The sequence below is a fragment of the Phoenix dactylifera genome, chromosome 1, assembly GCF_009389715.1.
Source record: "Phoenix dactylifera cultivar Barhee BC4 chromosome 1, palm_55x_up_171113_PBpolish2nd_filt_p, whole genome shotgun sequence".
NCBI lineage: Eukaryota > Viridiplantae > Streptophyta > Magnoliopsida > Arecales > Arecaceae > Phoenix > Phoenix dactylifera.
Window position 1 is genome coordinate 39,394,353 of NC_052392.1, and position 123,130 is coordinate 39,517,482.

At 37.3% G+C, this 123,130-nt stretch overlaps 8 protein-coding genes and 1 non-coding gene across 22 annotated transcripts; 5 read left to right on the forward strand and 4 right to left on the reverse strand.

Annotated features, from left to right (window-relative positions):
• The first annotated feature begins 4,257 nt into the window (after positions 1-4,257).
• LOC103721827 (tryptophan--tRNA ligase, cytoplasmic-like) lies at positions 4,258-19,545 on the forward strand. 4 transcript variants are annotated; one of them, XR_005515257.1, is made up of 12 exons: positions 4,259-4,621; positions 4,717-4,836; positions 8,484-8,669; positions 9,996-10,047; positions 10,170-10,235; positions 10,416-10,502; positions 13,432-13,524; positions 14,984-15,064; positions 17,418-17,481; positions 17,877-17,945; positions 18,081-18,191; positions 19,082-19,541. XR_005515257.1 is itself a non-coding variant. In XM_039134456.1 (12 exons), exons 1-12 carry the CDS (start codon positions 4,401-4,403, stop codon positions 19,130-19,132), a joined length of 1,209 nt encoding a protein of 402 aa, XP_038990384.1. In that variant the 5' UTR covers positions 4,262-4,400; the 3' UTR covers positions 19,133-19,541. The 4 variants fall into 4 exon arrangements, 2 of the variants coding, with proteins under 2 accessions (XP_038990386.1, XP_038990384.1); XM_039134456.1 differs by having other exon boundaries at positions 4,262-4,621; positions 17,410-17,481; XR_005515256.1 differs by having other exon boundaries at positions 4,258-4,621; positions 17,418-17,945; positions 19,082-19,545.
• Positions 19,546-20,914: 1,369 nt separating this feature from the next.
• LOC103706071 (inositol-tetrakisphosphate 1-kinase 6) lies at positions 20,915-41,111 on the forward strand. Of its 10 annotated transcripts, none has more exons than XR_005515258.1 (15): positions 20,915-21,039; positions 21,559-21,686; positions 23,578-23,800; positions 24,628-24,663; positions 27,853-28,051; positions 28,217-28,323; positions 28,425-28,496; positions 28,580-28,782; positions 30,118-30,271; positions 35,269-35,382; positions 35,906-35,968; positions 39,867-40,012; positions 40,178-40,328; positions 40,554-40,750; positions 40,911-41,111. XR_005515258.1 is itself a non-coding variant. In XM_039134479.1 (15 exons), exons 3-14 carry the CDS (start codon positions 23,672-23,674, stop codon positions 40,689-40,691), a joined length of 1,512 nt encoding a protein of 503 aa, XP_038990407.1. In that variant the 5' UTR covers positions 20,915-21,039; positions 21,559-21,686; positions 23,578-23,671; the 3' UTR covers positions 40,692-40,694; positions 40,794-41,111. The 10 variants fall into 10 exon arrangements, 9 of the variants coding, with proteins under 9 accessions (XP_038990407.1, XP_026660075.1, XP_008788268.1 ...); XM_039134479.1 differs by having other exon boundaries at positions 40,554-40,694; positions 40,794-41,111; XM_026804274.2 differs by having other exon boundaries at positions 21,559-21,733; positions 40,554-41,109.
• An 8,059-nt stretch (positions 41,112-49,170) lies between these two features.
• On the forward strand, positions 49,171-53,009 carry LOC103706070 (LOB domain-containing protein 6-like). The gene is made up of 3 exons (XM_017842516.3): positions 49,171-49,556; positions 50,100-50,889; positions 52,635-53,009. The coding sequence occupies exon 2, from the start codon at positions 50,136-50,138 to the stop codon at positions 50,847-50,849; it is 714 nt and encodes a 237-aa protein (XP_017698005.2). The 5' UTR covers positions 49,171-49,556; positions 50,100-50,135; the 3' UTR covers positions 50,850-50,889; positions 52,635-53,009.
• Positions 53,010-61,539: 8,530 nt separating this feature from the next.
• LOC103706069 (la-related protein 6B-like) lies at positions 61,540-73,715 on the reverse strand. The gene is made up of 10 exons (XM_008790043.4): positions 73,044-73,715; positions 70,028-70,109; positions 67,041-67,135; positions 66,714-66,785; positions 66,551-66,630; positions 66,354-66,462; positions 64,112-64,159; positions 63,947-64,015; positions 62,478-62,624; positions 61,540-62,246 (listed from the first exon to the last, which is right to left on the reverse strand). The coding sequence occupies exons 1-10, from the start codon at positions 73,569-73,571 to the stop codon at positions 61,977-61,979; spliced, it is 1,500 nt and encodes a 499-aa protein (XP_008788265.4). The 5' UTR covers positions 73,572-73,715; the 3' UTR covers positions 61,540-61,976.
• A 4,071-nt stretch (positions 73,716-77,786) lies between these two features.
• TRNAI-AAU lies at positions 77,787-77,859 on the forward strand. Its single transcript has one exon. It is a non-coding gene; the product is annotated as a tRNA-Ile (tRNA).
• A 1,168-nt stretch (positions 77,860-79,027) lies between these two features.
• LOC103706068 (rhodanese-like domain-containing protein 4A, chloroplastic) lies at positions 79,028-83,461 on the reverse strand. Its single transcript, XM_008790040.3, has 4 exons — positions 82,698-83,461; positions 80,012-80,114; positions 79,685-79,933; positions 79,028-79,421 (listed from the first exon to the last, which is right to left on the reverse strand). The coding sequence occupies exons 1-4, from the start codon at positions 83,402-83,404 to the stop codon at positions 79,374-79,376; spliced, it is 1,107 nt and encodes a 368-aa protein (XP_008788262.2). The 5' UTR covers positions 83,405-83,461; the 3' UTR covers positions 79,028-79,373.
• A 2,702-nt stretch (positions 83,462-86,163) lies between these two features.
• LOC103706067 (probable thiol methyltransferase 2) lies at positions 86,164-95,394 on the reverse strand. The gene is made up of 8 exons (XM_008790039.3): positions 95,066-95,394; positions 92,185-92,315; positions 91,331-91,417; positions 88,318-88,418; positions 88,137-88,236; positions 87,836-87,882; positions 87,612-87,690; positions 86,164-86,489 (listed from the first exon to the last, which is right to left on the reverse strand). The coding sequence occupies exons 1-8, from the start codon at positions 95,298-95,300 to the stop codon at positions 86,436-86,438; spliced, it is 834 nt and encodes a 277-aa protein (XP_008788261.1). The 5' UTR covers positions 95,301-95,394; the 3' UTR covers positions 86,164-86,435.
• Positions 95,395-96,718: 1,324 nt separating this feature from the next.
• Positions 96,719-100,936, forward strand: LOC103706066 (TPR repeat-containing protein ZIP4). Its single transcript, XM_039134500.1, has 5 exons — positions 96,719-98,244; positions 98,325-98,514; positions 98,611-98,643; positions 99,084-99,701; positions 99,782-100,936. Exons 1-5 carry the CDS (start codon positions 96,929-96,931, stop codon positions 100,493-100,495), a joined length of 2,871 nt encoding a protein of 956 aa, XP_038990428.1. The 5' UTR covers positions 96,719-96,928; the 3' UTR covers positions 100,496-100,936.
• Positions 100,937-101,417: 481 nt separating this feature from the next.
• LOC103706065 (beta-hexosaminidase 3) lies at positions 101,418-119,100 on the reverse strand. 2 transcript variants are annotated; one of them, XM_008790037.4, is made up of 14 exons: positions 118,057-119,094; positions 117,164-117,238; positions 116,191-116,226; positions 115,969-116,080; positions 112,982-113,052; positions 112,607-112,737; positions 111,681-111,746; positions 109,479-109,579; positions 108,532-108,591; positions 108,117-108,150; positions 104,523-104,621; positions 104,385-104,444; positions 102,873-103,123; positions 101,418-101,856 (listed from the first exon to the last, which is right to left on the reverse strand). In XM_008790037.4, the coding sequence occupies exons 1-14, from the start codon at positions 118,387-118,389 to the stop codon at positions 101,690-101,692; spliced, it is 1,596 nt and encodes a 531-aa protein (XP_008788259.1). In that variant the 5' UTR covers positions 118,390-119,094; the 3' UTR covers positions 101,418-101,689. The 2 variants fall into 2 exon arrangements, with proteins under 2 accessions (XP_008788259.1, XP_038990433.1); XM_039134505.1 differs by lacking the exon at positions 101,418-101,856 and adding an exon at positions 102,659-102,797 and having other exon boundaries at positions 118,057-119,100.
• Positions 119,101-123,130: the final 4,030 nt, after the last annotated feature.

The window sequence follows — 123,130 nt, forward strand, 5'->3', positions numbered from 1 at the left end:
AGGGCACTTCCGTAGTTTCCCAAAGCAAGCTTGCAGTCGAAGGTCGGATGAAGGTGGCATTAAAAAATTTTATCAAGCTAAATCTGAATTATGTGTTAAACAGGCCAAGAATTCAAAACCAGCTTTTTCATTAAATAGATAATTGGGTCTATAACTTATTTATTCAATAGGTTGAATCTTATTAAACAAGTTAGAAAGATTTTTAATAGGTCAAATAGATCTAAAATAAGTTATATAGATTGCGTTAAACTGGTTGAGTAGATTTTAAATGAAGTTAAATATATTGTTAATGGGTTAAATCTATTGGTTTATAAATTGATCTAATTATTAAATAATTAAAAATGAGTTAAGTAGATCAAAGACCTAAACTTGAACTTGACATGTTCGATGAACCGGCGTAAATGGGTTGACTTGTTTGTAACTTGAACCAGTATATGCTAATAAGCTGTAAACCTCCTTAAATTGCCACCTCTGATTCTTTCCTCCTTATTCTTTTTCTTAAAATAATTTGAATGTTGATATTTTAAAAATAAGAAACTTGTATGTTTTATTGCTACCATAATAACACTGTCTTCACCACCTTATGCTTTTGTATCGTTACCTCCACCCCAACCTATATTGAACCATCATTGACCTTGCCATTGCATTGCTACCACTATCATCGTTGTCTCCACTTTGTCACTGACACCACCTATCGTCACTGCCTCCATCGTCACTGCAACCATTCTGCCACTATTCCTGCCGGCAGCACCATTATCTATATCTACCACTACTATTATCATCTCCACCATTGTCACCATATTTATAATTTAAAAATAATTGATTATACCAAATATATTTTTATTTTAAAAATTAAAAATAAATATTTTATTTTTAAAAATAGAAAAAGAAAATGAAAGTGATGTCAAACATCATCTAAGTATACATTAGATTCCTATAATCTAAACCATTTGGCCTATGGTCTGCCCATCAAGTGAAAAGGCCGCGCGACATATTTAACTCCAGCTGAAGTCCATTGCTACTTCTTTCACAAGCCAAGCCTGTTAAGACGGTTAGTTGGCCCAATTGGCCCATGGCAATTTCTCGCGTGATCTTGCCACCTTGTTGGAATTTGCTCAACAAATAGAGGAAGCAATTGGGTTGGATTTGGTTTTCCAACGGGCTGAGTTTTTTTTAAGATAAAATAGAGGAAGTAAGATCACTTTTCCCCCAGTATTTCACTTATAAATCAGGAAGATTTAATCGTTGTGGGTTTCCGAAGGAGCATTTATAGGTTCACTTTTCATGCGAATTTGACTTAGAGATGCAACTATCCTGATCACCACCACTCTTGAATACCCGTAATACAACCAAAAGGTTGAGTTTTTTTATGGACACTAGATCTAATAGCAGGGACAATCATGGCCTGGTCAATGCCGCGATTAAGCAATTTGGAAGGCGATGTTAGATTACTAGTGATTCTTATCTTGAGATAATTTGATCTTCGATGATCTAAGATTACCATGTTTGGCAGACTATATTCTAGTAATTAAAACTCCTCAAGTATATATAAGTAACCTGTGCAATATTCACTAAAAATTCAAAAATACTGACCATGTAATACCAAAACTATATTCGATATATTCCATAAAAATATAATTATTAATCATATAAGAATATATTATAATAAATTATTAATAGATTCTATAAAATATATTTTTAATTATATTATTATTAATTATATAAAAATATTAATTATTGTTAAATAATTAATAATTTTTACTTATACTTATAATAACTTTTTCTATTGATAATATTTATTTTGATTAAGAAAAATAAGGCGAATAGAAGTAATACATTAAATAATTTTATATATAAATATAAAGAACAATAATATATTTTTATTTTACTTTAAAATATAATTAAACAACAACATGATTAATAATATTATTAAAATATAATATACGTTCGTAAATATTATATATAATATAATATATAATATTGACATAATATATTATTGGTTTATAAATATACCAATTTTTTTTTGCTGGACCAAAGGGTATTTTTGTTCCCAAATGTTAGTCTAAGATCACTGCCCTAGGATGATCTTAGATACCTATCCTCAAATATAGGTTTGCCATCACCGGATTGGACGGTGAGTTGAGATGTAGGGATGCTTTGAGATCATTACCACATAGGATTACTATGATGTAAGTAATGAAATAAGGAAGAAAAAGTTGAGAGAAAGGCGAAGGAGAGTGGTTTGTTCAGAACTTACCATGTTTTCTTGTATACTTTAGCGACACACTTCGTTGTGTCTCCTTCCTTTCCCTCAGTTTCTCTGGACAACTATACTTTTAATTCCCTTTTCTTGGTCCTACTTCATCTTTATTTGTCTGAGATGTAAATGTTAATTGATTGAGTACAAATCTCCATATAAAATAAACGAGTTGGGTGTGTTATTATCCTTTACAACTAAATTATAAATAGCTTGGTTTGAATTAATGGTTTGATTTAACCTGAATTTCACCTGATCGAACTTAGTCCATTGCCATTGAATCTAAACCCAACACAACTTTTTTTATAAAATAAATAAGAAATACAACCAATCTCTTTGACAGCAGATGGAGATTGCGACGAAAAAATTATGAATCAATCAATTAGATACACATAAAAAATTATGCACCGAACAACCATTGTCTAATTTCAAAAACAAGAAAAGATAGTGCTAAAGAAATCATCTTTCATTTTAGTTTATTTACATTTGCTTGATGTTTATCTGATGCATAACTTTTGCTAGGGATCCTAACAAACCAATAAAACGTGGAGTTGGTTTTTGGGTAGAGTAGATCCTATCTTGAAATTCTTAACAATGCTCCAAATATTTCAGATATATTTTTAAAAATTAACATGAAATAAATGCTAACTTAAAATTTATTTGGTAGGTCATATGTTCAATCTCAATAAGTTTAGGTTTTGCTATAACTAACAAATCACCATATATATAAACTTTGGAGAACTTGAGACTCCTATTATCCATAAAATCACAGAAATGCTAATCTAAGAAGTGTTTTCTCTTGCATTCCTTTTTCTCATGTAGTTTCTTGTGAGTCTAGCAATACTACACTTGTTTTTTCATTGAAGTTAAGCACGCTGATGGCTTCAATCAGTAAAAATGCTATTATTTTTAAAAAAAATTAAAAATCAAGAAATAATAATCACTTTTTCTTTCGGGGCCGTTTGGTTTGGGAGAATCTGGCATGCAAAAATAAATTCTATCTCAGATTACTATTTTTGGTATGAAAAGTAGATAAAAAATAAATGATAGATCACATGTCTATTTTTCTTGAGAGAAAAAATAAAGCAAATACCATCAAGAGGGTGGTATTTATTTTTTCATGCTGAACTACCAAGTGGAGGTAATCGGAAATTGTCATTTCACGATGAAAATATCCCTATTCATATTATACTAATATTATATTAATTATATTAATATTATATTTATATCTTTTAAATATATTAATATATTAATTAAATAGGGATACAAAAAATTATTAATTTTCAATAAATATAACATACATTTGTTAATAATTAATATTTATTTATATACAAAAATATACTAAAATTCATTTATAATAAAAAATATGTTTTCTAATATATATATAATTAAATTAAAAATATTTATTAACTCATATTGTAATATTTGAAATAGTCAATTTTGATAGTGTTTATATAAATGGGACATAAATAGCCAACAAATGAATTGAATAAATATATTAGTACATGAAAATTTAGTAATATTTTTATATAAGATTATCTCCAGCCAAATATAATAATATTTTTTTGATGCTACTTTTCAAAGTAATTTTTCCACTAAATAAATACAATAAAATTTATTTTCCTCGATAATTATTTTTTTAGATAAATAATTTTTAGAAATTATTAGATTATTTCATAGCCTGATTAGTGCCTTGAATATATATCAAAGCATCCCAAACTCTCTCTTTCATCTGTTTGCATAGATCTTGTAGCACGATCGAATGGTATACATGGCAAAAAAAAAAAAAAAAAGATGAGCCCTCCTTTCACACAAAAGATACAACCCGGACCCTAATCTATCAAACACCAACCAACCCAGCCCTTAGTGGACCGTTTCTTTTTTTTTTTTCGGTCCCTTGTTTTGAGCACGAGCCCAAGGATTTGTTGGGAAAATGAAATTTCGTTCGTTAGATATCCGCTTCGCGTAAGATATTCCGTCTCCAAATTCGTCTAGATATCCCAATGTCGTTGCTCGGGCTGCAGACTCTGGGCGACGTTCCCAACCCTGCCCTCCAAAACCCTCATCCCTGATCTCTTCGCTTCGATCCCTCCCTCGACGTCTCCCTGAAGCCCTAGCCCAATCCTCTCGAGAGCCATCTCCAATGGCGAACGAGCAGCAGAAGAGAGAAGTCGGAGAAGAAGAGGAGCAGGTGGTGAATCCGTGGGAGGTCACCGCCAAGGACGGCGGCAAGATCGACTACGACAAGCTGATCGAGAAGTTCGGGTGCCAGCGGCTCGACCGCTCCCTCGTCGACCGCGTCGAGCGTCTCACTGACCGCCCCGCCCACGTCTTCCTCCGGCGCGGCGTCTTCTTCGCCCACAGGTCCCTCTCCCGTCGAAAAGATCTCATCTTTTCCGTTTCTTTCTACGTTTTGATCGTGGCATTGAATGATTTCCGCATGGATTGCTGTCTGATAGGGATTTCAATGAGATACTTGATGTGTACGAGAGGGGCGAGAAGTTTTATCTGTATACGGGGAGGGGGCCGTCGTCGGAGGCTCTGCATCTCGGTCATCTGGTTCCCTTCATGTTCACGAAGTAAGTTTTCTTCTCACTTGGCTCTCTGGTTGTTCTTGAATTCGTCAATGGTTTGTATATGAGTTGAATTCTGTTCTACTCTCATCACGCGGTGTAAGGAGAATTTCACTTCTTGCTTCATGTTCTGATTTTGATCTTGTGCGGTTGGTTGATGTCAAATTACAATCTTTAGATGTATTAGTACAAAATTTCTTGACTGCAAGTTGATGGAGTTGAACTTGCTCGCAATTCACAGTCTTGAAGATCATGTATTGCGCACCATGCCTTTGTTCCATATTGGTTTAATAACTATATTATTAGATGATAAAATAATGTCAAGAAGTAAAATTTATTAGGAGAATCATGCCAGAAATTTTGCTGGTACTATCTTTCTCTTCACTCAATTGAATTCTATTTTTAGTACTGTATGGGTGTAATCCAATTAAGTCCCGAGCTGCTTTATTTGGTTGATCCTGGTTTTTTTTTTCCTTTTCTTGTTCTGTGAACTCTATACCCAATCAAGTGAATCTTGTGTACACCTGACTTGTATGATGTTTGTGACTTTTTTGGTGGTAGTCATTTTCTTGTAGCTTGGACATAAATTTACTCTTCCCTCTTTGTTTCTTTGATATGTATATAATTTGGGATACCTGGACATTATGGAATAATTGGGTACTTGAGTACTTAACAATATGATTTCTGTTGACACATTATATTGAATACCGAGGCAAATGCATCTTTCTAATGTCTCCAATTTCAGTAAGAGTATTAGGCATTAAATTATTTTAGGTTTTCCTACTAGTTATGCTATCTCGCACAGCTAATTTAAGTGTTGTGTACCATTCAGGCTTTTGCATATATAGAATTTGGATGTTTTTGATTTGTTCCGTCAGGCCCTTTGGTGTGTTAAGTTTTTTAGACATGTTGGCAGGTGTATCACATGTCTAGGTAACATTGGCCTCAACTGCACTATAACTTGAAGAATTGAGCTGGACTTCCATTGGTATGCAAGAAAAAAAAGAATTAGAATAAATGCTTTGTTTTTCTTTTTACAACTCGTGGTTAGGAAATTTCAACTTTCTTGTTATATGCCTTCTTGATGCTTTCAAGTAAAACCTAGTTTTTTCCATCCTTTGACCTTGATCAACATGTAAGCTTGATAGAATCATCAATTGTTCTCCTGAATAATCTGATTTCATGGAGTAATAAGCCAACGACTTTTTCCGCTCTACAAGCATGATTGGTTGGGTTAATCCACTTTTCTACAGGCTATTTGTTCACTTATGCAGGATTTGATGACCTCTACCTTTGAAAAATTTGTTAAGTTTTAATTACCAGTGATGAATGCATTTTTGCTGGGATGCAGTACAACCAGTCGTACTATGTTTGCTTAAAGTTTTCTTTTAAAAAACTTTGTAAATCATTTATTTTCTTTTGTAGTATGTCAGCTTTGCAGTCCCTACAATGAGGGCTCTGTGTGTGTGTGTATATATGTATATGTATATATGTATATATATATATATCTGTATATCTGTATATCTGTATATGTATATGTACATATACATATCTTCATCTATATATATATCTGTGTGTATATATATATATATATATATATGTATATATGTGTATATATATGTGTGTGTGTGTGTGTATATATATATATATCTGTGCGTGTGTATACATACATATGTACATATATATCTGCATACATATATGTATATATATGGAAATATACATATGTATACATACATATATCTATACATATATAGATATATACATATATAGATATATACATATCTATATATATATATATACATATATATATACATACATACATATATAGATATGTGCATGTGTATATATGTATATATCTATATATATATATACATATACATATACATACATACATACATACATACATATATAGATATGTGCATGTGTATATATGTATATATCTATATATATATATATATGTGCATGTGTGTGTATATATATATATGCTTGGATTCATTAAGAGTTATTGTGTTAGAGGTCAAGTGTTAGGTCGTTTCAATCCTTACATGATTTTAAAATTGAATTCTTGAAATCCATCATTGACAACCAAGGGTTGCCGAGCTGGTATCGGGTGCCGTATCGGTCGGCTCCTGGTATAGTTCGGTACCAGTTCTGACCGAACCGATTGGGCGCGCCAGTTCACGCACCGGCACGCCTATTTGTTTAGAAGTTCTCTCTTTTTGAACTTTTTCTATAAATTTAAGTCTAATTTGATTTTTTTTGATGTTTTTTGATGTTTCTATGATTCCAGTTTAAGCTAGATGATGCATCTTATTGTTTCAGTGGTGTTCGATTTTTAAAGCCGACGCGACGCTACAACGCTCGCGCTATGGCAAGTATTGTCACAGCGGGCCACTGGCCTCCGATTCGATGCGAACCGACCGGTTCCCACCAAGTCCGAGTCGAACCGGATGGAACTGTTCGGTTCTGTCTGGTATCGGCTAAAAAATTTTCTATTCCGGCCGATATTATTGAGGTTTTGGCCCCTACAGGACCAGAACTGTTTTTCTATAGCAACCGACCAGACCGGGTCGGCTTGGTTCGGCACAGACCGGGTCGGCTTCGTTCGGCCTGAATCGGGCGGTACGGCCCTGTTCGGCGATCCTTGTTGACAAAAAAAGTGGACCATGTGAACAGACTTAATGATGGCTTATTTTTCTTCTTAGAGAAAGGTGTAGTAAAACAAAAGCACCTCATTGTCCGCATCCTTAGGTGAATTATGTGACATGAGGTATTGTGGATTGTCAATTAATGCTCTTAGAAACAAAAATGAGTAATTACCTTTTCCGGTTTCTTTGTATCTGCGAGTAACATTCTCTCAACGAATATATGATCCATGTAATCCTTCTCGATTGAAACAAGAAAAAAGATTGAATTTAAATTGGCTTAACTAGCACCTTATAGCTTTCTGATCCATTACATGTTTTTTTATTGGTTTTACTTGGATTTGTTTCTTTTATGTTCTTTCTCTATCAATATGGTTCTAATTTCAATGTAGGATAAACTTGGACTTACATTTATTCACAGGACCAAGACTGATTTTGGATTTTCTCATTGTATCTCTTGAATTGGACCTAAACTTGGTTAGAAGCCCATTCCTATGAGATTTATACATTGGCTGCATTCAATTTTTAGGCATAACGATAACCAAAATTTTCAAGCCTTGCACTTATCATCCTAGTCAATTTAATAAATCTTTTTACACCAATCATTCCTTTAATGGGCTTCATCCATTGTCACTTCTATTTCCTTTAAATACTCATTGACAGAGCTTAATTTGTGTACAGGGAATTTGCTGAAAAACATTTGACATTAAATTACACTTATTGAAAAAGAAAGTGTGCATACTTCTATAATACATCATCTGTAGTCCCAGCTTGGATCATGCCCTAGTACAGCCAATCTACTTAATCATGTTTGGGCTTGTGCTGAACTTGTCATAAAAAAGTTTTGTCAGTGAACCCCCCCCTCCCCTTTTTGACTCTGCATAGTGTGCATGATGCGCATTTCATCATCTTGACATTATCTTCTGGAAGTTCTCTAGCTTTATATATTTTCTAGTAAAAGCTAAGTCAGTAATTTAGTAATGGGCTGTTCCTTACCATTGTTTGCAGATATTTGCAGGATGCTTTTAAGGTTCCTCTTGTAATACAGCTAACCGACGATGAGAAGTGCATGTGGAAGAATCTCTCAGTAGAAGAGAGTAAAAGGCTTGCTCGTGAGAATGCAAAAGACATAATTGCATGTGGCTTTGACATAACAAGAACTTTCATTTTCTCAGATTTTAATTATGTTGGTGGGTAAGTTATAGTTGAGTATTGTCCTTTCATTGGCATGAATAGATATGCCAATATTTACTGGCTGCATCATCATTATGGCAAGGCATTGACGACAATGTTGTTATTGAGGTTATGTCTGACAGATTTTGCATTGCATCTGTTTGACTTCTGTTTCATATTTTTTCTTAGTTCCTTAGATTTCACTCTGGAGCGTTAATATGCATAGATAATTTGCTTGTATACATAAAAGCTCAACAATCATTGTGCTGACCATTCTAATTGGTTGACCTCAAGATCACTTAAATTCCATTTGCATGGTGGATGTTGTTTAGTTATTCCTATCATGGAGATTGGCATTTTTGTTATATTAATTTATATACAAAAAGACAGGTTGTAAATTATCAAAAATATGATTGGTGTATGCTGGTGATGGCATTGAACTTGATAGGTTGTCATACTCGTTATATGCGCGTTTTGCAGAAGTTAGAACCGACAACCGACGAATTGGCATCTCTTCTTGGTAGAATAGGTAGAGCATGACTTCTTTCAACGGCAATTTATGATGAAACTGATTCCCACCTTGGACTCACTGAACTCCCTTCGACTCTTCTGACACCGGAAGAAATGGCATCGCTGACTCAAAAAATTCTGTAAACCTTTTTGTTTATACTGTTTTTGTTTTGTTTGTGGGATGTCTGGAATTCATTACGTGTATCCCATTCCTAGAGACAGAGCCAGATGCATACGACTGAGTGGAGACAGCTGTGGAAGCTGCAATCCTGGAGGAGAGAATGAAGTAGGTGGGGCCCGCGGGACTAGAAAACTCGTTTCCCTATCTATCTCTCTCATTTCTTCTGGTCGACGGCCTTCCTCTACTCTTGCTACCAGGCCCGGTAGTGACAGGGATGCTACTGCATATGCTACTGCATGTGCTACTGCTACTACTACCTACTGGTTATCATCATCATCGTCCTTGTTAATATTATTTTTTTGGTTTTCAACTTTACGGGTGTGGTAATACACATATGAAGTTTTGAGATGATGCTGAACTAATCAGGTAGACATAATGAACCGCTGATTTTTAAGACAGCAGAATAAAATGAATAAGGGATTGCTGGCTGCAGAAGAATATTTGCATGTTTATGGGCCAAAAACACACAAATCCTCACAGCTTTGTCTGTGCATACGTTCGTTTGTCTCATTAATTTCTTGGTTGTAGAAACTAAGCAAACCAGAGTCACATCACAATTATGCCACTCCTCTTGTATGATAAAACTTTTATGTGACACTGAATTTAATTCTTATTCAATGAGTTAATCTCCTAATGCTTTGGTTTTTTTCTTGCAGTGTCTTTTATGAAAACATGGTCAAGGTTGCAAAATGTGTCACATTTAATAAGGTAAATGTTATAGTTATTTGAGATCAATACCAATTTTATGTGGGATAGGTTTTTCCTGTATTACTGTACATGAATCATCACTGGAAGGGTTTTTTCTTATATCTTGCATTTGTGCAACTTAGGTTGTGGGAATATTTGGCTTCACACAAGAAGATCATATTGGAAAAATTAGCTTCCCACCTGTGCAGGTTCAGTTAAAAATACTGTTAAAATGCTTATAAATTTTCAGTTATTTTTTGCTTTCTGGTCTATGTGTTCAAGGCTTCATGTGTGCGTACCTGACTTGCTCTTTTCTCTAACATATCTGCATCGGAAGTTTTGAAGGAACTGCTTGAGCTTAATATCATAAGTAAATTCTTTATCTGCAGGCAGTCCCATCATTCCCTAGTTCATTTCCACATCTTTTCCCTGGAAAGGACCAGCTTCGTTGCTTGATACCATGTGCCATTGACCAGGTGCTAATTTCTAAATCTTTAATACTCTGTTTTTTGATTTAAAAATGTGTATGCTCAATAGTAAAGATTGGCATTTCCCCACTAATTAGGTTATTGTTTGAACTGATCTCTATTTTGGCACAAGTTAATGACTGGCTTTTACCTGGACACATGGCACATGGCCAAGATGTCTTGAAGATTCTGAGTTAAATATTTAAGAACTGAGCTTGGTGTGTCCTTTTTCTCTTTTTGTGTTATGTATGTATGAATTATCAATTGATAAGTAGTTCAGTTTGGTTTCTGTCCTATACCTTGCATGTGAAAGCACGCGCAGTTGATCAACTCATCCGTCCTCTTGTTATTCAAATATAACAGAGTTCTGTAACTTCTATATATGGCTTCATTGTGTTTATTCAAATGATGTACAATTTGGTAGATTGGCTTCCTCACGTTTCAATAATATAAACAAGACCCTTCATATAATGTTACGTTTGGCAACATTCACTATAAGTTCCAAGTATTCATGTGGGGAAATAATGTTATAAGATCAGTAAATATTCGAAGTTCCAAAAATTGACATGAAAAGTGATGCTGTAATTGTTTTTGTAACACATCATGTCAAGCAGTGCAGTGTCATTTCATCCAGTATCAAAACATTGAATTGTCATGATAGTTCAAATATCCTGTTTTTTAAAGTGTCCAATTGTCGCTTTATAGATCAAATTTCCTAGTTGCATTTTCTTAAGTTGCTCTGTTGGTTTAGAATGGACTAGTAACGTACTGATCTGCTATTGTATTAACTGGTGCATGAAAATTTTGGCGCAAGTATCAATGTTATCTGTTGAAAAGAGGTGGTGCTTCTGGTAATAAGCCCTTCACAGGGGCATGATCAAAATCTGGAACTTCTTTGCTTGTCCATGAGTATGATAATTAACCAATAGTTGTGAACGAACTTAGAATGTGAAGACACCAGATTTGAAATTTTGAATGACATTTTGATGGTCTGGTTTGTACAAAATGAAGTCACAGATATGGGTGTCTCTCCTGTATCTGATAGTTGATCATTATAGCTTGACTTCTCGGCCCACTCTCTGATAGTTTAGTAACCAATTGTGTAGACTTTTTGAAGATACCTTGCTAATGCATCTTAATTTTGATTACAATTTTGCTATCATACTTTACATCTTGTGGTCATCATTAAACCTCAACAAGGTGTTTCAGTGGCTTTTAGAAATCAGCTGTTTTGGTTTAGATTGATATTTTAATGCTTTAGTTGGTGGGCTTTAATTTAGTAGACAGAGAAGTGATGCACCTCTGTTCAACTCACCATTTAAGGTCTTCATTAGGTCCTGAAGAGCTTCAGGTAGCCTTTGTGGGAACTATCAAATGCTCCATCCATCATATATGCATAATCTGCCTTGCATGTCAGCCAATTAGTGCTCCATGGTCCCACCAATATGTGCTTTTTGAAAGCATTCTTTGATACTATTGTGCCAATGGTGGAATCATGAGCTTCATGAGAAGGATTGACTTATGCTACACAGAGGTTGAGAGTTTCTCACATTTATTTAGGAGACTCTTTGATAGTTGTTAGTTGGCTTTCAGATCCACCGCATGTTGATGCCACAATTCTTTCAGATCCACCTCCTACTGATGCCACACTTCATCCACTTCTACATGATTGCTGATGGATAATGCGTGCCATGCTCTCTATTGAGGTATCACATATTTATGGGGAACCTAATAGCACTGTTGATCGGATGAGGAGCTATGTGTCCAATCACGCTGGGACTACATTATGGGATTCTTCAACAAGTCTTCCTTCTTAATTGTTGAATATTTTGTTTTCCGATTCTCACGGATGAATCTATACTCGTATTAATTAATTTATCCAACTTACCAAAAAATAAGAAATCTTTGATGCCTTTATTGAAATTATCAGTCACTTCCACCATTCTTCAGTGAAATTCATCATCTCTGTAAATTGATTCTTGCATTGATACTGTTTATTAATATCTCCACTGATTGGTACTAGCTTCTAAATCTTTTTGAAGAGCAGAAAACCATGTTTTATTAGCGAACTCTAACCCTAAAATTGGAATTGTGTAACAACACATTTTAGAGATCAGATACACAATGCAATTTAATTTTCTAGTAATTTTATTATTCACAGTGGGTGCAATTGTAGTTTCAATATTGTTCCTGCTTTGTTCATCATCACTTCATAATAGGTTCTCATGTTGCTACTATCACCTAACAGCTGCAGATGCCTGACATTCATGGCCTGTTCAGTTCTGCTTGAACAATTTCTACTTTATTCACTCCATGTCTGAGTTAGGGTGATGAATATTTTGTTGGTGTTGGTATGGAATTTGCCTATGTGCATTTTTCGTATCTGAGGATAGTCAAGTGTGCTATTATAGCTGTTTTTTACCAGTCTTGTTTGTATATCATGTCTTTTTGTTGCTGCTAAGACATTCTCGTTTACCTTATAATGTCATTTATGATACAGAGCATTCTGTCAGTCACTGTGTGAAATTAATGTCAAAGTCTGGAAGCTGTAACTGTATACAAAGTAAATTTAGACCTTTGGAAATAGAGATTGGAAGTCTTTAGTTAAATTTTTAATAGCAAATAAATAGATGAATTGTTTATTCGTCTTAGATGTGTTATATAGGTTGTCGACATGATGCACTATGCTCTTTCATTGTTGTTTTGTGACGCGTCTTGGTTTGACTAGTTGGAGATCAATATTTTCCTTTCTCTGCTTTTTGATTATTTGATTTGCTTGAAGTTTTACCTGATCTTTAATTATTTTCTTGCTCCATAATTATGTTTTTTTTAAAATGTTACAACTTACAACCCTTTCCCTTGTATACTATGATATGGCATCATATAACTGTTTCTGACCAGTTTCCCCTACCTTACCATGTTTCACCGTTCATTTCAGGATCCTTATTTCAGAATGACACGGGATGTGGCTCCCAGGATAGGATACCAAAAACCGGCTTTAATTGAATCGTCATTCTTCCCTGCTCTTCAGGTACTCAAGTGAAATGCGTTTACAATAGAAATTGAACAATACTGTGATAGTTCAATAGAAAAGGTAAATTCATGATTTGATTTTATCTCTATTTGAAGTTGTGTTTTTGGTTCAATTTTGAACATGATTAGTGCTTGCTATCTGTCAAATGTTATGGATGTATTGTGGTTGCAAAATATGCTAGTATTGTACAACTACTCTACTGTAAACCAAGATTATAGATGTTGCTAGCTGATGAGGGGAAAATAACAGTAGAAGAAAGAGTTTAGAATCTATCAACGAAAAGAAACATCTGGATTGCACCAAATAATCTTTTGTGAAATCCATCAGCTATAAAAAACACTGGGGGCCTGACCAAGCATTTAACTGTATAACAAATTTTCTTCTTTATTTTGAAGATCAAGTAGATTTATGTTCATGACTTAACAAGTTTAATCAATACATACAATTTCTAATTTCTCCAGTCATAACCCTAGTAGACTTGGGTGGACTGCTAAAACAAAGAAGATCGTAGGCTTGAAACAAGTAAGTCCTATCATTTCATCATTCTGTATTTCCACTTTTTTGCATTAATGTAATTGAGCCTTCTTGTGTCAGCATTATAAAGTAGCATTGTGTTACTTAACCATATCTCTCTCTTTGCTAGAACTCCAGTTGGTCTAATTCTAAGCTCTCTCTCTCTCTCTTTCTCTCTCGCTCTCTCTGGGGCAAGCTTTTTCATATGGCATATGCATGGGACAGGCGATCTTCAAAGTCTTCCAAACACTTTTTTTTAAAAAGCAAGAAATGCCTGTTCATGTCATGTGCAACTTTTTTTTTTTTTTAATTTTGAGTGTGCCTACTTGTTAGAAAAATAAACTCAGGAGCGTTATTGATACACGGATGACACATGAATCTAGGAAGAAGGAATGTGTTTATGTAATGCACAGAAAGGTCGAATGGATAAAATGGGGCATCAGGGGATCAAGTTCTAGATCCATGACAATTGTGCAAGATTTAATGATTTATGCTTAACATGATACTACCGCAAGATATGTGCTTTTATATGCCACTTCCCTTATCAATTTTCTGCATGCATCACTTGCTCAACCAGCTAAGCATTATACCATGACAAATGGTAACCAGTATTCTGTGTCACTCAGTGACCATCTGGCTTTATCAGCTCATATGGAGTGGATTGCGGAACTAGGGAATGAGATATATAATAAATTAATAATTTTCTCTACATATTCATCTAAACACAAGTAAAAGAAAATGAGTAGGTGTATAAACACATGAAAATCATTATGCATGTTGAATGAGACTATGCTGTTTGCAATCCACTCTCAATCTATTTTCTTGTAGATGAATACTACTTAAATTCTCACTTTACTGTTTTGAGTATGTTCCATTTAACTGCATAGTTTCCTATGGATCGGTCACTCATATCTATTCGTTTCCTGAACCTGAATATGAACAGGGGGAGACAGGAAAGATGTCGGCAAGCGATCCAAATTCTGCAATATATGTGACAGATTCCTCCAAAGACATAAAAAATAAGGTTTGTCTTCTATATAACATCACCATTTTTATATTTCTCTAATGTGTGTTATTTTCCAATTTTTATTAAAAATTAAGGTATAAGTTGCTTTGGTAATCCTGAATGTTAACTCGGCATTTTCCTCTAGTTGAAGCTTCATTTGTCGTTGGTTCCAAGACTAGGATCAATATCTGTCTCTTTGTTTTCGATCAAGTGTGATATATCATAAGAAGTCCTACAGTTCTGGTATGCGTTTTCTGATTGTTGGTATAATGTTAGAGTACAATACTGTTCAGTGTATGGAGAATCCTCTATACTAGATGTTTGAAAGAATCCTATAGACTAGATATTTGACTTGCGACAGAAACAGATTGTATCATGCTAATAAATTAATTGACTGCCTTAGTGCTTTTGGAAAATCGATCTAAGAGAAACCGTAGTCATGGGGTTTTTCCTATATGACAGTTCATCTAACCCAAAAAAAAAGCAGTGTAGGAACTTTCAGTCCATTCCAGGTTTTGCTTCTCTTGATTCAGCAGCTTGATTTTTTCCAATAATTTTTTTTGCAAGGTTATGATTTTTTCATGCGTTTCTCTAAAATATTTTAGTCAATGGTGGATGTTCAGTTTTAGAAGAAAAGGCAGGTGCCGACAATGACATGCCAATGTAATCAAGAATTTAGCTGAATCAGTTCATTTTTGTCAATAGCATGTAGTGGTTACCACAGATCTGCTAAGCTTTTATATTTCCCACATCTTACAGAAGAATACTGTGTTATTATGGCTGATTTTGGAAGCTTTGGGTCATGGCCTTGATTACATACCATGCTTCAAGTGCTTTGTCATTTATATTAAAGTGTGTTATGCTACCAATAACCATAACCAACAAACCATTGTCCTGACTACATGGGACGAGTACTCTGCCATTTGATCCTATCAGGAGCTACAACCATTTTCATTGTCAACTTACACTCTGCTGCATCTTAGAGTTCTGTGGTCTTCACTCCTTACTCCTTTAAACACATATCTTAGTTGTCCTCATTGGGTCTCCTCAGTTCTTTTTTGCCAAATCTCAATAGAGTTTCGATCTCAATTTCTCCTCCGTTGGTGTACTAATGTATTCTTTGTAAACTCTTCATTTGCTTGTGTTCTCCACAACCTATTCAACAATTTCTTTTTTACCATTCCTATCTCTGCTAGGAACCTCTTCACCATCCAACATTCTAATTTATAGTATTATTTAACAACGATGCATTCCTTGCCTTCTAAAGTTCAGGTGGCATGTAACAGAGTCCTCTATTTGGCTGCATAGGGCTGAGACCTGGAGACCTCCAGCACATATAATATATGATTTCAACCCATTTTTGGTGGTATAGACCCATATCCAATATGGATGTTCTGAAATTGGTTTTTGAGTCATCGAGTTCTCTACCAAAGAAATAATCTTTGTCCCCTCTTCCCCTTCCCAACTGATCAATTATGACCTACCATAATGACATCAGTAGTAGGCTTTCTAGAGATTGGTGAAGGATGTTCTACCAAAAGGATGTTGGTATTAACAATAAATTTGCAAAATGCCATGTTTACATCCTGAAGCTAATTTGGGAATTTGTATGGGAAATATGTGTATGGAACTACCAAAACAATCCATACAATATCAAAAATATAAATATATAAAAGTTAAAAATATAATTTAACTAATTATTTTTCCCTATGTGCTCCTGCTGCTCTCTCCTTTTACGTATTGGCAAGTTGGATAGTCAAGAGTCAAATGCATGTCCAAATCTGATTCTTTCATCCGTTTCCATGCAACACCATGGTAACCCTGAGAACCTGAAAGCAATTCAGTTTTTTGATGAGCTACACTGCACCGCTGATCAGGAAGAGGGAATTTGAGGTTTTAAACCATTTGTGTGGGCGTATATGTTTTGCTTATTCTTATTAATGTTAGTCTTTCATTCTGAAGCAATTATAACCATTTCCATGGTGCAACTTTTTCCAGTTTTATAAAAGTGAATGGGGCTTTGTTTGTTAAAATTTGTGAGAAGTCGAGAACTTCTGTGAATTTGGATTGTATTGAAAATTGTTAACAAAAAAAGTTAGGCTATTATTTAGATTGAGCTGGTATGTTATAGACATGATAGACGGGCAGGTTTGCCTGGAGCATCTGACCTGCTCTTGGCTGTTGGTTGAATGGCACAACTTTTGATGGGTCTGGTTGGGTCCAGGTCCTTCTTTGTGAAGGCTGAACAAGCCCAGCCTGTCCCTTTGCAAATCCTATGTGCATGTCCTGAATGAGTATGTATGGTATATGCAAATGTTCCTAACCAAAAAGGCATTATCTGTACTGATACTTTTTCTTTTTAGGTGAATAGATATGCCTTTTCTGGTGGCCAAGATTCTATAGAGAACCACAGGAAATATGGAGCCAACCTAGAGGTATGGTTTTTGTTTTGTTATGTATGGTAAGCTCATAAATGTCATAACCCTTGCAAATATATGGCATGAGAGATAATTAGTAGTTCATTTTACCATATTGATACTGACTAAGCAGATTTAAGTGCTGATGCAGGTTTTTCAAAATTTTCAGTGGAATGTTTCTTAGTATTTTTAAACATAACAAATATCTTAATTTCATCTGACTCTTTGATTGAGGTATTAGCAGCAGAGCCATGTTATCATCCTCTTCATCCTTGAGGAGATTTACCGCACTCGTTGAACTTTACTTTGAATATCTACGCATAAGATTTCTGTATCTGTTAGACTGAGCATTTGATGTCTGCTCACGAACAATTTTATGGTCCAATAGATTTCCTGTTGTGGGTTTTGCTCAGGTGGACATTCCTGTCAAGTACCTTAATTTCTTTCTTGAAGATGATGCTGAACTTGAGCACATCAAGAAGGTATTTCTAGAGATCATCTTGTTCAGTTTAAGGTCATCTTATTCTTTTTTGTCTATAAACAAGCTGCCTTATGATTTGGTTCCCACTGGATTTTGTTTATCTACTTGCCCTGTTTATTTCATGGACATATTCCAGGAATATGGTGCTGGAAGGATGCTGACTGGTGAGGTCAAGAAATGTCTTATTCAGGTCCTCTCAGAGTTGGTCGAGAGACATCGCCAGGCTCGGGCTGCTGTTACAGATGAGGTATGCACCACATCAGAATCATTTTCTGCAACTTGTTTCGCTTTTCAGAAGACTTCATTATCCTTCGTAGAAAGAGTTTGTAGTGACATCAGTTTTGATTCTTTGCCATCTTCGACGGAACCTCTTGGTACTGGCTTTTAGGCCCTGTTTGGGCGCACAAACATGCTTTTCGTGCGTAAATTCCCCCTGATGACCAGAGTTGAGCTACTATCTATCTGGAGAAGAAATTTAGTGTTGCCAGAGGTTGCGGACACTTGCTATCCCCAGTAACTAGGATAATGAATTCAAATTAGAAGGTGATTTAACTTATCCCTAGGTATAGGAATTATGAAGTTGGTGACCTTTTAATGTCCTCCTTTTGGTAACATCCCTGGCTATGGGAAGTGATACATGAATAACCCATTTGCCCATCCGAAAAGGGTCATCAAAAAATTGACCTTGCTACAGCGGAAGGTAATGGAGAAGTAATTCTTGTCATCATCCATTTAGACCGAAGAGTCACATGATACCCCTTGGTACATGAAAGTGATTACTATCTACCTTCTTAAAAGATGGAGAGGCATCTTCTATCACCAATACTAAAAAAGGTTTATATATGTCAGTTTGTATTTATTCATGAGAAAAAACCAAAAACATACATGAGAACCAATTTACATGTATATTCTACTTTTAATTTTTGTCAAATCTTCTCATCGAACTTGGATTTTCATATGATGTTTTTTCTACGATCTAGTTAAAACGATACATGGACTCTTTCAAGTTCTTGTTTTATCTCCTCTTTCTTTCCCTAACACAAGAACTTTGTTGGCACCTCCCTTTCTCTAATCCACAGTTTGTTTAAATTTAAGCCAGAATGAGATTCATGACTGACAATTCTTTTTTTTCCCCAGATGGTGGATGCTTTCATGGCTGTCAGACCTCTACCCAATATGTTCAGCTAAATAGCTTTTGACATACAGATTTCAACTCAATTCCTCTCAAAGGATTAAAATGAGTGAACAGCAAAGTATTTCTGCTTTACTGATTATCACTGAAAGAGTTATTGTACTACCCTTATTTATATCACAACCGAAGATAAGGAAATCAAGTTTGTAGAAATGAGATTTCGGGAGGACAACGAATTTATTTGTCTTGCATAGTTCTGGCGGCAAATGTTGTTGAAAAATTGTTCTTGTTTGCGCAAGGGCCAAAGTAATTTAATGTTTTCTGCTCTGTCGATCAACACCTGCAAAATATTTTCGGTGTTGCCAGTATTTCTGCTCTCCAGGTTGTAAGCTATTGTGCTGAAACAGTCACAAGTTTGAACAGTTGATAATCTGCATCAATAGAATGCGAGCTGAAATTCACTTAGAAATTGGATTATTTCTCATTATTTCGAGGCTATAACTGTTGGATTATAAACTAGATCCCTGCATGTGCCATGTAAGCGGAAGGAAGCATGGATGGCATTGATCCTCTTATCTGATCTTTTTTTTTTCTTTTATTGATGTGGCTCGATGAATGCTTTTATATTTTGGCGTCTGTAATTCATTGTTTTGCCCTGAAGGAAACAAACTTAGCTGAGTGTAATATGAAATCTGTACACATGATGGCATCTGCATCCGCTAATGTTTATATGCAAAATACTTTTCTTTCTTTTTTCCATGTACCGGTGTTTCACTGCATGGCTGATAGGATTTGAATGGCTGTGATTCTCCGGTGAATGAAAAATATTTTAAGTCGTTTTATCATACTTGATTAACAAGCATCAATAACGACGCCGACGGGATGAACTTGGTTCCTCTACCATGATGTAAGAAAGGTAAATTTAATAGGGTCAGGAGTCACTACCGGGTGTGAGAATTGCGTAACGTGGAGGAGAGGTAAAGAGTATAAAGATTTATTTCCCTTAAATATGATTCAAGAAATATGGTTTGAAGGTACCTGTAGCTGCTTGGCGGCCGGTCACTAGGTGCAAGTGAATCACCGAATCCCTGCTGCTATGGGACGTCACCTGGCGAGGAGGGTTTGATGCTTTTTGGACTCAATCATGTCTTTGGTGAAGCGAATAGCACCGATTGTTTTTGTCTTGTGAGTGTCCCCATTCTTGGTCATTTGAAGGTGAATTTTGACCGCAGTATGTTTGGAGTCGGAGACAGTACAAGTGCGGGCTTTGTGATCCGGAGCCATAATTTGAAACTGATTGCAGCAGAAGGACAATGGTTGATAGGTTTGGCGGCCATCGGAGCGGAGCAATAGACAGCATGGGAAGGCTTACATATGCGAGATGGATGTTAGGGGCAGAGTGCATCCTGCTTGAGGGAGATTTAGCAACCGTGATTGATTGGATTCATTTGGTGGAGCCGAGGACGGGTGATAATCCTCTGTTGAGTGACATTCGGAGGATGGCAGGCGACTGCAGAGCTTTTCAGGCCGTACATGTATACCCGGAGGCGAATATGGCTGCGGATTGGATCGCCTTCTTTGCTGCATAATATTTCGGCGAGATCCTTTGGATACACTATGAGGTCTTCCCTTTTTTGTTTTGTCATTTATTATTTTTTGATTGTACTGGCTGTATTTAAGCAAGTGGAGTGGAACAAGTAACAACCGCTCTTACCCCCCCCCCCCCCCCCCTCCCAAAAAAAAAAAGAGGAAAAGAAGAAAAGAAAAGGAAAAACTTTCAGGATTTCAGAGCCCTAGTGCAGTAGCCTTCCTAATCTTTTCGTGCTCGCCGCTCGGGATCGCCCTCCGCCCTCATATCCTACCGCTCCGCCGCTCGGGATCGCCCTCCGCCCTCATATCCTACCGCTCCGCCGCTCGGGATCGCTCTCGCCTCCCTCCTCCTCCAACCCCTTGCGCGGCTCAGGTGAGATTTCTTCTCCTCTTCTCTTCTTCTTCCTAATATAGATATCCGCTCGTAGAACCATGGAACCATGGACTCGCACCGCTCCTCCATCCTACTTGCCCCATCGTCTCCGCCCCCGACCCCTCCCCGGCCGCCAGCACAGCCACCGCTCCGCTCCGCAAACTCATTTCTCGGACCGAACGGCTTTCGCCTTTCCCTCTATTCCCTCGTTCCCATATTTTCCCCAATCTCTCCCTCCCTCCCTCCGCGATACCCTCCGAGTTCTCCGTCAATTTCACTCCACCATGATGACCAGTCCAATCCAAGAAGAAAAACTCCGTGATGGCGGAGGGCTCCACCTTCTCCTCCCCCAGAAGCCCCTCGGCACCCCGAGCGGCGGCGGCGACCCTGTCCCAACCCCCAACCCCGTCATTCTAAATCCGTATTATGATTTGTAATTTTATTATATTTAGTCATATTAGTTTTGGTTCAAACTCAACATTTATTGGCCGGTCCATAACCCGTACCAATCCATGCCAGCTCATGCAGGGACATGTTATAGCATGCCAATATGTGCCACAGTCTTGAAAGTTGATACAATTTCATTGCTATCGACAGCTGCAAAAGGAGAAAAATCAGGAGATGAACACACCAAATAGCATGGTCATGCAAGTCTGAACATCTCGTAAATATTTAATTATAGTTGAACTCACCGGTATCATTTGCATAGATTCTTCTCGTTGATTCTGTTTATGGCAATGATTTGCTTAAATTTCCAACCTCTTGGATCTTAATTGCCTATTTTTTCCCAGTGGTAAAAAAGGTGAAGGCTCTATAGTAAATCTGATCATGGGCCGGGCTTGGGCACACAAAATATCAAATTTTACATAAACCCAGTCCGAAACCCGATTAAAAATAAATAGAATATAGGCCCGAGGCCTGAGGCCCGGCTCATGATCTGCTCTAATCTATGGTCCCTTCAAAGCACGAGATACTTGCACATGGGCAAGCTAATCACCTAGAGATGATGGGACAAAATTTAATTATGCAGGATGCTTAGACAACAAAAATAAAGCATCCTTCATCAATGTTGCTGTACAAATAGTGTTGAGAAGCAAACTTACAATCGAAGTTGTATGTTTTCTTAGGTACCTTTTTTAGGAGAAAAGGACAAAACTTGCAACAAATGCAAATTTGTTAAGAGTTAGGCCCCATTTGGGATTGCTTTTGGATGAGCCAAAAGTGCTTTCTGGAGTCCAAATAGCACTTTTGGGCAATATATGGGTGTTTGGTAAAAAAACTTGAAACACATTTTGTGGTTCTTCTAATAGGGGTGTGCACGGTTTGGGTCGGATCAGTTTAGGATCATTCTTGAAACTAAATTGACTTAAATCTATTTTGAAAAACCGAACCTAAGCAATACCAGCTGGGATTCCAACTTCTTGATACTTCCCCTTCACTCTTTAGGGAAAAAAATGTTACGAGTAGCAAACTTGAAAGTTGCCCTGGTTACAATATTGTCCACACATTCTTAGCCATTTTCTTACAAGGTATCAGTTGTGACCCTTGGATTTTGTCGAAATTACGGTACTTGCCATCCATATGAGGGCTTTCCAGCACCTGTAATTGGTTGCCTTGAGAAAAATTTGGGTCATTCATTGTACAATGAACGATAAAGAAAAGTAAAAAAATTTATGTTATATAATATTTTAGGAAGTACTGTAGCAAATCCCTAACCCCAAATGCATGTAGATGGGAGTTGCAAGTAACCAAACACTACCTAAAAGAGTGGGTAATGCTATTCATGACTGGTTTTAAGAATTTGTATTCTGTTATCTCTAGACATCTGCATTGTCATACCATCTACTCAGCAATGAGACCAAGGGGCATGTATGGACTTAATTTTTTGCCAACAAATATTAAAAAAAATTAGATATTTGCTAGTGAGTCCTAGAAATTAGAAAGAATTTTTTTGCATGAATATCCTCTTAGATATCGAATTTTACATGAATATCCTCTCAAAATTGAAATTTGCATGTATAACCTTGTAAAATACTTATTTTGCTATTCTACCTTTTTTATTCTTGTTTTTGCATATCTACCAATGCTATCTAACATCGTTAAAAAATTAATGATTTTAAATTAAAATGACTAAAATACTCTTAATGGGTAGATCCACAAAAAACAAGGCTATCATGATGGGAGACAAAAAAGTAATTTCAAATTTTTATTTTATTTTTAATTAAAATAAATATAGTTTTTATTTATAGTGTTAGAAGAATCATTATATTAGGAGCATTTGTGCAAAACAGAAATAAATATAATTTTTAAAAAAGTATTTACGAACTTTGAATTTTTAAAAGGGGGGGATTCATGCAAAAAAATGCAACTAGAAAACACCTAGTCACTTAACCTTTTGATCTAAATGGAATAACTATCCTTTTTTTAATATTTTAATATTTATTAAATTAAAATAATTTATTTTTTGAACATTTTATAAACGAGCTTTTCTAAGGAGCAATGATAGAATTCTTTTTTTCACCTTCTTCTTTTGGATAGGAACAACAAAGCGGCTCGTAGGTAAGGTAGGGAGCTGTGTAACAGGGGAGGGCTAATAATTCCACCACTCCGAGAGCATAAATCGTGCACAGAGATGGGCGCCGTTCGAGGGGTTCTCTTGGATGAATCGCTTCTCTTCTTCGATGCCGGAAGTGGCAATTTCTACCTCCCTCCAGGATCCATGACTCTTCTTCGTAGGCTTCAGTACTCGAAGCTTCGCGTGGTATGCAACCTTCCCAAAGCCTCTTCTTTTTGTTGTTTCATCTCCCGATTTCTTAAGCCCTTGACTTGTCTTACAAGAAATGGGCGTGTGAATTCTGTTTTTGGAATCAGATTTTGCAGCAATCAGACCAAGGAGCCATCTTTTTGGCAGCTTCAATGCATCACTATTGATTCCTCTTCTTCTCTCTCCATTTTTTTTCTTTTCAGGTTTTCATGGATATGTTTCTCATGCTTGATTTGATCTGTCTGAAGCAAGAGCAATTTTGTGGATGTTTAAATGTATAGGAGAAAAAAGTTTCTGTTCTTTTAAATTGGTTTCTGAAAATGTTGGTGATGCTTGTACTGGGATTTCAAAAAAGGAAAACAGTACATATTCAGTTCTCTACATTGCATCTTGGGTTTATCTGTCATGTCTGTTTTGAATTCTAAAGTTGCATAATTTTATGTAGAATGCTGTTCTTGCCTCCTATTCCTGCAGTTTCTGTATTGGTTTTGAACACTATCAATATGATTTAAAAAAAGAAGACCCCCATTTGTTTTGTCCTCCATTTTAATTTAAACAAGTTTGTCAATCCTCCATTCAAAGTGTTAAAGCTTTGGAACAAGGTGTCTGCTGTCTATACTAGTGTTTATCAATGATTACTTTCACTGAAGTGCATTATGGTTTCCTTGAATGCTAGTTTGGATGGTTATCCATGTAGAAGTTTATTAGTTGAGTACTGTGGCATATGCTATCATTTGCTGTTCTATTACTCCTTACTTGAAGATTGGCATGGTGTGATGCTATTCATGAAAAGTTCTAACCTCTATGTCGCACTTAATTCTCAGGGGTTTTGTTACCAAAAGGATGTATTGCAACAAAAGGTGCATTTTGTTATTCTTTTAGCTCTTTTTTTTAAAAAATGTATCATTATATGATTGTTTGTGGAAAAAATATGAGCAGTTTTCTTGTTTGTATCTGTGAGGCAATCTTAGAAATAATTATAAGTTGCACCTGCATACAAGTGTGTTATTTCCTAATAGATTGGGAATATCTATAATTTTACATGCAATTTTCAACCAGCTAATGCTTACATCGAAATTGACTGCTGACTTGCTTTGCATCTTTGTCGGTCAACTGGAGAATTGGGCAAATCTTTGTTAATTGTTATATGGTTCAAGGTCTAGGGAGCAGCCATCCAAAATTTCCCTATATCTGGAATGAGTCTAGACAGGGAAGATGAAAAGTTTTAATGTAGAAAGCTATGTGCATCTGATTATTGAAAATTAAAAATATTATAAGAAATATATCATAATTTATGGATATTGGAATTTGAACTCTTCAAAATTAATTTAAAGTTTCAAGGCCTTTGCTTAATACCTCATTCTAATCTTCAGAAAAGGGGCACAAGATGCTACGCAGTCATAATAAGATTTATTTGTCATTAGATGGCATTTTAAGGATTCATTATAAGAAATAAAATAAAGAAACATGGCTACGAAGAACACTGATGATTCAATCAATGTGTCAAAAGTGAACATGCTCTCCCTTGTAAAATTACGGTCTATTGCAGGATTCATTTTGTGGAAAGAATCTAGATAAAACAATGAATCAAGAATTGAGTAGCTGCGCCAGTGGGTGTGCTAGTCACCCAATGTCATAGAATATACTGTGCTGGCACATGTGCCACACCATGCCAAGACAGAAAATGGACTGAAATGTTCTTTCAGTCAATAAAAATTAAAAAAAAAGAGTTAAATGATGTTGCACCAACCCATTCCTAGTGCCAGTGTTGGACTAGCATGATGTGCTAGCCTTTATCATTGGCAGTTATTTTGAGTGGAAGTGTCATCGGCGCTCAAAACTATGATTCTAAGCTTGTTAGATTTTGTTAAAGGATGTGTCCATTCTCTTAAACAAACTGCTTGATGATTTTCTGTTGTGTGATATATCACTATGGTAGCCACGCACAACATGATCAAACCTATCTGAGAAATTCTTTTGTATCATTCCACAAGAGTATGATGAGTTAACAGTCATAGAAGAACTATTTTATTTAAAGGGGTGATGGTGGTGTTGTTTCTCTTTAGAGTATATTGGGTTTGTGTTTGAAGTGTTGCTCAAAATTGCAACCGAATTGTAGTGGTATCAGTCAATAACCAAGAAACTAGCGCCAGCTTTGGAGTTGCTGTTGTAACTCATAGGGCCAGACAGTCTATAATTCTAATATATGCTCATTTATTTTTTAAATGTTAGACAGCAGTTTCTCTATTCAAATTTTGCAAGTTTTGAGAAGATATTGGAATCAATGCAATAAGCTATATTCAAAATAAGTCCTGCAATCCTAAATCTTGAAATCACAAAATCATTAGCTTGTTGTATGCTAGAATGCCATAAAACACTAAACAATTATCGCACTCTAAAATGTGATTCTTGACATTTTCTAGTTTGTAAACAATTACGATAGTTTCAAAACCACCTACATGATAAACACGGAAGTCCGAAAACAATGTATATACTTTAAAATGACGTATAAATTATTTTTTGATTTATTTTATTTTTCTTCATTTTTTCTCTTAATTTCTTTTTTCACATGTTTTAGTTAGTAATTTTCAACAGCCACTGTTGAGACTAACTTGAAAACCACTGAAATAGAAACTCATAGTTTTGATGGAAATGGAAAATGCAATTGAATTGAAAAGACTTTATTGGTTATGAAGCAAGAATTAGGATATATTATTTTAATACTTTATTGAGATCCTATGGATGGTTTATGCAATGAAAGTCAGTCTTTGTTTGTACTTTTTTCTACATCAACAGATTGTTTATACTTTTGCATAAAGCAAGAGGTTGTCATGTTACCAAAGCTAATGTGCTGAGGATAGCTGGTGCTTTTTTGTTTGATTTTTTTTTTTTAATGTTAACACTAGGGTCTGATCAGTGATGTATCGATGCTTATTCCTTACACGATATGCTGACAAGGAAAGGGATATTTTGTGCATAGTTGACAAGATGATGCAGAAAATGTTGGCTTCAATCACTTGTTTGGGGGCCTAGGGTGCACATTAGGTGGCCATCCAGTCAAATGGATAAAATAAAACAAGTTAAGTCTCATGATTAGGAATGCCCACTGAATTTTGGATGTTATCCTTCTAGCACTTTCACCTTTTTATTTTTTCATAGAAGCCTAGAAAGGTTTTTCCAGTTGACATTATTTTTCTGTGGACCCCTTTTGGGAAGTGCATATATCAGTTTCCCAACATAATAAACAAGAAGGAAATGTTGGAAAATGACCTAAAAGCTAAAACCTGTGCGAAATGTTGCAAAGTAATTAAAACATTTTTGAAATGCACTTAGGTTTGTGTACATTTTTAAAATGCACTTAGGTTTGTGTACATTTTTAAAATGCACTTAGGTTTGTGTACATTTTGCATACATTTTTCTCATTTTTAATATCAGTGTCTTTCATGGATCACTTTGGGAACTTTTCCAATGGTTTCTTTCTTGTTTCAGAGTTGCTTACTGTTTCCTGGTCCTGTTTTGAAAGTACATTTTTGCCATCATCTATGTTCCAAAATCAGCAAATATGGGGTTGAGGTTATGTAGTTTTTGCGGTGGTGCCACCATCAATTACTAGCTGCAAGTGAAAAATTACTAATACTCAGTTAAGTTTTTTGTTTGGTTGGTCTCTTCATGTGGTATTAAATTCAAATTGTTCAAGTCCTAGTTGTAATACTAGATATATATGCAGAGTAAACAAGGATTTGTGGAGCTTATTAGTAATGGTTATGTCTATGACTTGGCCTAATTGTTCAGTTTTCTTTGGACATGTTTTTATTTGTTTTTGATACTGTAAGACTGCACTATTAGTTTTAAGCCTTGCAAGTATGTTCTCTTATTCTATGCCATGTTTCTTATGATTTTGAAATAAAGTGCCAGCATACTATTTTGAGAAACATTTGGTAGATGGTTTACTATGTTTTGTTCACAGAAGTTTTTCGACAAACCTACATTGCTGATATCAAATTAGACTGGCATACTAATTTCTTGACCTCTATACATGCTTGCTATAGGAAATCTTTCTTAAACAGACAGCAGCATCATACTCCTTTGATTGTATCTCATTGCGTGGATCACATGCAAGGAATTCATTTAATGAGTCATTGCCAGACTGGCATGCAGATGGAGAGATATGCTTTTATGTAACTTCCAGAAAAGATGAAACACTTTTCGGCAAGCTTCAGAATCGTGGTTGGAAGATTGTTTGTATTGGTAAGCATTTGTTTTTGTCTCGACGGAATCTTCTACATTCTAAATATGGACCTATTCCTTGTGCTTTCTTAAGCTCATAATCAAGAATATATGGTTCTTTCTTGAGTAAACTGAGCACTTGCAGCTATTATGTTTACTTTAAATGGATTTCTTACTACAATCTAGGTGTTGAAAGGGGTGGGACGATGGATAAGGAGTTGTTGTTTATTGACCAGTTGGAAGAGTTGCTCATTACTGTTTGCAGCTTCAGTAAGAAGGTTGTTTGTCCTAAGTTCTACTTCTGAGTTAACTTTATTAGGGTGATCATTTATCTGCATCGTTGATCTAGTATCTCCATGTGACCCATTTAGAATGTTTTCATTATTTGCTTCAGGTGATGCACTGCATGCCAGTCCTAATTGTTGGCTATGTCATGAAACCATCTCGTGAAGAAGATTTTGCCAAGGCAAGTCTAGGTTTAGAAATAGATGCAGGTATTATGTTGAATACTGCGGTTGCAATTTCATTTGCATGACTACTTTTGGACAGAGAGGCGCATTCCCTATGTATCCTACTCAAAATGGATTGCTTTTTGTTCCTCTCACATTTGAGCTTCCTTTGGCACCTCAAATACAAGAAGTTGATGTAATCCTCCATAAAGCAACTGATGAGATCCTCAGCATTGATCCAGACTACTGTTTGGATTTTCCTAAGGGGATTGCTTTCTCCAGGGGAATGCAAGAACTAGAAAGGTGATTGCCAAATCCAATATATGTGAGGATATCATATTATGATAATTAATGAGCAAGAAGCAGTTCTGTTCAATTTGCTTTCACTTCTGAACATGAAAAAGAGGCTAACATAGTTTTTTTTGTTTTGTTATCAAAGTCTCTAGAACAGATATTAGCTGACTCAATCTGCACGCCAGTGTGAAGGAGTCGGATCTATGTTTCTGGATAGTAACTTGTTAGTGATAAGAGAAGAGTAGGGTAATCAGTCATAAGCAGTTGTGCAAAGGGATTACTATATGTTTAAATAATCAATTTTGTTTTGGATCTGTTGCTATGTAGGTCAAATAGGTGGTGAATTAGGTAAACACTAAAACGTAGAAGAAAGTTATTTTTGTATCAGATCTGGATGAGATCCAAAAACAAAAATCTCTTAAGAGGAGGGAGTAAGTGAGGTAGAGAACATATTTTCCCCCAGAACCCCTAGAAGGGCAACCATTATTAAATAGTCATTGCAAGAGTGTTCATATGCCTGTCTTCTTTCTGGAGCAACTTCAACCCTTACAGAAATACCCAAGTTCTCCTAAGCAATGAGTTTACATGAGGTCATTTATGTCTAATTTGATCAATTATCAATCAAATAAAGCTATTTCTAAACCTTCTATTTTCTACCTAAAATCTAAAAATTAACCCAAAATTTAGGAGCTTGATAAATTTCGATTCCTAATCTACCCTTACAAATGACAGGTTTACATGTTATCATTGAAATCAGCACTGCCTGATGTGTTCCTGCATCAGTTTTCCCTGTATCCTGCCACGTGCCCATGCTGTTAAATTACTTTTGCTGATATCATTTGTAGTTCGAAGGATATTCCCAAACCCTCTTAAGGTGTTCTTTCACTTCTCCATCGATCAGGTTAACAATATCAGAGCGCTATATTTCTGATTGCACCATAAACATTCTATCTATATAATTTATTTGGTTGCATTTGAGGTATATTTCTGATAGTTGAACCTGTGCTAGCTTCCAAATACAGTTAATTAAACCAGCATTTTTTTTTATCAATTTGCACACCTTATCAAACTGCTATTTCAGCATTCACATCACTGTCTCTCCCAGTTAATTCAAACACTAAGAGATCTGAAAATCTTGCACCTGTAACAACACACATTTTCTGTCAGATTAAGTTCATTTGCTCATAGGTGACAAGCCAAAGAAGTTCCATCCTGGTAGTTCACTAAACGTATTGGTCATTGTATTTATTTATTTTCCATTGGGTTGTATAACTGGTTTTGAGTTTATCTATTGCTGATAATTAACATCAGTATCCTTCTATAATGAATTTTATTTTTATGCAGGTCTATCCAGGACCATCCAAATTGTTGCATAATTGACCCACTTAACAATATATACCCTTTACTTGATCGCCATAAGATCCAACAAATTCTTCTTGGATTGCAGGATCTCAATGTCAATGATCAGTGTAGACTCCGGGCACCACAGTTTTTAAAGGTCTTTTTCTCAGAATGGTACCTGTTTGCTGCATAAATTGTTCTCTGCAATTGAAATGAGACAAGATGAAAGAAGGAAGTATTATTAATGTTCCATAGCTTGTTAGTAGCATGCTTTTGGTAATTGTCACTAATCATATCTTGCAGTTGACTAGCCTTCTTTTTTTTTTTACGTTCGCTTCTTTAGGCTCATATGCCTGTTATTATATATAAATTAAACAATCTGTTCCTGTGTTTAGACTTCTTACTTCAACAATCCTCAACATGGCTAGATAAACTATAGAAGCAACACACAATTGCGAGCATAGCAACTAAGCCATACAACTGATGATTATGCAGTTTGCATACTTGTTTTTGAGTGTCTAGGCATGATACAGACACCTAGGAAATGCAGTAGATTCATTTTGTTGCAACTCCCCTGTAAAATTTGGCTTATTTGGAAAATGTTTTGCAGCCTGATGCCACCCCCTATCCAAGGTACATGGGAGGAATGAGAAATTTACCTTGCAAAAAAGCCCAAATCCTTATGAATGGCATAAAACCCTCATGCCATATCAGATGGGTTATTGGGTTGATATCTTATCGGGCTGCATGGTGATACTCCTTGCAGGGTCTGCTGAACTAGTACCCGGACCTATATCGTTCGACAGTCAGTTCGATTTGGTACCGTACCAACACATGGTATGCAATGGCATGCCGGTTTCGAACTGGTACGGTATTTTTTTCTAATATTTTTTTGAGTTTGAATTAATGATAATCATTTTTTCATGTTTTCAATGATTTTAAGTACAATTTGATATTTTTTGATGTTTCTATGATCCCGATACATCCTAAATGATACCTCTTGATGTTTTAAAGTGATGCAAAACATAAAATGATTAGTGAGATGTTGCATGTTAGAAGAAGCAACATAAAATATCCTAAAATTAATTAGTGAGATTCAAAATATAAAATGATACAATCAATTAATATATTTAAAGTACAAGAATTGTACCAATATCTAAAATCTCGTCGAGTGGCGATGTCTCTTGTAGCTATCCGGATTATTAGCATAATCAAGAGGTACATCAGCTCACCTTTCTAACCAAGCGACATTGTAGTCTTGTACACTCATTCCATAAGGAACACACTTTAAGTTATATCCAGTTTCGGATTTTTCACTAAAGTTTCAGCTTTGAGAGGTGTCATTTGGCTGATAATACAACTGTGGAGGGGCCATCTAAATATGCCGGCAGTAAAATCCGACTCGTAAGATGCGTAGGGTAGTAGCCAGCAAAAGACGGTGCCACTATATATATATATATCTGTATTCGTATGGGTCATAGGCTGTTTGTGATGGGATATAGGCTGTTTGTGATGGGATGGTAGGATCCAGCATACGACTCAGAACCTGATAAGTCTATGGATTCTACTCCACGTGCAAGGTCATCTGCAGCTATATCGTGTCCTAAAGGATCTCAAAGTGCCTATCTCCTATATGCAATTGTATCCTCATGGGCTCTAGCAGATCGTGCACCGCAGTCTCTATTCTATGTGGCATGCGTAAGTTGGAACTTACCGATGAATCAAAGACCATCTTATGGCTATCTCATAAATGGTGGCCTCATATTCTCCACTCCCTCTCGGGCCAATAGATCCATGATCATCAGAAATGCCAAGCTCTTTTGATTTCCGAATCTAAGTGAACTGACTCCACACTCTCCATCGGGGCTGCAACTATCTTTTTTTTTCTTTTTTGTTGCACTGAGCAATTGTCTACTTTTTCTTTTTGCCCTTCTCTGCTCGACCATCTTGGAAGGATGGAGGTGGCCCTTCTGAACATATAGCGTGGTGGCCTCCTCTAAGCAACTCGATCCTATCTCTGGAAGGATGTTTCGAACAAGAAGTTATGTGATGACCGGCTCCTTAGTGACCCCTAGGCCCTTGACTGATCAGCTAGAAGGATGCATGGAATATTGCGATCTACCATTGCCCTGCACCCACCCTAGTCTTGCTGGTTACAAAACTGACTAATCGTGGAGGCGATCCTGGCTCATCAAGCTTCGACTATTGCTGTTGGCCCACAAACTATCCGATCATAGGACTATACTCATTGTCAGCAAAAGTGTTGTAGATCGGATTCTTGTATTTCAGCTCCACTATCTTCTGAATGAACTTCAGCTTTAACCTCAGACTGTAGTGAATATACACAAGATCGTTGAGGGCTTGAGGCGCTTCTGTGTCAGATGGTTTCTCTCCTTGTTGTAGATGAGGGCGAAGGTGGACTAGTTGCGCTAACAACCACTCGAAGAGATCGTTTGGAAGAGAATCCGGATAGCTGACCGCATAAGTTTTTTCGCAGACAAATCAAAATGAATCCACTATTCATCTGCAAAAATATTGAAAAAAATTATATATAAGATAATATCATATCTAACATCAAGTAAGAGTTATCGTTGATATGTAATATGTCCGAATTCATACTTTTCTTAGGACAACTGTCAAGACTTCAAAGCTGTCAGCATCCTCTCTAAATATTTATCTATAAATAAGAATCGTGTTGTAATATGTTAATCATTGAAGACACGAGTTAACTTACGCATGCTACTTAAGTTAACTTACCTTTTCTAGACATAGGGCCACGACTTTTGGATCAAGTTCCATCTTGTAAATCACATTACACATAGTAGCCAAAAGTTCGTCCATATTGATTCCGGTATGGTGTATTAGAACTTCGGGTTCAGGTAGTAAGCTGCAGCTAGAGTTCGTAATTGTTTTAGTAAAATTGTACAAGTATATGTGCAGTCTAATTTTTAATATTCTTGCTTACCTGCTAGATGCAAGTTCTTACCTATCTGGTAATTTCACCGTCGTTCAATGATGTCAATGTACTTCTAGGCATGTGTCCAATTGCCTCGCTGATCTAATTCTTTGCTCTCTCCATCATATGATGCAAGAAGTCCATCCGAGAGTACCTCTTGCTGTCTATGGTCTGAAACACTTCGTACAATGGCTTACTAGCTTTTACTGTCTTCTCGACCCGCTGCCAGAATGTCCGCCTCATTATTAAGTCCTCCATGATGCTTCAATCTGTGTCGGTCCTCACAAATCTGCTTTTCTGCCACTCGGCACCGACAAACATCTGACGCAGGACTTTTTTTTCCTCAAGGAGACTATCAAGTGCAATGTATTTAGTAGCAAATCGTGTAACACTTGATCTCAAGAACTCTTCTGCATACATTCTCATTAGTGATAGGACCCATATATGGTTATAAATATATTTTGGTGATGGTTTGCATTGTTTCCACTGCTGCACTTTATGAATCTTCGTGATATCCATCAACATGAGGTTAATACAATGTGCAATATATGAGATTTAGAAAATATGTGGCCATTGCTCCATCAAGATTTCCTCGGTGGCTTTATATTATGGCCTATTATCAGTGATGATTCGTATGACATTTTTTTCTCCGACCCGATCAATTACCCCCTCCATCAATCTGAGGATGTACATGGTGTCGTGCACTTGATCGGAAAATACTTCCGACTTATCTATAATACATAGTACTAATTTTTTATATTTTTTAGATTTATATTTTTTTAATAATTTTTAAATTTAAAAATATGTTTAAATATTATAAATTCAAAAAATATTTTCTACTTCAGAAAATACTTCTGTGTTATGTAATACGCAATACTAATTTTTCATTTTTTTTATTAATTATATATTTTTAATTATTTTTAAATTAAAAATATTTTTTAAATATAAATATTTAAAAATTTAATTTGAGCTCAAATCTATATAGAATCCTACCTTAGATGCTACATATATCAAAGGTTACTTATTTCTCAATTTTTTAAAAATTCGGCTTAGGCCACCATGCGCATGATCGTATCAAAAACTCTTGCATGCCCCTAAATAAGCTTCTAATTTTATAGTTATTTTTTGTATTTTTAATCCAAAAATATATTTTTTAATTTAAAATATTATATATAATTTAAAAATTAAAGATTTTTGTGGGATCGTATAGATCATCCATAGATCTACAACATATCATGAAATCATGCCAAAATTAAAAATTTTGGCATGACCTCTCCTTATTTTGGAAATTTTTTGGCATTGAAAAGAATGGAGAAAATGAGGTAGGGGAGGAAAAATGTACCTTGTTTTGGTTGAGGGGGTTTGGAAAAACCGTGAAGAAAGGCTGGAAAAGTCTTGAAAGCCTTCTCAAGCCTTCCCACTACTTAAAAAGGGAGGGGGTATGGGGAACCAGTTTGAACCGCCCGGTTTGTATCGATTCGGGGGCGGGTTCCGAATTCCATAGATGAACCGGCCGAATTCGGCGTTAGTTTGGCTCGGTACGACAGTTCGGGCCGTTTCACATTGACTCCTTGGATATGTACTATCATAATTTGGTTTTGGCTGATTTTTGGCACTGAGGGTGCCTCCTTTCTTTTCCTCCTCCTGGGCATTTTCATGAATCCATGGACTACTAACACAGCTCCTAGGTGATCCGGTAGCTGCCTTAGTGTTTTTTATGTGTCTAAGTGGTTGCTCAAGGCACAAAACCTGCATTCCAGGTCATGTTTGAATATTTTTGGAATGAATTATATTAATGAATGCTTTCTTTGCTGCAATTTGTTGCAATATACATCATCCTTTTAATGGGAAAGCCTCCCGAATTAATCTCAAGAACATAATTAACAAATATTATAATTTTGTTTTGGCGCTAGTCTTTTGCAAATCTATTATGCAAGGTTTAAAATACTGGTATTGGGCCCCATACTGTTCTTGAGCTGTAACGGTATGGTATTGGTACAGTTGGTACAGGCTGAAACAGTCAGTATCAACTAGATTAAGAGGGTATTGGTGCTTACCAACTTCTGGTACACACCTACTGTCCTATGGACTAAAACCCATACTGATCCCATACCGAACCACCTGTATTTAAATCCTTGCTATTATGTTTCTTGATAACTTATTTCATGTCTAATTGCATATTTTGCTTAATTATGTAGGTTGGTAACTTGCATGAGCCTAGCCTAAGGGATCGACTATTAGAAGCTAATTTATCCTTTCCACTCATTGTCAAACCACAAATTGCGTGCGGGGTTGCTGATGCTCATAACATGGTATTCTCTTATTGTCTTATTCCAGTATTCCCCTTTTCTTGCCCTTATGAATAATGTAGTACTGTTGCAATCAGAATCTAGAAGCTTTTGTAGCGATCAGTTCTTTCAGCAATTGCCATTTGTAATGAGAATTGGCTCAATTCTGCAGATGGTTTTAGTTCTGCAAACTTGGTCTATCTTTTTTTCTTCCAGTTGGCTTGCAGAAACTGAAGACTAAGAAATTGCAACTTCAGCTATAAAGGCCTTTTAGTTGATTTATACCTACGAATTCCAAGATATATATTTTTTTATTCTGGACTAAAAAAAGAAAATTGCACTAAAAAAACATATCTCCACCTTTCATCTTTTGAGAAATGGATATACTCAAATCACCGTTGTTACTATCTTTAAATCATTATTGTTATTATATCTTTATCATTCTTACCTGACAGGCAATATGACCTAGCATTATTTACGCACTATACAAATTAGTAAGTTGGCTTCTTGCCCAAATCATTTTTTGTTTTCTTATTCTTCCTCACAGGCATTAGTATTCAGGTTTGAAGATTTTATGGACCTTCCTGTTCCGCTTCCAGCTATTCTTCAGGTAAACAAGAATCAATTTTATGATATGAAATGCCATAAAAAGTACCCTGTTTTTTGTTCCTTTGTTTGCTTTGCAGATCATGCATCATTGGTTTATTTAGTACAGGAAAATTTATACCTCTGGCATCAAAATGAATATCAAGAGAAATTGCGCTTCATATATTGTGATTCAGTTATTTACAGTTTGATCTTTTATAGAGTTAGTGTTTCATAAGTTACTAAGTCTTATGGGGAACATAAACTTTCTGATAATATGACATGCTTTAGGTATTCAGATGATTATACTGTCCTAAAAATAATCTTAAAGTGATATATTAAGATAAACTCTTTTTGGTTTCATATTGGTCTCTCTCTCTATGTATGTATATATATATATATATTATATAGTCGAGAAGTATATAAAATGTAAATTATGCTACAAACTAGAACTGACTTTTGCTTCAGGTTATGTTTTTTCACAGTTCTTTAAAGAACTTTAGAATAAATTAGAATTATAATCGTGGCTGGCTTATAGAACTTTAGAATAAATTAGATTTATAATCGTGGTTGGCTTAATGGATCCTTCTCTGCCAATTGTCCAAATCAAGGCTTATTTTGAAAGAACCACTCCAAAGCTGGCATGTAGTGTTCTTTAATGTTCACGTCCAGTTTAGCATCAATCTTTCTACAACCACTCCACATGCCGCTTTTGCGGGATGATGTGTTGAGCAAACTCTTGTCAGGTCAATTGAGGTAGGGCTATCTAGATCCAATAATTGTGAGCATGAGCTTTGGCCAAAAAAATGACTCCACCAAGGCCCATTTGACGATCAAGTATTATAGAGAAGAGGAGGAAATAGAGAAGAAATGGACCTACAGAATTTTTAGATTCAGTGATGCTATGGTGTCTGCCTGGTTGCTTATGTCAAAAATTAGACATCATGCATCAATAAGTAGTTTAGGTAAAAGCAATCACTGCAATGCCCTCAAGATAAGAGGATCTAGTAGTTGGATTGTGAAACATGAGGCACATTATAATACAAACAATTGCAACAGATACAAGGTTCGCCGTCTCGGTACTGGACTCCGTATAGGTGCCACACTAGTACAGTGTCGGTACGGAATTTTTTTGGCGTACCGACATCGACACTCATATTGGGCACCTGTACCGAATCGGTACGGTATGGTATGTCCTATATCGCCCAGTTCGGGCCGGTACAGCATACTATGATCAAATGTATATGGACTACGATTAGTAAGGTGGTAACCACATTATGCAGTTATTTTTTTTGGCAATCCAAGGTCTTGGGAGGGGTGAATTTAGGACAGACCTAACTTTTGGTGTCTTTTCTTTCCATAAAGTCTCTGCCTCGGGACTTGAACTCATGCCATTGCACTTGTTAGTGCATGCCTTTACCATTGTACCAAGAAATGGCCCCTTTGAAAAAGACCAATATCCAGTTATGATCCTGACAATCTGGAGCCCTAGGAGGGGAGGGCTAAAGATAGACCTAATTAAGGTTCGCCATATCGGTACCGAACTCCGTACCGGTGCCATACTAGTACAATGTCGGTACGGTATGATACGAAATTTTTTTGGTGCACTGAGTGTCGACAGGTCACCCATACTGGATACTGATACCGAACCGGTACGGTATGGTACGTCCCGTACTATCCGGTTCGGGCCGGTACGGCATACCTTGGACCTAATCTTTGGCTCTTTTTTTGCATAAAGTGGCTGCCCTAGTATTTGAACCTACTCCATCACGCTTGTCAGCCTAAAAGTCTTTTACCATTGCAATGGCCTCTTAGTAGGGTGGCAGCCACGCCATCAACTATACAAAAAATATAGAAAAATGATATATGAATCATACAATCCTAAGAAAACCCTAGCATCACCAACATTATAAAATGGATCAGCTAGGCCATTAAGTCACAATGGGTTGGTCCTACTTGAATTGCTCTTGTAGTATGCACAACTTTAACATACTAATAGCTATTCACAATTTCTGTGTAGAATATATTAAAAACTGAAACCTATATAATTATCATGAGAATTCTGGGCCTGTAAAAATTCCTCTCATAAAAGTTTGCCCCATGATTCCAAATTCCCAGTTCATCCAAACAAAGTGTAAATAGATGAAAAAGAAGAATAAAAGAAAAGATGAGAAACCAACTATCCCTCCATAATTGGGTCTCTGGTTCCACATTCCAAGTCTTCCACAAGTCTCCCATCCTTGCCCCATTGTATCAAGTACAAAAAAAATCCACCTATTCTCTTCAAGTAAATTGGGCTTCTCTAAACCATCTCTCCAAGACATGCAAGTCTCTTTCCTGTTCCTAATCCCATTAATCGTGTCTCATCTTTCACGTAGCTACTCTCAATGTTGTCGAAGGTGCACCTAAGGCGCTGGATGCTGGGCATATAAAGGTGCCACCTTCACACCTTGCCTGTCCCAAAGCAAGGCAACTTCACTTGGGCATTCAAAAAGCTTGCCTTTTCTATGCTTTGCAGGAAAACCCAGGCATAAAAATGTACACCTTTGCTATATTTAATCTAACCATCCATCATACTGTTTTTGATTAGGAATTTGGTGATTAAGCAGAAGAGAGAAGGGGGAAGATATTGTAGAAAAAAAGAGAGGTAGACAGGAGATTAAGAGGTGGATGCCATATAGATCTAGGATTTGGACAAGTGTACTAGGTTGTTTTTTTTCTTCCGTTTGATAAATCCCTTAGTCTTCCCGCTCTTCTTCTCTTTTGACCTTTCTTTCTCTTTTCTTTTTTTCCTTTTGCGAGATGGCTGGCCCTCCTCTGCTGCTGCAGCTATTGACTGATGCTGCTGTGTTTATACATTTTATGTGTGTATGTGTGTACATATATATATGTATATGTATGTGTACATATGTATCTACATATACATGTACATATGTAATACATCCTCCCCTTTATGTATGTACTTAAATGTGCGCACGCATGTCCAGATCAATTTGTTGTTCCTATTCCTTTTCCACAGCAGCTCAGAAGTTTTAGACCAGCAATGAATTAGTATCAAAAACTCTTTTTCACTTTTTAGTCTCCTCCACTATAAAATGAATTAGACCTTACCCAAAAAAGGCTAGCCGGAAGGTATTATTTGGGTTTTCTAGCCTTGTATAAGTACCCAAGATCTACCTAATGCATAGCCGATATAGGAGTAAACACACGCCTGCACGGATCTTCGCATACTCCTGCCATTTAAGTTCTGACATTCTTGCCAGATTAAGAGTTTAAATCCATTCAAATCTAATCACAAACACTACGATCGGCCTGTGGTCAGCCCTAATGGGCTTGTTTCTTCACGTTTTCACTCAAGGGGCTGAAGAAAGCATAAATTTCTATTGGAGCACCAAGGTGAAAATCCTGGCTCTACTCTTGCAATGCATACGAAGTCCCGACACTCCAGCTTGGGCATCCAAAACTAGACCTAAATGGATGGGCTTACGTTTTCCAGACCATGTTGGTACGCTCACCCAGACCTGCAAAATGCTTATTCTCTGGAACTTAAATGTCAACTATACTCATGGCAGCTCAATGAATGGACTTGGCTTGCCTGGCCTTGCACATTAGAAGCCTTGTACGGGTTCCTGATCTCCGCATACAAAATTCAAGCTGTGTGTATTTGACCTTTAAAACTTGTACAAGCCTGGTAAGATCCCAAGGTCTGAAAGTATTGCTTTGGTATTGGACTCGACATTCCAGCTTATAGTTTAAATATAAATGTCCAGGTTGGCTCCACTCTCTGCACTGCTATTACATTTGATTTTTAGCATTTTGGCTTTAAACTGATCCCTCAGACAACATTTTGGAGCTGTAATTCATGGAATATTGGGTTCAATTTGGGTTCTTTTTGTTGAAAACTTGTTGTACTGATAATGCAGGAATATGTGGATCATGGATCCTTAATATTTAAGTTTTATGTACTGGGTGACAAAGTATTTCATGCTGTTAAGAAGTCTATGCCAAATGCCAGTTTTCTATTATCAGCATCAGAAAAAAGGGGTTCTGCACCAATTATGTTTAACAGGTATTTTGGAACTTTATGACCATTCTGCTAGCCTCTGCACATATGCCTGTGTTTGAAAGCAGATGAAAGAACCAAAAACTACAATGGATAGACATCTGATTAATGAACTTCCAATCTAACTCTATAATGGATGAATAGCTAATATATGAATTTCTGTTTTTACAGTCTGAAGTCTCTTCCAGTTGCTACAGAGGACCAAGTCTCAGCAGGTGGGCTGAAGGCTGCCAAACAATCTTTGGATGTGGAACTAGTCAATAAAGCTGCAAAATGGCTAAGAAATCAACTTGGTCTTACTATTTTCGGATTTGATGTTGTTGTAAGTGATCCATGCTTTTCTCTATTGAAATGTTTAAGCTGTAACATTGCTGCTGCTAAGTGCAATTTAACAATAGCCACCATGATTCACATGATTAGAGGCTTATTTTTGTTCTCTACATGCTGACTAGGAGGTTTTCTAAACTATCAATTGAAGTATGAGAGATTCTTTTAAGCAAGTACGGACAACTTAAATGATGCTTCCTTATTGTTGTGCAAATTTCAGATTCAAGAAGTCAGCGGAGACCATGTCATAGTGGACTTGAACTATCTTCCCACATTTAAGGAAGTCCCTGATTCTGATGCTGTTCCTGCATTCTGGGATGCAATCAAGAGCACGTATGATTTGAGAAAGGCAAACTGAGTGGTAGTCAATTGCCTTCGATTGCACTGAAATTTAGCCTTTTTCATCAGGGGTACTTGATAAGTATAATATTAAAACTTAACCCATTCAAATTTGTCGCAGGTCATGAGAAAACTGCATTTCCTATTCATTTCCATTTTGGAGTAATTTGCTTGGGTCATAATAAATAGATGAACTTTTGTTCAACAAAATTCGCCATGGTCTATTATGTCATCGTAGTTGCAGATATTTAAGCTTTACTTGCAAGCATGGAGTAGCTGGGATTATGGAAATCAATGGTGATGTTCAGTAATGTCTTGCCATAGTTTCCCTATCTTGATAACCATGTAGTTCAAGTTTCCCTGTTGTACTCGTATCAGCATCTTGCATGGAACTTCAGATGATCTGACCAATAAAGCACTTTTGTTGTGGTTCTTAATCTATTGTCGATTGATCGGAAACTTCATCCAGAGCAAGGTTTGCCATACCGATCCGACCCGACGGGGGACTGGGTTGGTTTATCTATTTTTTTTGAAACCAGCCAGAACCGGTCCCGAACTGATAGAAACCGGTTACAACGGACCGAAACCGGTTGCGAACCATTTGAACTCGGTCTGAACCGGTCGGTTCCGTGCAGAACTGATGCGAACCGAAGGAGTCGGATCAGTTTCGAACCGGCCCCTCTTCCCCTCTCCTCCTTTTGTTTTAAAGATTGGTTGGGAAGGCCCGATAAGTTTCTCAGGCCTTTCCAACCTATCCGAATACCCTCCTTCCTTCTCTACGGCGAAAAATATGCTGATTCGGAGTGATTGAAAGAGGATCAAACTTAAATAAGGTATGTTTTCTTCCCAACCTATCCGAATACTCTCTTTCCTACGGTAAAAAGTATGCTGATTCAACATAATTGAAGGAGGATTCAATTCTAAATAAGGTATGCTTTTTCTTCTCTACGTCATTATCTTTTTTTTTGCCAAAAAAATATCTTGAAATTTACAAAATATAAAAAGATGATGCCCAAATTTTTGATTTTGGCTTGATTTTATGATATGCTATAGATCTATGGATGATTTATACGATGATATGAAATTTTTTAAATTTTAAATTATATATAATTTTTAAAAATTAAATATATATATATATATATGGATTAAAAAATTAAAAAATAAAATAATATAATAAAATTTAAAAAATATATAAAATTAGAAACATATTTAGGGGTATGCAAGCCACTTTTCTAGCTAAATTTGGTGTCCACTTATTTATATTTTTATATGATCTTGTGCATAGTGGTCTATGCTTAAATTTATATAAAAAAAAGAGAAATAGCTAACTTTTGATACATGCCAACGGGCTTAAAAAATTATATGTAACATCTATTATAGGATTATATATATATTTGATCTAAAATTATTTTTTTAAAATATTTATATTTAAAAATTATTTTTTAATTTAAAAATAATTAAAATATATAATTAATACCAAAAATTATGAAAAATTACTAATACGTAATACATATTTTAGGAATATTTTTTGAACTTATGGTATTTAAATAATTTTTAATTTAAAATTATTAAAAATTTATAAATGACAGTTCTGGTGGTCATAGATTTGCTGGTCAGGAAGGGAGTGGAGGATATAAGACCAGCATTTATGACAGTCGCAACTGTAGGATGGTTTTCGATTCACTGGTGAGTTTCAGTTTACACGTTCTACAAAGAATAGAAGTCAGTGCACGATTTATTAGATCTCGTAAGGATACGATTGCATATGAGACAGGCTCCTTAATGTCACTCAGGACATAATGCGGTTGTAGATGATCTTGCATGTAGAGTAGGTTATATAAACGTATTAGGTTTTGAGTCGTATATTGAATTTTATTATCCCCAGCCATATTCAGTCTATGATTCATATAGATACGGATATAGATATGTGTTTGAGGTATCATTTTTCAGTGGCTACTATGTTACGTACAGGTTGGATTTTGTTGCTTACATATTTGGATGGGCCTTTTTATAGTCATACTATCAACCAGAGGGCACCTCTTAAAGCTAGAGCTTCACTTGAATTCAGAAGAATGCCCTCATTCTGGTGCTGCAAGTACTAAACGTAAACAAAATACCGAATCACATCTATTTCTCTACGCCTAGCTACCCACTACACGCGAAATAGCAAAAGAAACAACATAAAAGGAGAGAGATTAGAAGGGAAAGGGGTCCCCAATCAGTCACCGATGGTTCAACACATTCTTTCTTTGATGACAAGAATGGTCAGCAAGGACAGACCGGGTGGACGTACGTTCAAATCAGTAAATTACAGTTCTTGGATGTCTATTCCAAAAATGAACTAATCTTAAAACCTTTCCTGTATCTTGCCGTATTCAAGTCTCGCTAAAGCATCGGTTATTAGGAAAAAAATAGCCAATAAAAAGTGGCAAAATCATCATAATCGGAGGGCTAAGTTCTTAAGAATTGAAACTTGACCCGTTTTTGTATGTCAATAACATATTCAGTCGGTCACTGCAAAGCAGTTATTTTCAATCCTGATTGTAGCTGTATCTTAGTTAACATCATGAAGAGGCAATATCCACACAAACGATGAAATTTAATTGACCAAACATGCATCATTGCCAATTGAACTACCAGCAATATTTAATCCATTATACCATCCTGGAGGGAATCCAGATCCGGGGTTACTATGGCGTGCTTATCAATGTTCCCTATGATGCAGCAGTGCTTCTCTTTAGTGTTTATTGCAGCAACATCCTGGAGAAACCCGCAATAAAAAATCTAAGGCTAGGAATCTCAAAGTATTTCGAGTCAGTATCATTGCTGTGAGCTATGGAATCTCTGAGCAACTACTGGTACATATGCCACGGCACGTAACGCCACTCTACATTGCAAACCTATATTCCAGTTTCAAAGAAAAGGTATTAATTCTTGATGCCAGCATTGCACAGGCATAGCATGACAAGATCCGACCGCCCTTTCCTCTACCGTACCAACCATCTCTTGACGCATGAGTAAGAAAAAGTTTTTTTTTTTTTGCTTAGTGTAAGAAAAAGTTTAGGGAGTTTAGCAACATTAGCATCCATCACCCATGATGCAACCATGGCGATCCCTATGATGGGATGGCTCATGCCCACATCCGTTTGCGACAACTCCACCGCCCCATCCACAGCCTCCCTCCGTTTTGTCCCCCCACCGCCCCGTAATCCCTCCACACCTAACACCCAAAAGGCAAAACGTAAATCCCCATAGACTCCCTCATCTTGCCATATCAGTACGTGAAGCCGAGAACATACATCAAATCGATAGGCGAAGTGTACGGTTACTTCTTCCAACGCCATGAACCTTTGTCTCCTACCCTTCCCTCCCCCAAGAAACTCCTGCATGGTAAAAGCTTTTTTTAAAGCGAAGAAGTTTAAATATATAAATATATGTAGCACGCATCGCGAGGAAAGGAACGTACTGACGTTGACGTGTCGCTATTTCTCTTTTCTTTTTTACTTCACGGCAGCCAATGCTTGAAGTCAACCTGAAAACCGGACGGTGGCCCGGCGGGGCGTGTGGGTTGTCTACGTCACGGTCAGATTAAGGACGGGTCACCTCGAAGGGACGGCTCTCTCTCTCTCTCTCTCAGCCTTCCTTTCCGCGTCCCCCGTCGTACGCTCTGCACTCGCGAGAAGTACGCGATCCTCCCTATCACTTTTTGCTTCCGGGAAAATAAAAAACGGGGACGAAAATGGATTATATATAAAAGTAGTAATTTTTTTTGTTTAAATTGGAAAGAACTCGTGCGCAAAGCGGGGAGAGTCCGTGGAGAAAAGAGCTCATTTATGGTAAGACAACACCATCCGAGCCGTCTAATCCATGTACATGTAGTAGCATGCCAGGGTGTGCTCGCCCACCCTGCCTTACCTACATAGATGGGGCTTTCAGAATAGTGGAGAGTGTAATTGGCCTATAGATCTTAGAGACTGTTTCTAGTGTAACAGCAGCGTTGATAAGCTAGTTTCGTGCTAGCACAATTGAGATGTTTTCTATATCATTCTTCGACATGTAATATCCTCTCCCTCCAAGCTGTCTTCTCTTCCTAGCTGTCTAGTTTATCTCTCTCTCTCTCTCTCTCTCTACATCCCTTACTCTTATAACGAGTTACACGTGCCATCCCTAAGAAGGGTTTTAAGCATAGTTGAGTCGTAGCATTCTCCGTATTACCTTGCCCTACCTTCACGCATTCAAGGATCTAACTTTTTCCTTTCCGTCTTACTTTTGTTTTGATTCTACTAGTTGTCGCGGCGTAAACGTTGGTGCTATCATATGCATATAAGAGTATGTAGCTATTTATTTTTTTTTCCTTACATGTAGGATCGCGAATTTTCATGTTAAAAGGATTATTATTAATTTACATCGTATCATAATAGCTAACTAATTTCAAAAATATTTTAACTTATGATAATGATAATTTTGATACCTGTTATCCGAAGGTGAGCTTGAGATTGATATAGAGTCTTGGTCAAGTGCAAGTAGGTTTTAAGTTTATCAGGCCTAGTGTCGATACTCACGAACACTAAAATCGATCTCTGCCAAACACTTGAGAAAACACAACCTAGTTTGAACCTAGAATGACTTCAAAATGGAGGGGTGTAATTATAGAGTTACAACCTCGTTTGAATCTTTTAAAAGTTTCTATTTACAACGGCAATTTCTTTTTGCCTCTATAATTTTTGAAGTATGGAAATATAAATATTTTTGCCAAAACTTTAACTATGGTGTCTATAAGGGCTACTTTCCCTCTCAAGCACGAGTTTATCACTATAAACATTTAGAGACAATTTTATGAATTTTAGCAGCTTTTCTTTTATGTGTGTGCGTGCTGCTGAAAACATACATCATTGTAATGTTTGCATTAAGAATGAGAGTGTCTTCTTGTGAACATGAAATTTCCTATCAAAAGTATATATGATGCACATCTACATAGAAAATTTAGGTTCAAAAATAATAATTATCTAGTTTAATTTTTCTGGGCATGTACACGAAGAAGCTTGACACTTCAAGTGGTAGAATATGTAAAAGAAATTAATTGCGAGCTAGCTTGGCCGCTTATTATTCCATGGCAGAGCGCAAAGTCCGTCGAAGGGTCACCATATTTGATGTGCCATCCTGACCCCATCGCTCTAAATGGAGGGATCCACCCACAGCATGCCTCTTCCATGTCCTCCTGTTAAATCCAGTCTAGCGATAACGTCGTCATTATTCTCATTACTATTTGCTTTTGTGTCGGGGAGGGAATGGAGGTGTTATGAGTTGTGGCTATCATTGCATTCAATGCAGAGGGATCTAATAAGGTGATGAGAGGATCATACCATATCTGCATTTAATGTCATACATGTATTTAAACCCAGGTTCGTTTAATTTTCACTTTTAAATTTTCCACCCTTAAGGTTCATTTAATTTTCCACTCTTAATATCTCAATTAAGAGTGAAGAGCAGGGTTGGGGAAGAGAGAGAGAGAGAGAGGGCCACTCTCAATAATACCATTCTGTCTCAGCCTAAGGGCCACTCATTAATTGAGAGGAAAGAATCATGCAAATTACAAAACTTGTACTGGAGAGATACAGTTGAATGAATAAGTCCAGTGGACTCCATCCAAAATAATAATAATAATAATAGTAGTAGTACTATCTCATAATAGTGGCGGCCAATTAGATATGTGTTTGTAAAAGAAATAACTAAAATTATTAGTCGGAAACTGGACTTCAAACATAGCTATTGCAGCTCTCCTCCAATGGAGGATTTTACAAGTTTAAATCAGCAAATATGTTCTGACAATAATTTGACCCGAGTAAGTTACATCATTTATTTGAAATGATTGGAGCGACCCCATCTTTGTTCTCAAAAAGGAAATATAACTTAAAATAATTGTGTTTCTTATTATGCTACTGTTTCAAGAATAAATTTTGGCTGCCTGCTTCCAACTACTATTCATTGCACCACTGCTCGCGCTGCTCGTATTAGTGGATCCGAGACTTCAATCTGGCATTCAGGGATGAATGTAGACCCATCGGGCAGGGATAATCATTCCGGTCCTGGGAGAGGTGGCGACACCAGTCTGAGCTGAGGGCGAGAAAGATAAAATTTGATTTTGGAATTATCTTGGGATTAAAATTTATAAAGATATTTAACTACAGGAATAGTTGCTATGCTTCCTATATAATAAATAATATAATTTGGCATGTGCGATGCATGTAGAATCTACTATGGATCATTGCAATCCTTTAATTTGATTAAAGTCATTTTTGTGGATAATTACAGTCTCATTATAGAATGTGCACTTCTCTAGTTTCTCACACACAAAATGAAAAATGAATCATGAGGGATATATTGGTTTAGGAATTTTTACATACATACCCCTACAATGTGGTTTATTTATGTGTAACCATCAAAAATCTGTATTTGCATATATTGCTCTTGATTTACACTATTTTGCAGTGTTGCCCATCATGTTACAATGTTGATTGTTGGCATCAATATGTAGTCATTTTAAGTATAAGATAATTCTATTATCCTTTGTTTTAGTATTTTTTTAAATTGTCAACCTTTAATTTGTATTGTGGAGTGCTGTCTTTTATATAAGCTTTTCATGTAAAAAAGGCAACAGGATAATAGAGTTATATATATATATATATATATATATATATATATATATATAGTTGGATGGATGGATGGATGGATAGATGGATAGATGCTTATTGTTATTGATAGCCAAAAATTTTACAAGCATGCTAGTGTTGATAGACTGAAATGATGTGTATATATGCAAATATTGATTTTTGACGATACATTTGCAGCAAACTATATTTTTAGATACATATATGCAAAAAACCATACTATCTAAAATAGAAGCATTGTAAGAGTGTTAGGTTGGCAACTACTAAACAGTAATTTTTGCCGAATGCATTTAGAATAAGTCAGATTAGTAGAGATATATATGCAGAAAAATCCCTTATTTAAAGTATATAGAACTATTATAGAAGTGCGAATATTGCAGCCACATGCTATGGAGCCCCATGAAAATATGGGATTATTAGAAAAGATAGATTTTTTGAATATTTTTGTACCGATACACTTACATGTAGAGTTGTAAACCAGGTGCGGTCTGATGCATTCACATGTGCAGTAAAATATCTATTTTACCCTCCATATAACATGACTAAAAATGTCATGGGCTACACTAAGAGCATATTCAAAAATTTGAGCAATGATCCTGACTGAATTGACTTAGCATGAAATGACATAAAATGTTGCCTGTGGATCAACTTGTTGACATTCCTATACCTACATGGAGGACTAAAAAATTGTTATAACATTTATTACCCTCCTTATAGTTTATAGGTAACTAATTGCTAAAACGATCTCATTATAGTTTATAGGTACCTAATTGCCAAAACAAAGGCAAAATAAAAATCAGTTCGAAGTAATGAACTAATATGCATAGTTTAGATTTTGCTGAAATTATTTCGAGATATGCTAGATATTATTAATCTCTCTTCTTATATTTCTAATTATCTTATAAAATTCTTGTATATTATTTATCTCCAGGAAGTGTCTTACTAAATCCAAACTAATTAATTCTGCAAATATTAAATTCTCAAAATCTAACCCTAGCAAACCTAATTCATTTTTCAGATGAACTAGTATGGTTCGGATTATCAAACCATGAGCCATGGACAGGAATGTAGAAGAACAAGTGAGTTATGGTTCAACTACTATGTACTAATTATTTTTTTAAAAAAATAAAAAATAAAAATAAATTATATTTGTATATAAATATATAACCTCCATTTTAGCATATCATCTTCTATAGAGAAGCTCAAATTGAATGGATAGAATAGATGGACTAACTACAAACCTTTTGCTTCCACGGTCAAACCTTGGATGGTGATAAGAGAGCCGTCAAGCAATCACCAAAGCCAATCATATAATATTCTGAAATTTGGGTTTGGGTCCACCTAAAATCAAGCCCAACCCTATAATACATTGGCTTTAATTTCAGGATCCAAATAATCCTAGTATCTCACTAGGTTTATTTTTCAGACACAAACCCTATATAGCTTGGGTTTGCTAAATAAAAAGAGAAGTAAACTAGTAATATCGTATAGAAATTTGTTCAGATTACTTGTATCCATGCCATATAGTCTTAATCTTTCTCCCTCTACTTCTTCTATCGTGTATAATATTTCTATACTAATATTCCCAATCAAACACTAATTTCTATACTAATATTTCATGCCAAATATTAATAAAAAATTGCATGTTTAAAAATAAATTTACAAGGACCATGGATGAAGAGGGTGAAGCCGTTATTTCAGATTATGGGTTTAGAATGGGGCGAAAGCGTCAAATCATTGAGACATGGCCATGCGACCACCCCAGTCGTCCTTCCGGGACCCCCCAATCCCATTTATTCCCTTCCTTATTTACTCCCCAGCGTCGAGAGAGAGGGGAGAAGGAGAAACCAGCTCTCTCTCCCACCGCCGTGTTCTCTCTTGCTCCCGTCTCGCGTGACTAAAACAAACACATATACATCCATTTCCTTCTCTCTCTCTCCTCCTCCTCCTCCTATTTTTCGCCTTTCCATCTCCCCTCCACCATCTTTCTGTGCTTCGCCTCCGCTTATCTCTCGCCTCGCTCCCCCTCTTTTATCTCTCCCTCTCTCTCTCTCCCCGTCCCACTCCCAAATCCCCTCCCTTCCGCTGGCTTTGGCTTTAATCCAATCGAATCTAGTGCAGCCCTCGCTTACTCGGAGATAAAAGAGAGGGAGGCGAAAAGGAGGCGCAGCGAAGAGCGGAGGGCGGGACCCGGCCAAACAAGAAAGAATAAAAAGGTGAGCTTTCTCTTTTTAACCGCGCCGTCGCCGTCGCCGTCGCCGTCGCCGTCGGATCCGATAGCCGCCCTTTCTCGCTTCTCTCTTTCTCTCTTTTCCAACCATCGACTCCAAGAAAAATGCCCATGCTAGATATTTATTTACATCTCTCGTTATTGCTTAAAAAAAATCATTAATAAATTACTCATAGGAGATCGATCAACGCGTCCCACTCCTGGTCGCTCTCTCCTTCTCGAAAACCTCAATAAAATAAAATAGAATAAGTTGCAGATGGTAGATTTGAGAAGAACGCTGGACGCCTCTGTTCTCTGCTCATCCTTTCCAATTATAAGATTTTTTTATCTTTACAGTTGGATCGTGGGATTTGTCGGCAAAACAAATTCCAGGATCGAAATCTTTTTCTTTTTATTCCCTTTTTCTCATCCCATATTCTAAACGATCACGTATCGTTTCACCACCAAACCTTCCCTCTCTCTTCTTGCCATATTTATACCGATTTCCTTTCTTTCTTTCGTTCATATATATCGATCATGTAATGAAAAGGTATTCGAGCGAAGAGATCGGAAGGGATAGTTGGTGATGGCGTCGTCGTCAGCCCCGGTCCCGGCGTCATCGGCTGCGGCATCATCTTCGACGGCCGCGTCGGCCAGCTCGCCATGCGCGGCCTGCAAGTTCCTCCGCCGCAAGTGCCAGCCGGACTGCGTCTTCGCGCCCTACTTCCCGCCGGACCAGCCGCAGAAGTTCGTGCACGTGCACCGCGTCTTCGGCGCGAGCAACGTCACGAAGCTGCTCAACGAGCTGCACCCGTACCAGCGGGAGGATGCCGTCAACTCGCTCGCCTACGAGGCCGACATGCGCCTCCGGGACCCCGTCTATGGCTGCGTCGGCGTCATCTCCATCCTCCAGCACCAGCTCCGCCAGCTACAGATGGACCTCTCCTGCGCCAAGTCCGAGCTCTCCAAGTACAAGTCCGCCGCTGGCTCATCCGCCCCCAATTTCAGCGGCGGGCTGCCGAGCGCCGGCGTGCATGGCTACGTTAGTGCCGATCACCAAATCGGGGTGGGCGGGATCGGGTTCGGCCGGGAGCAGCTCTTCCCGGCGGGAAATGCCCGGGACCCCCGTCCCAACCACCACTTGATGATGAGGAATTATGACGGCGAGCTGGTGGCGAGATTGGGTGCGAATGGAGCGTATGATGCAGCAGGACTTGTCGCCGCCCTGAATGCGTCAGCTGCGAGCATAGGGCCGTTGGGTGGGCAGTTCATGAAGCCAAGTTCGGCCGGGCAAGGATGAGCGGCCGAGCGTCCGGCCGTCGTCGTAGATGTCCTTGCAGGTCTCTATATATTTTACCACCCTTATTTTCTCACTGCTTCCCCTTCTATGATAACAGTATGCTTCTATTTGATTTTAGTGTCAAGGGTAGTTCTTCTGCATTAGCAGTCAAAAGTAATAGCTTGACATTAGCAATCAAAAGTAATAGCTTGAGAGTAATTAGCTGCATGATATCGTAACAGTACTCGTATATGTAAAAGTAGCCAAACTATATATATATATATATACATGTATAATTTCCTAGGAGAGTACGAAGTTGGTAGGCTGGTAGGGCATTGCTTATAGTGATGAGATGATATAATTACATGTAATGTTAGTTTCATAACTGATAAGAAGAGAAATAGAGCGGAATTTTAGCAGTTATCACGAATTTGTGACAAGTTACTAGCTACTTTGGCTCAAATATGAGGTGGTGGGTTTCAATTAAGTAGGTCAAATACATTGGGAGAAGTAGTGTAGCCATGCACTGTTCTATGTAATTATCTAAGACCTGATCGAACTCAGTCTGGTAGATAAAAATCATTGTAGATAATCTGGAATTAATCTGCATCGAGTAATTCATACTACGTACATAGTGCGAGTTAATGACGATGATTTGTCTATTTCATTCTTTAAGTTTGACATATCTGCCAGTTATCTTTGAATGGTTACGCTTTAAGAGATGAAGGTCATTTTGGATAACATGGTTAGCCGATTCTAGAGCACCGTAGAGATGGAGAGTTCTGTGCTTCAAACTCCTCTAGCTGCTAATAATCTTTCGCTTCTCTTACAAGATTGACGAGATATTTTTATATCTTCCCACGTTCCTGCTTTGATCTTAACCATGTAAAATATAGAGCATCTTGAGAATCTTAAGTTATGCAGGTAAAAGGAAGTCGGCAGTTGTTAGTACAAGAGGAAGGAATTGGCATTCTCTGACATGCTCTTATATTAAACTAGCGAGCAATTAGAAGTATCCAGTCATGATAATGTTTCAAATGCATAGAAGAATGATAGCATGATGAAATTTTAGTTAAAATTTTGAAGAATCCTTAATTTGCTACTGTAAGGAAAGAGAATCTGAATCATAAAGCTATTGCTTGGAGAAGTTGGGAGTAAATTATGCTGCTACCTAACTAGGATATTGGCATTCACACTATAGGACCAGATAACATAACTGTGTGTTGAAGGAAGGAGTTTAAGGTGGATTGGCCTTTCGTCGTAGAGAACTTTTCAGAATCAATGGCTTAAAAATTGAATGGTCGGCTAGTTTTTGTTATAATAAGATATATATTTCATTTTAAGTTAACTGGTGGCTCTTAATTTCTGCCTCTATTCCAAATAGATATATATTATGCTCCAAAGAGAAGCTCGTTATTAATTTCGACGTATATTTCCACGATCTCACTTGTTTTCCCAAAAAACAAAAAAGAAGAATGTTTATTTTGGAAATATAATGGAAATTCTACTATTAAAAATACTTCTTCCAGCTTCTCGTTTCTTCCACAATGAAGACAAATTTGTTATGGCTTTGGCATGGGGTGCATGTGAGTACATGCCATGCCTGATCACAACCATATATTGTGTTGTTGACATCAAAGTTTTTTGTTGAAAATTTCATCAGGTTACACTTTTGGATCACAGTTTCATTGACAGAAACTAGTGTAAAAAAAAATCCTTCCAGAAAAGCATCTTGCAAAATTGCATTATTTGGATTTGTGTTCAGAAAATCTAAAACTTAAGTTTATGTATATTGTTGAGCTGCAGGTATAGGACTTGGAAGGATGGATCCTTGCTGATGAAACTGAGAGAGAGTTAGAATTGACAAAGAGGCCTGGATTTTGGTTTCAATACATTTACAGAAAATAGATTTTTCTTTTTCCCTCTTGTTTTCTCTCAGTGCTGTTTATTTTATCCTGTCTTCTTGATCTAGCGAGTTGGACAATTTGTATTCCCAGTGCTTGTTATAGTGGCAGTCCTAGTTGCTGTTTTCCTCCCTTGGATACGTGGCTTTCTTATTTGAACTCCTTTACCCTTTTCTGTTGTAATGATTTTTATTACCTGCTAACAGAATTTTGTAAGTTATTTTCAAATTGTTCTAGATGCAAAGAAGAAAGAAGAATTGCTTTTGTTGGGGGGGAAGAAAATCTACCACTTTGACCCAAAATTTACCATTAGCTCACATATATTGTCTTGACTGCAGAAGGGACCCACCTGGAGCTGTTTGTTTTGGAATCATATCCACCACTTTTAATGCATTGTTTTGGTGGATTGGATTTCTTCTTTCTTCTTGCATCTTATAACAAATTGTAGATCTGTTGGAATATTTGGGTGCTATTTCCATGATGAATAAACCACGCATGGAATGCTTATCACTCAAAAAGATTTCCATATATGCAAGAATGTATTCTATTGGCAAGGATGGTTGTGGAATCTTGGGTAGGATCAAAGTGCTGACAATAGAATTATAAACATCCATCATATGATACCTTTCTTTAGGTGGATATCAGTTTTCCCATCATTATCAAACCTTCCATAGCTCTGTACCCATAAAATTCTGATGGTCATGAGAAGATATTGGCTCGAGGCTTGTCAATAAGAAAGGTAGGTCTCATGACAACCATCATGTGGTTGAGTCAAGGAATGCTTATCCCATGGAAAGAAGATTTCCATACAGAATGTATTATATGGGCAAGGATGGTTGGGAAATCTATAATAGGGTCGATGTGATGATACCTTTCCTTCGGCAGACATCAGTTTTCCCATCATTATCAAATCTTACATTAGTTCTGTGCCCATTAAATTCTGACGGCCTTTAGAAGATATTGTCTTGCTGCTTGTCAATAAGAAAGCTAGGTCTCAGTCACCACCGATCACCATCATATGGCTAGGTCAACCACAGTCCATATTGGTGGTCAATTTCCAAAGACAAAGGTACATGGAATGAATATATTGACCGATTCAATTGTGATGGAGACTGAGAAGCATTTGAGGGAAGCCCAAAAGTTTAGTACGGTGAGTTGAAGCTGAAAACATTTATGGGAAGCATGAGAGGTTTTATAATGATTCCTCTTGAGTTGGCGGTCGCCCATTTCTGCTCAAGTCTCTAAACCCCCCCCCCCCCCTGCGAATGAGTTTACGATTCACCTCTTTTTTTTTTGGCTCGCTCTCTCGTGACTTTGTGGAGTGATGGAAAAGTGACACGAGTAGGGAGATCAGTTGGGGATTTGAGGAGGCAGAAGGCATTTCTCAGAGGAGAGCAGGAGACATTTCACAAGGACTTTGAAAGAGAGAGGGAGAGAGAGCCATGGATAAAGGGAGCCATGAAGCCTTCCCAAAATGCCGTTCTGCAGAGAAAGTTAATGTCATACAGCATTCTTACCGTCACCAATCTCCGCCAGCTAGCAAAAATCCAAAGAAAAGCTGAGACTTGGGAGAGAGAACACTTGTTTCTCTCTTTATGTCTCTAGAGATATGCACACATGCAAAAGATAGTCAAAGCTGATGTACCCAAGCAATGATGATCCCATCCTTAAATGCATGCCCACCTGCTCACGTCTCCTGCTGCACCCCTCGTTCTGCCCTTCCCGACTCAGGTGGGACCACACGGGGGATATAAACGTGCCTGTTCACCCATATATCCATGTATGGTGCTCGCTGTTTCCGTACTTTTGTACATAACTTTTTAGATTTTCTTTTTTGGTAAAAAAATTGGAGGGGAGAGGGAGGGGCAGAACCACCTACAACTGGCCCCCTTCCACCAGAAAATATTCGTTGTGGATTACAAGTTTTCATGTGCCCTTCCCAATTCGTGGAAAATCCTATTGGGCCATCCACATGTGAGTACGTCACCACAGTACCACCTGAGTACTGATGGAAGGAAAGTATATCCATACAGAGCCATCCGAGCGTGAGGTATGCGGTTCCCTGATTTAATCGACGCCCGCACGTTTTGAACCCGAACAACTTGGATGGAGTTCAAGCCCCCTTACCACCAGGCTACCACCTTGGTGGCTTTAGAGCTCATTTGATTCACAGAGACAAAAGAGATGAAAATATTATAAAAAAAGATACGAGAGAGAGAGCTGAAAAAAAAAATATTTATATTCTATGAAAAAATTTATATAAAATATAAAAAAATTAATTACCACTGCTTGGAAATTAAGATATATGTATATACATATATATATTTAAAAATGTCTTTAAGTTTTCAATAGATTTTTTTATTAAAAGTATAATAAGTATTTCACATAATTTTTTCAAAAAAAATATTTAATTAAATATAAAAAATTTTATATTATGCCACTTTTTCATAGTCAATCAAACATGTAAAAACTATTTTTTTAGATATCATATATTTAGGCAACAGGTCTTTAGAAAAAATATTTTAGTTTTTTTTTTTTTCGAAACCAAAAAAGTTTTTGCTCTTTGCATGGAACTTGCGAATCAAATCGGCATGGTCCGGTCTAAGTTGGCTTGAACAACTGATAGTAAAGATGTTCAAGATTTTTTTTATGCCACTGCTCACTTTGATAACTCCTTTTTCTTCTCCACATGATGCTATGTTCACAACATTATTTTACAGGACTTTGGTCGCGCATGTGTTGACTGCAGAATGTTTAGCAAAACAAAAATGGTACCGAGTTAGTTTTACTCTTCTGGAGAAATGTGGAAGTCAAATTGAATAGTTTATGTTCCTTACATTCGTTAAAGAATTCTGCTGGTTGGACTCATGAAGGCATCACCATTTTGGCTCATACTATATGCTCTCAGTCTATTGTAACAAGAAGAGCACCTCACATATTTTTGCTAGTCTTTCTAGTGATGCTCCGGGTCAAAAGTCACGAGCTCAAGTTGGAGTGCCATAGTGCCAAGCCTATTAATTTGTTCATTTCGATGCTTATGCTATTGCTCACACACGTCTCAATAACTTAGCTCAGTGAGTAGGCAATTGTGAAGTAATCTTGGATCCATTAACACTGCTCTCAATTTTCTGCTTTCCTCCATGTTTAGATATAATTGAACCATTAATATAACATAAGATCGATATTATGCATAATTCATTTGTCAATGAAAAGCACGGTGGATCATCCACTGTTTTGAATGAAAGAAAGAAACCTTTAAGTGTCATAAATTTTCATTTATGAATTTACAGTCGAATTAAGATATATGCAACATATCATATATATATTGGTACGAGCTTTGGTGGATTTTATACACAAGAAAGTCAAAATGCTAATGGAGAAGATGTCCAATATTTTCCCCCTTTTCATAACTTAATAAGAAATAATATTAGAATTTTAACTTTCTTATGGGGGTAACGGATCCAAACAGAAGCTGGCCAACTGTAGCTTTTTCACAGTTCTAGTTTACTTGACCCTTGGTACATGCCCTCATTGAGTTGGGCATATATGTATATGCATATGCATCCAAAAAATTGCATGGAAAGACCTGACTCATGCTATAGAAACTTAAGAGCTTCCCACATTCATTTAGAGCATAACTTCGTTATCTGCAGAATCAAATCTCATTCTTCTGTGATTGCTGGCGAATGATGGACTTTCTGAGAAGCTAATAGTATAATTGATTGGATGGTGGTTCATGTGGCCAACTATATTAGAATTATATTATGGGATTCCATAACAGACGTTTCGGCTCAATTTTTGAGTCTTTTATTTTTATTTTCTAAATATATCTATACAAGGATGGTGCGGTATATTTGATTTATCAAATAAAAAATAATAAAAAAAAAAGAGGGGTGTGAACTAGATGCATGACAGGAGCTAGCGATCCGTGGGCTCCACCCACCAGGAAAGAAGAGCACGGCCCAAGTCAAAGCCGCCCCTCCTCGACCCACGATGCGTCTAATCAGGCACATGCAGCGTACGGCCCTGATTGGAGGGCCACGACGGACACCCACGTGCATGGATGGGTAGCTTCATGGGCCATTAATGGGAGAAATAAAGAAGAGAAGCGCGGCTCCAACGTTTCAAAGTTCCCGCACGGCTCCCGCGGCGTGGGTGGGTTTTTGTTTTTGGAGTTGGGAAGTATGTGTGGTGGTATTTGCGAGGGACGGCTTCGAGGGTCGGGGGATATTCCGACACCCCCACGCGCTCGGGTGTATGTGTAGGTGGGAAAAGAGAGGCATTTAAGGCCTCAAGAGAGAAGGAAGAAAGAGAGACAAATCAACTCCAGTCCCCACGAGGAAGAGCGGTCCAGAGTAAAGTAATGGACTCTGATCCCTACAAAGAGAACAATTTAAATGTCCATAGGAGGGAACAGAGGTATGCGCATAGATAGCTGTGATCAATACTGTTTTAAAAATGCGTGTGTGTGTGAGAGTGAGAGTGAGAAAGAGAGAGAGATGAGAGGGAGGAGGGGGTGTATTGAATGGTGGGGGATGGAGGCATTTATGGGAAAGCGCCAAGACCATGGGCTTTATTTTGACTGTTCCTTCTTGGAGTCTTGCGAGTTGCACGCTTTCCCAGCAATGGAGAGTGAGAGGAGGGGGAGGAAATGTTGAGGGGAAGGAAACGATGAGCAAAGAAAAGGAGAGAACACCATTGCACCCCGTATCATGCTCCCTAAATACACTCCTTTCTGTCTCGTGCCCATTGAAGACATTGAAGGCTGAGAGAGAGTGAGAGGTCTGTGGCTCGTGCATGTGGTGGGACTCTTTATTTATTCGAGTAGTTCCTGCACAACCTTGAAGTCAAGGGGCTCTAAGCGTAGGAAATCTCAATGCAACATTGGGAATAGATGAATAAAGATATAGGTTGATATTAACACTGGCCTTGAAGAGAATGCTGGGAAAGGGACTAACCTTGGTTTCAGTTCAAGATAAGGACTACCTGCTTACGTTGAGTCTATGCTTTGCATGGGTTTTGATGTTTGCACATGGATCTATTGATGTGGAGAGACGATCGAAGCGGACTTCAGTGTTACAATTCACTCTCTTGTAAAAGCCCAAGAGGCTTTTAATGTAGTTGCATGAATTAAAGATTGAGAGCTAAGGATCTAGAGAAGTTGAACAAGAATTTATCACTTCCACTGACCTGAACATCTTCCTTACCTTGGCAAAGCTAGATGGAATTTTATTTATTTAGGGAAGTGCAACCATGAATCCTTCAAGAGTATATCCTGTTCTTGGAAATTAAGCAAATAGATCTCTCAAATTCGAACACGTGCGATCTATCTAAAGGTTTCAAGTGAGCCTTTGGAGACCAAGATAATTAATTTTGTTTCAAGGGGAAAAAAATTATGGCTAGAGCATGTGGAATTCACCAACCTTGAGGATTGATGGAAGGACTCCGAGGTACAGGTTAATTCTCCATCTTTGAGGATTATTCTAAATTATATCAAGTATTAGTTCTCAAAGTAGATGGCATGTCATAAGTCTTAAAGCGGCGCTTTTTTATTATACTTAATTATGGCATTGAAGTACTAAATAACTTAGCTATGCTCTACCTATTTTTTCACTCTAATTCTTCTGATGTATATTAACATAAGTCAATCTAGTTTAGAGAAACCGCCATCGATTAACACATACACACCATGAAGCATATGATCTACCAAAATACGGTTACCTTAATTAGATTTTAGACTTTCGCGACATTGAGACCATGAATTTTTTATCAAAAGAAAAAGAAGAAAGAACCATGAATTTAAATTCAAAAAAAAATAATGATATATTTTTTTTGAGTAAAATGATGGCATAGCCATCGTGTTCATATTATAGAGAATATGGTGCAATTTAAGATAAATAACAACATTTTTCTTTTGAGGGGAAAAACGTATAATAGCATTAGCCATGGCCTTTATTATGAAATCCACATTTCATCTGCATACGTTACTTTTTGCTGGTCCTACATTTACTATGTTACAGATGAAGTGGTATTTAATTAATTATTTCATGAATAGACACCTTTATTGGACCTCCTTTTGATTTAACATATTTGTTCCTTTGTGATAAACGCAACATTCTCATATCAAAAGTTATCATCTTGTTCTTTCATCTAAACTCTTTGCGACTCTAAGAGAGTCTTGATACTTATTCTTTTTTTTTATTTAAACTTGATAATTATTCCTTGATTGCACCAGGTTGCACTACAAACAGTAAGGTTTTAACTGGATGTCTGTTCTTAACAGATGCCAAAATAAGTTAGACGTTATTTATACTTTTTTTTCTATCCTAATATAAAACATAAGCCGAATATTCTTTGAATATAAACCGAAGTTTTAGCAAAATTTAGTGATGAAAACTGATATTAATTATATAATCATAAAGGATGGAAACTAATAAGGATTTAAAGTATAGCTCCTAAATTGACATGGAGACTGACCTAGTCAAGAATCTAGCTAGGTTGCTAATTCAATTAGATTTTTATTTAAAATATTGATAATAAAAATTATTTAAGATAAAGCATATATATAAAATATCGTTATTTTTATCAAATATCATTATTACCTTCTAATTATAGAATAAATAAAATAATCATGACTATCTATTCATAGAAAGCTTGTAAGAAAAATTATATATGAATAGAAGTATATTGGAGTTAATTTTAACTATTTTAACAATAAAATTTTAAAAATATCATAAAGAATAAAATAACATATGTTCATTTTTCACTTTTATCAAAGAGAAAAGAATTTTTAATAAAAAATAATAATTAAAATATGAAATATTATAATTTATATCAAATGAATGATCCAAATATATGTAAATAAGTAAAACAAATTCCTTATATAAGATAAAAATGTGTATTGCATGTAGCTCGGTGGTTGAGGGCTTGACCTTCGAGCTAGAGATCAGTGTCCTCACAGGACTTCCCCAGATTAAATAGCAGTTAAGCAATGCGCATCAAACTCTATCAAGACCATAATAAATATAGGAACATAAATTACTCAACAAAAAAAGAATAAACCAATAGAGAGGTTCCAAGCTTGAACTCAAATACATAGCTGGTGTTCCCACCATTATTTCCACCAAACAAAAAAAGAAAAAATAAAGAAAAAGAAAAGAAAAGAAAAGAAAAAAGATGAGGATTTTGCGGAAAGCCATGCTGATTAATTATTATCTTTGTTCTTAACAGAAGACGCACTTCTATTCTATCCAATCAGTACTTAAGGAGAGGAAGAGAGTGCTGGCCAATGGATTCATTGTGGTCTATGGAGCATTGACCCTTAGGAAAGGACAAGGCTCTTGTTACTTTAAGGGCAATTTCAGTGCCCTAGGCTGCATCCAATTGTTCTATCTTGCTAGATGCAGAAGAGAGCCCTCATAGGTGCTTCTTGGTCTCAAAGATTAAGAAACTGTTGCACATGGATCTATATGCTCTCTACTTAGAAAATCTACGTATTGTTTGATAGTATGTAGAAAGGCACGATCACTTGCAGAATGAGATCAACCAGCTTAGGATCACTCTCAACAATAACAATAGAAAAAAAATCTGCAAGAAGAATAAATTGGAGAGAGAAAATTAATAATAATAATTGTTGGGGGTGGAGGGGGTTTTGGACTTAGTGTCACACCGGTTGAGTAGCGGAAAGAATTGTGCTTTAAATAGAGGGGCAAAAACCTCTTCTCTCAGGAGGCGTCTTTTGAAGGGCAAAACCGTAAGAGGTATATGGTGCCCCATCTAAGCCGCTAGCACGAGGATGATCTGCCCCCAAAGCGGACAATACCGCCTGTGGGGATGCATCCCCTTTTTCTCATCTAACAGATAAATTAGTCCCACATCAATTGAATAGCGGAAAGAATTGTGCCTTAAATGGAAGGGCAAAAATTCTTTCCGTTAGGAGGCGGCTTTTGAAGGAAAAACCTGTGAGGGATATATAACGCCTGATCTAGGCCAGTGGCCCGATGATGATCAGCCCCCAAAGCGGATAATACCTTATATGGGAACGCATTCTTTTTTTCTGCTCTAACAACAATATGCATAAAAAGTTGAACTAAAGTTCCGTGTCCACTCCAAAAATGTTTCACAAAATCCACCATCAAAAAGTGCGCAAATCAAGAATTAGAGCACTCTACTAAAGTCCATGCTAATGACTATATGCGAAGTAACTCCTCGTATCGGTAATAACTTTCTGCAGATATCGATAATGACTTCAGTACTCTGTTATCTGTATTTTTTTGGGGGTGGTGGGGGAGCAGAAGCCAGAGAGAGGGTGTGTGCGGGGGGGATCATTGGGGATGTTCCCTTCCCTTCAGGAATTAAGAAAAAAAAACTCTACCATGGTTGGGATCGGGCCCTGCGTCTCTCCTGCTCGGTCCCTTCCTTTCCCGGCACTTCCCGTCTCTCGTGGATCCTGTTGGAGATAATAGCAAGGCCCCAAACATGCCCTAAATAATGCAACTGCACCTTTTGGGCTATCTGTCCAATCCCATTACCAACGCGACGTGTTGACGAAGCTAGCCGTAGATTTGCTTCAAATACTTGATGAAAGGTCAAGATTATCAGATGGACAACGTTCAGAGAATTTTGCTTGCTTCAAATTTTTTTTGGGGAAAAGTAATTCCAATTTCTCCGGGGATGCCAAATTCCATCTCCATAAGGGAGCACAAACATTATGCGATGCCAATTATAGCTAATGATAATTGTCTGTATCAAAATCAAAATGAAATTATTACAAATTAAAATTCAAAGAGGCAAACAAAGCAAGACTATTTATTGACAAGCTTTATTTTCTATAGCTAAGATAATAGATTCACATACAAATATATCAATTATTCAAGAGGACATCATTTATCAGTCTACATTTACCAGTTCAACCTCTCCTAGATTTTCTTTCTTTCCATTTTCACATGATAAACTGTCAAATAGCATCAGAAGGAAAAACAATGTAACAAGGTGACAAGGACAAACTGACATCAGTCCTGGAGGACACCTAAAAACTCCCCCCAAATAGGAGCAAGGATCAAAAAAAAAAGAAAAAAAAAAGAAAAAAAAATTCTCCTTTGAAATCAAGTCCAAGATCACACTTGCTCACCATGCCGACAGCAATTGATAAACCTGATGATAATCACTGCTCCAGACCCTCTTATCCAAATCACCCCAATCAACATAACAAAGTACAGCGCCATCAAGCTAATGTTGAAGGCCATCAATCTGTATTGATGGGGTTAAGTGGCTTCCCTCGTCCCATTGTGAATCCCCTTGTGCCATCTGGCATGCGAGGTCCGGGTGGTTGCTTGCTAACCGCCGGCTGCTGAACAGCATGGATTAGGTGGCTTGAAGGTGGGGTGCCAATAGCATGGCCCCCATTACGGTTGTCATTATGGTGGTACTGCCCCCGTCCACGCCCCTTTCCTCCACGTCCCCGCCCCTTGCTGCGCCTTGCCATGCCATCCTTGTCATTGAAATTCTCCTCACCCTGTCCATGATGCACCATATTTCAGTACTCCTTCCAGGGCTAGATGAGACAAATTCAGTTTCAGCATGAAGGATCAATAGATTATATATTTCATTAATAAGAATGCCCTAAAAAAAGCAACCATAGCATGCATTGAAAACTCGAGTGAACTTTCCAAATTGGTTTGACCGACTAGTGTTGCTGCACTATAAGCTTCAGACAATGACAAAAAATTGTATGAATATGGCTTACCACATGCTCCATTAAATCCTCAAATGACTGAGATGGATCCTCCACTTGCTTCTCAGTTGGCTGATTAGTTGTGGCAATTTCATCTTCATCTCCATTTGCATCACCTTCATGTCCTATTTTTCTGCCTTGACCTGGCCCATGTTTTGTCTGTTTTGAAAAGGGAAGACAAAGTGACTTACAATTTACCTAATTAGCATATTCAATGTACTTGAAAGAATTGAGAAAACTCAGTTACAAACTATAGGGAATCTTGGATGCATCTACATGCTATACTAGGATACTTGAGCGACGCTTGTAACCCAAGAAGCCCGGCAATACACGTTGGCAGACCAAGCCCTATAGCCTAGGTGACTGACAAGGCAACAAAGCAATTACCCAGAAGGCAACTACTTAATGTAAAAGACAATCATCCACTCAGTAATCTGCTTCCTTTTTATAGATCTTGTATATATTAAATAAACAAAGGGTTTAACACACACTGAGACGCACAAATTCTCTCTCTCTCTCTCTCTCTCTCTCTCTCTCTCTCTCTCTCTCTGTGCATGCGAATGCATACGCATACACATACAACATACAACTAGATGCATATACATGCATAGAGGAAAAAAAAACACATGTAAAACACATAAAACAATGGCCAAACGCCTATTCAGAAATCACCACCTAGATGTCACCCAGCTGCTTAGAAAGGCCCTCAAAACTTGGGTGGTGCAGGTGCTTACGTTATGGTGATCTAGGCAAAGGTCGCCTAGGCATTCTAAGGCCCATTTACTGCCTAAGCGACCACCTGCAACAACAATTTCAACTAATCACCACCACCACCACCAACATAGAGATTTAGCATCACATCCAAACATCCCATTGATAAAATATCATGCAGACCCATATACAGAATACTTTTAAACAGTTAAATAGAAAATGACTGAATGAGTTACGACCCAACATCTCATGTATTTCTAAAGCATCTGATCAACAAATACAGCAATTTTACTACTTAAATCATCCACAAAAACTAAAAGTAGCAATAGATGAAACAACTCACTAGCCGCCTAAGCCGAGCTGACAGTCCAAAATAAAAATAAACAAAAATCAAAAGCTGGACAATGATTCATAGAAAATTTAAAATATTCAGGACATATTTCCCCTGAAATTTTTTGAAGGAAAATAGTTTTGACTCAATAGTCCATTAATACAAAGTTTATTAATTAATTAACAATTTAATTTTTTTAAGGGGTTGAGAGGAGGTTTACATGCTTCACAAAGTCTGGATGCAGTCCAGCAATTATCATCCATTAACTTTGAATTATTATACTAGTTAAAATAGGCTGATGTCCAGAATATCGTCAAACCTTAGCCAGGCCATCATCTGTAATTGCAAGGAACAAAAAATTTCTTGGTACTGAATGACAAAAATGACTATTATGAATGTGTTAGAAAGACGAAAGGCTGTAAGAATGATGTGGAAGTACCATGCATTTAGATAGTATACGAACTCTAAGCCCAGTTCTCCAATTTCTCTCATCATTGAGCTCTGTGACCTGTATGCCCAGTAATAAATAGAGCCTTCAGCCAAAGAAGTTCAAAGTGTGCACATGAAATGGAAAACACAGTTGCGATAGAAGTTCAGAACATACTGCATTCTCAGCATCCTCAATAGTTTCATACTCCACAAATGCATGCAGCTGCATGTGAAATTAAAAATATATATACCAACATGTGAATGAACCAGTAAATTGAGAAAAAAATCATGTAAAATCATACAAGGATCATATGTAGATAAAGATTTTGAGTCAGACCTATTTTAATCCAGAATCGATCTAAACTTTGAAACCCAAAACAACAAAAGAATATGACATCTGAAGAATGGAAGAATCCGGAGAGGGGTTTGGTTACAATATCTATTTATGCAAGTAATTTACAAATAAAAATAAAAAAGGCCATTCTTTATTTATGCTAAACAAGAACAAGCTCGTTTGCAAATTAAGTTCATTCATGATATTTTTTTTGATGGATTGATAATAGTTTGCCATAAATCCTTCAAAGTTTCAAATCAATTTGCAATTGTGGACAAATTTACTCAGTCATCACTAATTTCCAAACGTGTGACTACTGAAAATTAAAGCATGCTCCATGTTCACTTGTACGTGCACACACAGATCATAACATAGCTAAACAACAAAAAATACTATGCCACTTCAGCATCTTTAAGAAAGGAACAGAAAGCATCCCATCCCCTCTCTCTTGCGTCTTGCCCTACTTCTCTCTTCATGTGATCTTGGTTCTCACATTTTCCTTCTATCTTCTCTCCAACTGAGAGTCATCAATGTCGTCGTTGTCACCAGCAAGAAACCTCCCCACGCCTTCCTCTCTCGAGGCTCGATGGGATTGATGACATTTTAGTGATTACCCTGGCAGAGCATATCTATGTGGTCAAAGTGGTTGGAGTAGAAGAACTCGAAGATGCCTAGAGGAAAAAGCTTGGTGAAGCCCAAAGTCTTTTGGGTGGGCTTGGATCAAGGTTTTAAGTTGATGGGCCGGACTCGGGCTTGAGGATTAAAGCCTGGCCTGGCCCAAATTTTTTTAACTCTAGATTTTTATGATTAAACTTAAAGATTTTGTTGATATGTAATTTAATACAAGAAGATCTAGATTCTTAGAGTAGTTTTTAAACATTGAAATTGCTGTTAGAAACATTTAATTATTCGTATTTAGTATTTTTTAGCATTTTTCAGAAATTGGGAAAAATTGTTAAGGAAGCCCAAGGCCTGAGCTCGAAGCCTAAATAAGTGCCAGAATTGGACCTGGAAAGTAGGCCCACAGGACGGGCGGCTCGGACCTCAGCAAATTGTGTTAATTTTTGGGCAAAGCCCGGCCTGGACCATGAACATGTCTAGTTTGGACCACTCAAGGAGAGGTCAGGGATTAGGGAGATGGAGGACAAAGCTTTGATGTTGGATTCATGAAGATGGAGTTGAGCCGTTGAGGACTTCCCATCATTAAGCACCGCCGTGGAAGGGAGAGAGAAGAAGCGTGTGCTGGGAGTAGGTGTATTCTGGTAAGAGGGGAAGGGGGAGAGAAGGTCAAGAGGGGGAGGAGATCGGGGTGAGGTGAGAGAGCTGGTACTGCCATCACTTGATAACCATCAATGACCACAATAATTGTGACTTCAAGTAGTTAGATGTGACAAACAGTATGGCATGGAAAATGGGAAGAGAACAACGAGCTACAAAAAACCTACTTGATATATTGCCATCTCTTTTAAAAAGAAATAGCTGATGTTGCAATGCCATCTCAGAATGCCACATCAGTCTGTTTAAGTCATTTAATAGATCCGCATGTAAGAGTATCACTACTCTTAAAATATCATAGAGTTTCCTGATATCTCATTTAATTAAATTACAACTTAGGCCATGTTTGGTTCCCGAATAAACCTAAATAAAGCTGAACAATATAACAACTTTTCAACTATAAATCTGAACAAATCACCATTTTTCAACTTTATTCAGATTTACTCAGCCAAACAATTTTTTATCCTCTTGAATAAAATCCCAATAACGAAAGAACTTTTGAGATTCCAGAAAACTGAAAGCACCTTTATATTCAGTTTTAGTCAGGTTAAAGCTATTCGGGAGGAAGCATTGAATGGATTTATCTGAATAGCAAGGAATTATTCGAATAAAATTATTCACATATGCTGGTTAAAATTAGCCAGGAACCACAGACAGCATTAGTCATAAAAATCTACCAATGTAGCAGATTTTACTCTGATAAGTCAACAGGTGATTCCAATTCATCATAAGAACATGTAACCTTTTAAAGTACTAAGTGGTTAGTATAAGCGAAAAAAAAAAGGCATTTGACAAATAGAAGATGTACCTTGTTATAGAAAAGCACTTCAAGTTTTGATGATCTATTAGCTGCAGCAGTTGTTCCATTGAGGTTGCCAATAGGATTCTGAGGATAGCAGGTACGAATTGTTTTCACACTACAGTACATAAGTTGACAACATATAATGACCGAAATTTTCATAATTTGGAAAAAAAATGACTTCTATATCACATAAAAATCCTAACCTCCCGACAGCTGAAAAAACTTTCATAAGGTTTTGGTAGCAATGATCCTCAGGTAGATTTTCAGCAACAACGATACGTGACTATATAAAGTCAAAAAAAAAAGGGTGTCACACAGAATACATGAAAAATAATTAAGAACCAGTGATGAGTGATTGAATACAACCTGCAATTCTTCAACATCTCCCTCAGTGAAGGGTTGCAAGCGTCTAACTTTCTTTCCATCATTACTAACAACCTATAAAATGCAAAAGGTATGGAAGATCAGAAGAGAGTGTGCAAGAAGCATTAGCATATAAATATATTAGTGACACTAGTGCCAGCAACTTGCAAACTGCTGCAGAATTTTTCTGTATGAAAGTTACATACAAGGGAATGCGAATGAGGAACAAAATGCAACAGGGTAGCTGACTATGGAAAGCAGTTGCTGGGAAGGCATATGATTATAATGAAGGCATTAGACCCAATTAAGCATCTCACTGAAAAGACTTACAAGTTTTGATGATGTCTGTAAAGCAGCAGCAAGCAAGGGATTGTTATGGACTAAGGCCTTGATCTTCTTAAAAGATGCAATTACTGATATTGGAACTGCACCAAAAATAAGGGTGTAATAATTATAACAATGTCAACTTGGTTACTACATTTAAATCTGATGTTGATTTTATGTATTAGATCATGTGCACCAAACTACAGAATGAAAGGATATTCATAAATATATTTGGAAGGCACAAATGGAAACAATAACAACCACACAATAAGACAGAATAGTTTTGCTTGTCTAATTTGCTCTGAACATTATTTTTTTTGATAAAATAGAGGGGGTGAGTGTCCCCCCCTTAATTGCTCTGACCATTATAATATGCATTATTTATCACCTTACAACAAAATAATCATTTGGAATACATTTAACACCAGATATCAATAACTCTTCCTCAGTTCTTAAATACCATGTACAATTTAAGATACACGCAACAAATAAATGGCCCACAAGGATTTATTATCTTCTTAGACTGACATATAAATAACTCCTTCCAGTAGAGAAGTTAAAAGCACATAAGGTGGCAATTTGGTTAATAAAGTTTCACCCCTATTTTCAATTACATGTTGCTTTCCTCTTCCTAATTTTTTAGCCCATAATCATCAACTCAGGATTGCAAAAACTCGTCAACTCTTCAAGCTAAGGAGGGAATTCATCTTTTATACCACAAAACTCTTTTTTGCTACTCTCCTTCCTCTATCATACAAAGTAAATCATAGGTAGATGGGTTGTATTATTCTTTTTCTCTTCACCACATCTCAATGAGCATGGCCGCATACTGTGCTGAACAACCAAAAGATAAGAAACTAATTTACAACAAAGTCTACTGGAATATAACTACTCTAAAAGGTGAATGTGCAATAGAAATATTTCATTAACTTTCTTCCACATCTCAACAATTCGATGTATACGTATTGAATAGTCCCCCCACCCAAAAAGAGGGGAAAAAAAACTCCACCTCTTCCACCTATAAAAGCTGATCTGCACCTCCTAATCCATTTGATGGTATATAACTGGATTGTCTATTCCAATAATACTACATTATTTGTCCCTTGGTATCGTAACTCCTAGTAAAGGTGTATTTACAAGGTACATGGTGACAAACCTTATTTAAAAGATTACCATAAGCATGAATAGATCATACTGTTGAATGTAACGGATCACTAAGTGCAGTCACAATGCAATGGATTGTCATTAAGATGCTAAGAGAAGTGCAAAAATCTTGACAGAACATAAGATCAAGGACTCATTTATAGTAGTCTAAGTGCTGTAATTGTTAGACTATTGAGCCATTTAGGGTAGTTACACTTTTCTAAAAAATTGATAGAAGACAATGGTTAAAAGATGGATTACGTTTTACAGTTAATTTACACCCAGCCTATGAGTCAATGGTCTTCTTACACAATCACATGTACATAACACCTTGCATTACATATACAAATCTCAAAAGCAAACAATTAAAAAGAAAAAAAAGATGTCAACCCCTTAAAATACAATGAAGGAAACTGATTTCCATGCACCAGAAATCTTTTCTACCAATCTTCTTCAGCTAAGTTAATCATTATTTTCTGAGTAATAATGCTTTAGAGGTTTCTCACAATGCGCAGAAGAGCACTTCTGCAATAAAATTTAGATCTGCATTATACTTTTTTACTTACTTCAGAGATGCTTCACTTCATAATCATAATACTCCAAGGTGCTCACCTTGACAAGTCTTATGGAACAACTGTGACCAGTAGTCAACTCTTTTACGAGCTTTATCAGCTAATTTGGAATCTGGAAATCCCTTGATGATCTCGAGTTTTTTATGGCTAGTGGTTTTGGGGAAAACCAATCCCAAACAAGTAAAGAATTGAGATGAATAGTAAACTTGTTGCCTTTTTATACTGTCTAGGGTGGCAAAAGGATGGTATTGGTGTCCCATGAAAGGAACCAACTGACACAGCAAAGCTTTCTCATACAAAGAAAACTGCTTCCTGTGGGAAAACCTGGAGTAAACTAGAAACCATTACTCGAGGAATGTGACCCTTGGGCGACAGATTTGCATTCAAAATTCCTGCATGCAAAGATACAATATCCTAAGTATATTTAGCAATATGGATAACAATAAATTGCACCTGATCTGTATGCATATTATATTTTTTTTCTAATTTAAAAAATGTGAACAAACTACCAGTCTATGTTTAGTGTCAAAGAGACTCCAGAACTATATAAGCCTACTGAACATCACCCAAAAACGTTTCTCATGCAAGATGAAAAAATATGCTTATATGCATCCAACGCCCTTCTGGATCCCAGTCCACTCATATTAAGAGAGGAGTCAGAAAGAGGACTTGGGGTATTGAAACTATTGTCTAATTGGGAGAACTACTTGCTATGAGAGTTGAAGCACGAATACCAAAGAGGCAAAAGCTACATATTATCACCTAAAGGGCACGAACCTAGAGGATAGACCTGTGCTTACAATTGCTGCATCCTAAGACACGATGCTGGAATGCTATTTAGCAATTCAGTGAACAATTAGCAGTTTAGCACCCTACTTCATGCATATTATATTCTCTTTCCATACTAAAATACAGCAAAATATACAAAAACACTGCACATGTATGATTAGTGACAGAGACTTCAAATTCATAAAACCCTCTTAACTAACATTTAATGTCACTAAACATGTTTCTCGTGCAAGACATGACTACGCTTCCCGTTTATCTCTTCCTTTGCCTCATATTCTCAAAAACTGCCAAGCATGAGGGAGCCATCCCATGCATCCAGTGATCCCGCATCCACTAGCCAGAGAGCGTCAGCTAAGCAAAAGTCTGAGAGTGAAACAAATCTTTATACAACAGATATAAACAAACAAGAGCATACAAAAATAAAACAAAAATAGCATATCCATTAGTTTGGAATATTCAAAATCTATGTAATAATAAAAAAATTATTACCAAATCCTTCAGGATCCCTACTGATAAACCTCATTAAGTGCTCCGTAGTTGCCAAATTTACATCACTGAAATAATACTCCACCTGTCATTTAAAGATGCATTATTCTTGTAAATATGGAATCTATAATGAGGCAAAAAGCAGTAAAAAAGATAAAAAAAAAATTCTTCTTTGGGATACAAATGGCTATATGCTCTTTAGAAACTTAAACTTCCTACAAAAGAATTTTTAGATAGTTTTGATATCATGTTGAAGTTAATGTCATGGTTTATGCATCTCAGGTTCATGCCCTAGAGCATACAATGATCAGATTCATGCGCAAGGCTCCACATTAAATCCACATACAACCCCCACAGAGCATATATTTACCCTCTATATGGTCAATCAACCGCCAACCCGCAACCCGCAATGTGTTTCTATGGAAGTCGTGTATATCATGACTGATGCAGTACATGGAGTATATGAGGCAACATAATGAATGATACTACCAATACATGTTACTCCACAATACTAGGGATTTTTTGACCTTCATAATCTTCAGTATTCTTCATCGGTTCATTGATTTAATGTAAATTAAATATATTTTAGTTGCTAATGCACAAGTAAAGTTATTCAATTTATCTTTATAATAGATTGGACCACATATGCATTACAACCGGGTAATCAGTGCATTCAAATCAATACACTATCACATTCATGCACAATTGAAGGCCAGAATACGTTGTAGCAAGAGCATTTCAGATGGTATAAGGTGTTGATCAATATGCGGTACGGCATGTCCTGTGCTGACCAAGGACCAATGCGGTACCAATTTTCGATGTTTAGAACCATGGTTCAAATCAAATCATAACAAATAAACATAAATAACAAGATACATTGAAATGTATAAAAAATATATACATGTTATAGGATATAATGTTTACTCAAAGATCATTTGTAAATGTTCCATAAAAAAATCCTTTAGGAGTTATATCATCAATATGCATTTCTGACTATTAGAATAGATAATGATATGCAGCAAAACGCATGCAACCTAATAAAGTAAATTTACAACAGTTAATAAAGTAACTTTCCAACAGTTGCATAACAAATCATTTTGTTTTCACTTATAACCATTTCTTCCATGAATGCTTCAATCTTAAGTGAATTATCTTAAGTTATATATGATAAAGAAGGTTTAATATATGATGTGGAACTTAAGATGAGTTTCAAACTAGAAGTAAGGAGATGAAAGAGCCTGCCAAGGGGGGGAAGGCATGAGCTCCACAAGGCAACATTTGAGGAGGAATGAAGAAAAGACAAAAAGAAGGCAAGGAAAAGTAATTAAATATATGAGAATAGAGAGATAAAAAAGGAGACAAAGGGGAAAGGAACGAGAAGATAAGAAGCATGCAAGAAAAAGAAGTAAATTAAGGAGATAAAAGAGAAGCAAAGAATGATTAAAAAAAAAGAAGAAGAATTTTTTGGAAAAAGTAAGATGTAGCCTACAAAATACATATGCCCCTCCAACTAAAGGTCTGTTTCAGGTTTTTTTAGCTAATTAGACCAAAATCACTCTAGTTGGAACTTTTAGGAACTCTATTTTTATCCTCACTATCATATTCTCTTCATTACCAATGAGACCATGATGAGTTTATTAAAACATTCTCCTAAAATTTCATTATTCCTGTCAACATGAAAGAAACCCTATATACTAGCAAATTATTCCAAAAATACAAACTAATAGTATGTATGTGGCCACTCGATACATGATCATGGGATAACACAATTTAGTTTCTAAAAATTTTGATTTTCCTTTTTATATGGGTATTAGGTCTTTCATTTTGAATTGGATGGGGAAGGTAAGTTGGTTCTAACAATGGAACAAGAGAAAGAAAAAAAGAGAAGAGGAGGGAAAAGAGGAAGATAAAAAGAAAAAAATGTAAATTAAGTGGAAAGGAAGGAGACAGGAAGACGGAAAAAGGAAAGGAGATATAAGATAGGGGGACAATGAATAAAAAGACAAAAAGAAAGAAAAGAAGATCTATGGAGGGAGCAGCAGAAAAGAAGATCTATGGAGGGAGCGGCTTGCTCCTTCAAGGATCTGTTATCTAGCTGCCCAACCATCAGTCTGTTTTACGTATTTGTGTTCTTTATTCTCACATGATGTGCCCTGCATGACTCTGACCACTGTATTCAGGACATTAAAGGAATTTCTGTTGTTTCTCTCTTCCCTTCTTTACACTTTTTCCTCAATTTCTAGCACTTGAGGAATTGCCCTAAGGTTGTGAATTTGATCTTATGAAGGAATATCAGATGCAAAGAAACACTTCAGTTCTAAATTAAATATCATATCATTGAATAACTATAGAAAAGGATTTTCTAAATAAAAATTCAACAAAATAGAATGCCTTGGTCCAAACATTCTGAAATTGACGGGTTCAACTAACTTTTTACTATTCAATGTACAGCATAGCAAAGTATACAATAAAGTAGACTGGGGATACTTTGTTAGGAAGGCTCATAGATTAAGTCATCAACAGAAGTATTGCACTGAAAAAACTAGTCAAGAAGAGCAACAAAAGCAATTAGAAACCTCAGCAGCCTGTTTCCCTCATATACAAGCATGACGCCTTCAATAGCAATGTCAAAATCATCCATTTAGTGGGTATCGTCTAGAATACATAGAAATTTAGTAAAGCGAACAGAACACCCCATGGCATCAAATAACTTTCTTGATACCAAAATACAATGATAGAGGCATTAGAAGTGAAAAATTGCATGCTATTATTCACACACATAAATACAAAAAAATCTATTATGCGCCAATGAATAACCTCTTCCTAAGAGCATCTCAAACTCTTAATACGTGAAAATATTACTGGCTGCAAAAAATTCCTAAAACAAAACAAATTGGTCAATATTCTCCCCAATTACTTCGTCACTAGACAGCAAGAATTAGGTAAACGTCATATCAAAACCAAAATCACCCGCAAAAAAAAAAAAAAACTAAGCATAAAAAATCAAGAAAGCACCGACCTGCTTCGTGATCTTCTGGACAACCTCTTCAGGGAGCCCCTCCCTCCCCGGCGGAGGAACATGATCCACATCAACCGCCGTCTGAACCGCCTCATGCTCCCCAAATCCTCCGCCCGCGACGGCGCCGCCGCCCCCGAAGTACTCGAACGGTCCAAGGCTCGGGACCGGAGAGATGAACGGCGGGCTCATATCCGGGGGCGGAGGTGGCGGCGGGTGGAAGGCGTGGATCACCGGGGGCGGCGGGGGGGCGTGGCGGATCTTCACCACCCGCGGGTGCTGCCCCGGCGGCGGCGCCCGGGGGACAAACTCGGGGGCGTCGGCGTTAAGGCCGCGGCTGGAGGAGGCGGTGCGGGAGAGCGAGGGGCCGGCGGGCTCCTGCGCCGTCCGGTCGGCGGCGGAGGCGATCCGATCCTCGGGGTTTTCTAGGGTTTCTTGCGCCATTTCTACAGTTTTCGAGAAGGTCGTTAGAGAGCCCGCGGCGGTGGAGGCGATCCCATCCTCGGGGATTTCTAGGGTTTCTTGCTCCATTTCTAGGGTTCTCGAGAGGGTCGTTAGAGAGCCCCTTGGGGCGAAGAATAGCCGGGGCGACGCGCGGAATTTAGGGAGGATTTGGAGCGAAGTATTTATAGGCCGACTCGAGACGACGCCGGCACTCGAACTCTCGGAGTCGGAGAGACTCCGAAATAAACTGGTTTGGGAAAAGAAGCCGTTAGTGCCGTTTATTTACGATATGCCACTGAATTGGAATCTTTTATTGGTTCGCAGTTGTAAAATATTCTCCGGTGGCAACCTACAAGCGGAGAAATAAAAATCCTTTTAACTAACGCATCAAGTTCGAAGTGAGAGGCGGGTCCCACAATTGCAGCAAGAACAGAACTTTGTGTACTGTATACGTGTCGACATCAAAGGCAGAGAAGTTTGGTTTGTGTTCTGTGTTGATAGCTGATCCGAGGAGCACTTGTTATCGAGTCCATCGGGAACTGCTCAACCGCTAGAACTTGATTTGACACGCCGGAGCGCTTAGAAGAACAAGGACCGTTGGATCATGCCATGATGCAAGGTCTACCGTCCAGTTGATTGGTTTTGGGAAGGGTTTGGCCTCGGGCTGGCAAAACTTTTTTTTTTTTTGGTTCAGAAAATCTAGCAATTACAGACTTAAAATATGTTTATATTCATATTCGAAAAATAATCCGTACTAACTATTTTAGAGGGTCAAAAATATTAGACTGATTATGAGATTTGGTTAATTATTTCTGCTGGGATGCTTAGAAGGCTAATATTTGGTCATGACATGAGGCCATGTATGAGTAGTTTGCCATTGAAATAAACTTCACAAAGGAAGCTATCAAAATGTAAGATAGTTATTTGCAAAAACAACTTCTTGAAATGGAGTTATTTATCAGATAAACCACTAGCAACCCCTAGAGAAGAAGTTACCAAAACAAACTGTCCCAAATAATATCTCCTGAAAGAAGTCATTACTAGAAATAATGTCCAATCTGTATGATAAAAGAAGAAATAAAGATCGGTATGATTCTCCTTTGACACATTTTGTATTGCTAGGCACCGGTCACATTCTATTTTACAATTCTATAGAGTGGTTGGTCTGATGATCTCTTCTTAGGATTTTAGGACCCAAAATCTTTCTTGGTGATAAGTGATCTTCCAACGATCAACAAATGTAGTACCATTGTTGCCCGAGAAACGGATGTTCAAAACTTTCATATGGGAATTCAGCAACCTAGAGCGAAGGTTCAACCTACTTTCGCATGAATATCGAAGAATTCACGGATTGTAGGTTCAACATGTTTGCATGTAGAGGTTGAGTAGAGTAAAGGAGGATCAACCTTCCTACACATAAAGTTCAAATAAAGTATGAAGTTGGTCATGGACGTCTTTCTATCATCAATAAAGTAGCTCAAGTCTCATAGACAAGCAAAAAAGCCGATTTACTCCTTTTATATGGAATTCGAGTGATAGAATTGGTCATGCTTGGAGAAACTGAGATGATTTATCTCTTCTCTTATCAAGACTCTCTTTTTTTACGCTTCAAAGCTTGTATTTATATCCTTATGAAATCAATTTCATTAGTTTGTTTCACTTACCTGTTAGTTATTACTTTTCTTTTTGCTTTACCATTTAATACAAAGAAAAAAAAATAAAGTTTGTGAATTCAAGTTCTCTCTTCAGTTTGAGAAAAGAGAAAACCTCCATTCTATTCTTCTTTTTAATATTAGCATCCAGTACAGAATTTATAGTTTTGATATGTTAGATTACAATAGAAAGAATTCAAAGGAATTCAATTTTTCGCAACTATTCTCTGATGTGGGCTTGGCATAATCTCTTGCATGCTCACTCTTGTATTAGGTAAGCAGAATGGCCCATATCAAACTAACTCATATCAAAACTATCTCCTTGATGACTTTTTACAGAAATTTTTACTTTAAGTTGATTATTAGAAAGAGGTGAATAATTTTTAGAGTCATCTCAATCTATTTCCTAACTAGTGCTTGTACTTTTATACTTTTCACAAGACATTGGAATATATTCAGCAAAGCTTATATTCTTCTCAGCATTGCAAGTTGCCATCATGTTGTAATTTTGCAAAGGTCCATAGAAGTTTTGATGTGCACTTTTAGGGGCATGTGCATTCATACACGATGCTCTTAGGCTCAAAAATAGTGACTGTCTATGTTGTTTGCACTTACAATCTAGGCATCCTTTGGGACGTTTTTTTTAGGTGAGACTTCATTTTTTTTGGTTAAGTTCTCTAGGCAAGTTTTAAAGATATAGTTATCAAAGAAAAAAAGAAGTTCAAGAAAGAGACTAAGCCCCTAACTCATGAAATCGTGTTAGATCAAAAAAGAGAATTTTTTGTGGAAGTTTGAATTAGTAGCATAAATGCAAAATATAGTATTTATATGTGTGCTTATATGCTATATTTTCAATAATGCTCATCTTAGCCATGAACAGGCATATACAAACACCACTATTATTTATAGGGTAACTAGCAAAAATGCTTGAGTATTACTTTTACAACTAGGACTAAGAAGGATTTCCTTAGCTAGCTTATTAGATTGGTTGGTTAGAGTGTCATGATGATAATGTGAAGGTTGTAGGTTCAAGACCTGCATGGCCATTTTTTTTAAAAAAAAAATCCATAATCCCTTGCATTCATATAACAACTTATTTTTAAAGAAAAAGATATCAAGCTAAGTGTACTTTATTGTACAGAATGAAAATGTTATTCGCTCTCTACAATTATAAGCAATTTTAACTATCACATATATTGGACGAGTATTCAATGTAAAAAGAATCATTGTTGCTAAGCATCGATGTATAATAGATCATGCGATATTATACTTTTTGGTCAAAGAACTAAGTTTGTTTGTGAGCATCCGCTATTCAGAAAATGCGTTGCAGAGAGGTTCTATATTTAAACTCATAAAATGATATTCACCTTTTGAGCTCTGATAATGTATAAAGTAACCAATTAATCCCAAAATTTAACAATATAATTTAGCAACAATCTTTGACTAGATTAACTATTAATTTTGGTGCCTAATATCTTACAATTTTCAAAGTCATGATACTTGTATTTGGGTTATCCAGCTATCATATATATTTAAAAGTTTTAAACCAATATATTTGGTTTATTTGAGATCTCTTTCTCTCTCAGTATTTAGAAAAAGTAATGTATTATCATCCTATACAATGAACATACAATTCAATTAATATATATGTGTGTCTGTTGTGTCTACATAAGTAGATTAAGTATGTATGTACGTGCACATACAAAATATATAAGAGTTCTATAATTTATTTCTTAGATAACGGTGCTCGAGAAAGACAAAAAAATATATAAGAAGTTTGAGAATCGAGTTCGCTTTTTAGTTTGAGAAAAAAGAAAACCTCAATACAATTTTTATTTTATATTGGCACACAACACAGAATCTACAATTTTAATATATTAGATTACCGTATATAAAGAATTGAAAAGAATTTAGAATTTTTGTAACCATTTTGTAATGTGGTCTAGACATTAAACTCTTATTTTTTTACTTCCATATTGGGTAAGTTGAATGATACATCAAGCTAACTTATATCAAGAGTATCTTATGGACAATTCTTCTTGTTGGAATTCTCAATACAAAGTTGATTATTTGAATGAGGTGAACATTTATGAAAGTGAGCTTGATCTCTCTCCTTATTAGTGCTTATATTTTATACTTTTCACAGGACACTGGAATAAGTTTGTTAAAGCTTATAATGCACCTAATCATTTCCAAATTTTGCAGCTTAAGGTTCATAGAATATTTGATGTGCACCCTTAATTAGGGGCATGCACATTCATACACAATGCTTTTAGACTCAGAAAATAGTGATTGCTCATATTGTCTGTATGCTAAAACTAGATATGTCATTTGGAGCTATTTTTTCTTAGGCAAGACTTTATTTTCTGATTAAGCTCTAAATGCAATTTTTTTAAAAAAAAATTATTATTAAAGAAAACCAAAACGAAACAACATGAGCAACTCCTAAATCAACGAAGGAAAAATTTTGTAAAGGTATATTTTGTATTTATGCGACCATTTCAAACTAACCATATATACGTGCATGTTTATATTATACATATTCAATAGTAGTTGGTTAAAGATAAAATGTATGAAAAATATGGGGAGTTGTATACACAGTCAACGATCTATATTACATAATAAGTATGACTCGCATAAAGCCCAAACCGGCCTATTAGCTTAGTTGGTTAGAACGTCGTGCTAATAACGCGAAGGTCGCAGGTTCGAGACCTGCATGGCCAAATTTTTTATTTTTTTTTTATTTTTTTTTTTTTTGAAAAACTCATAACTCCTTGCACCCTTGCATTTGGCTGAAAAAATTTCATAATCATTTTCTTTTTTCTTGAAATATTTCATAATCCCCACTGTCATTCTCAAATTGATGGAATTTCTGAATTACAAAGTAGAAATGTTAATCCTTTTGGCTGGCTATCCTAGGCCTTAGCAGATTCAATCCTAAAAATCTAAAAAGACTTTGGCTTCGCTTAGAAAAAATTTCATAATCCTTTTGTTTTATAAAATTCATAGTCCCTTGCATTTTGCTTTAAAAATTTTCATAATCCCATTTGTAGTACATTCTGTTTTAAAAATATCAAAAGACTTGGCCTGCTACAATTTTCCTTGGAAGATTTGAACTTTCCTCTAAGAAGCTATTTGGCTGTGTACATATTGTCTGCATCTGGCAGCCTTCAAGTCAGTTTACCGCAAGTAGCTTCCGCTGGCTCTTCTGTTGCAAAACTAGTCACAAAGAAATTCAACCACCAGTTCACATGATCATTGGTTGCAATATATCTTGGTACTAAAAGCATATTTAGTTTGCGACCGAAATTAGAAACAAAATCAGAATGGATTGAAATGAAAAACAGAATAACCATACCCTCCGATGTGTTTGGTTTGTGATTAGATTTAAAATCGGAGTAAAATTTGAATATTAGAAGAGAGTAGAATTGAATTTTATGGGATTAAGGCATTCCGATTCTCTCGGCAATGAGACTCCTCCTGACCAAACAGTTGAAATGGAAGTCACTTATTCCAATTTTCCTTCAAAGTCTAACTCCCTCTAATCAATCATGCCCTAAGTACTAACTTGCACCCTTTGGCACTTCTCTTGTCCTCGTAGAGCTTGCTCCACCTCTACTAGTGTAATATAATAACACCAAGATCATGCCAATATATGATAATATATCATTGTATCAATATAATCTAATAATCATATCACAATATATTTATAGTCTAACAAATGATAATTGTAATATATTATATATATGAATCATATATATGTACTTACTATATTATAATATTGTATAATTTAATGTATACTATAATAAAAAATATATTACAGTGATATGATTGTATTTTAGAAATAAATACTTAATGCTGTACTGAATAAGTACATAAATTTTCTAAAAGACCAATCTTAGTGGATCAAACAATCAAACAAATCTATTGCAATTACAAATAGTTAGCTGTAGGCATCCAAATAAAAAAGAATAGTTCCTACAATCACAGGCAAACTAATAAGATACCCACAAATGCAACTGCAACATTTCTATTTTGAGCTGCAAATTCTATTGCAAGTAAGTGAAGCCACATGCCGCTGAACAACCCCTAAATCCAAATAGCTCTCTAGTCATTCATGCCCATGACAAATGCTCAAATGTGGTGCAGAAGAAGAAAAATTTTGCTCTATGCATGTGATGGCTTCTCCTCTCGTCCAGCAGCAAACCTTGCACATCAGCACCAAAAAAAAAAATACTCATGGCTTCGAAGGAGTTGGAGAAGAGGGTGGTTTCAAGTCGGGATACTGCATTCACAAATTAAGTAGGTCATAAGTAGATGCATCACTTATTTGTATGATAAGACTCCATGAATGGCTAACTTTGGTTTTAGGATTAGGGTCATGGCTCAGGGGACTCCTTCAAGAGGAAGAAAGGTTTACAAGCACTTTTAAGTACTCCATCTATATGAATGCATATAACATGGATATATATGTGAGGCATTTTTATGTATTTAATTGAACCTAGAACAAAATGTTCCACCATAAGAAGCTGAAGTTGAGAATCGTACATTAGGGTATGGAGACAAAGGTCTCTCAGTAGCAAGTTTTGCTTCTGGAGCAGTTTCCACAGAGTCTATGCAATCATATCCTGTATTCTGATTTCTGTTGTGATGAATGCTTGAAGAGGCCAGTGCCTGACCATTGCCATTGTTCTGGTCATCTGTCCTTTGATTGTTAACTTCAGAGGGGTTTGTTGTTTTACTCCTCTTTTTTGGGTGAACATGCACGGATGGTGGGAGTAAGGTTTCTTGAATAGCCTACACAAAACAACAACATCAATATTGCTGCCATTTTTCTTATTGTTAACATTACGAGCAAAGCAACAGAAGAGTAACCTGCCATCCATCCTTGCCTCTGAGTCCACCTTTGATTGCATATGCCTCTTTGAAACCATTCTTGAACAAAAGTTCGGCCACTTCTAAGGAAACACCATCAAAGCTACCTTACACAAAAGAAACGATACTCAGCAACAGGACTGCAAGCCAGCGCAACAAAGATTTTTTCTGGCAGTAAAAGCTGTTTCTGGTAGTATACAAATAAGAAAAGTAAGCCACCAGAAAAAATGCATGCATGTAGTCATAATTCCATGTTTTGCATGGCATTTGGTGATGCACGAAGCTAGATTTACATCTAAACTTATAAAATGTAAAATCAAAGTTTGAAATTCAAACTCTTCATCTCCTGATCAAATTATCTAAGGAAAAATGGAACCTTGAAGCGTGTCAATCTCAATCTTTTCAGTCAAAATCCACTTCTTAATTGTATCTATGATAAATGTGAATGCAAAGCTTTAAAGTTCCTTTTTCTTTTACTAGATGGTCTGATAATGAGAAGCATTAAGATATCAATCTGGTTCCGCATGATGAGATCATCAACAATGGAGAAGATATTTCATAACTTGTTACAAAGTATTCACAACATGCAGATTCATGCACTTATCATATGGTAATAAAGCCGCAATAGAAAAGGCATTAGAATGGATGTAAAAGAAAGTTTAGGCAAGATATGGAAAATCAGAGCTAAGAAACTACTAACACCATAAAATTGTGGAAAACTGTAAAGGAACAAAGATCGAGATTAATGGACTTATGTCAAGTGTCAGGAAGCTCAACTATTGAGGTCAGTGGAATTAATATAGAAAGGAACGATTATGAACTAATTCTGAGATCATTCAAGATATATGTGGCAGCATGAAAAGCACATGGTAATGGCTACAACAGTGAGTTTCCATATCTAGCAGTCAAATAACAACAATCAGTTAAGTTTTTCATCACTATGTTCTTCTTGTAGAGAAAATGTCCAGTAGCATTCAAAACTAGACCATGTCTAACCAGGAGCTCAATATGCACTATGGAGGGGTAATTGCTCAATATGAACTCTGGAGGAAAATCAGGATGGTAAGAGCCTGAAGAATCTAATAAGACTACGTAGAGTATATGAAATAAAATTTTAAAGGACATATAGAATGAAAGCCATACTGGTTGAATAGATGGCCAACAGAACCATAAGGTGACCACATCACATTAACTTGGATTTATTGTGGAAGAGAATGGAGAGATGGTGAATACACTTCAATCAGAGCAAGGAATAAATGAGGTACATTTGAGTTCCATATGCTCCCTAGTCATATATAGTCCAATGATATTACATGGGAATGATCTACAGGAATAATGGTAGGCATATAAAAGGGTCCAAATGCATATTGTATAGGTAAGTATGTTAAGGTAGAAGCATTGAAAAAAAATAATAAAAAGGAATCAGTATGGATCACATATCACATAAAAGAAAGAAAAGAATTTTCATCAGTATAGTACAAAGTTCCACATATGATATATGGGCATATCTAACAATAGTCAGAGGAGACAAAAGTCTGAAGAGAGAATGGCACTGGGTCGAAACATCAAGAAAGTAGGAAGAATATCAGAAAACCTGCATTAGAGTAATGAGAAAGAATCTGAAGAAAACCTAATTTGAAAACAAAGCTGTAGTTGATGAGCAAATATAAAGTGGTTTTGTAAATCCAACCCCAAATATATGGGAAAGCAATTGCTGATTCAAGGTTGACCATATGGAATCAAGAATGTTCGAAAACAAAATCTGAACATGGATCCTCCAGGCATTAGATATAGAACATTCATTTCATTGGAGCAAAGCAGTATGATGACGGTGTCCAGAACATGGTTTGAGCGATTCTGGAGCTGATGCAGACAATCCAATGAGAGGCAGGGAAATGATAGACCAAATTCCCCAACTGAACACCTATTTATCTTAGAAGCAGGACCTCAACTAAATCTGATTTATCAGTAAGACAAGGTATGGTCTCCTTCATAAGGAAAACCAAAATACTATCATAATGAAGATTGTTTCACATAATAAAGACATAAACAAGATGAAGAATGTGCTTAGATTCATCCATTATATAAATAGCAAACTACAAGAATTTTCATAAATCTGCTTATTTCATCCCGGGAGAATAATAAAAGAGGGAAAAAATATCAATGGCTAAGTTCATAATTTGAGTGATTTCAAGTAAGATCAAAGCACAACACAAGTTATTTACAGATCCTATACAGATTGTTTGCCAACTTTATGAATATTTATTATTTGATAAAATGCACAAATTGCAAACACCACTCTCCCACATAATAAGCTGAAAAACACAAGAGATTGCAGCACATGAATCAAACCTCATGAAGCCACAAGAAGTATATTTTCCATTCATCTTTTTCCCTTGCATTTTCTCAGCATATTAATCCTGAAAGCAAGTCTAGAAATCCTAAAATTCCAAGTTCTGATTCCTTGCCATAGCACGTTCATGCTATATAAACTAAAAAAAGACTACCATGGAAAATATAAAAAGGGTTTAGGGTTTAGGGTTTAGGATATTAATCCTGAAAGCAAGTCTAGAAATTCTAAAATTCCAAGTTCTGATTCCGTGCCATAGCACGTTCATGCTCGAATAAACTAAAAGAAGGCTACCATGGCAAATATAAAAAGTTTAGAGAATAGGGCAATGCTCACCTATCAAGAACACAGATGATGGTATTCGCAGGATCCTTAAAATTCTTCATAACCTCCTTCACGAAGCCCTCTTCTTCCCCTTCAGCGAACTCCACCTGAACCGCATCCTTATCAAAAATATTCAGATTGGGTGAACTCATAAACTGAACACTCTTCTTACTCCTAATATCCAGCAGCTGTGAATTGGGCACATCCCTTAGCTTCCGAAAAGCATCAATGGCGCTGATGTACTTATACTTCTTTAGATACTCTTGGGTCAGCGGTATCACAACGAGCCAAATGAACGTGACTCCGGCGACAAAGAATGGGTTTTGGTTCAAGAAATCATCGATCGAGATGAGAATTGCTTCGATATTGATCTTATCTGAAGCAGAAAGCTCCGTTTCAGCAGCAGAGGAAGGGAAAGGGAAAGAAATGGCAGCCATGAGAGCAAGAAAGTGGTGAGGTTTCAAAAGATTGTTCGTGAACACCGAGTCCTCAAGGGGAATTTGGAGATTGGAAGCTAAGATCTTCAAGAAAGGTGCAGTCTTTTGGGCTGAAACTTGGATCGCGAGAGAATTTGGGAAGTGAGAAGTAGGAAATTTGAAGAAAGCTGGGATCTTTTTGGTTGGGAAACATTTTTGGTGAGGATTTGGAGGATGGGAAGCCGAGATTTGGAGAAATGGCGAGGGTTTCGGGATCAAACGGTGGTCTTGGAGAGGAATCATCAGGCAAGACGAGAGAGAGAGAGAGAGAGAGAGAGAGAGAGAGAATTTGCGGACGTGGCACGATGGAGCGCGGAGCTCGCTATCCGTAACTGGAATCTGGATCAACCTCCACTTCACAGAAGCTTACGGAATATCCGCACAGAAATATCTATACGTACATACCATTTTTTTTTTTTGTGTGTTTTTTTGGTACAACTGCTTACATGCAATAAGTGTGAATGAGGCTAACAAAATTAGAAAACAGTAGCTCACTGAAAGGCTTTGGCAAGAATTCTTGGTTTTCTTATATAAAGCCTCCTAAGCGATTGGCAGTAAATGACGTAACCCAGTCAGCCGCGCCATATGCCTTCCTATATAGACATCCGTAGCCATAAAAGAGCTATACTCCTCCAATAGTCTATAAATATCATAGAGCAACGACCGTCCCTTTGCAGCACCTCTCCGACTCCAGATCTATCCGATCACTATGGCTGAGTTGACTGTATATATAAACTGTGTTGCAAGGTTGAAATGTTTTTTTTTTTCTTGTACGGTAAATCCGGTAAATCATACATTTTTAGTACAAATAAGTTTGAAAAAAAGATAGAAAAAAAAAAAGGGAGAGGAGAAGTCTCATGAGTATCCCAAAAAAAAAAGCCACTTAGAAGAACTCAAATTGAAATAAATAAATGTTACATGTGTAAATTATAAACATACATTAACTTATATAAATAAAGAATCATTTTTTTTATATTCACTGATTAGGAACATAACTTGCACATAGAAGAATTTAGCTTGCACAATCCTGATACTATATAAAAGTGGCTTTTTTTATTATTTCAAAAATCACCCTACTCAAAATACAATTTACTGAGCTTGGTTTTCTTATTTTTAAGTATATTTCATGGAATGATTTGGAGGAATTTCTCCAGGCTTTATAGTTCAAACTAGCTGTAAACCATGAGAATGAATCAGCTCTCTTATGCTATACTGCTCATGGCAGTTGGTTGGCTTGTAAATTTTCACACATTTGATGCTCAAAATTTCCATTTCTCTTGGTGCTCCCAAAGATCTGGTTGCTATAGAACCCTTATCCTCTCCTATTTCTCTTTGTTGGTGTCCCCTCACAGCCATGTATCTTAAAGATTTATGGTGAAGGGCAGGAAGAAAATGCTAGTGCTAGCTTTGTTGCAAGAGATTATCAAGGAAGAGCCATTCTCATGGCTGGTAAACTTCGAGGAGCTCAGGACGATGTTCATGCAGTCTTTCATTTGGATCATGTTAGCGGCTATCGAATTGAAGGTGATTCTTGTATGGTAATTTCTTGGATTAATGGCAAGGACAAGATAGATATTCCTCATCACCCCATCCTTGCTAGATATCTAGTCTATAGTTCAAAGGGTTCCTAATTTTATAGCCTTGCATACGCAATTTGAAGGAAATAAGGTGGCTGATTGACTTGCAAGAAAGGCAACTAGTTTAGGTGAGGACTTCATCTGGAATTCTAGTGATGAACTCTATGTTATTTGTTGTATGCTGATGCCTTGTGCTTAGGCTTTTTAAGAGGATCTTAAGTTTCATTTCTCATCGGAAAAAAGGGGATTAAAACATGCTAGACTTATATAAAAGATGTTCTAATGTTGCTAGATTTAGAATATTCCTATAATAATTTTAATTTTCAAAGGCTTAAAATAGGCTCGACTTCTATAGAAGAAGAGTTCTAAACATTGTTTGACTTTAAGAATAAAAGGAGGAGAGATGGTAAGAATCGCAAATTCATGTTATCTTCCAAACCAACAAGTGGAGGGGAAAAAAATCAAATTTGGCGAGAAAGATAGAATTCAAGAACTTCTAAAAAGATACCTTAGTCTATCTAGACTCTATTAACTTTTGAGGTTGGAGGAAGACTTGGACCAAGAGATGAAACTTAAATATAATACATTAGAAGAAAAAAAAACACATGAATTGATTATTTTCAAGCCTTTTTAGAATTTATAGTTAATTGAATTATCTCTCCAATCTTTAGCAACAATGTGCATCTCGATGTGCGTCATAAATAGCAAATAAAAACCATACCATCTTCAATCTCATTTCAGCAGGGAAACAGGAATTCTAAAAGTAACGAGCTCACCTAGGGATAGTTCGTGATCCATATGGTCTGTAAAATAAGCACCATAATAACTGGTTATTATGCAATTCTTCATGCACAGCCACCATCAAGACAATTTTCGGTCGGAACTAAGAAGGTTCAAGAAAAGAATTAAGAAGATTTTTCGACCGGCTGTACATCCGGTGTAAACCCCACAGAAGTACTTACATAATTACTGAAGCCCTATGCTATTGAGGTTTTGTCACTTGTTAGGTCAATGGTACAAAATAAAAAACTCATGGTGATGCAAAGCTGACTTGAGGGTAACACGCAAAGGGATATGTGACCATGCAACTCCTGCAAAAAAATTTGAAATTCAAAGGTAATGTGTAACAGCTGATACTACAAGGATGTCAGAATTTTAGACCATCCAATAGCTGAAAATCTGGGATATTCTGAAGTGACATATTTGGAGTGATCGATTTATAACAATTAAAATGATTCAAACATGTAGTATTTGTCAGTTGCAAAAAAATGACCCTGGCTAGACATGGTTTAGTTTAATCATCTCTTCATTCGACACTAGTGCAGCGAGCAAATATGTGATTGCTTACATACAATACCTTCAAATCAACAGTTAATTCACAAGGAATGACGACTTCACTATAATCACAAATTGAAAGAATGCACATGAAAATAATCAATGAACATAAAGAATTGACTCGAGAATCATCGTCCTGTATTTCAAATTGTCATACAACTTTGCTGTCTTGCAAGCTAAATGAGTGTATTGATGCTTCTGTTCACAATGAAATTGAAGATTTCATATTACTGCCAATCAAGGAATTTCCCTGCACATCAGGGACTTATGTTCAGACAATTTATTTCTGGAGAAAACAGGTAGCCTATTACAATTTACAAATAACTATCGAGAGATAAGAGATCTCCTGATTATGTCTTCATTCATAGGCATGATTGGTTTATGCATCTTTTCCACCTTCCAAGCTTCTCCCTTCCCTGGAAAATGATTGCATTAGAGCTCCAGAAACTACAAAAATCTTTCACTAGACTGTAAGCTTAATAAAGTATGCCTAAACCAATAACTTGGAACACAGTTTTTCTAAACTAGGGTATGGTTCACATGTATATTTGCCAAAGCAATTTATGCAACAAGAGCGGATGCGAAGAAGCCCACTGAACCAAAATCTCTACCATCATAATGCAAACTTCCTGGTTGTACTGGGCAATCATCTCTACTGTCTAAAAGTAGAGCTTATGAATATGTTCTTTATTTGTGATATTCACTTTATTTGCCTAAAGAAAGTTAGATAGAAAAGGTCTGTACCATACACCCTAAAACCTGTCACCATTGAAGAGAAAATTCCGGGGTTCATACAACATGTATCTGCATACACCTAATACTAGTACATATGAACATCCAGCACAGAATGGCTCTGGTTCTAGGATCCTAAATTACCAAGCCACTGTCACCATCAAAGCCTGTCAATATTAACTGCAGCACCACCATTTTGTGGGCCCTCAGAAAATCACATACAATTTTAAAATTTTATTCCATTCATGAAATCTAAGCAACAACCAACAGTTAGCGACCAAAATGGAGTAACCTTTTGACTTGCACACATTCAATGGAAGGTCCATATCTCTTGCCCTGCAAGCAGTGCAAGTGGCAAGGACCAGAATTGCAACCTAGAGAAGGCCGTCTGCCTACTGGATAAGTGTTCATATTGTTAACACCAAATCTTTGTTCCATCTAATGCTAATCAGTGATAGCGATTAACAAGTGGACACTGGATTCTGAAGGAGTTACTGGCCTGAGAATGTATAGATAGGCAGCTTGGGTTTAGTTAATGTGTTATTCGAATGTAAAATCTCAATTTGTGCGGGAAAGTTCTCATTAATTTTCTATTGTATCATTTGACAGTTCAATCTTGTCACTTGCCCCAAGGTCTCCTACAATCGGTGATTCCACTGCAAGCAAGAAGTCATACAGCAAATATGAAAGGAAAAAGCAAAAGCAATATATCAAAACAAACTGGAGTACTGGACAACAACTTCAACTTGACATGCGCAAATTTTCCCTGAAAAGCATAATCAAGTTACAAAGAGCACACAGCATACCTTGCGTGGCCCAACTGCCAGATCATTATCTACAATCGAAAGAGCCTTGAAACCCACAGGATTCAATACCTTCTCATAGCTGCAAGAAAGCAAAGTATTGGTGGCCGTACCATTACCTCAAATATGTTAGCATTTTTATTTTAATGTAACTAAAGATGAGATAGACAATAATAAAACTAAAAGGGAGTGTGTAAACAGATAATCCAAGAGGTAAAGATACACACTCAGCTACAGTCACATTGTATGGTGGTCCTTCGTCTTGATCACTAATCTGCCATTAAAGAAAAAACATTGCAACACCACAGTCATAAGATGGTTGATATCAGGTCGACAACAAATTGCAAGAGTCAGCTCGGCCCATTTATGAGCATTTTCAGCATAGAATTGTGAGGGTCCACAGAGAAAGTGATGAAGATAGGAAGAGATGTGGATGACGACGGCAAAAGTCATGACAACAATGACAGTAACTTCTATTTACACAGAAAACAAAGTCGTATTATTGAGAACTATAAGAAGGGTTCTCACCAAATATATCAGTGTAATAAGCTCTCCATCTGGTTTTAAGAGATCTCTAACTTTTCTTGCCCAAGCTGCCCTCATGCATGGATCAACTGCACAAAAGAATCTGCAGTAAATTGCATATATGAGCTTCTTATAAGAAAAGATACGCAAGAAATGGTTCATAAGAACAAAGATGATAACTTACGTGTAATCAAAAATAAGATCAAACAACTCAGTCGGCTGCCAAGTGAAGAAATCTGCTACCAGAAAGGTGCAATAATTTGCATTTGGCAAAGAGGAAGACCACTGCCATTGACTTGATAAGCAAAACATTAGATAGATCCTTGTGTAAAAACCAAACTTTTACAAGAGCAGCTCATGTATGTATCATCATTCATCCAAATGGTACATTTCTAAGTAGTGCACTTTTAAAGGATCAGAGTTACTAGTTGAGAATCTTGTGAGAATCTAGTTTTCATCTCACAATAAATAGGTCAAATTCTAGCTATTGTCAAATATGGTTGTGTCTGTGGTTGATGACATCAACCTCTGTAAAATCACAAGAATTTTGTCAACTTAATTTGAACTCAAAAATTATAAGACAGCTTACCACATTGAGTTGTCGTCAACTGAATAAATCCTTTCTCCATAATGTAAATACATGAGCAAACAACATGAATCATATGAGGCAGAACACAAAAATGGCAACAAAGTACATTCATCAAAGAGTTCCAACATCTATAAGATTTTAGTTATAAACAAATGTAAAATTAAGTAGGACAGGAACATGCTTCAAAAGGCAATTAATGTGCGAGAGCTTCTGCCTTTGTTTTCCACCAAGGAAGCACATTGTCATTATCAAAAGAGGAAGGGCTTATAATCTAAGGAAGGATGGCAAAAAAAGTGCCGTTATCTCTCTCTCTCTCTCTCTCTCTCTCTCTCTCTCTCTAATCTCTGTTCAACAAGAGAGAAAAGAGTCTTTAGCTCTAGTATGCTAAGTCCCCTCCATCATATATTAACAAAGAGAACAAATATTGTGCCATGAATTATCTTAAGTCAGATTCATGATACCTAATTTAGGTAAATAGTTTGGCTGTTTGAGTATCAAACAAGACAAATAAGGATGGAGAGACGTGAATGGTAATGAAAAGTAAAACATCCCTCCAAAGTCACTTATAGCAGGATGCTGTTTACAGCTTATTACATTAACAGTCTGCAATGGACCACAACATAAACATATTATTTCTCAAGTGCATATATCCCTTCCACATTCAGCTTGAAATAGACAAATTGATGATTGCTACAATCCAAGACTTTTGTAAAGATAACAACCAGCTGATCAGGTGATTTGACACAGGTGAGTCAACATCTTCCTGGAAGGCACTTTCTCCTATAGAAAGCGGACAACCAGAGAGAGTGGAGAACCAACACAATTATCCAAGGAAAGACAGACTAATATGTCTCAAGTTAAAGATAGCGATTTTGATAAAGAAATGCAAGAAACATGATAATGAAACAAGAGGTAAATAGTAGCATGATTTACAGATTTAGAAGAAATGCAGTGTTATTTTATTTTATTTATTTATTTATTTTATAATTTTAATGCTGGCTCTTGGATGGGTTTATGAGGTCATGCAACAATTCAGTTAGGGCCATAATCACTATTTTTGCCTCATAACATGATGCGGGTGCATTTGAATGACTGATAAAGTGCCAACTGTTTCAAAAGAAAGGGGTTACAGTCTTTCCTTTGAAATATATGACCTCTTCTAGTTAAGACTCCATGTTTTCTTTAGAACTGGGAATGGTACTTAATTTTGCTCAGAATACAATAATAACCCTATGAATGGGCTCACTTATATCTAAGATTCTAAATCCTGTAAGACGGAGCATTCCGGTTTTCCCATGGAATGGATTGTTCTGTGTCCCGCCCCATCCCGGTCAAGCAACGTGGTACTTGCTTGGGACACCTTTTTTATATTTTTTTCATTTATTCTTAATTTTACTGTGAAATCTTACTATCTTATTTGTTTTTCAAAAATATGTTTAAACTTTAAAAGTAATATATTTACGATAAATAGACCTTATTTAGTCTACTCTAAGTCTATGGTGAGCAGCTATATAAATAGATATATAATTATCTGAATACTGCCTATTAGCATTTGTTTATTGATCAAACAATGCCAGCTAGTATTACTATGGCATATTAGATCAATGCTGACTAGGTTGTATTAAGACTTGCTACCGTCAAATTTCATGAGAGCAAATTTTTGTATAAGCTAAGGAGATAAGTTCACATTAGTCCATCATGCGATGAAAGTTTTTGATTGAATATTCTGACACCTTTTGGATCATAACTATCTTGTTCATATATCTAAATTGACACTATAATTTCTTAGGGCCTTCTAGGCTATTGGAGATCCTTCATTGATTACCAAGTAACGATATTTTATAGTAAATACTGCACAATCCCTTGACAAGGCAATAATGATATGATTTGATGGAAAAGGTGACAACTTTTACTGCACAACATACGCAATTGCAGATGCAAACAGAAGAATAACATTTAACTCACTGGCATGTAAAAACACATCTTTGGCCCAAAAAATAGTAGTCAATGTAGCACAAGTCTTCTTAGAATGATTCAACCATGCTTTATATTTTGGCTGAAATAGTTCATTCCTTGCTAAATGTTTTGAAATTTTACTAGCCAATCTAAATACTTATGCCTCAAAACACATAGCAAGTCTTCATCCATATATTCAAGAAAAAGCAGTTCACTTATTTCAACCAATATCAATGTGTTCCTATGAATTTCAGCAGCTTGGTTCATATTTTTTTGACCAAAACTCATGCTTTTGCAAAAACTTCCATTTGGATATGTTATATCTATTACAAGTCGTTCGGACATGCAACCCTTATCTGGTTATGCCATAAAAGTTACTTCATTTGTTATATGTTCAAATCCTATGCGTTGCTGAGTTCACATTTAAAATAAGAGATTACCTATTCAATGTTCATTTTGCCTCTCTTCTTGAGGGTTTCTTTTGGATAGATTATAAGTCTCACATGCTCTCCTTTGTTCCCTAATACTACATTTTTTTAATTGCAAATCTCATACCAAAACAAGGTCAATTCAAAATAATCTTTTGACTTGCTTAAAATCAAGACCTTGAATAATCATTTAAATCTTTCAACTCTTTTGCTATCAACTGTACCTCTTTGGCTCTCTTAACAGCACTATGTGATATTTCCAAGCCTACTACATATCGCTCAGGACCAGCAATAGTAACCACATCATATCCCTGTTATACACAAACAACTCAATCATTTGAAAATATCAAAATAGCTAAATGAATTTAGTAACTAGTATCAAAACAGATATAACCGATGCTATTGTTACGAAATCTAGATGAAAAGGGGAAAATTTGAACATGAAATAGCCAAAATAAACTAGGCAATAACTATCAAAGTGGATGCATCTCAGGCTGTTCTTACAAAAGCTAAATAAAGCACTACAACAAAAGAAGGTCTGATTCAGGAAAAAATATCAATCTAAATAAGAGATCAAAGATCAAGGAACAATACAGCTAGCAAGAAAGATCCTTTAGTATACAAAATAGACACCCATTATTGTATCGACTGCAGCTGCTGTGTACTTGCCAAATTAATAATACTTTCTTTTGATGCATTGCTAGTTAAGAAAACCAGTAAAATATGCTGTCAGAATTAGCATATAAGAGTTTTGAAAAACCTCTGTTGTTAGGAAAGAATGAATGATTAAGACATGCACATTCAGTGCTTTTAAGAACAGAAAATCATGCTACCCAAAGTATAACAAATTTCTGTAATTCCTGTTTAACCAATATATAATTTACTACTTTTTTTAGCAATATGGTGGATGCCACCATCCGGATTTGGAAAATTTAATTTATTCAATATAGTTTTAGTTGATGTTTTACATTTGTTTTAAAAAAAGAAAAAGATGTTCCATTCCTTAAAAAAAATAAAACAGAATTCGAGCAGAGAATATAAACTGCAATGACTATTAAATAGAAGGCAAGCCTCGCACACTGCCACATCCAGGAACCAAAACCCTTCCTTTTGGGAGGGTTCCTCTTCGAACAAGATGTTGAACCACCGGTGTTGGCTGTCCCAAATCCCATGGAGTCAGTCCTTCCTCCCAGGATTTTTCCCAACCACCTGATCATTGGCAAAAATCATTTACAGTCAATATAGTTTCAAGTCAGTGTACTCTTCTTCACTGTTAATGAGTCACAAGGATAAACATGAGTTAGAAGTATATGTTTTGGAAGAGAATTGATTAGACTTTTGGTCCATATTATCAGCATGAAATTATAAGAAAATGGAAAGGGCTGGGAACAAACGATCAAATAAGGCCAAGTTAACGTTAAGCTTTTCTGCCAAATAAGCTGACCCAATCTTTGAATGATGCAGGAAATTTAGCATCACATATAGAAAGGGCTAATGTGCCCTGAGATTTTATTTTTTTTTGGTGGGGGCTGATTCTATTGGACATGTAGAAATAATACACATACTGGCGAAAGGATCAAGCCCTACATGGTGCTGCAGCATCTTCTCAGCGGCAAACTCAAATATACAAACTATTGGCAGGAGAACTTGTTTCGATGTGGTAAACTATTTTATAAGTTGGTCAAATTGATTACTTCAAGAATGTCTGTATGTATTCTCCAACTCAATTCCCATCAGCTTAAAAGTTGGCATTTTTATCCATATGGAATTGCAATTTGCAAGATCAATACGGGAATAAAGGTACTATTTTGATTAAAAATTCACATTGTTATGAATTTGTTATGCATTTATCAATGCATAAAAGAAGACTATGAAAACAACCTCAACAAAAGCTAATTAGACAAAAGGAGAATTAAAGTTCAATTATAGAATGCCAAATATTTTCAGTTAGCATCTAGATTCCTCATTATATATATTGATCCCTTTGATCTCACTATATTTGATGGTCTTTATTGTGTCACAGAAGAAAATCTAAAAATGCTCCTTATTAATGTGACAGAACAAAAAAGAAACCACATTAATTTTTTGAAAGGAGCACATGCTTCTGTAACACTGCTACATCTGGTCCTTCCTCCACCCAGAAAGGGAAGCAAAGGCCATAGGCAGACCAAACATCATCATATGTGAAACTTTATAGGCTTATGCTTGGATTTGAGAGAAGGATATGATTCTAGATGGTCCTCCTTGATAAATGTTCAAGTATAAATGATTTAATATAAAGGAAAATTGTTTATGTATCTTCTCCAAAACCAAATGAGAGAAACTTATATATATATATATACACACACACACACACACACACATACATAAAATGAAAAAGGATCTATATATTTGGGAAAACTGCATAATTTTGTATGATTCTATTTTTTTATCCTTTTTTTGAGGGAGGGGAAGATCCAACCGAAATTTGGGCAAATTCATTTTGTTCATGAAGTAGAAGGAAAGAAGAGCTGGGACTTGGAGAAGGTGTCTTTGATCATGATGACACTTTCTACACGGTCCAAACAAATTCTTCACTCTTCTAAATGGACCAAGAAAATATGAGAAAATAAGAAATTTTCTGATCTTCTCCATGTGAACTAGAGAAAAAAAAGTAAAGGTTCATTTACATATAAAATAATGAATTACTTCCCTCCCATTAGTACAAAAATCTTTTAACATTAATTAGAAGAAAGCCAGGATCATGTCCTACATATAAAATCTAACTTGGAAAAACAAGAAAAACAAGAAGTCAAGTGTGTCGCCTATTCACATGCAATATTTGCCCTATCATATTCAGATCCACTTGGTTCAGAACAGCAATATAAGCTTGCCCTTTCATATCTTCCCTCCACCTCGCCATTATTAACAATTGAGGTGGCAATCAAGGTTGAGGCCAAGGAAGGGGCCTGCAAGGAGGCCCCTGCATTCACTGAATCCTTTGCAGCCTTTCCCTTGATAATCTTGCTCCCTCGAATATCTTCTTTGTCTTCTTCAAAGAGGCTATCAAGGCAGGAGCAATGGCCACCTTTGCCTTATTCTTGAGCTTCTCTAGCTTCACCATGTCTGCCTCTGAGGGAATTCGCATCCAAAAATAAAACAAATCTAACAGTGATCAGATCTCTCACATATCATGCCCTACCAAATATATGTGAGAGGTTATTTACCAAAAAAATAAATATGTGAGAGGTTGGATCATTGTTTAATAGGTTTATTTATGGATTTATTTATGGATACCAATTTTCTCAATTGCAGCCATAGCAAAGCCAGAGAAGCCCAAGAACAAGGCATCGGCTACCACGCTCTTGCCTCAAAAAGCCCCTTGAAGAAGACAAAGAAGAAATTCAAGAGGAAGAAGATCAAGAATTTCTCACTCAACTCTTCCTAGTTCTGCTCTCTATATTCTCGTTTTGCCATATATGAATTCTAGAATGAGCTTTATGATTTTTTCTCTTCCCCAAAATGCATGCAATGATTTAAACTCCATGTTTAAAAGGCATAAGCTTGTCAAATATCATCAACTTCTAGGGGCAAAAATGCCATCAATTACAGTAGTATTTAACCTTACGTGCTCGCCAATATGTTGACGCTGTCTACTCCTACATCATAACAAGTTCATGGATAACACATGAGCACCTTCTCAGCTTAAAAAGTAACGATTCAATTAAACGAAAGTTCACAATTATTTCATAGAATGCGAAAGCACAACATTTCGTAGAATTAAACAGAACAGCTCACAGCATCATAACTTAAAAGAAAAAGTGAAAATTTAGGGGGGGAAAAGAAATAAAAGGGTTAAAGATTAGAGGAAAATAAATTACTCCCCAAATCCCAATCAACAGCCAAGTACTGTGGAAGACTTGGAGGAAAAAGATAGAGGAGGATAAGAAAATAAAGGAAGAAGAGGGAGATTACGGAACTCGCGGCATCGCTGGCCATCAGCTCCCGGAGCCTGGCAACCTTCGGATTCGAACTCGGATCCCTGCGGTCTCCTCGGCCGGTCCCCATCCTCGCCACCGCCGTCGAGTTGGAGAGTACCGAGCCGTTAATAGCCGCTGATCCCGTCAGTCTCGGCCGCGGACTCGGAGGCGCCGATAGAGCCACGATCGCGACGCGATGCCGCCGGAGGAAGCCAGCAGAGAACAGTGGACGCATGCATCTCTCCCCGCCAACCACACCTTCCTTCCGTATATCATCACAATTTATCCCAATCAGATCCCGTCGATCTGGACCGTTTAAACGATGGTTTTTTTTTTTTGATGAAACTTAAACAATGGTTTTTCGTTTGCCAAAAGGGAAGGTCAAAAGGGATGATAGTAGCAAGAGGGCGGCGCGTGCTCGGACTTACAATGGTTAAGGCAAAGTTGCAGACAACCTGAAAGGGTATATCCTATGTGAGGCAGGTACTTGGTGCCGAGCGAATGTACCTTGAGAGTGATTCATCTGTGGTGATCGACTGGATCCGAGGAGCGGATCGATATGGGGGTAGTCATTCCCTTATTCCGGGAGTCTCGTAGGATGGCTCAGTTGATGGCTGACTTTCAGGGGGTACATGTGTTCAGGGAGATAAATCGGGCAGCAAATTGGGTTGTCTTTTTCGTCGCCCGGCATTTCGAGAATTTTCTTTGAACGCCCACATCATACGCCTCTCCTTCTTTATACTTTTTACTTCCCTCTGAACTGAATGGTTGTACTCATGTTAGATGTATATAAGATAAGTAGCCACTTGTACCACAAAAAAAAAAAAAGAAAGGGCCTGGCTTAGCTCTGGCACGACTTCTTTGCATTCGAGCTATTTTTGCTAAAAAAAAAAAAATCTAACAAAATTTTGATTCTATCTAAATATTTATTTATAATTTGGCATAATAATCTTGGTTATATTTTAATTTTATAGTTGCAATATATTATATAATTTATATTGATTTCTATTACTAATATAAATAATATTAATTAAAAATATAAATTATTTATATATTAATATTATTTGAATTATTTATTAATTATCTAAACTTAATATATTATTTATATAAATTATTGCTAATACATAACTCTTAGCCTCTTAGGCGAAGCTATAATATCAGGGTAATGGATTGCTTGTCCATAAAAATAAAAAAAAAGGTTGAACATGGATTCATTTTCTTCAGTTTACAAATAAATGAGTCCGATATAATTAAGATTTTCTAAAGTGAAACAAATTTGACTCAACAAGGCTCCAAAAAAACTCACGTGTATGGCATAATCATAACACTGCAACTTAACAAAGACCAAAATTGAGAATCTATGCAATATATAAGTTTGGCAAGATTTCTCTCTGACCCTTTTTTGTCTCTATATTTTAATCCTATCAATTAAGCTAGTTCAGTAGTCAGTTCATTAGGTCAATGAAAAGACAGAACCAAATCAAAGAAAAAAAAAAAAAAGCTCAAACAAGTATAGCTACACTTCCTCATCTAAAGGGTGTTATCGGTAAAATGATACTACGTATACGGAAGTCAGCAACTGCATTGCCGACTACATTAAATGTACATTTAACACCCGATATATGTAAATATTATACATTGGTTTCTGCCATGGTGATTTGACCTGAAACGTTTACATAAAAGTCCTTATAAGTACAAATATTACATATAATTTTTTTTAAGTTTTGTCTCAAAATAACTGACGGTCGCATTTCGCTTTCAGTTTAACATCAACCAACATTCGGATTTTTCGTCATTCAAAAAAAAAACTCTGGCTTTCTTAGTTCTTTCCCGGTTCCCGCGAAAACCGAATCCGAAAAGAAGATGAGAATTTCCGAGCTCTCGCCGGACCGCCGGCCGAGATCCGACGACTCCCAGCCCCTCCGCCTCCTACTCGAAGACCTCGAGTCCTCCATCAAAGAAGCCGAATCCCTCTCCCCAGACGACCTCTCCTCGCGTGAGAAGCTCGCAACCAGGCTCCGGCGTTCCCTCTCCCGCCTTACCGCCGCCCTCCCCCTCACTGAACCCGCCAAGCTCCACATCTGGAAGCTCAGCTACCGCCTCTGGAACGCCTGCGTCGACCTCTCGAACGCCGCCGGCTTCCGCACCGACGTCCGCTGGCGGACGGACCAGGCTGAACTCCGCCAGATTGCTGCGGACCTCCTCCTCCTCGCCGGAAACCCCGCTGGGATCCCCTCCGCCGCCTTCAAGTCCGCGTCCTTCTTCCACAAGACCGGTCAGATCTGGCACGAACTCGGCCGGTTCGATGTCGCCGCCGGCTGCTTCGAGAGGGCCATCGACCTGACCTCCACGGTCCCGATCGATGGGATCGGGGGCGAGGAGGAGCTGAGGCTCCTCCTCGATCTCAATCTCTCAAGGTCACGGACGGCGTGGGAGGTCGCCGATCGGAATCTCGCGATCGCTCTCCTCAATCGGTCCAAGAGCCTCCTCTTCGGATCGCCTGCGGCATTCCGAACCCTAGCGGAGCAGTACCTCCAGTTCGGGAAGCTCGATCTCGCCAAGAAATCGCCGGAGGGGAATTCCGATGCTTCGAAGCTGCTGACAGAGGCGCTCGATCTCTGCGAGAAGGGAATCGCGGCCGCGAAGGGCCGCGGCGGCGGCAGCGGAACTCTAGATCTGGAGGAGTTGAAAGGGCGGTGCCTCCGGTTCCTGGCAGCAGAGCGGCTCCAGGCGGAGGACTACGAGGGGGTGCTGCGGTGCGTTAGGGTTCTCCGGGGAGACGCGGCGGCGGGCGGAGCGGCGGCGGAGCACCCGAGCGTGGGGTTCGTGGCGATGAGGGCGTGGCTGGGGGCCGGGCGGGTGGGGGAGGCGGAGAGGGAGCTCAAGGGGATGATGGCGAACAAGGAGGTGCCAGAGGGCGTTTGCGTTACCGCCGCTGAAGCGTACCTAGCGGTGGCGGGGGCGGAGGCGGCGTGGGGGGTGCTGACGGGGTTGTTGGGGCGGTGCCGGGCCGGCGCTGGTGCGGCGCTCCGGGTGGTGAAGAGGGTGGCGGAGGGTGGCGGGGGAGGGCGGGCGAAGGTGGTGGCGGATCTGGCGGCGGACGATCGGGTGGTGGCGCTCTTCGAGGACGCCGCGGCTGCGAAGGAGCGGAACGCGATGCACGCGGTCCTCTGGAACTGGTGAGCTTACCGTACTCTTTCCAGTTTCGATGCGGTCATCGTTAGTAACTTCCTTCTTCTTATATCGATGATGGATACAGTGGAACTGAGCATTTTCGATCAAAAGTCTATGACATAAGCGCAGAAATGTTTGAAAAATCGATGCTTTACGTCCCTCATGATGAGGAGAATAGAGCTCGGCGTTCAAACTGCTTCAGAGTCCTTGGCCTCTGCCACCTTGCACTCATGCAGCTTGATCAAGCGGAAGAATTCATCAATGAAGCTAATAAGGTATATGTTTTCGATAAAATTAGCAGAAAACATTGAAAGCCATTACTATGAATTCTGGAACTATGTCTGACCCTTGTCTCCTCCCTTGTCCTGCAGCTTGAGCCGAACGTCAAGTGTGCTTTTCTTAAGGTACCATTTCATTGTCTCAATTCCATCACAGTAATAATATTAGCCCTGCAATTATTGGTGTTTTCCAATTTATTAACAACAGCTTCAATGGCCATATGGTTCTCTGAATTATTCTTAGTACTGAATTTTTCAATTCATCAAAAATTTTATGGATTACTCGCACATGTTCAAGGAGCACTCATGAATAATGATACTAGTTGCTAGTGGTATTGTATTTATTATCCATTGTTAGTGCGTCTCTTATGCTTGTGTTTATCCAAATTCTGTTGTGGGGGCTCTGAGTGACTGCTCTTTGCTGAAACTGTGCCTGGATGCTAGACCTATGATTATGAACTTCAGAACATTACAAAGGAAACATAGGTTTAAATGATGGATACATTATTTCATTTGCCTGCTTTTAGTCTAAGTGCCTAACTTCATGTTAATCCAATACTGTGCAGTTTAAGATCGATCTGCAAAAAAAGGATGAGAAGGAAGCGATCGATCAAATTCAAGCCATGGTTAGCTGCATTGACTTCAACCCAGAATTCCTCACCCTTTCGACCCATGAAGCCATTGCTTGTCAGTCTCTTGCTGTAGCTGTCGCTTCATTATCTATCCTCCTCAACCTCTATGCCCCAGGAAAGCCTATGCGAATGCCAGAAGTGGCAGTGCTCCGAAATCTCATCACCCTTCTTCATAGGAACCCAGATGGGGAGCTTGAGATCCTCAAGTACACAAGTGTTGCTGGGGCCCGAATGACCGAGCTTGGAGTGGAAGGCTTCTTTGGGACTGGAGCAGTGGGGAGCCGTGAGCTAAACTGGTTTGCAGGGAATTCATGGAATATGGGGCTGAAGACTGGAAAGGAGAAGAAGTATGAAGCTTGTGCCGAGTTCTTGGAGCTGGCATCGGCATTTTATAGCGCAATGAATGACGAGAGTAATGGAGACCAGGTGATGGTTTGCAAGTCTTTGATCCTAAGTGTAGGTGCCATGCTGAATGTTGAGGAGCAGAAGAAGGTTTCTTTGCTGGACTCTGATATCAAAAAGGCTATTGAAATGCTCAGTAGAGCAGGCAAGGTAGTCAGAATATGGGGCAGCTCATCATACTTAAAAGATTAACTGTAATTGAATTTGATCTAATTCTCAATTGCATGCAGATACTCCCTCTAGTCTCATCTGCAGTACAAATTGTCAATGATCAGCATGCTGAATATTCTGGCCTCTTCTTTCTCCACACCTTCAATAGCTATCATGTCCTGAACAGGCTCAACAGTGACACCCGGTCGCAGCAACTCCAACTGATCAAGAGCTTCGCTTCATCTAAAGCATGCACCCCAAATCATCTCCTCCAGCTAGGCTGCACCGCCTTACGAGGTGGAAGGCCCAACCTTGAGGCTGCTGAATTTGCCCTCAACGCCTGCCTTGCTGCCCTCCTCGCATCCCCTTTGCCTGACTATCATTTGATCAGCATTGTGCTCCGAAAGTTGGTCTGCCTTTCTGGGCTCCAGGACGCTGAAGGTGGGAAAAATGATGGGGCCTATCGTGTTTACAGGCAGGCATACCAGATCATTGTGGGGCTGAAGGATGGGGAGTATCCAATTGAAGAGGGGAAATGGCTTGCAACAACAGCATGGAACAAGTCAGGGTTGGCTGTCCGGCTCCATCAGTTCAATGTTGCAGAGAGATGGATGAAAATGGGGTTGGATTTGGCCAGACACCTGAAGGGCATGGAGAAGTATATAGAGGGGATGGAGGAGTATTTTGCAAATTTTGAAAGGCTTTGTGGTGTTGGTGCCGTTGATGGTAGTGGAGGTAATGAGGGGAAAGAGAGCAGCAGTAGATCTCAACCAGTCTTACTACAGACATTGTAAAGATTTTGTTAAAAAGGAAAGAAAATACAGTTACTAGGTTGATTCAAAATTACATGCATTCCATGTCTTCGTATTTTCTTCCTGATATTTGACAGGTAAAGGAATAACAAATTGGTAAAGATTTACAGGCACTGATATGAAATAGTAGCAGCATTTGTCCATCAAAAAAGAAATAGGATTAGCATTTGAAGATGGATTTGTTGATGAAAATTCAAAGCATCCTATCTCAGGCTGGGAAAAATAGATGCTGTCTTTTAAAGTGTGAAAAGGTTAAATGGCCAGGACCGGAGACTGGATTCCCTGCAGAAAAGTGTTGGTATGCTATTGTATTCTCATTTTTTGTTTCAGCTTGATTTTTGAAGGTTGGAGTGTCGGTGTTATTCTGTACCATGTTTGAACATGCCTTTTTCGCCAAATAGTATCTGTTATATTTGTTTTGCAGAATTGCTGTGAATCTAATGCGTCTCTCCATGCATTTGAGTAGCTGACCATGTTCCAAAGGGACATGTATAAGTACTTAGAGAGACAAACTAGCATCGGTATTTTGATCTGCCGAAGCTCTCATGTTCACCACTTTGAAATCGAGAGCTCAATGACCACAAGTTTTGCAGCAAAAATTGATAAGAGCAATGTCAACTCTCAGATTACCTTGCACTTGTCTCTAATTCCTAACCTTGTACTCCCTTTGTGGCAAGGAAAACCTATGCTATGCACATGGAGATTGTTCAGATGGCTATAGTCCTGCCTTGATGCATACATCTCAAGTTAATATGTATTGAAAACAAATGCAGTGTTGTGAATTTGAAAAGTGGCAGCATGTCAAATTTTTTATATATCAAATTTTTATTTGAAAAGCGGCAGCTCGACTCTGATGAATTCTACAAACAAATATGGAGATCAAGGTTAGCCTGAACAACCAGAATTAAGAAAAGCAGGTGGCTGGATTAATGAAATAGACCATCAATTAGTAACAACATCAATGGATTATTGGAGAAGTCCATGACAATAAAGCTGCTTGACTTACATCAAGCAGAAGCTATTATTTCAAGGTTGCCTGAATGGAAGTAAACATTACACCACCTAAAATTGATAGCTAGACCCACTCCATAACAATATCTCCCTGGTTGAAGCCCTGTCAGCCAACGAATGAGGCACTCCCTGTCAGATAAACCTCAGCTAGCCAGTTGGAGGAGACTACTGCTCTAAGCAAGAACCTGGGCCTGTTGGAGCCCCTCGACCAGGTCCAGCCAACGGTGCAGCAGCAACCCCCCTTTGATTCAGCAAACACCTGAAGCGAGCCAATCTTGACGTGACTTGTTTTGGATCCTTTGCCAGCTTTTCAAGTGGAGTCCATAACCGCTCTTGGGCCACAAAGAGCAAATGCTTTAGTCAGCATATCTTTTAAAGAAGCAAAATGTATGTAGTTATAGTGACAAACTTGCACTTGCTTGTTTCTGCTAAATATGCATGCATATAACAAGATTAATTTGACTTTGACATGACAAGCTCAATGTCAAGTGCATTCAACAAGAAGAAATTGAGGTTTAGCAGTCGATGGCTTTTATACTGCTGCTATTATGAGTTCATTATATTACTGAGGGAATTAATCTGCCTTCCTATGTATCTTTCTTTCATAGGCAAGCCACAAGAGTCTAGCACAACAGGTATGGTGCAAAATGTACAGATTAAACACATAGAAATCAGACTACATCAAGTTGCTGGACACATATCGACGTCACATGGTTGCACATGGTATGTCTTCCGATCACGTACCGAACTTTATTTACTTTTTGTCAACAAAATTGTGCATCACATAGGAGTGCATTAAAGGATAACACTTAGATGCCCTTCTAAGATTTCTATGTTCATGCACTAAATTTGAAAGGAATCACTGCTTATCTAGTCATCTTGAGGTTTCTGAAAAACATCATCAAAATATACATGCAGATTTGCAGCATGTTCTATGCAGTTAAGCTTGGATTGATATGAAGATTGTGAAGAAAAACTAGCTGTTGAAGTGTAACTGCATGCATAGGATGACCACATCCAGACTGAAAAGAATAGTAATAATAAAATTTCAATACTAGTTTTAGAAGTGTAGGTAGTAGGCCAGCAGAAAGGTGAAACTGAAAGCAGGCTATTTTTGGACAAAATCAGGCAATCAGAGATCCATGGAAAATTTGGTACAACACAGGTTATCTTTCTTTAACTGGGGACATGATTGGACATCTAACTTTGTCATTCAAGATCTTCATGGATGATAGGAGTATAATAGAAACTTTAGCCGATAGGGAAATTGGATCTGCACCAAAATTAATTGTTAGTTCATTATCTTGCAATAACATATAAAGAACAAAACACTAACCCAACTAATTACCTGCTGCTGCTGCAGCACGTGGCCATATAGTTTGCTCAATATCCGAGGTATCTATGTGTTCTCCCCACATGCATACTTCTCCACCAATAACCAGTTTCTGCTGTTCAGGCTTGGAAATATTTTTGAGTGGCTCATTCATATAGAACTTCTGCCATGTGGCATCTAGATGATCCAGGTACCAACTATCCTGGTTGCTGACAATGCACCTTAGACCAGCAGCAACCACCGTTGGGGCCACTCCACCACCAAGCCTATCAGAGTGTAAGAATTAGACTATCATATGTAATGAAAAGGCCAGAATATGTCATAATCATGAATATCAACTTTGTTTTCCAAGCATTGATAGGTGTTACAGCAAATGAATGTCCTATGTTTATATAGGGTTTTATGGTTTGATGAAGGTTGGAATTCAAAAGCAAGCTTCCTTTTGATTTCTTTTCAGGAATGAGCACTGTTAAGACGCAAACTGTTGAAGCAATAAGTACAGAGACTAATGAGAAGAAATTATGTGATTATTTCTACCGATTTAACAAGTCTGTAAGGCCATCTCAAAACTGATAAAGTAAAAGTCCAGAAAATTTAAGACATCGACCACTGCTTCATTTGAGATCTTGAACTGTACACACTTGGGACAGCTGGTTACGCCACCAGGGAAAGCTGATTGGCTGTCTCTAATCTTAACATGGGAATCATGCTTTGTCAGTTTCAGATTTTCATTGGCCTGATAACTTAAATCTTTACAAATGTTTATATATTGCCACAAAGTAAAAATTTAAAAGAACAACATAATAACTGCAGTGAAAATTTAAAACTATATTGCAGTGTAAATCACAGTCCCATTTCAAATCCATTTTAAATCAAAGCATCTCTCAGAGCTTGGTTCAGTTCAGTTTCAGGGTAATATGGCACCAATTCGCCTGATATGGGTGGTTTGATCCCTGAGCTAGATATAAAACCAACACGGATACTCTGAATTCAACTAAATTTCTTGCATATATCTTCATCAAGTAGAATGACATCATCAGTGATTGGATGAAGAAGTCTAAAAGAAGTGATTTATTTCTAAATTGGTGGATAAGTGCAGAGTTTAATTATGGGTGCAACCTTATACACTTTGAAAACAGATGAGATACTGCAAGCTTGTTGCGAATAGGGGTTCTAAGCATAGTTCTTTAAAACAGATGTTGAATAAAATCAAGAACAATTTGTACACCAGTAACTGGATGAATGAATAGATCTATATAATGACATGGATGAAATAATTCCCTCAATTAAACATAGATATATGAATAAAATTGACTAACGAGATGTATTAATATTTCAAAGCACTATTCCAAGGCACATGATTGATTAACATATGTTCTATTACACTTAAGGACATGTCCTGCAAGCCAGAAAACTATAACATATTCTCAGTAATAACGCAGATTCTTCATAATCAGACATGATGGTTCTTTTGCACATTAACAGGCACAAAAAGATATCTTGCATTCAATATTTTAGAAGAAATACCAGTTATGCACCACCGTTTTAGGGCTCAATTTGTCCCCGAAGTTGTTGAATGTCTCCTCCCTGTTCCCCATGCAACAACATATTTTAGAGCATAAAATATTTAGGAAGCACAAACCTGCTAAAATGAAGGCTTCTCACCAATTAATGACTTCGTATCCATGCGATAGTGCTATCTTTTGGGCTCGTAAGACAAAGTATTGATAGCCACCAGATTCATTCATCCTATGCTCTTTCAACCTGCAGACAAGAAAATTGATAAGACTTACTAGTGCATATTAGAAAATGCCAATTTTCAGAATGAACATCCCACAAGATTACAGAGTGAGTCACAAAGAAAAGTAGAGCTCTTTATGAAATATACAAAAATGATCCAAAGAAATTAAGCATGACTAAGAAATAAAATATTTTCACAGAGAAAAGTCGAGTTTATAGAATATAAAAGATAATCCAAGGAATTGAAGAATCACTAAGAAATAAAGTTACCATCCAACCAGCCTTCATAATACATGTACAATTAGAGGTGGGCATTGGGCCAGGCCGCCCATGGCCCGGCACGGCCCGGCACGAAGCGGGTTGTGCTAGGCACGGCCCGCTTGCTACAGTAACGGGCCGTGCTAGGCACGGCTCATAAAAGGGCGCCAGGCTGGGTTAAGGATTTCTGGCCCGCGGGCCGAGCCCGGCACGGCCCATAAGGGCCTGGGCTGGCATGATTCGTGGGCCAAGCACGGCACGGCCCGCGAATTTTTAGGACTCCAATTTTTTTTCCCCAAAATACCCCTCAAATTAGCCGTTTTATGGCTGTTGGAAAGGGCAAAATGGGTAAAAAGCCACAAATAGCCGTTATGGGCCACCCATAACGGCTATTTTTTTTGGGACAGACGGGCCGTGCCAGGCAGGCACGGCCCGTCTTGTGCCTGGCACGGCCCGTTTGGTCCGTGGCCTAGTGGGCCTGGGCCAGGCCGGGCCCGGCACGGCCCGATGCCCATCTCTATGTACAATTATTAGGTTCACTATCCAAAGTGTTCAGTTAACAAGGTATATGATACTAGACCGCATGACATGAGAGTCAGAGAAAAATCCCCTTGTCATTCAAGATCTTTCTATTAGCCAAATTGCATATGTAACTATTCCTGTAGGATGGAATTGGTCATAGAGCACTCAATAATTAAGATTTTAAAGACTTATTCACAATTTGATCATGAATAAATTATTAGATAGTTGATACCAAGGTCGGTGGAACCATCCTGAACCGGACTGGTGGTTCACTAGTACGGTTCCGGCAACGGAAACGAAACCAGCTGCCGAAGCCGGAGGAGGAGAAGAAAAGAGAGAGCGAGCGGGAGAGGAAGGGAGAGGGCGTCCCTCCCTCTCTCTCTTTTTTCCTCTCTCCCATGGTGTCGTGCCCTCTCCTCTGTCGGTACAAATCCGGTACAGTCCGTATCAACTCGTGCCGCCGGGAACCGGTACAGTGCCCGGTACCGATTCCGCCGACCTTGGTTGGTACATTCTGTTTTGCATTTTTTTTGCTACTGTCCTTACCATACATAGTTTTCTATGACAAACTTATAAGCATATCAATCATCATACATCTTTTCTGTATTTTCAAAATTTTCTGATTAGTCAATATTTCCCTTCTACCTGAACTTTTGGCAGATCTCCTACAATTTTGTCTAGTTCTGAATAACCACCTTCCTGCACCCCTAAAAGTTGCTGAACATCTAGATTTAAGTAATGATTACTTTCATAATGTGCTACAATGATTACTTGTCCAATCTACAGTTTACAACAAATATGTCACATAACTTCAGCAATTTTTTTTACTGTAACAGCTATAGTTTACAGGTAAAGGAAGGAATCTTCACCTACTTGCAGTGGCATATATTGGGATGCAAAAACCTCAACTAGAAATACTGTTCTATTACAGCAAAATATGTCAACTGGTATCCACAAAAATGGTATATGAACTACAGTGAAAATATGTTGGAACTCAAATGGAAATTCAGTGGCATTAACACTAATAGGCTAATAATGCCACTACAAACATAAAAGTTTTGATGGCTCTTAACAGTGAGAAGAAAAATTATCATAAGGAAACTGCATAACAAAAACAGTAAATACAAGTCGTAACCAGGCTTTTGTGTTATTCTTGGTGTTTGCAAATATTTCCCACCATGCTCTTCAAAGTTTCTGGCACCTTAGGCAAGAACAACTTCAAAAGTCACTGGGCCACCCTTTTAGACAAGAACATCTTCCCATGTAAAACTGCTCTTGAAGGAGTTCTCTAGATTTAAGAGATATCACCATACTGGGAGCAATCATTTAAGTCTTTTACTCTTCTCCAAAGTCATCATCATCGTTTAACAAAAGATTTTCAAGAGTTCCTCTAGATCATGACAAGATATTTATCTCCAAATAACGCATGCTCAGTATTTGAGTATTCCCCCTTTTTTGGGAAATGTAGGATTGATCATAGAACTAAAGAACTAAGAATAAAATAATTAATTTACAGGAATTGATTTGACATAGATATTCTACATAAAATTTCTCTGCATCGTGGTGATCTTAACTTCATGCATGGATTGACTACAATGTGTTTGAAGTAGATGATGCTTGTTTAGGATGTGTTAGTGTTCAGTCAGTATTTCAACTTTCAGGATTGAAATGTCGAAGATCTGGATGCTCACATTCAGTTATAGCAATGCACGTTGTATTTTTATACAAATGCAATGTTATAAATAGTTATTATGTGGCTTTTGTGCAACAACCATATAGCCTTTGGTTTTCTGAAAATTGATGAAGCGATATTTGGAAGACAAGCACACACATATATAATGTTCACTATTAAATTGCTTACGAAGAAATGTTTGAGCAATGACTTCTAAGGCTGTGTTTGGAATTTTTTCTTCTCTTTTCAAGTTCATGATTCCATTTCCTAGATTTGAAATTTTGAACCTTGAGACTAGAGGTTTTCTAGGAGATGGTAGGCTGCTTAAGACTTTGAAAGATTCATATGATAAGGAGAGAAAATATTGATATGGAAAGTTCTACAAAAAGTAGAAATTCCCAGTTTCATGATTTAACGGCCTTTATGAAATCTCATTGCAAAACCGAACACCCGGTATAATAAAATCATAACTTGCCACAATAAATACATTAAATTCATGAAATATCATGATTTTATAGATCCAATTGCACCCTGAGTAATTAATATAAATATTGGTAGTTTAATTTTGAGAAAAATGGTTTTGTTTGCATATACAGTAATTATTATGAGTTTTTTAGATAAATTAAATTAGTGATCGAAGCATTAGCCACGTTTTCACATTATTTTCCAAAACTTAAATCTTCAAGAGTTCTAAATCTGTTTGTTTGCCATTTTTTTAAAGAATGAAACTATAAATTATTTTCTGCAGCTAGATGCAATGGATGCTAGTGCATGGTCTGATCAACATGCAGTGCTGCAGAAACCCTGAGTTAGCATTACATTCGAAGTCTTCAAGGAACTGCTGAATACCATACAAGATGAAGGCATTTACTACAAATAATATGTTAGTTTTGGCAAAGTTTATTCAATGTATACATCTCTTTTACCAACATTAGAAATTACATTGCTTAACAAGTTATGTTGCTATGGTAATCTGTCACAAACACAGAAAGAGCAATTTTGTCACAGATGATAACTATGCCTCACTGTGATGTATCAAAATAATAGACTGGAAGTTGAATACATACCATTTGTTTATATGAGGGGTGGAAGTCCAGCAACCTGAAGCCCATGTTTAAACAAGTGAGTATACATCTAATTGCCAATGACCATAGGATTATTATAAAAAAAGGTGCTTCCATATTCAACTTTGATAAACTATTTACTAGTCATATCTCTCATTGGTTTCTACAACATTAGTTGAAGTTTGAATGGAAAAGATAATAAGCAATCCTATAAGGACTGGCTATTAAATACCTCACAAAATCCAAGGATCTAAGGGTATTTAATTAAGAGTAGTAATATTAAAGGATCTTTGCTCCAGAAAGATGTTTTAAGCATGATTACTATCATCATGAGAACAAAATTTCATGTGATGAGATATGCAAAGGTATAATATTACCACCAGGAAATGTTATAAATAAAAGAATTTCTCAAACTTACTTGTGTTGACTTCATCACCTCCCAAGTGGACAAATCTGAACTTAAAAACCTCACTAAAATCTGTGACATTGAACAGAAAATTAATTACTTTGTGACAATTGCGATATTCAAAAATTTACTCTTTTCCTTTTGAGCTAAAGACATTCATATATTATGGGTTTAATCAAAAGAAGAAAATGGAAATTCTGTGAGCCACATAATTATGCTTCAAAGTTACAGAATTTTGTCAAATCTATCCTTGAAGAAGTAGGTTTGATCAAGGTTTTCACAAATAAATTCATCCATAGGATTAAAAAAAGTATACAAACGAATTACACCAGACTTTCATTGATCATCAATTCTTCGCTTAAGTGCTAGAAATAGTAGCTCTATCTAATACATTATAATACTGAAATTGGATCTCAACTCATACCCCAAATAATCATTGGAGGGCTATAACAAATTTCAAGTTTTTTGACATGCACCAACATTAGGATACTTTAGGACATGCCTTGACATTGCAGTTCACTAAACATGGATTACATCGCATAGGCATTGCAAAAAAATGAGTCCATTATGGAGTGAACCTTGCAAAATAGATTAGTTTATGGGTCAAAAGGGTTAGATTGGGTCATGTCTGTCGACCTAGATGGGTATGGGTCAAGGGATCTTGACCCAATGTCGCCGATCAAGGTTATGTAAGTTGTTTTAGCTTCACCCTGCCTGACTTAACTTGTTGCAACCCTACATCACCATGGAGCAATTGATGCAGTTCAGTGACAATTATATGAATACATCCTTACATAGTGACAGATACATTGACAAAATATAGATGGTTTTTGTGTCAAATTTTTGAATCATTTGTTGTCATCATGTGTCTGTGTCTAGCTAACATCTGTTGTATTTACATAACAGAGTTAATCATTTGTCCAGATGGAAAAAAGATACATGATCGATGATTATGTCACCTGAAAGAATTCCATCGATTACTTTGAATGTAAACTCATTGCTGACATCAAGTGGCTCTTGGCAATCAGCAGATGGCCACAAAGAAGGATAACCGATACCCCTGCCAGGAAAAGCTGTCAACTCCTTGAAAATTCTTATTGTGTTTTATTGTGCAGTGAAACAAGAATGTTGTTTTTTACTCCTTCAACGACTCCAGAGAAATCAATGATATTGGAGTTGGGTAAAGTTTATAAGAGAGCCACGCTATGTCATGCTAACCCAACACCAGCATAGTATATGCCATGCCGTTTCCGTACTTGGAATGCACTGCCATGCATGGGCATGCACTAGCACACATGCAATGGCAGGTGACAGTCCATGCTAATTAGTACAAGTAACACTAAAACCCATGGAGTAAAGAACTTGATTTGGTAGACATAGATATTGCAACATTGGTCAGAGGAACAGGTATGAACTAATAATCAGACAGTGAATCAGAAAATATCACAAAAGCCGAAATATCACTAGCAGATATAATCCTTATACAGTGAAAAAGATGGGGTCCCAAAAATTAGTAAAAGATGGAAAATGATAAATATACAAAAATAAAATTTTCTTATTGGTGGTTATATATTAAGTAGTTTGTAGTAAATAGATTCAGAAAATAACAATAACTTTGGAAATTATATAGGTCAAACTTTGACAAAAGAATGTCTACAAAAGATGATCAAAGATAGGGGTGAAATATGCTGACATTGGTGCAACCATACAGGCAACTTCCTAAATATTCTGGGTACTAAGACTATTCAGTAACAATTAGTATAGTGTTGTTTGAACAAATATCAACACATTATTCTGGCTATTAAGGCTATTTAAGTAACCAATAGTACACAGTTGTGGGAACAATATATCAACAACCTGAGCAGAACGCAATAAGCTAACCCAAATAGTCCGGACAAGATTTGATGGATATAGTCATGGTTTTGTCAACACAGTCAACCACAACAAAGGTTTCAAGTCCTGGTATTTGGTTTTGCTGCTGTAAGCTTCCCAGAATTTAAATGGAAGGATATAAATTGGAGGTACATTGCCGTTCCTATTTATACCTTACATTGCACATAGGAGAAATATTAACTGGCCGAGGACAATAGTGAGGTGAAATTGAAAGCGATGAGAGTGCATATGCTGCTGAAAGATTACGTGCATCATCAACTAGTCTCATGGTATCAATACGTAAATGGGAGTGAGGATAATCTCATAGTTCTGGCTATACTTTCTGAGACAACATAAGATGCAATTTCATTATTTAAATTTTTATTTTTGTTTTTTTATGTTTCCAGGTGTTAATACTTATGAAGATGTCAAGGACACAATTTGCAACGATGATAGATGATACGTATTCTAGTCACTGCATCTTTTTTGTGCTATCGCAGGAACTTCAAGTTCATTTTTATGTCATGAACTTTGTAAGATATCTTCAACCCATGCTAAATATATTCTTCACCGAGTTGATTGTATAGCATGCCCTTTTACATGCTAAATATATTCTCCAAATATTAAGTTAACCTCATGTACAAGAAGAAATGGAATACTGCAGCAATTCCTTAGAAACACAACATCTCAATCTTTTCATGCCAGAGTCAAACGTCAACCCCTTCTACTCATGTTCTGCAGTAAGGTGTAGCTTACAGAGAACACTACACACAATTTTCTAGTCCATGTATTAGTGGTGACACTCAACCAAAAGTTTTCTACACACTGCCTACTGAAAACAACATTTTCTGACTCTTTTTCTTTTACGTATATGCAGAGGTTTTCTTTTTCATCTCCAATCTCACCATTATTGCTCAACGGACTTCAGAATTTTATTTTTATAATCTCAGTTATAAAGACCACTTGACTATAATAGAGGGCCTGTTACTGCTCATTGATGTTTACATTAGCATTATCTTCTTAATGAGAAAAGATAACTAAACTTTGGGGTTCCTTTGCCCTTAACTTTATTAAATCAAATATGATTTTTCCATTCTGATGTGTCTTTTGAGCTTAAATAGCTTAGCAACACAATTTATCATTATACAAGATCATTTATTTGTATATGTCAAGTCTTTTTAGTTGAAAACTTAATTGATAATATAGGTCAGGATTGCAAGAAGTATTTGTCTAGAAGCATATTCACCCTACATAATTGAACAGTTAAAAGGACTTTAGATCATATCTACCATGAGAGAGCATGACCCGGGACATCAATCTCCGCTAACACATTTATCCCTCGCCTTTCCGCATATCTGCAAGATTCATATTTGCACATATGAAAGGGTGAAGTTATGGAAAAGCATAATAATATAAATTCAATAACAAGAATGGTGATTCATATCCTACTTGTACATAAGGTTCTCAAGATGATAGATACATGTGGTAAGTGTACAAATACATATCAAGATAGAATTTTTCTTTTTTTTTTGTGTGTGTGTGTGTGTTTTAGACAGCATATATTTCGTCTCCCAAAATCTCCACACTACTATTATATTCATTTGATGAATGACCTATATGTCATCGACAAGATTGACTGGCTTCCATCCCAGAAGGCCCCTCTCAAATGATTCAAAAAAATTTAGCTGATTTTCTTTTTGTTTTAACTTTATGACCGGTGCTTTTTCAGGCAGTGCACAAGAATACAGTTTTGTTTTCGTAGCTGGTGTACAGTTGAGACGTGGCCAGCCCAAGGACATTTGATCTTGGAAAATGTTTTCACAATCAACTTTATCAACAAAAAAGAGAGATATTTAGGGAGACCTATTGGCTGAAGCCCAATTATGCCCTTAAACATTGTGATCATCTATTGATTGCATGGTCAAGCAACAGGGAGAGGGGATGAGGGATAAAGATATTCAGATATGATAGAAGAAATTGTTTAAAGTTAATTATCTGCAAAATAATAAGTTTCAGTGCTTGAGATGGTGCGCCAGGAACTATATCTTAGCCATGGCCCTTGCAAATATGGCCCATCATCTTGAAGATCTAGACACAGATGAAGGTAATGCTGACTACAGGCCCCAGATGAGACTTGATCATGTTTCCCAATAATTACACCAAATCAAGTTTGTTATCAAACATGACCCAAATAACTACGAAAATAAAGACTTACTGGACAATCTCTCGAGCATCAGCCATGGTATATCTCTCTGTATAAGAGTATGCACCATTCCACAGTCTTGGATATGAAGGTATCTCCAGTGGAAAAGATTGCTTATCCACAATGTGCCAATGAAGAACATTCTGCAAGAAAGTAATAATAATACAAAGTTATTTTGAGAAAGTTTAATGCAGAGATCTGAGTCAGGGATATTTGCATAAGTTTTTTTTTTTTTAAAAAAAAAAGGGCCAATGTACATGACTTTGAACAAAATTTGATGGCTTAATTTGAAATACAGGTACTAATGAACAAGAGAAACAGAAGATATTTACAGAAGTAGCTTGAGCAAAATATTCATTATGTCATACCAGCAGTTATCGCACTTACCAATTTACTGTAGGTCATTGAATCAATAACATCCTTTATCACTGGCACAGGAAGATAATGCCGTGATGTATCTGCATCACACAAAGTAATAGGTAATAGTTAGAAAGCATTCGCATGTGTAAAGACTATCATGAACTAGTGCATGAAAGCAGTGTTTGCCATACCGCCCTGAACCGCCTGGTATAAGGCGTACCATGCCGTACATGGTCAGGACCGGTACGAAAATACTATTTAGGTTGGTATGTTCCCATACCAAAGAATACTGAGGTGAATTGGGTGCGTATTGATCTATACAGCTCAATTTCAGGCAGTCATAAAAGGTGATAAAAATATCTCAAAAGCTATCCCAATATGTGGTTCATACTATATCGTACTGATCCGTACCATACCCAACCAGTAATGCACCGGTATGATACCCTATACCAAGATTGTGGATCTTGCACGAAAGTATCCTATGTTTATATAGTTTTGGAAAGGTGAAAGCAAACCACATAATTTTGCTCACGTAAAAAAGGTGGAGAAAGTTTCCTTCTGTTAAAGGTGAAAACATGAAAAGTAGATATTTGGGATAAATATCAAAAGAAAAAACTGTATGCTTACTATTAATGAAAGTTGATATGAATTAGCAAATAGTAGGTAAGAGATAGTAGCATGTGCATATAACGTGACATGCACACAAATACACAGAATTGAGATGGAATCCCACCATAGGATTTGAACATGGATCCTATCAATGTAAGATAAGTCACTTAGAACTAGAATGTATATCCTTGATTATGATTTATAATATAATATTACAATGTCCAAAATCATAATCAAATAGTTTGAAAGCTTTTAAGTATGTTTCCATTGATTATAAAATGGACGATTTTTAAGGGCAAGATATAATATTTAGTTTTAAAAGGGTCCAAGCTCACAGTGTTCTAAATTCTATATCTGATCAACGAATTGCATTCTCATATTATATGATCCAATGTGCTTTTATTTTGTTCTACCTCAGCTGTCCTCATAAATTTTACAACTCATTGTTAAGCAACTGCAAAACATTGTTTTTAAGCATTTAGACATATTGCAATATGCAAATTAAGATCAATGGGGTGGATTCTTATTTTTAATGGCGCATCACACAATTGAGATTGATATAAATTTGGGCCCACATCCTTTATGTAAGATTATACGTTTATCTTTCTATCATTGAAAGATGCTGTAGTTGAGAAAATAATACAGACGTATTGCACAATCTAAGTTGCATGATATGTAGTATCTACCCCATATAATTCATCAGGGCTCATTCGTGATATGAATGTTATTGCTTTTATAATAATGATTTCAAAGATTATCTCTACAGTATCATTACAAACACATCATTTTCATCAACCTGGAGTCAGCCAGAGATAATTTTGAAGAATCTTTTCATGGATAGCATATTTATGATTTATCTTGTCAACATTCAATCTGTTTTGTTCTTGTTTCCAATATCGATTAAAATATATGCTCTTTCAGTAATGTACCATATAATGGCCACATAAGCATTAACAGTAATCATATTGATCGTGAAGCAAGGCTAATGATACATGGGTATGGTTTTGATATTTGAAGCCATGATTTCATAAAATAGCTATTTTCTTGTGCAATTGAATTTTATAAACATCCTAAAATAATGAAATTACAAATTCTATTTTGAGTAGAATCTTCTAAATTCGTGTTTTCCCCTCCTTATCATCTTGCATCTTTTTCCATTTTCAACTCTTTCCTTTTCGCAAACAAACACTTCTAGAAATTTGCAACTTTCAAAAATTCAAACATTTTAAAACTAGAAGAGTTGGCGATTTGATTTATAATCTTCCACACATAGCCCTAGAATTTATTTATAAAATTGGTATATCTGGCTAGTCCATCTCCAAAATATGCAGAAGATGAATTGAGCTTTAAATTTATTATTTAGAAAAGGAGAAGGTCAAAGCCACATTTTATTACTAGCGAAACATTTTGTTCAATGGTGAAATACATTTCATGTTACTTGTATGATATCCAGATACTATTGGCAGCAGAACCTCTTAGACATGCCATATTATTATTTTACAAAGTCACAATGGACATTTGATATTAGCCATCAACATCAATTGCGTTCATGTTAGAATTGCATCTAAGGAATGAAAGACAGAATGCTGATTCTTGACTCAATGAAGCAAACACATTCCATTATTTAAACCATCAATTTAAACTTTTTTTGAGGAATTATGCAAGCATTATCCAAGAGAACCGTATAAGCCAGCATAATTTTTGGAATAGATGCAACGAGCTTGCCATGGATTGGTCAAGCTGTAGAAGCACTTGGATACACATGTAAGTCTGCGAATATATCTTGGTTTAACGCCTTGGTACGTACAACAGTAGTTAACTTTCAGATGCTCAGCCTGCATCTGAGATCACAGATAAATGCAGACCAAGTTGGTGTCCAACAGTTTCAAGGTTTTAGACCTGTAAAATACAAGTTTTTGGACAGCAAAAGCTAAATGTCATCTTGGTATGGCTCTGATAATATATTTTTGGGCTTCTGTGAATGATGGAGCCTCACTCATGTATCTCCTTGATGATTTGCAAATCATACTAATGACTTTAAAAAGCAATTCAGTCTGATATCACACTGATACTGGCACTAAAGCCATCTTCAGCTTAAAATGCCAAAGAGGATGGAGCAGGCAAGGCGGTGAGACACAACATTATAGGTCCTACTGGTTAGGTAGCATCCCGACATTGAGACATTTCACAACTTGGGTGTCACAGAATACAAAATGTGAATAGTCAGATCATTTTAGAGAGAGAGGGGGGGGGGGGGGGGGGGGGGGGAGGAAATAAAGTCAGACCTTGTGCAGCACTAATTATCACTTAGAATTCAGAAATAGTTTATTTCAAATTTTTACAAGATAAATTATAGAATACATAAAATTTAAGTAGAAGCAAGTATCAATCAGATGGCAGCTCACCAATTAGAAGTCCACGATAAGAAAACCTTGGCTGATCAAAAATAGTCCAAGGAGCCAAATGAAGTTCAATAACCCTGGTGGTGAAATTAAAATAACACAATTGGCTAAAAGTCTGCACGGCATTTGAAGTCTGGTTAGCGGAACTTATTGAAAAAAGCTGCAAATATTATACTAGTGCATTTACTAGTAACATCAGTTATGGGATGAATGCTTGTAATTTACCTGCAAAGCATGAAGTGCTCCAAAAATTGTTTGAGCCTGCAATAAGAATTATCATATTAACTAGGCATAATTTTAAAGAGACGGACTAATTTTCTTTTAGAATGCATGAACAAATGACATTTTTGTGCATTCAGTACATTTGAAGAATTAGTGTCATGGACTACAAAGGCTTCCCCATCTTTAAGTCCTTGGAAGTTTAGCTTTGTTCTCATAATGATTCTCCACTATCACGCATATTGCCTTTGCAATTGTTTCTTGCAACTAGACATAAAACATACCTTTAGGAATTATGAGAATATTTTGATGCCTTGTTGCGCTACAGAAGGATAGCATACTGAAGCACCAAAGCCCAAACTCAAAAACAACTGATAACATTAAAGTGTAGTTGAGAAACTGGATATAAAACAATCCCTTATTACTAGAAAATCATGATATCGTTGATAATCCTTTTGTATGGTTGATTTATTATGCATGCTGTCACGCCATAACATAGTAGGCAACCATAAGAAACACCTTATAAAAATTTCTCTCCTCCAGATGAGCTGTATAATGGAAGACATTCTGGTTTATGAAGATGGCAGGAAATGCAAGGAAACCAACAATAATGAAAGCCGAGATAGAAATCTAGAGCCATGAGTTAAGAGCCAAAAGAATCATACAACTTCTCAGGCACCAAGCTTCTTTATTCATACTGTCTTGCAAACTCAGCAAACCTACTATTTAGTATCATACAGATCAATGTCACAATCCTTCAGCAGTATTTCCACCTTTCATCATGACAGCAATAAGCATGCTTACATATGAGCCTTCATAGCTTCCATACACCCAGATTGCACCACTCTCCCTCCAACCCACACATCTACCCAGGAAAAAGAAAGGCACTCCGCTCCACAAGAAGTTTTTTATCAATTTAAAATAAACCTGTCAATGACAAAACAAAAAATTTTGAAAATAGGATCAAAATTTTACCTACCTCAATATGTGCATATAAGGGTTCTCCAGTTGTGGGAACAGATAATGTGTAGGATTCATCAATTCCATAGTTCAGCTGCACATCAACCATGATAGATTTCAGACTAAAGGATTAAAAAGGTACAGTATAGAGAAGCATGAACTATATCTTTATATTCAAAATATAAATGAGAATTGTATTCACTTTGCATGACAATAAGCATTATATTTTTTGGAGATCATTAGCAGGTTATTCTACCCACTTACTACAGTTACAGTTTAAAGTGATTGGGTTCGAGCCCTTTTAAAATCTAATTTTGCGCACATAAGTACGTCTAGCATCTTTGTACATCAGGTTTCAATCTCATTAGGACTCATGCTGCACATTAACGTGCTATCACTTGGTTTCCCAACTGCTATGTTGTACAGCAATCCAAGTAGTCGAAGAATAACACTTTGACAAATAGTATTGTGATTACCAAAAAAAAAAAAAAAAACAAATAGTTTTTCAGTAGAATCTATAATTCTATATGAATATCAACACGGATTTCACCATCATACGAAAAAAGACAATATATAAGAATATGATAACTGTTATCTAACGTGCCAAATTTCATAAAAAGATACCTAATACATCATCAAAATAACTCATCCTATCTTTATATTGTAAAGGAACCAGTCTTGCTTAATCTTAAATTAAAACTTTACACTTTTAACAGAATTATTATCCTTGTATTAACACAAATATTCTGCAAAATATTATACATAGAGTACAATTTAAGATTTCAAATAGTGTTCATCCACAGAACAAGCTCCATCAAAAAAAAAAAACCGCAGAACAAGCAAGTTTATATCTTTCAATGAAACGAATCACAACCATAGCCAGATACTTTCAGAAACATCGAAAGCAATTACCTGATCATCAGATGAAAGAACCACCACATTCACACCAGTGAGAACACCAGACCCCGGCACGCGACCAGCAATGGTGTGAGACGCTTCGACAAGGTTGATCATCCTCCGGAACGCATCCTTCAAGATCCCAGAACCATCTGAATACTTGCTCCCGTCTGTCGTCAACTGGAAATCTCTGCCCAAATAAAGGGTCTGCGACCCATGAGACACCGATTTTGGCATCGGCCACAGATTTATGCCATCAGCGAGGAAACAGAAACCCAACAGAATTCCTATGAAGAACCCTACAGAAAGAGTCTGGCCAGCACCAGAGGAAGCTGCCCCCAGTGGCATTTTGGTGATTATGTGAAATGGATCTGAAAACCAGGGAACAGGTACTTCTCCTTGTGGAATTCGAACAAAATGTAGAATTTTGTTTTGGGAGGGATGGGGACAAGAACCCAAAAAGGATACTTTAAAGGGAAAAACCACAGATGAATATAAAAGCGACAACTTTTTATCGCACGAATCCAACAAATGCCGACAAAAGAGGAAGCTTTTCGAAGAGAAAAATGGAAAAATCTCGAGGAAAGAGAAATGGCGAACTCGAATTCAAGGAACTGGAAGAGGGATCTGAATGCAGAATTTTTTTTTTTTCCGAAACCAAGTAAATGAATCCAAAAAGGGAAGCTTTTCGAAGTGAGCGAAGGAAAATTTTGGCCTAAGAAGGAATGGAAGAGAAGAAGAGTGGCATTTTGTGAATCGATGGAGAGCACTCTTAAAAAATGATGAGAAGTGACCAAATGCTCCGAAAGAAGATGGAATTCTGACGACGAAGAATGGCGTGTTCCCGTAGCTGCTTCTGGAGAAGGAATTGGAATCCGAAAACCCCAAGAAGAGGAAACCGTGGGAAAGAGAACAAAAGGCTGGAGATAAGCTCAGAACGGTGGCATTTTGGGAAGCTTAGAATGAGAGAATCTGCGAAAAGAGTAGAAGACAAAGACCCTAAAACCTCTTTCTAAAGATGAAGCGAGAGTTAAAGAGGAGAGAGAGAAAGGATGGGGGGTGGAGGGAGGGAGATGGGGGCATTTTGGGAACTACGGCCGACTTCTTCTTCTTGTTCTTCTTGGCATGTGCTACGAAGCCCAACCACAGTACCAAAAGCGCTTCACGCAACATGGCACGAAGGCTTACTCGTGGAATCTAGGAGTTACCATAAATGACCAATGATTAAGTGAAACGTGGAGTGAAGCAAGTTTGGTACCTGGAATGGGCCCCGAATATTTTTGGTGCCAAGCGCGTGATTGGTTTCGCGGGCGCGCTGCTCGGTTCTTGAACTCGCCTGGTCACGTGCTTCGCGTCCGTCGGTGAGTTTGAGGACAATCTACCCCGTGGGCTCACACGAATTCCTATGCGGGCGGTGTATGGGCTTGTCACGTGAGGATCGTCAGTGGAACAACTATAATTGTGTGTATACACCATGAACTGTAGACATACATATACATGATCCCGTGCGGAAATCATGAACTAAAATAATCGAGACTAATTAGTTCTTCATCCAAACAAGATTATTCTTGATACCCTTTCAGGCCCTCAAAATATCTCTATAAGTTTCTTGCTCTTTTTCATTTTGTCAAAGCACTAAGCATTATGTTGTATTAACTGGTTGTGATTGGAGAATTTTATAAAAAATATTTATTTTAGGTTCTTGTAACTATATTTAGAATCTATTTGGTTTGCAGAAAGAATTTTTTCTCACTGAAATAAATTTTTTAAAAAAATAATTTCTAAAAATATGATCTCTGGAAAATAATTTTAATATGTTTAATTGATTATGAGAAAGTAGCACATTCTATGAAATACTTGTTATATCTTTAATAAAGAAAAAATTCTTACGAATGGATTTTCATGGCTTAAAGTTACTCTGAGAAAAAAAAACCCTAATTTCCAATGGTTATGAATGTAACTTTCTCATGTCCCCATGAGTTTTTCTTTCTTATAAAATATAAAATTTTTATTCTCATAGCAATGCTACTTTTGATCTCTCTCTTTTGAAAACTCTAACTAAATAAATAGCATTTTATTTTATTTTCTTATTGACCACACTTTTTTTTTCTTTTCCTTATTTTCTTGCGAACTAAATAAGTCCTTAATTATAACAAAAAAAAAAAGAACACATGCAACCATTTAATACATGCTCAAGAAATTGAAAAAATATATTGATTTTGTCTTTCTAGATGTACAATGAGGAGTGAGAGGATCAATTTATGTATTTGTACTCCTAAAAGCAAATAGAACTGGTTTTGGTGGTACCCTTTAGTTGACTAAAATACCTTGGGAGCAATAAAATTATATAGATACTATATTAATGATTTTCAATAAAATTTGTCTTATATACTATGTTTTCCATGAAATGTCAAAATCATAATCACTAAATGTTATGGATCGTCATTGGGATTGATATAGAATTTATAGTCATTGCAGAAAATTTATAGTTATATTCTTATTTTATTGTATCTGCCTCAAAATGAACTGCTGGAGAACTTGATGGCCATATGGCTTCGTATTTATTTTCTATTTTGTCAGATCTTCATCTGCATGAGATAATACACAAAGAGGAATAAGTGAAAACACATCGCTTTCCCACTTAGATTTTTGCAAGAATCCACGAAATTCTATAATTTTGAAATTTGAAAAGATCCGTACATGATTGATTTAGAGTCTATAATAAAAGGATTCTATTATTATGATGGATTTTCATTAGGAGCCCGTCCGCCATAAAATTCTCTTCTTAAAACCACAAATGGTAACCCCTATCCATCCCTTGACACAAGATTGTGAGAGAAGAGAAGAAACTCTGTAATCTTACGAAGTATCATATGTCTAAAGAGAAGCTAACAGTTAATGGTACTATTTTCTGAATAGTTGTAATAAATATTTTTTTTGAATTATTAGATATTTTATTTTTTGATTCTCACGTATTATATGTTCTAGACCGGTTCAATAAATCTGTTCCACAAAAAGAAAAAAACCGCCACAAATAGTAGCAACATCAAGTCCTAAATGATTTGGGATTGCCTCCTCTCTCTCTCTCTCTCTCTTAGTCTTGGGATAGATTTGCTGTCATCTTATAACAATAAACAGGATAATGAAAGTTTTGAGGGACAATGATATAGTTGCAAAACTCTCATGCAGCTGACCTCTTATCCAAACATACCTTACTAGTAGTTGGGCAAAAAATCTTCAATTGGCTTCTAATTTTAAAAAATTTCTGCAATGCTACCGGCAACTTTAATTTGTATCGTAATAGCAAATAGATTGCAGTACATGCGTCATTCATTGTGCATGTATAGAATTATAGGTCTACTGTAATGTCCGGGCCCAATACAGACTAGGCCCAATACTGTAGGGCCCAGTTTGAGGGTATTGGGCCAGGATGCAGGGTTAGCAGGCCCAGAAAGAATAGGCTCCCATCTTCCCCAAGGGCTAAAAAGACAGGATCACAGATGGCCAACGGAGAGACCCCCACAGGCATGCACAACCGGAGCCCGCCACCTCCCTCCTCCTCGGCAGCTGGGCCTCGAGCTGGCCTGAAGAGGGGGGGGTAGCTGGTGGCTCCTGAAGCCCTGAGCAAGGAGAGGATGCCACCTCTCCTTGAGGTCAAATCACAAGCTTAGTTTTTATAGACCTAAGCCCTGCTAACCCTAATCTTGGATATACCCTCTTAAGCTTCTAACCCTCTGATATTCGGTACCAGAGAGCTAGATCCTGGAGCTGGAGGTGGAAGGTGCCCCGCAGCCCCAAGGGAGGAAGGAGGGAACTTGCCGAGAAAGGGTCACTGCCCAACTCCACTCAGCCAAGTCAAGGTAAGCACACTGCCAGTAGACTAAAGCAAGAGAAGAGGGGAGGAACCCCCTCGGTGGGGGTGTTCTCCTCTCTGTTCCATCCATGGAACAGAGGGGAGCACACCAGCACAAGGAGAAAGATCGGGCAAGGAGAAGACAACAACAAAATCCTAGGCTGGACCCACGGGCCGCGGGCCGGACCAAGGAAACCCAAGCCCAGGCCTGGCTGCCACCCGGGCCGAGCCCAACCGGACTCGGCCTACGGGGTGACAGTCCCCGGCCGCTGCCGCCCTAGGGCAGAGGGGCAGCCAAGGGCCGCCGGGTCTGTCGTGCCGGCGACCAACGCGGCCTCAAGGCCGCCAGCCCCAGCCGAGCCCCACCTCTCCGCCGGCCGAGAGGTGGTGGCGAGACTCCCGTGTGCGGCCGCGAGCGTCGTCAGCGCCGTTGGTCCCGGCCGCGGGCTGTTCCTCCCTCAAGGTCTCTCTTCTCCACGGGAAGGAGAGAGGGTCGGCGACCACGGGCCGCGGCTGCTGCAGGCGCCACGGGAGCCGCCGACCGACCTCAATCCGGCCCTCCGAGCCCCGGCATGGGGTCGCCCCCCCTCAATGGTCACGAAAGAAGAGAGGGGAAACAGAGAAGAAAAGAAAACGGGAAGAAAAGAAAGAAGGAAAGAAGGAAAGAAAGAAGAAAAGAGGGAGAGGGGACTCATCAGCTCGGCGTCGTGTGCGGTGGCCGCCGGCTTCGGTTGCGAGCACCGTCGACACGAGCGTCGACCGCAGGCGCGGCCGAGAGCGCCGTAGGCTCGGCCGGGAACGCCGCGGGGCCTGGCCGCGGACGCCGCCGGTCGTGGCCCGGCCCCCTCTGCTCGCCGTCCTCCCCTCCGCTCGCCGTCCTGCCTTCGTCGGAGAAGAGAGGAGGAGAAAGGGTGAAGAGAGGAGGGAGTGAAGAGTCGGGAAGGTTCTGGAAAAGAGAAGAAAAAGAAAAGAAAAGAGGGAGAAAGAAAAAGAAAAAAAAAGGAAAAAGAAAAGAAAAGAAGAAAAAAAAAAAAAGAGAAGAGCCCCTTAACGGGTCCAGCCTAACGGGACGGATCGGGGTTCGGGTCCGAAACCCGTTAAGCTCAATAATAAGAAATTGGTTTAGCCAATTGAACCTGAACCCGAGCCCAATCAGATTGGGCTAAGTCTGGACGAGCCCAAACTGCAAATTGGGTCAAATCTGAACCGAATTAAGCCCAAATTAAATTGGGTCCG

What these genes read in the sequence shown, in the direction of transcription:
- LOC103706067 (XM_008790039.3), bottom strand. Translation starts at nt 95,300, where the DNA reads ATGCGTCCACTGTTCTCTGCTGGCTTCCTCCGGCGGCATCGCGTCGCG. An exon ending in TGGTTCCTGGATGTGGCAGT is followed by an intron (nt 91,418 to 92,184) that starts GTGCGAGGCTTG and finishes TGTGTATAACAG; the next exon opens with GGATATGATGTGGTTACTAT. An exon ending in TTATTACACTGATATATTTG is followed by an intron (nt 87,883 to 88,136) that starts GTGAGAACCCTT and finishes CTTTAATGGCAG; the next exon opens with ATTAGTGATCAAGACGAAGG.
- LOC103706068 (XM_008790040.3), bottom strand. Translation starts at nt 83,404, where the DNA reads ATGATTCCTCTCCAAGACCACCGTTTGATCCCGAAACCCTCGCCATTT. An exon ending in GAGGCAAGGATGGATGGCAG is followed by an intron (nt 79,934 to 80,011) that starts GTTACTCTTCTG and finishes TGTTTTGTGTAG; the next exon opens with GCTATTCAAGAAACCTTACT. An exon ending in CTTTGTCTCCATACCCTAAT is followed by an intron (nt 79,422 to 79,684) that starts GTACGATTCTCA and finishes TTGTGAATGCAG; the next exon opens with TATCCCGACTTGAAACCACC.
- LOC103706071 (XM_039134479.1), top strand. Translation starts at nt 23,672, where the DNA reads ATGGGCGCCGTTCGAGGGGTTCTCTTGGATGAATCGCTTCTCTTCTTC. An exon ending in AGGATGTATTGCAACAAAAG is followed by an intron (nt 24,664 to 27,852) that starts GTGCATTTTGTT and finishes TGCTTGCTATAG; the next exon opens with GAAATCTTTCTTAAACAGAC. An exon ending in GGAATGCAAGAACTAGAAAG is followed by an intron (nt 28,783 to 30,117) that starts GTGATTGCCAAA and finishes ATTTTTATGCAG; the next exon opens with GTCTATCCAGGACCATCCAA.
- LOC103706070 (XM_017842516.3), top strand. Translation starts at nt 50,136, where the DNA reads ATGGCGTCGTCGTCAGCCCCGGTCCCGGCGTCATCGGCTGCGGCATCA.
- LOC103706066 (XM_039134500.1), top strand. Translation starts at nt 96,929, where the DNA reads ATGAGAATTTCCGAGCTCTCGCCGGACCGCCGGCCGAGATCCGACGAC. An exon ending in CACGCGGTCCTCTGGAACTG is followed by an intron (nt 98,245 to 98,324) that starts GTGAGCTTACCG and finishes TGATGGATACAG; the next exon opens with TGGAACTGAGCATTTTCGAT. An exon ending in TCATCAATGAAGCTAATAAG is followed by an intron (nt 98,515 to 98,610) that starts GTATATGTTTTC and finishes CTTGTCCTGCAG; the next exon opens with CTTGAGCCGAACGTCAAGTG.
- LOC103706065 (XM_008790037.4), bottom strand. Translation starts at nt 118,389, where the DNA reads ATGCCACTGGGGGCAGCTTCCTCTGGTGCTGGCCAGACTCTTTCTGTA. An exon ending in CCGGGTCATGCTCTCTCATG is followed by an intron (nt 109,580 to 111,680) that starts GTAGATATGATC and finishes TTTTCCTGGCAG; the next exon opens with GGGTATCGGTTATCCTTCTT. An exon ending in AGGTGATGAAGTCAACACAA is followed by an intron (nt 108,151 to 108,531) that starts GTAAGTTTGAGA and finishes CATGGGCTTCAG; the next exon opens with GTTGCTGGACTTCCACCCCT.
- LOC103721827 (XM_039134456.1), top strand. Translation starts at nt 4,401, where the DNA reads ATGGCGAACGAGCAGCAGAAGAGAGAAGTCGGAGAAGAAGAGGAGCAG. An exon ending in GGCGTCTTCTTCGCCCACAG is followed by an intron (nt 4,622 to 4,716) that starts GTCCCTCTCCCG and finishes GCTGTCTGATAG; the next exon opens with GGATTTCAATGAGATACTTG. An exon ending in GATTTTAATTATGTTGGTGG is followed by an intron (nt 8,670 to 9,995) that starts GTAAGTTATAGT and finishes TTTTTCTTGCAG; the next exon opens with TGTCTTTTATGAAAACATGG.
- LOC103706069 (XM_008790043.4), bottom strand. Translation starts at nt 73,571, where the DNA reads ATGGAGCAAGAAACCCTAGAAATCCCCGAGGATGGGATCGCCTCCACC. An exon ending in TAGGGATCCTGAAGGATTTG is followed by an intron (nt 67,136 to 70,027) that starts GTAATAATTTTT and finishes TTTTTGGTGCAG; the next exon opens with TTCCAATATCAGTAATTGCA. An exon ending in GTTTTTTCAGCTGTCGGGAG is followed by an intron (nt 66,463 to 66,550) that starts GTTAGGATTTTT and finishes TATGTACTGTAG; the next exon opens with TGTGAAAACAATTCGTACCT.